This window comes from Rhinopithecus roxellana, chromosome 13 (genome assembly GCF_007565055.1).
Source record: "Rhinopithecus roxellana isolate Shanxi Qingling chromosome 13, ASM756505v1, whole genome shotgun sequence".
Taxonomy (NCBI): domain Eukaryota; kingdom Metazoa; phylum Chordata; class Mammalia; order Primates; family Cercopithecidae; genus Rhinopithecus; species Rhinopithecus roxellana.
Genome location: NC_044561.1, coordinates 54,832,639 through 54,976,817, shown reverse-complemented (window position 1 = coordinate 54,976,817; position 144,179 = coordinate 54,832,639). Strand labels below are relative to the sequence as shown.

Genomic DNA, 144,179 nt, shown 5'->3' with positions numbered 1-144,179 from the left:
CCTCGTGATCCACCTGTCCCGGCCTCCCAAAGTGCTGGGATTACAGGCTTGAGCCACTGCGCCTGGCCTATTTCAGACTTTTTTATTCATAAGTCACATGCAGAAAAGTTCACAAGTTGTAAGCACACAAACTGATACATTCCTACTAAGTAATCACACGTGGGTAACTGCCCAGATCACATCATGGAACATGGTCAGCAGCCCAGAAGCCCCGCTCCCCACCTCGTCCCTGCAAGTTCTTCCAACTCCCTTCCTCTCACAGGTTAGGGACAATGACCATAGTCAAGACTTCCAACACCATTGATGAGTTTTGCCTGTTTGGGGACTTTCTGTAAACACATTTTGTTCTATTTGTTTGGTTTTCACTCTAAGTCACGTTTGTGGGATTCACCCACAATGGTGTACGTGGACCTGGTTCATTCCTTTTCTTTGCCGGGTGGTATTCCACTGTATGAACAAATGACAATATACCCATTCTACTTTCTGGATTGTTTCCCCTTCACGGCTAGTATGAAAGATGCTGCCATGAACTTTTGGTGACCATGTCCATTACTGAGTTTTAATCATGTTTCTTGTATTTAGGTTAAAAAGACAATGTTTCACTTGCAGACAGAGGGACTGAGGGGAGGAACAGAACAGTATGTCTTGGGCAAATGAAAACAACAACTAGGCCAGGTGTGGTGGCTCACGCCTGTAACCCCAGCACTTTGGGAGGCAGAGGTGGGTGGATTACTTGAAGCCAGGAGTTTGAGACCAGCCTGGCCAACATGGTGAAACCCAGTCTCTACTAAAAATACAAACATTAGCCAGGTGTGGTGGTGCAGGCCTGTAGTCCTAGCTACTCAGGAGGCTGAGGCAGGGGAATTGCTTGAACTGGGGAGGCAGAGTGCATTGCAGTGAGCCAAGATCACACCACTGCACTCTAGCCTCAGCAACAGAGCGAGACACTGTCTCAAAAAAAAAAAAAAAAAAAAACACTGATTATCCCTCAATGACAGTACGGCCCTAAATTTGGACAGGGTGGTGTTATTTTCTGTACCCGGAAGTTCTGTTTAAAAAAACAAAATCACGATGCTGGTGCTCTTCTTGTTCATTGGTGACACAGCTCATCTTGGATGAGAAATGCATTTGGTATTTGAATTTTAGGATAATGTCCACTAAAAACTATCGAAGCAACAGAGGGACAAAAGAATTGCGCTAGAAGAACATGGGGAAGAATATGCTTACTTACCTCAGCTGACTGCAAAGCTGGTGGGAATTTCCTTTCCCCCGAACATGTGCCCCCCAACACACACACTTTTCATTTTAACCGTTTAGGATACAAGATATTTGTTGCAAGTGGCAGAAACCCAATTAAGGATCATTTATAACAGAAAATCAACTTGTTGAAAGGACGCTAGCGGAGCTCAAAGAACTGGAAGAAGAACTAGAGAATCTGGCCTGCTCTGGGGCCTCGGCGATGGGGACTGGGCACCGGACACCAGTGGGACCCTCTCTGCCGTCACCCGCACCTCTTGCCTCCCTGCTTCTGCTGAGAGGCCTTCTCCAAATGGGAGGGCTACAGGGGAAAGCAGCTGGCCCCCATTCTTGTGGCTCCCTGAGAGACACATGTGGGCCCTCCTGAGATTCTGGTAAGAACAGCCTCAAAGAAGGACTCTGACCTGGGCTTGCACGAAGCTGGAAGCTGCCGTCCATGAACAATTCCCGGGTCAGGGAGCGGGGAGTGAGGCACCCTGACTGGTCAGCACTGGATCACCCTGTCAACAGAGGTGAGCATTCGTTACCAGAGAAACAAGAAGGGAGGAGACTGTAGCCAAGCCAACACCAGCTGCTGTGCTGCAAAGTGTAGGATCCTCCAGAATACTGGAGGAAATAATAATTCTGTACTGTTTCTGATTTTCTAATAATTCCAAGACAATGGCACCAAAATCGTTTTACCCAGAAAATCTTTTCTGTGCACCCACGGTGCGTGAAGTACAGTTCAAAGCTTGGTTCTGCAGAGTAGAACAGACATGTGAGACAAAACCCTGTCCTCAAGCTGTTTTCCTCTCCCAGCAGGAAGCAACAGAGTTTCTGAGACTGTTAGAGGGAGACACTCTTGCCGCAGGACACGTCATCGCCCTCCTCCACACACCTACTGCTGCCTGCACTGGGTGAGCGGTGTGGAAGCAGCCAGCCAGGTGGCAAATCACTCCATTCATGTTTTGTTGCTTTGCTTTCTTTATTTCTCTACATAAATATTTCTCTAAGACTAAGCACAGGGCTTATGTTGTTGAGGCTGGTCAAGCAAACTGGAGTTTATTGTATTAAAGTTTGTCACCAAAAAAGTCCACAAAGTATGGATCTCTGCTATGCTTAATGTGACTCATCTTAAGAAATGGCATTCTACCTACTCATTATGGTGATACTTAAAACGACGTTTTTCCCCCAGTGCTTTGAGTGGCTGAGGTGGGAGGATCATTCGATCCCAGAAGTTCAAGAGTACAGTGAGCTATGACCATGTCACTGCACTTCAGCCTGGATGACAGAGCAAGACTATGTCTCTAAACAAATCAATTATTTTGTAATAAAACAAAAATTTTCTTCTGTTTTATACAAAAAATACAGGCTTACTCTATGAATAGGAAATTTAAATAAACCCAAAAATACCACTATGCTTCACCAAGATTCTGGCAGTTGGACTAGATGCATTGCAGACAGTTATCTGCTCAACCAAAGGAAATCCAAAGAATAAAGGCATTCTCATTTCTGGTAACTGTTTATGGACTAGAGCTGCACTGCCCAATATAGTAGCCACAACCACATGTGGCTATGTAAATTTTAAATCAAGTAAAATAAAAAATTTAATTCATCAGTTGTGCTCAATAGCCACAGAAGGCAGCAGCTACCATATTGGAAACTCAAATAGAGAACACTTCCATCCCCACAGAACATACTTGAACAATACTGGGCTAAATTGTTGAGATCAATAATCTTCTGGAAAGAATTTAAAATGCTGTCTAAATGTTTTTTACATTTTGTTAAATGCATTAAAGAGTCGACCACATAGTGATGAATGACCAAGCCTAGACCTAAAGGAAAGCAAGACCCCAGAGAAGTCAATGAAATGCTTGATCCCCTTTACCTTCAGCCAGTCCACATTGCAAGATAAAGCTTTATTTTGATAGACTCACAGAGTTGGGAGGGACAGAAATTAAAACCCAGGGCCCAGTAAAGTTTGTGAGTCTATTAGGATCCCAGCACATTCACTGCAACCATACACAGCTCCACAATTAGGGTTGGGGTGAGCCTGCTTGTTTCCTCTCACCCACAAACAGCTGTGAAGAATGCTGCCTTTGGTGCTTAGTGCAATATAAAAAAACAAGAAAGGAGAAAATATGTCCGAAAGTGGGCAGGTGCTTGGGCAGGTGCTTGGCAGATTTGAAGCCCAGATCCACTACACCGAAGCATTCCGAGAAACCTCAAGCTGTAAAGTTGAAGTGTACCAAAAGGTAGTGCACCTCCATGCCTAGGGAGTGGGCCTCAGAGCTGAAGGCAGGTGCTTTCATCCTAGGCCTCAGGGAATCCCATAAGTAATTTTAAGAGCAATGATCAGCGCCCAATCAAAGAAAGTCAACTACACAAGGACACAAGGCACTGTGGGGAAGAATAACAAATGGCAAAACAGGCTTGCAAGACTTCAGATACAGATTCCAAGATGCTCACGCTCCCTAAGTTCAAATTATAAAAGACAGCCTTGGAAATATCAGCAATTCAAGAAGTTCAATGATTCCCACAAAGAGGAGATAAAAATAAATCCACATCTATAGTGAAAATGCAGAATACCAGACAAGGGAAAAAAATCTTAAAGCAAAGAACTGACAGACCAGTAGGTGGTTTCTCAGCAGCAACAATGGAAGCCAAAGGGTGGTTGGAATGAAATCTTCAATGTCCTAAAAGAAAATAACTGCTAACTTCCAATCCTATATCCATTTTCAAGGAGATACTTTCTGCAGAAGGAAAACAATCCCACATGGAAGGTCTGAGATGGGCAAAGATAAGCAAACATTACCTATAAAATAATAATAATAACAATTAATGGGGTTGAAATGAGAGAATTATGATATGTGACAACATTAACTCGTGTCAGGAGGAGAATAACTATAATTAACATGTTTAATCTCTTTGTATGAACCAAGAAGAGGATAAAGGCATTGATTAATTCTAGATTTTTATCAAAGAATTATGGTTGTGTGGTTTCAGAGTGACCACTAAAGCAATAGAATCAGAGTTTACAATGTCCAAACTATTAGAGGGACAAAAATAATTAACTAAACCCAAAATAAATCAAGATGGGAGAAAAAAGGAAGCAGAACAGGTAATACAAATACAAAGCTCAAAATAATGGAAAATCCAAATATGTCAATAATTATATTAAATGTAAACAAATTAAATACTTCAGTGAAAAGGCATAAAAACTGTTGGATTAGAAAAAAATCTCACTGTATGCTATTTACAAAAGACACATGTAAACTATAGGGATATACTAAGGTTGAACATTGAAGGATGGGAAAAATACAGCATGCAAAAAGTAAGAAAGATAAAGCTGATATACTAAAATCAACAAGAGTGGAAGGCACAAAACATTACCTGAGTTAAAATGGGTCATTCACAATGATGCAGCGCTCAGCTGACCAGGGTGATATAACTCTTTTAAATTAATATATATCCAATAACTTGGCTTCAAACTATATGAAGCAAAATCCACAATACTTATGGGAGAATTTTAATATTTTTCTGTCAGTAATTGACAGAACAGGCAGACCAAAAAAATAGTAAAAATAAATACCATGAATAAACAAATGTCATCTAATGCACATGCCTGAGAAATCCTCATCAGTTAGATAATAAACGTTACCTAACTGAAAGTTTGTGGAAATACTACACGTCAAAACTTGTGGGTTGCAGTTAAAGCTGTGTGTAGGAAGAAACACATAGCCCTGAATACACAGATAGAAAGGAAGAAGGGCTGAAATGAATGGGCTGAGAACCCATCACAAGGAGTAAGAAAAGGAATAGCAAAGAAAACCCAAGAAACAGATGGTGAGCCAAGGGGATATAACACAGTGCAACAGAAGCATTCGCTGCATATTCTGAGTCTCTTTATTAATTGAGGAAACTCAAATTAAAACTTTAGAGACGCACTGTTACCCACCCACCATACTGTTAAACACTACGGAACTGGGAATACCAAGGGCTATGAAGCATTTAAAGCAATGAGACTGCTCATATACTGTTTGTGGGGCTAAGTCAGCATAATCAATCTGGAAACCCATTTGTGTTTTGTATTAAAGTCGAAAATATGCATCACCCAACAATGCCACACTAGGAACGTATGCTCTAAGGAAATTAGTGTATTTGGGCACTGAGGACATCACCAAGATGGTTCAAAGCACATCGGTCATAATAGCCAATAGATGCAAACAATGAAAATGTCCATCAACAATAGAGAGGGTCAATGAGGTTCCATTCACGCAATGGAAGATCCTACAGTTTCATTACAGTGTAATGAAACATTACATTTACAGTGTAAACTACAGCTACAAAGCTAAACAATTTTTTAAATACAAGGAAACAACTGGATTGTTTAGGAGTACGTGCACAGGCAGAACTACAAAGGCAAGAAATGGATTATCAAAAGAATCAGGAGTTATCAGGCAAGGCATGAAACGAGCTTTAAGTGCTAGTTGACCAGGTTATGGTTTCCTGCGTTCGCCTTACAGCGATTCATTAAACTGTACGGGTGTTTCAAGTTTCATATATATTTCATTTTTTAATTTGAAAATGTAGATGAAAGACAAGTAATACCAAAAATGCAACACTAATTAAGTCTGGAGAGCATTTAGCATGTATTCTTTTTAAGTAGGAATTAAATCCAACAATGATTAAACACTGCTGCTGGGAATGTAAATTAGCTCAGCCATTGTGGAAAGCAATGTGGTGATTTCCGAAAGAACTTAAAACGGAATTACCATTCAGCCCAGCAATGTCAATATTGGCTACCTACCCAAAGGAATATAAATCATTGTACCATAAAGACACATGCAATCACTGAAGCACTGTTCACAATAGCAAAGACATGGAATCAATGTAAATGACCATGAATGGTAGACTAAATAAATAAAATGTAGTACATATAATATATACCATGGAATACTATGCAGCCTGAAAAAGAATGGAATCATGTCCTTTGCTGTGACGTGGATGGAGCTGGAGGTCATTATTCTCAGCAAACTAACACAGGAACAGAAAACCAAATACCACGTGTTCTCACGTGTAAGTGTGAGCTGAACCCTGCGTACAACAGACACAAAGGAGGGAACAACAGGCAATGGGCCCTACTTGAGGGTGGAGGGTGGGAGGAGGGTAAGAATCGAAAAACTACCTATCAGGTACCATGCTTATTACTTAGGTGGTGAAATAATCTTTACAGCAACCCCCTACAACTAGCAATTTACCTCTATAACAAACCTGAACTTGTACCCCTGAATAAAATAAGTTTAAAAAATCCAACAAATAGTAAATAAATAATTAATACTACTACACACTTATTAGAAATGTCAAAATCCAGAACACTGACAACACCAAATGCTGGTGGAAAGTGGAGCAACAGGAACTTTTACTCATTGCTGGTGGGAATGCAAAATGGTGCAGCTACTTTGGAAGACAGTTTGGCAGTTCTGCACAAAACTAAACATACTTTTACCCTAGGATCCAGCAGTCACACTCCTTGGTATCTTTCCAAAGGAACTGAAAACTTATGTCTGCACAACAACTGCACATAGATGTTTATAGCAGCTTTATTCATAATTGTCAAGACTTAGAAGCAATAGGTGAGTGGATAAACTGTGGTACCTCAAGACAAGAGAATATTATTCAGGACTGAAAAGACAAGGAATGAGATAACAAGCCACAAAAATATAGGTAGGAAACTTAAATGCACATTTCTAAGTGAAGAAAGCCAATCTGAAAAGGGTGCATCCAGTATGATTTCAACCATATGACATTCTGGAAAAGGCAAACTAAGGAGACTTATCGAAAAAATCAGTTGTTACCAGGGGCCAGAAGAGAGAGAGATAAATAAGCAGAGCACAGATTTTTAAGGCAGTGAAACTATTCTGCATGGTGTGATAAGGTGCATGCATGTCATTATACATTTGTCCAAACCCATAGAATTTACAAAGCACCAAGAGTGAACCCTAATGTACGCTATGGACTCTGGGTGATAGCGATGTGTCAGTGTAGGTTCATTGATTGTAACAAATGCATCACCACTCTGCTGGAGGCCATCGATAGTAGGGCAGGCTATCCATGGATGGAGAGAGGGGTGTCCGGGAAATCGCTGTACCTTCTCAATTTTGCTGTGAACTAAAACTGCTTTAAGTCTATTACATGGAAAAAAACTAATGGAAAATCTATATTGCCAAATAAATAAACATATGAAGATAAGAGTGTCTATGATCCGTCGGAGATACATAATGACCTCTTTCACTTCCATCTCTAGAGGTCAGTATCCTCCCTAGAGCAGTGCTTCTCAGGCCTGGCTGCATTAGAATCACCTGGAGAGCTTTTAAAACTCCTGATGACCAGGATGTAACCAGACCAATTAAATCAAAACCTCTCAGGAAAGACCCAAGCATCGGTATTTTTCAAGGTCCTTGGGTCATTACAATGTTCAGCCTGAGTTGAGAACCACTCTCTAGATTAAGAACCACTCTGTCGCTAGATTATGGGAATTCAGCTTTTGCAAACATTTTAAATTATTTTATGTATGTGTCCACTGAAGGCTCCTCCTTGGCCATTTTCCCCCACAATTACTGGGAAACGCAGGAAGGATTAGCAAAGACTATCTGTATAATTTAAAATGCTCTTGGGTTGACCATGGTAGGGAGTAGGATGGATGGATAGATAGATAGATAGATAGATAGATAGATAGATAGATAGATAGATAGATGATAGATAGATAAGGTAGATGGATAGATAGATGACAGATAGAGATAGATAGATGATAGATAGATAGATGGTAGATTAGGTAGATAGATAGATGACAGATAAGATAGATAGATAGATGTTTTTAAATGTTCTAATGCCTAAGGACAAGCCTGAGAGCTTTTTATAATAAGAAACATATCACATTAAAAACATGGTGAGATATACATATATATACACACACACTATGTGGCCATAAAAGAGAATGAAACTATGTCATTTGCAGTAACATGGAGGGAACCAAAAGTCATTATGTTAAGTGAAATAAGCCAGGTACAGAAAGACAAATATTACCTGTTCTCACTCATATGTGGGAGCTAAGAAAGTTGATCTCATGGAGGTAGAGAGTGGAATGATAGACACCAGAGGCTGGGAAGGGTTGTATGGGTGGGAAGGGGATGAAGAGAGGTTGGTTAGTGGATAAAAACATACAGTTACATAGAAGGAATAAGTTCTGATGTTCAACAGGAGAGTAAGAAGACTTAATTAGAAATAGTGTACTGTATATTTCAAAGTAGTTAGAAGAGAGGCCTTGAAATGTTTCCAACACGTAGAAATGATAAATGCTCAAGGTGACAGATACCCTGACTTGATCATTACACAGTCTGTGCATACAACGCAATTATCACAGGTACCCCATAAACATGTAAAATATTATGTAACAACAAGAAGAGCATTTCACAGAAGATACAGGTTGAACCATGTCCCTCTCATATGTTCACTTAACTTGTGTAACATGATGTAACTGTTGCAGGTAAGCCGTTAGCCAAATGTCAGCTTTCTTGTTTTGCATTGCCCATGGAGATGCCTACCTTTCTGCAGAGTTGCTATTTAGTTTAACTGGGAAAGTCCAAGAAAGCCCACTTAAAGCAACCTGGTTTCTGTGGAAATGGTTTGGGGTGGCATTGTTAGGGAAAGTAATGGTAATGGTAATGGTAAAGGCAGTAAGAATTTCAGGATATAGGAAGACTGTTAGAGACCAATTGACTTCCATCTTTGATACCCAAAATTTGGTTTACATGTGCTCTTTTTCCCTAAAATTTCCAAATCTTCATTAATTTCTAAAATCTCTGAGATAACAAGGTTATGAATTTCCATTATAACATGCAAGTATGATTATGTTTGGGCTTACACCATTTCTGGTGTATAGAAAACCCTTTCAGTGCTAAAATTCTTGTATTGCACTAAATGCATTTCTCATAGGACTAAAACAATGTTAGATATAATGTAGCACATGGTAAATTGGGGGCAGTGTATTCTCCATATTGCTCATGATTTCTGTTTACTAATGTCTTTTTAAGTTTCATAAAGCAGAGTCTACAAATGGTTTCTAAAAGTTGAATAGTGCAAAAGGTTATATAGTGAAGTAAGTCTCACTCCATCCCTAACCTGTTTTCCTCCTCAAGGGTGACCACTCCCAGTGTGTGCTTCCAGAGACAGACTGGGAAGGAAATTATTTTCTACTCCAATATCAGCAAACATTTTCACATAAGCAAGATATCAAAAGTTTCACCTTTCATGCCTCTTTTCTCTGGAAACTCCAAAAGGGTGTGCTCCATTCACAAAAGACTATAAACCAAAAAGAAGGAAGACATAGACTCCAGGAAACAGGATCTGGGATGGCAGCTGAGGAGCAATCCAGCCAGACCCAACCGTGGGAGGAAGAGCAAGTGCCATGAGTACAGGCTCCAATCAGAAAATGATCCATGACCTTTAGCCATGTGGAAACTGGAATTGACAGGCGCTTGAATGAGGAGAGAAGCATTATTGATGGCTACGTACACAAACTAAGCAAATAAAAAATAAAGAGGAACTTACACAGAAAAAAATATATATGTACTCGAAGCACACTACTTGTCCTAGCAGTCAGCAACATTTACGTGGTTATAAATAATAAATAGTAAATTCAGATTTAGCCAAAAATTGTGATATAATGAGAATATGTGAGAAGATGGGGGAGGCGCAGTGGTGGTGAGGGGGGAAAAGGTGGCTGAATCCTCATCTGCAGTAGCAGAAAGTCAATAGAAAATGTCTGAAAGAATAGAACAAGACACAGCAGGATAAGTGTTTTACAAATATCGACATAAATGCCAGGGGAAACCGCAGAAAGGAATCAGACCTGGGAGAGAAAGGCTGGGGCAGAGAGCTGCCGCTGTCAGTACTCATAAGCCTGATAGCACCAGTGACATTTTACACTATGTAAATGTAGGATTTTGATAAAAAGAATTATTTTTTACGATTCTGCCTAAGGGAAAACTCATGTAAAGTTAAAAGTAGAAATGATACTGATCGTGTGCTGGAGTGTTTCAGCATTCCAATTTCAGAGCCCCAGTTTCTAAGGATTCTTAGAAACATCTCTTAATGATACACTTAGAAGGGCTGGAGAGTAAGTAATTTTATTAATCAGGATAGGATATGTTATGATGAAACCACAAAATAAACCCTGAAATGTCAGCGTCTTCACACAGGAAAGGCTACTTTCTGATTTCTAAGGCTGACAGAGGTCGTGGGCTACACCGTCAACTGGAATACACAGCCTCCACGGTCAGCTCAGCGGGGAGAAGGTTGGACAGGGCACTGTGGCTCTCAATTGCCTTCTATCTTAAGTCAACGGCCGGTAGGAGTTGGTCCCAAACTAATTGCAAGGGCAGCTGGGGAATCTACAGGAGTTCATGAGTTATGAACTGAGCTTAACACACTCTGCGTGGAGAACAATTTGCCAAAGCATTATCTGTAAATGGACAAACAAAGAAAAGAGTGTAGAGTGCTAAGTAAAGCTAGGAAGGGACATGATGGTGAATGAGGACATGAGGGCACCCTCCCAGGAAATGGGGGTTTAACCCCTCTACCCACCTCTCAGAGTCATCCTGAGGCACTAAAAGAGAAAACGCTTTGTAAATCATTAACAGTACACAAACATAAGATGTTAGATTATCTACTCTAATTATCAGTGTATTGCCTTGTTGCTGGGAGAGAACTTCCTTACCATTTATCTTGTTTTCAAAGGTCTTAATCTAAGCGTGGTAAATTGAATGGCTGACTGAGCAGAAGTTCCCTAGAGTGACACAGTCAAACGGCTATAGGTCACCTGCCCCACATCGTGCCCTCTGTCTCTGGCTGGGGTGGAAAGGCATGCTGCCGTCCACAGTCAGAATGGGCCTACATCTCACCAATCTCGCTGCAACAAGCACAGTGTGCTTTCTTGAGGCATAATTGCCCATGACAGGGCAAATCTCTAGCACACACTCTTATCTTTCTAGTCCAGTTATATTATTATTGTGTCCTGTCTTTATAATTCTCACAAGATACAAATATTGCTTAGCCTCTTTTTATTTTCATCTTTGCCAAGCCATTTTTTTCTTTAATGGCAATAAGAATCCTTAATAAGCAAATAAGATACATTGATGTCAGACAGTAGAACAAAGAAATATTAACTTGAATACACAGCCCTGCTCACTGCAAGAGTCTCAGATTTTGTAGTGGAAACACACACTGTTTCATAATTGGTTAACTCTTATTATGGTGTTAACATCTCTGATACTGGCGATAAATAGTACTTCAGTGGTTCACTGAGACCTAAGCCACTTCCAACCTGGGGCTCTACCATGTCAACAAGTGGCCTCAAAAATCACCACTAAGGGTGAAAAAAAAAGCATGGAGAATTCACACTTGCTCTTCCATATTTCAATCCAGAAGCAACGCCTGACACTCTGCTTGCAACCTATTGGCTAGAACCAGTCACATGACCTCAGCTTAATTGCAGGCATCGCTGGGAAATGCCATCTTCTGCTGTACAAGGAAAAGGAAACTTACGGGATTTAGTGACACTGTTTCTATTTTAATTGGAAAATAAAAAGCTGCACTGGGAGTTCACAGAGTTCATAGGTTGATGTGAGAGCTGAGCAGGAAGGGCTGCTGGGGAGAAATCCCAACGTCAGTGACCATTAAACGGATACCTTAAATGTTATACCTGGTTGTATCTAGTGTTTATGGAAAATGTAATATGGATTTACACGCATCTTTTTCTTAATAAACAGAGTATTCTGAACATATCCCAGCATTTCTCCGGTGGTTACCAAGGCAATTTGGTGCAGTGGAATCAAAAGAGCTTGGTCCCGTTCCTCATCTTGCCAGCTAACCAAGAAAAGTTAAAACGAGTCATTACTTCCGAAGTCTCAATTAACTTCTTCAACTGCAAAAGGATAAAAGTATACATATCCTGCCCAACAGAAAGGTTGTTGTGAAGTTGAATGAGAATGAGTACAAGTGTTTTATAATGGTAAAGTGCTATTTTTAATTGATTTTTTCCTACCAATTAGCTTCTTTTTATATAACTCACCACCACATTACAGTTTTGCTTTGAAAACAAGAAAATAAATTAGGCAAACTAAATTTTACCTGTAGCATCATCCTATAATGGTTCCTCTTTCTATTCAATGCTTTAGGTGCAATCTACATAGTGATGAGATTACAACATCTGCATTTTCCTCCTGGTGTCATAAATAGGGCAAAGTTAATATCCTCATTACCGTGGACCATGTTCAATTTTTGCTCTAAGCTTAATTGGCTGTGCAGACAATTAATAAACACAGTCTATAGAAAAAAATGAAGGGTATGCTTTTCCTCAGGTAACTTTTGTTTATTGTTTTCTACATTCTATTGTGGAAAACGTTTAACATATAATGTGGTAGACAGAATAATTCCATCTGCCAAAGATATCTACATCCTAATTCCTGGACTTTGTGAATATGTTAGATTACATGGCAAAGAGGAATTAAGGTTGCTAATCACCTGACCTTGAGATGGGGAGATTATCCTGGACTAACCTGTGAGCCCAGTGTAACCACAGGAAGTTTTTAAAGCAGAGGACATTTCATGGCTGGTGAGAACCCAAAGAGACAGCAGTATGAGAAGGACTCAACCTGCCCTTGAGGCTTTGAAGGTGAAGGAAAGGGTCACAATTTAGGAATATTCAGCCTCTAAAAGCTGGAAAAGGCAGGGAAACATTCTCCCCAGAGCTTCCAGAAAGGAATGCAGCCCTGCCCACTGCTATGGCTAGACTATGTCCCCCAAAAGGCATGTGTTGGAAACTTAATCCACAAAGCAAGTGTTAAGAGGTAGGCCTTAAGGGTTTAGGTGATGAGGGCTCCACCCTCATGAATGGATTAATGTTGATTATAAAAGGGCTTAAGGCTTTGAGTTTAATCTCTTACCCTCTCTTACCCTTTCTTGGTCTTCTAACTTCTGCTATGGGATGACTCAGCAAGAAGACCCTCACCAGATGCCAGCCCCTTGATCTCAGACTTGACAGTCTCTAAAACTATTAGTAACAAGTTTCTGTTCATTATACAGTACCCAGCCTCAGGTATTGTTATAGCAGCACAGAACAGACTAAGACACCTACTGACACCATGATTTTAGCCCCATGAGACTCATGTTGGACTTCTGATCTACAGAACTGTAAGATAAATTTAACCTTGTTCTAAGTCACTAAGTTTGTGATTATTTCTTACAACACCCACAGAAAACTAATACATATATAAAAGTAGAGAAAATAGTATGATAAGCCTACATGTAACTATTAGCCAACTTCAATATTATGAACTTATCTTGCTTCATTGACACACCCACCCACTTCCTTCCAATTATGTCAAATTATTTGGAACCAAATACCAGATTTTTTACTGTTCATAAATATTCCAGTATGCATCTGTAAAAGACAAGAACGCTTTTAAACACAACCATAACTATCACATCTAAAATTTAACAATAATTCTGTGATATTATCAAATATCTACAATGTGTTTAATTTCCCCACTTACATATGTTTTATCAGAGTATTTGTGTTGTAATCAGAAGATAACAAACAGCCATAAATTGCAATTGCTCACAACGTTGCTTTCTTTCTATCTTAATCCATAAGATCTTCCCCATCCCACCACTGCATTCTCTTTTCCTTACAATGTATTTGTGGAAGAAACTGAGTTGTTTGTCCCATAGTTTCCCACCGTCCAAGACTTTGCTGTTGGCCTGTGTTGCTAGTCAAGAGATTCTTCTGTCCCCTGTATTTCCTGTAGATTGGTAGCTAGCTATAGAAGTCTGACCTGATTTAGGTTTGATTTTTCTTTTTTTGTTGTTGTTTTTGCAAGAATATTTCATAAGTGGTGACATCATTTGGCTGTGTCCCCACCCAAATCTCATCTTGAATTCCCATGTGCTGTGGGAAGGATCTGGTGGGAGGTCATTGAATCATGGGGGCAGGTCTTTCCTGTGCTGTTCTCGTGACGGTGAATAAGTCTCATGAGATTTGATGGTTCTATAAGGGGGAGTTTCCCTGCACAAGCCTCCTCTTTGCCTGCTGCCATCCATGTAAGACATGACTTGCTCCTCCTTGTCTTCCACCATGATTGTGAGGCTTCCCCAGTCACGTGGAACTGTAAGCCCAATTAAACCTCTTTCTTTTACAAATTGCCAGTTTCAGGTATGTCTTTATCAGCAGCATGAAAACGGACTAATACAGGTGGTATCATGCAATTCTATCAGAAAGCCCTTAGTATCTGGTTGTCTTTCTTCAGTAATATTTGCAACCATTTATAATTATTAATTTGTTCCCCCATTTCTATTAAGAGGTGCAAGTCGGTGGTATTCTATCACTCCTTTTTTATTTATTATCTTCAATACAGCTATTAAAAGACAGTTCCTGACCGGGCGCGGTGGCTCAAGCCTGTAATCCCAGCACTTTGGGAGGCCGAGATGGGCGGATCACAAGGTCAGGAGATCAAGACCATCCTGGCCAACACAGTGAAACCCCGTCTCTACTAAAAAAATACAAAAAACTAGCCGGGCGTGGTGGCGGGCTCCTGTAGTCCCAGCTACTCGGGAGGCTGAGGCAGGAGAATGGCGTAAACCCGGGAGGCGGAGCTTGCAGTGAGCTGAGATCCAGCCACTGCACTCCAGCCTGGGCGACAGAGCGAGACTCCATCTCAAAAAAAAAAAAAAAAAAAGACAGTTCCCTTTATATCAAAATATCTCATGTGCCCCATAAATATATATGCCTACTATGTACCCACAAAAATTAAAAATAAAAATTATATTTTAAAAAGGATAGCTCCCCTCGTCAAATATATAGATACCCTAAAGCAGGGTTCAACCTATGTTAGGGCCCAATGGTAAATACATTTGGCTCTGTAGGCCATGTGGTCTTATGGCAACTACTTAGCTCTACTGCCATAGGGTGAGAGAGGCCACAGACAAACCTACAGTGTTCCAATAAAACTTCATTCACAAAAACAGAGCAGCAGGCCCAATTTGACTCTCAAGCTCTGGTTCTCCAACCCCTGATATGCAGTTTATTTTATATAGGAAAATCAAGGTACATGTTATACCCTTTCTCTTTGTTTATACTTCCAAAAAGAGTGAATTGGTCCCCTGATATTTTCTAAATATGACTGATGTGTGTGTGTGTGTTTTGGTATCATTAGACAACTAATGGGATTCCAATACAATGATGTTTGTTGGTTGGTTGGTTGGTTGGTTGGTTGGTTGGTTTTTGAGACAGGGTCTCACTCTGCTGCCCAGCATAGAGTGCAGCAGCCCAATCATGGCTTACTGCAACCTTGACCTCTCAGGCTCAAGTGAGCCTCCTGCCTCAGCCTTTCAAGTAGCTGGGACCACAGGTGCATGCCACCATCCTGGGCTAATTTTTTTTTTTTTTTAATTTTTGTAGAATTGGGGTCTCAGGACATTGCCCAGGCTGGTCTTGAACCCCAAGACTCAAGTGAACCTCCTGCCTTGGCCTCCCAAAGTGTTGGGATTACAGGCATGAGCCACCACACCTAGCCCAATTATTCTTATTACAACTAATTGTAATGAGACTACAGGCTTGTTATATAGACTACAGGCTCCTAAGTCTTTTTGACATGATCCTGTGTGTTTGCTAGCTTGCCTGCTTTCTGGTAGGATAACGTATTTCAAGCTTATCTTCTACAATTTCTACCTCAATTCTGAAATCAGCCATTTCTTCAAGGATCTCTAGATTGTGTGTTTTGTGTGTGTGTGTGTGTGTGTGTGTGTGTGTTTAGCACAATATGGACAGTGAGAGTCTTCATTGCTGAAGGATTATTCATTGTCTCTAGTCCTGTAGCCTAGACAAAAATAAGGAAATGTTTTTAAGACAGAAAGAAATTACATCATGAGTGTAGCTTGATATTGCCAAATCAAGTTCGGAGCAACAATGTGTTTATTTAACCTCATAGATCTTACATTCCCATCTCCTCTCAGCAATACTGAACATTCTAGTTCTCAACATAATTACTCACTTGCTTCATTTCACATTACAGATACAATAGTCTAGGAATGACCACATCAACTCTACCACCACAGACAAGATCCCTGAACAGAGTTTTAAATATTTTTTTCCCGTTATTTTGATTGTTAGGGTTTATCCTACTAAGGGTAGGCAAGGTACCATGTTTTAAAGTCACTTGAAATACTGTGAAACCGTGTGTTACTATGCTGCAAAGTCAATACACAGCGAAATTCATTTGTTTTATTTTGCTTTTTTCAATGCACTTTGAAAACTACTTTTTTATTTTGGTGTATAATCATAAAAATATTCATACTGTTATAAAGTCAAATTTACAAAACAAGATGTTCTCAGTGAGGTTTAGATCCTAACTCTTCTATCCAACTTGTTCCTTTGTACTATCTATGGGTAGTCATTTTTGACTTACACAATCACCACTATTATCTCCCAGGCCGTGTGCTACAAATTTAGAACAAATTCATTTCTCAAGGTACAGACAAAACATTTCTAAAGCACTGGCCTTGTGTTGCATTTTAAATACAGTCGTGTTGCATAACAATAGGGACATATTCTAAGAAATGTGTTCTTAGGCAATTTTGTTGTGAGAATATCATAGAGTGTACTTACACTTAGCCTACCCCAAACTTATAAAAATATTTTTCTTTCTTCAATAATAAATTCACCCCTGCTTGCTATAACATTTTCACTATATAAGCTTTTTAATTTTTTAACTTTTTGAATCATTTGTAATAACAGTTAGCTTAAAACATATACAGAAATGCAAAAATATATTCTTTATATCTTTATTCTATAAGCCTGTTATATTTTTTAATTTTTTTTTTTTTTCAGATGGAGTCTCACTCTGTCACCCAGGCTGGAGTGCAATGGCACAATCTCGGCTCACTGAAACCTCCGACCCCCAGGTTCAAGCGATTTTCCCGCTTCAGTCTCCCAAGTAGCTGGGACTACAGGCGCCCGCCACCACACCCGGCTAATTTTTTGTATTTTTAATAGAGACAGGGTTTCACCGTGTTACCCAGGATGGTCTCGATCTCCTGGTCTCGTGATCCACCTGCCTCGGCCTCCCATATTTTTTAATTTTTCATTTTGCTTTTTCACTTTTTAAATTTTTTTGTTAAAAACTAAGACAGAAACATACACATTAGCCTAGGCCTACACAAGGTCAGAACCATCCATATCACGGTCTTCCACCTGTGCATCTTGTCCCACTGGAAGGTCTTCGGAGTCAATAACACACATGGAGCTGTCATCTCCGATGATAACAATGCCTTCTTCTGGACACCTCCTGAAGGATCTGCCTGAGGCTGTTTTATCGTTACCTTTCTTTTTTTTTTTTTTTTTTTTTGAGACGGAGTCTCACTCTGCCGCCCGGGCTGGAGTGCAGTGGCCGGATCTCAGCTCACTGCAAGCTCCGCCTCCCGGGTTCACGCCATTCTCCTGCCTCAGCCTCCCGAGTAGCTGGGACTACAGGCGCCCGCCACCACGCCCGGCTAGTTTTTTGTATTTTTTTTAGTAGAGACGGGGTTTCACCGTGTTAGCCAGGATGGTCTCGATCTCCTGACCTCGTGATCCGCCCGTCTCGGCCTCCCAAAGTGCTGGGATTACAGGCTTGAGCCACCGCGCCCGGCCTACCTTTCTTAATATAAGTAAAAGAGTACACTCTAAGAGATCAAAAGCATAGTGTGGTAAATATACAAACAAGTAATATCGTTGTTTATTATCAAGTATTACATATTTTACATAATTATGTTTGTTAGACTTTTAGACAACCAGCAGCCCAGTAGGTCACACCAGCATCACCACAAACTCAATGAGCTACAATGTTACAATGGCTATGGCATCACTAGGCCATGGGAATTTTTCAACTACATCATAATCTTACGGAACCACCATCATATAGGCAGTTCATCGTGATCAGAACATTGTTATATGGTGCATGACTGTATGCTCAGATAAAGTGTAGCATCTGACCAGTACAAAATACATAATAGATTAATACATAGAAGATAAATGACAAGATAGATTAGATAGATAGATGATACATAGATGATGATGATGTAGATAGATAGATAAATAGATAGAGAGACAATATATAGAAGGAAAAATCAGCCCAATGTAAACCTACTACAATAGGCAGCACCTCCTTCTCTCTTCCTGTCTCTCTCTCTCTCTCTCTCTCTCTCTCTCTCGCTCTCGCTCTCGCTCTTTCTCTCTCCCCTGTTTACCCCCAGGTTCTGTCTGTTTTAATTTTAATTGCCATTTAGCCAAGATTTCATTCTTGCCTGGTCCCCCCAAAAATTATAAAGTCATTTTAGGCCCTCTCAGTCCCCTATTTTACTATAATCATTTACAATAGGTGAGCCATTTTTGTAGGTGAAAAATAAACAATTTCCTGTGGTTCTAGCTAATATTTACATACAGGCTCACACAATTATTTCACACATATCATCTCAGATACTTTCCCCAGAAATGCTGAGTAGGGCCACTGTGATTGCAACTTCTACTCATGGCCCTGAAGCAATCTTCTCCCCCTGAGTAGGGATGGGACCCGGAGATTTACTTCTAATGAATAGAATGCAACAAGAGAAACAAGATGTCATTGCATCTTACATGGTCAGGCTAAAGAAGATTCTGATGTGGGCCTTGCATGGACTCATCACCTGCCGTGTTGTGAGCTGAGTGTGGGGAGCTACATGACAGGGAATCGAGGGTGGTCTCTGTCAACAGCTAGTAAGGAACTGAGACCCTCAGTCTCACATCCCCAAAGGAACAAACTTGTAATGATCAGGCTGGTGTGTCCTTATGGCCAGGCTACAGTCCCCATGATTTGATATGACCCTAGCCTATGTGTTGCTGTGAAGCTATTTTGTAGATGTGGTTAACACCTACAATCAGTTGACTTTATACAAGAGAGGTTATCCTGGATAATGTGGGTGGTCCTAAGCCAATCCACCAGAAGTTCTTTAAAAAACAAAATTGCAGCCCCTTTGAGAAATAAGAAATTCTACCTGCAGACTGCAGCATCAAAAGGATTCCTGCCGGCCCTTCCTGATGGCCTGCCCTGTGGGTTTCAGACCTGTCAGGCCAATAACTATAATTGCACAAGCCAATTCCTTGCAATAAAGACATCAAGGTAGAGCTATAAATACAGATATGGATAGAAATACATCTCCTGCTGGTGCTGTCTCTCTCTGATAGAGTCCCAACTAATACAGAACTAAGTCCTGCCAACAACACTAAGTGTGCTGGGAAGAGTACCCAACCCCAGTCAAACCTTCAGATGAGACACCAGCCAACACTTTGTCTGCAGCCTTGTGAACAACCCTGTGCCAGAGACATCCAACTAACCATGCCTAGAGTCTCAAAGACATTCTGCAATGATAAATGTTGATTTAAGTTGCTGGAGTGGTAATTCATTACATAGCATCAGCTAACGCATGCAGCCATCACTGAAGCTCGTGCAGGACGTCCCCTTCCCAAGGACATCCAGCGGAAGAGCCAGAAGAAAGGGATGCTTTTCTTTTTTATGCACAGGTGGTCTTATGGGACAACAGTGGCCCTGGGTGGAAGGTAAGGAAAAGATAGTTATCTTTATTTTGCTGATAAAAAAAAAATTTGCAGAGGCCTAGTCTCAGAGAGATTAACTCTCTTGGTTAAAGTTCAAGGTCCAGGGCTAAGTCTAAAACCAATAGCCAGTTTGCAGCCTGGATTTCTGCCACCTGATTTTTTGCCCTGTGTCCTTAGTATTCTCTATAGCACGCCATGGTCCCCACTCTTCCTGGTTTGCAGACGGTCACCTTCTTGGCCTTCTTTTCCTGTCCTCATATGGAAGGGAGAGAGGTCATTTCTCTTGTGTTTCTTCTTATAAGGGCACTTACTGCATTTATGAGGGCTCCACCCCCATAACTGAATTACCTCCCAAAGGCCCCATCTCCTAATATCATTACACTGGGGATTAGGGCTTCAACATGTGAATCTGCGAGGGGCATATTCAGACCACAACAGGCCTCATCTCTGCGTCTTACCACTTTGGACTCAGTGCTCCTGCTGTGTTGAACCTCATGCCCTTCCCCAGCCCCCTGCTTCAGCTCCTCAGGCCCTTGCTTCTTTTCACATGCTGGCCTGTCTCCATGGAGCCCCCTTCTCCTCCCATGTGACTAGGTCTTACTTAGGTTTCAGGTTAGACTTCACTTTCTTTGGAAAGCTTTCCTGGCCTCTCAAGAATACTGTTGGAGGCCAGGTGTGGTGACTCATACCTTTAATCCCAGCACTTCGGGAGGCCGAGGCAGGTGGATCACCTGAGGTCAGTTCGAGAACAGCCTGGCCAACATGGCGAAACCCCATCTCCACTAAAAATACAAAAATTAGCCAGGCACAGTGGCACATGCCTGTAGTCCCAGCTATTCAGGAGGCTGAGGCAGGAGAATCACTTGAACCCGGGAGGTGGAGGTTGAAGTGAGCCAAGATCGCACCACTGCACTCCAGCCTGGGGGATAGGGCAAGATTCTGTCTCAAAAAACAACAACAACAATAACAAAAACATTGCTGGTGCCCTCTCTGTGTACACCCACTTGCACCCGGCAATATCACGTGGCATTGTAAAGTCCCGTTTACAAACAGAAAATAAGTTTCTTTCTTAAACAGAAAATAAGTTCATGACACCAGGAACTGTGGTGCATGATAAGCATCCAACTAAAATGTGCTGATGAATGCTTAGCAAGTGCCAGTCAGTACGCGACTGGAAGTCTGAGCACAGAATTACAGCATGCCTCCTTTAAGATGTACATCTTTGGGTCTGTTTTTGAATTCCAGGCTTTAATGCAGTAAAGTTGAAGTTAAAACTCCAGGGTCAATTTCTAGCTATATGACTTGGGCAAAAAAAGTAACTTTTCTGAGCCTCTGGATGGAATGGTTTTCTCTACTCTTATATACAGTCTTAACTATAGTCTTCTCTGACATATGGCAGGATCAGCAAATAACACAGAAAGGATTTTTTTGTTGTTGTTTGTTTTTTTGAGACAGAGTCTCTCTCTGTTGCCCAGGCTAGAGGGCAGTGGTGCAATCTCAGCTCACTGTAACCTCCGCCTCCCAGGTTCAAGTGATTCTCCTGCCTCAGCCTCCTGAGTAGCTGGGATCATAGGCATGCACCACCATATCCAGCTAATTTTTGTATTTTTAGCAGAGATGAGGTTTCACCATGTTGGCCAGGCTGGTCTTGAACTCCTGACCTCAGGTGATCCACCTGCCTCGGCCTCCCAAGTGCTGGGATTACAGGCGTGAGCCACCGCGCCTGGCCAAGGTTTTGTTTTTCAATGTAACATCTTATGCACTATTATTTATTGTGGCATTCAATATCCAGAAACAGCTAAAATTACAGACATGAGTAGGAAGGCCTTGTTTCTGATGCCATTTCTTGCGGACAAGGCAGCTATGAGTGCCTTTCGTCTTCTGTACAATAGAAAGGTTGGGCCAGGGGATCTCCAGGGTCCCTGCCCTGTCTGACACTCTTCTTTCTTTCCTGAGATGAGCAAGCATTACCCAAAGCACTGCTGCTAAAAGCACTAATAGAAATATTCTCTTAAGTGAGGCACTGCCAGGTTCTCATCACTGAAGGGAATCTAATTGTTGCGCTCTAGTCTCCATCTGCACTAACAAAGAACAGAACCCGAAAAAAGCCTGCAGGGCCACAGCACTGTTCAAACAACCACAGAATAAACATATTCAAACAACCAGAGAATAAACAGACACATCTGTGTTCCGAGAGCTGGGAGAGGCCTGCCAGGGACAATGTTCCTGGCCACGGATGCCTGACAAAAAGAATGTTTCGTCATGGTTCAGAGGCGTTTAAGTCTGAACATGTAAACCGCGATTACCTAGAAACCTAAAGACAGTCATAAGTGCATTGTTCTCGTGGTTTTCTTGCCAAAGCGATTCCTTCCTGTATCTACCTGATGGTTCTCACAGGATAGCACAATCAAATAAGGACCTCATGACAAGGAGAGGGCATTTCTTTGTTCAATCTTTATGCTTGTGTGGCTAGAGAAAGTCATTAGGCCATGTAGAGGGAATGGTTGATGTCATGGTTTATTTCTCCTTTGGCTTTCCTAATAATCTAATGCAGGCCACTTGTGTCTGTTGTAAAGTGGGGATAATTCTAGTAGCTATTCAAATGGCATGAAATAAAATATGTCCCCACATTCATTCTTCCAAGACACTGTGTGACAGGAGGCAGGTACCGCTACTCTCTTTCCTCACACCCTTTCCTGGCTGGAGCCCACTCAGCAGCCCCTCCACCAGGTAGTCCTGGCCAGTGCAGTCACAGACCCACCCTCCAGCTCCTAAAGTCAAACACTCTCAGACTCAAGTCCTTCAGACCACAAGCTCATCCACTTGTTCAGAAAAACGGATTGCTGGGTGGGAGGCACCATTGTAAACGCTGTGTAGATGCCATGGAGTGTAGGCAGGAAGGCAGTGTTTGCACTCATGGAGCTTACAGTCCACGGGGAGAGACAAGAGTTGCGTAAGTGTCCAGTAAAACGTGGGCAGGGATGAGTGACATGAAGAAAACAGAGCACACTGAAGGAACAAACAAGGCGGGGGGTACAAGAAGTGCTCACAGAAGAGGGGGGCTGTTAGGAGCGGAACTGCATTCCCCCAAGATCCATATGTTGAAGTCCTGACCCCAGCACCTCAGACTGTGACTATATTTGGACACATGGTATTTAAAGAAGTAATCAAGGTAAAATGAGGTCGTCAGGTTGGGCCCTGACCCTATCAGACAGGCGTCCTTGTAAGGAGAGGAGATGAGGACACAGACAACGAAGGATGGCCCCGTGAGGACACAGGGGGAAGATGCCATCTGCAAGCCCAGGAGAGGGGTCTCAGGAGGAACCAGCCCTGTGACAGCTTGATCTGGGACTCCAGCCTCCAGGACTGGGAGAGAACTGAGGTCTGTTGTTGAAGCCGCCTCGTCTGAGAGGCACCCATGGGAAGGTCCTGGGGAAACACATGACAGTGACGGGGCTGGAGGGGCTGGGCTGGCTGGAGGAAAGCACAAGGGCTGCTGTGTGCTGGCCCAGGGGTGAAAGGCAGGGTATGGTGGGGAGTTGCAGGGGCATTCAGGAGCCAGAGGTAATCTTGCGAGTCACAGTAAGGACCTCACGGTCACATTGAAGGTAAATAAAAACTTCTAGAACGATGAGCAGCAGTGGTCCATGATCTGATTCATGCATTTCAGAGACCACTCCGTGCAGATCAGGCCACACACGAGTCAGAGAACGCACAGGAAGGCTCACTGGGAGACTCCTGCGGAAGTGCAGGTGAGGGATGATGGCTGCCTGGGTGGGGAGCTGGGGGCAGTGAAAATGGCCCGATTTAGGCTCTTCTCCCCCTGAGGAGGCTCAGGACCTGCTGCTGCAGGATGTGCAGGAGAGACAGGAGCCAAGGCGAACTCCTGAGCGTGAGGCATTGGAGCAGAAATATGGAGATAGCAGAGAGGCCGGTCTGAAGGGGAAAAGTGAGAGTTCAGCTTTGCCCATTTTACATCAAAGTGATGCTACTGAACAGGAAGTGGGATATCTGGGTTTGGGGTTCAGTGAAAGGTCAGTGGTCGTGGCCCATATTTGGGAGCCATCAACAGAAGAGATGGAATTGAAACTCATGATGTTACAGGTTGAATTGTGACCCCTGTCAAAAAAATTCATCTGTTGATGTTCCAACCTCCAGTAGCCAGAGACAGGGTCTCTAAAGAGATTGTAATCGAGTTAAAATGAGGTCAAGAGGGTGGGCCCAGATCCAATGTGACTGGTGTCCTTATAAAATATAAAAGGAAACGGAGACAGAAACACACAAAGGAGTGGCCACGTACAGAGACAGGAGGAAGGTGCCATCCACACCCCAAGGGGAGAGGCCTCAGGAGGAGCCAGCCCTGCCGACACCTTGATCTTGGACATCTGGCCTCCAGGACTACAGGAAGAGAAACTCCTGTTGTGTTTCTTTTCAGCCAGATGGCTTGCGTACTGTTTCCCCAGTCCTTAGACAAACGAACACATGCAGAGACAGGTGCTCTGACTGGGAGGCGGTGCTGATGGCAAGTGGGAGACCTGGGGTCTCAGCCGGGGACCTCCACCACGGGAGGGCGGGACGAGGAGGTAGAGTGAGCCAAGAAGAGTGAAGGGAGCTGCTGGGAGGGGAGGAAAGGCTGCAGGTTGAGATGTCCTGGAGACAGGAGGGTGCAGGAGGGAGCAGGGCAGGCTCCAGTGCCAGGCGCTGCCAAGGCCTGGCCAGGCAAGCACCCAGGGTGACGTGGTGCTGACCCAACCCAAGTGCTGTGGGGCCCCCAGAGCTATTTCAGGGCCATGGTGGGGGAAAGGAGAGGGGGACTGAGGTGGCAGTGGAGGGGAAGGCCACTCTTGGGAGGAGCTTTAGCCTTAAGAGAAAAAAAAGAAAGAGGCACTACCAGAAAAGAGGAAAGTCCAGCAAGTCATCTTTGAGTGGGCAATGAGAGCAGGCTTGTGTGCTGAAGAAAGTTCTAAAAAGGAGGAGAGACCATTGGGGGAAAGGAGATGATAGTGGGCATGGAGTCCCAGAAGAGGGAGCAGCCAGTGAGAAAGGACCCAGGGTCCAGGGCCAGGGACAGCCCCCACATTGCCACAGGTGGATGGCAAGGCCAGCTGGTGGGGAGGCAGCAGTAGAGACCCTCACCCTCTGAAGCTGCACCACCCCCCGCCCACCTTCAGGATCCATCACTCCCTCCCTGCCACCTCCAACTCCAGATTCATTTCTGGGCGGGCCCTGGAGGCAGCCTGCCAGAAGCGTCAGTGGGCAGATTTCCAGGCCCGCAGTACTACAGGAACGGTGACCCACGCATGATGAAGTCACAAACATACATCGGTTTCAGACCTTTATTTCCATTTAAATGAAACTTTGAAAGATCGAGGAGCCAATCTGTACCGCAAAGACAAGTTATCATCAAAGACTCTAGAAGTACAATCGTATCAATTCACAAGACTTGATTTCTTCAAGTTAAATGATAGCTTTTAGTTAAAATATACCTGAGAGAAGAAAAACTCCAAAGGATGCCTGCCTCATAATCCACCCTGGACTTGTCATTCCCAACAGGACACCTCAATGGACACTGCCCCACCCCATTAAGACTCTGCAGCATAGGGTCCCATTGCTTTGCTTCCGAAATCCAAGGGGAACAAGAAGTACCCATCTCTTATAAAAATAAGCATGTCAACATTGTTCAGTATATTTTTCTACACATATAAAATCAAAATAAATTTTTAAAAATATTTTTCCAGGTACAAAATAAATATAGAAAACATCAATGTAAAAACAAAAGGATTGTCCAATTCAAACCACACTTTGCCAAATTTTCAGTAAGAATGAAATTATCACATCAATCGACAACCTAAAACTCACCCAGTTAAGTGTATTATTTTCATAATTTAATTTTTGTTAAAAATAAATGATTTTTAACCAATATTAAGTACATATACCCATTTCCAAAAGATGATGACATAAGAGTCTAGCAGATCCCCCAAACATACAAGGAAATGACAGTTTCAGATATCATTCAGTGACATGTAAATTTAATTTCATATTTTTTAGGAAAAGCAAAATTTGACCACAAAGTCTCCTCAGGGTGCATTAAGTAATTTCCAGTCATGGTAAATTTTACTGATGTCTTATTTGACCAGGTAAAACAAGTCACCTATTTTCCATCTCATACCTTCTGGAGTAGAAATCAACCTAGTATCACTATGTCTTTGGCTTACCACTTCAGGGACCAAAGGACTGGACCCCTGAGCCAACAGCTGGCTTCACTGGTGGGAGGGTCTGAGCCTGGCTGTGTCCACGCCACACTGGCCAACTCAACTCTGCGTTTCTTTGACCAGTGAATGGAGGTAGAAGAGATGATGTGAAACAGTATGACACAAAACGTTGCATTTAGCTATGGAGTTCATTTTTCTGCTCGTACTTAAAAGTGATTGTGTCTGATAAGTAGGAAGATCATTTTTTAAATTAACTAAAAACTATTTTTTTGTTTGTCAGTCTTCAAAACAATTGGCAGGTGCCAGGATGCAATCCAACTTCCTCCTTTTGGCGTGGCTCTTTGCCCTGTGAGGAGGCTGGACGGGTTCCCTTCAGCTTCAAGACCAATCTGAGAGCAAGAGGTCCGTTCCTAGCACTCAGATTTCAACAGCAGGAAAACAGACAGAAACTCATGCCTCTACATTCCCAGGGGCCACACGCTGCAAATCCTTCTCTCTACATTCCCAACAGAGAATGTAAGCACCTTTCGTATCCCAGAGACATAGTTAAGAGTTTACTTCAAATACACCTCAGCCCATGATAAAGTTTCCTAGTATTCACATATAGATTCTGGGGCTATGTAGAACGAAACAGAAATAAAAACAAGTCCCAACAATAATGAATAAAAGAGGCTTCAGGAATTGGTGTTCGAAGGAACCTTACAGCTCACTCCCAGGCCACCATTCTTTCTTGTGATGGGAGTTGCCTTGTGGGTGCCTGAATACCACCTTTGAGAGATCCCCTTAGAACCCAATAGATAATTATCAAGTATCTACTCTCCAGCAGGCACCATGCCAGGGACCCAAACAGAGAGAGGAATCAGGCTGGAAGAACTTTAAAAATCTGCCAGGAGAGACACAGCTATGGAAATTGCTATAATGTCCGTTCAGATATAACAAATGCTGAAAATTCATTATTTAAAAAATGTTACAAGAAAGCAAATACTTCCTGCTATGGTTTGAAAGTGTCCCCCAAAGTACTTGAGTAAGGAAACTTAATCCCCAATGCAACAGCGTTGAAAGGTGGAACCTTTTATGAGGTGGCTGGGTCAGGAGGGTTCTGCTGTCACGAATGAATTAATGTTATTATCAGAGGAACGTCAGTTATTGCGAGAGTGATTTTATCAAAGCAAGTTTTGTTCTTTTGCCCTCCCACCCACCATGACACGGCATGAAGGCCCTCACCAGAGGCCAGTGCCAAGCTCTTGGACTTCCTAGCATCTAGAACTATGAGCCAGATTAATTTCTATTGTCTATAAATTGCCCAGTCTGTGGTATTCTGCTACAGCGACACAAAGCAAACTAAGACACTTCCAAATGGAGAACATGGAGAAAATGTAAATATTGTCTCAACTGTTTTTAAAATGAGGGTGCATGGCAGATGTTATATTAAATCAGGCTTGTTAATTATTTAATCTATCACAGAGTCATAGACTCTTGGCATGGAGGGCCCATGAGAGTCACCAAAGCCTGGCTTTTTTTTCTTTTGGAACTAAAAGAATTATCAAATGTAATAAAAGTGTATCAAGGATTGTAAATACTATTGCCTCCCCAGTTCTTGCTTGTAAAAAACACAGATACTCAACGGGCTGGTTGATCTGTTTCACTTTCACTCTTTCTAAATGTTCTGCCTGAAAGTTGGTGTCACATCCTTCAGAGATGTCTGGAACTGTGGACCACACCCGCAGCTGGCTCCCACCTTACTGAACATGGGTGTGTGGCACATAGCCGTCACGTAACAAATGTGTGACTGATTGTGCAAAGCTGAAAACGAGTGAGGCCCTCAACTCCACCCTGCTACCCCAACAGCTGAGGAGGGCAGTGGAGGTGCCTGACGTTTTACAGCCCAGGTAAAATGAAACTGCCCCTTGCGCTTTCACTGCCCTTCATGGACAAGGGCAGGGCAGTTAACATTGTTCAGAACCAGCTTCCACTGAGCATGGTATCTCTAATTAGAGCCAAGGATCTGTCTGTCTCTCTCTCTCATAGACACACACACACACATACACAGTCTGAGTGTGGGGCCCCTAGGCTTGTTTTGCAAGGGCATTAGATAGGGAGACAGCCAAAGTGGGCTGGACTGGAGAGTTTATTTTCTGAAGCCAGACATTTGTTTGGGCTGCCACCTGGAAACTTGAGTGACCTCAAGAGAGGGCTGGCCAGGACAGGACAAGTCATGGGATCCAGCTAAACAGGATGTTCTTGGGAAAGACATAGACAACTAAGCACCAAATCCCGGGAAATCAAACAGGCTCAGGAAGGGGCAGACTGAGACTCATGTCAACACTTGGGAAAAAAAGTGGCAGCAGACAGGAAAAGGGGCCAGATGGCACACTCCTTGAGCAGGGCTGGTCCCAAGCTTCCTGTGAACGCAGATACACTGGAGGACTCACCACTGTGCCAAGTGGAGAAAGGCAAGGCTGCTCGTGGGAGGCAGCATTTGGAGGCCGAGGGGCTGTGTCTCCACCATGTCTCAGCCCCCAGGGAAGTCACTGAGTCACTCTGACCCTCAGTTTCCTCCTCTTAAATCCAGGGGCGTAATTATAAGAATGGTGCCCTCCAGAGGCTGCTGTGGGGTTTCAGTGAAACAGTAGGTAAGGATGGACATGGCTTATGATGCTCACAGAGAAGGCACTGGAACATTTCTTTACTCAGCTGTCAAGGGAGCAGGTGCCCCTGATAATCTTCTCAGCATTGTGTATTTACCCAGTGAAAGCTCTGTATGCAAAACCCACGGCCTCGAACCTCAGCTTGATCCTCATTCAGGATGTCCAGTCAAAGCACTGAGCACCCAACAAATGAATAAATAAAAGAATGAATGTCTGACAGTGGGATTTCTGATGCCAGCTTTTAATCCTGGATGTGCCACTCACTGAAGGACTTAGCAAAGTCACTCCATTTTTCTGAGCTTTGGTTTTCCTATCTGTAAAAGGAAGGTTTTATCTAAAAAATAAAAAAAAATACAAATTAAAAAAAACTACATAATTTCTAAGGCATCTTCCAGCTCCAACTTCTTTTACCTCGTTCGGATTTTCACATACTCTGATTTAAGAGGGTCAAGAACACAGTGCTCTGATTGTGAAGCATCTCATGAACAAAAGAACTTCTCCAAGAGTTCCAGGAAAAATTCAAATGAAGGAAAAGAACAAGAGCTGAAACAAAGTCCTACAGACACAATTGGAAGAGGTCTTGATTTGCACAGAGATCACCAGACACCAGCAGGTACACTGATAGAGAGTGCTGTATACACCACCACAGAATCCACCAAAATTCACAGCCCAAACGTTGACTATAATCATAAGCACCTGCACTGACTGAGCACCTACCATGGGATGTTGAGCAATTTATACTCATCCTCTCATTGAACCCACATGATCATACACCATGAGGCGGGAACTACTATGGTCCCATTCTTCAGATAACAAAACTAAGGCAATTAGAAGGTAAGTAACTTGCCTCTCACGGGACTGTGCGAAGAACGTAAAATTCAAACCCAGGCAGCCGGACTTCGGAGCGCAGGCCCTGCACCAGCGAACAGAGCCCCGGGGGTTAAGGGTATGCCCAAGGTCCTACTGGAGGGCTGAGGCTGAGCTCTAAATGCACCGCAGCTGGGTGCCATGCAAGCCTGTCCCTCCCGCATGCATACATCACTCACATTGATTCAGAGCAGGAGGGGAAAAATGCCTAACACTGAGCACGTGTGAGGATGATGTCACGGGGAGGAGGCGGCTACAACTTCCATTGAGCCAACCATTTCACACCTGAGCACTCCACACCACGCCGTCTTAACAAGACCTCCTTCTTCATATCGCTACTCTGCAAACCACACAGACCTGTCCCCCAAATCAGGGCTACTTGGAATATATATCCTGAGTTTGCAGAGGCTAGCTTAGAGCCTCGATCTGCAATGGTGGTCTTGGAATCTCAGGTCACAAAGGTTGGCTTGGTACCAAGGTCTACCAGGATAAGCCTAGACCCTGGGTCTACTTGAGCAAGTTGTAACCTGGGTCCTCTGCAGCCTGGAACCATGGAGACTTCTCTGGTACCTGGGGTCAGCCTGGGGGTGCTGGGGATAACATAGAACCTTGGTCTCTGGATCTATTTCCCCCAAATCAGGAAATAACCAAGCAAACCCGTTGCTGCTAGTCAACCACTGCAGGCCATTAGACACAACATCGCGATGGCAGCCCACACATTCAGCTTGCACCCAGTGCTAGGCACAGCTGTGCCAAGAACTCAATGTGAATTATCTTAATTTCCACACCTCTGACAACCTTCCAAGGTGAACACTATTATCCCATTTTACAGAGGTGCAGAGAGAACGACCACCTGCGGTCCACAGCTAGCAAGTTGTAGAGCCAGGGCTCAAACCCGGAGGCGGAAGCTTGAGTGGAGATATAAATGGAATGGGGCCTCCCTAAGTGGGTCGCCCAGCACTGGAAGTGAGGTCTCCTCTTCCCCAATTAGTATCCTCCCATGGGCCCTTTCCCCAGCTTCCTCACCAGGTAGGCAGTAACCTGGTGGGTCTCTATTTTCCATGGCTCCTGCCACCATGGAAGCTGGAGGTTCTGCAAGGCTGTATGTCAGTACAGTTTCTACAAGTGCAGAGGGCTAGCTGTAAAGAGCGGACAGAATCCACATTCTGCACTTCCAGCTATTCTAGCTGCACAACCTTGGGGTGTGCACACACATACAATGCTTCCTTATTCTTACCATTCCCAGGGGCCCTTCTGATATTTGTTAGCTGAAATTTAAAGCTTAGGAAGGAATTTTAATAAATTGCTTTTGAAACCAAAGTAAACATCTGGATAATTTTTTGCACAAAAATAACCACACTCAAAGGGATCAAAAACTCGCATGAAAATTAATTAATTTCGCTTTTCAAGTTCATTTGGGCCCTCCGTGCCAGTCTTTCGGGATAACCAGTGCAGCACCCGGTGCCCAGCGGGAGCTGGAAATCACCAGTCAGACCTCTCATGGACGGCATGGCCAAAGTTAACTTAGCAAATTGAGGGCACTGCGAAGCTCATTCAATAGGCAATGACGGTCGAAGCAATGAGAATTGCTGCTCTTGACCACGCTCACCCTCCTGCAGCCTGCAGGGAGGTAGCCTCGGGGCTCACTGACCCTATGCCAGGAAGCTCTACCCTCAGGACACGGTGCCAGAGGGCAAGTCCCTGGCTTCCCTGGGCCTCTGAGTTTCCTCATCAGATTTGCTGTTTTAAAAAATTACTCTAAATGTCAAGTGGAGGACAGACTGGAAAGTGGCAGGGCCAGGCCCGTGGGACCAGTTAGGAGGAGGCGGCTCAAGTCGGGCTGAATCCAGACAGGGGCCTGGCCGAGGTTAGCATGGTGGATGCGAGATATGAGGCTCAAGGACAGAAGGCCTGGCACGTTATTGTTGACTTGGATTTTTCTTTCCTCTCTTTTCACAGTGTATTATGTGGTTACAATGGTGTGTTTGAAGAGGAGCAGGACTTAAATACATTTAGGGTTTTGGTTTTTTTTTTAAGGCATGGAGGATGCTACCAGGCTGAAGAGTCAGGCGGTCTGGTCTTCCCACTGCCGCTAAATGCTGAGCTGTAGCACAAATTCTTGAAACAGGAGTGGGTGCAGTGGCACACACCTATAATCCCAGCACTCTGGGAGGCTGAGGCAGGTAGATCACTCGAGGTCAGGAGTTCAAGACCAGCCTGGCCAACATGGTGAAACTCTGTCTCTACTAACAATACAAAAATTAGCTGGGTTGGTGGCACATGCCTATAATCCTAGCTACTCGGGAGGCTGAGGCACAAGAACCCGGGAGGCAGAGGTTGCAATGAGCCAAGATTGCACCGTTGCACTCCAGCCTGGGTGACAGAGTGAGACACTGTCTCAAAAACAAACAAAACAAAACACAAAAAAGAGTTTGCATGAGAGTGTAGATGAGACAGGACTGGCCAGGTATCAGGCTGGAGGACAGGCACACAGACTGTGCCGTGTGATTCTGTCCACCATGCACTGTGTGAGGTATTCCATTTTGGAAGAAAAGGGGTGAACAGCATGGCTGTGGAGCACTACTTGGTTTTCAGGTCACAGAGTCGCACCCATTTCCTACTTACTGACTCACGTGAAACCACGGTGTTGGCTGGCTTTGAAAAATATTTGATTTCTTTTCAGTCTTGGTTCACCCATTCCCTTCTAAAAACCACCTACCATACTGATACATTCAGTTCCACTCAACAAATGTTTATTGAGCATCTACTACGTGCTGGGACCATGCTAAGAATCCAAGGTGCGTCAGTGAAGAAAACACAGAAAGACCCACGGCCCACACAAAGGTTACATTCAAGTCGGTTGAAACGTAAACCATAAAATACAGATATGTTATAATAAATAGATATTATATGCTTTGTTAGAAATTGGTAAGTGCAAGGAAGACAATATAAGGTATGGGGCATGGGAGTGAGGTGAGCTGCATTTTCCTACAGGGAGCTCAGGGTAGGCCTCACTGAGAAGGTGACATTGACCAGATGTCAACCAGGCAAAGGAGCAACGCATGAGAGCACCTGCGGAAAGGGCACTTCCGGCAGAAAGGACAGCCAGCGCCAAGGCCGACAGGCATGGGCAGATAAGGGGAAGGGGGCTGCTGTGGCTGGAACAGACTGCTGTTCAGGGAACAACAGGCCAGAGTGAGTGAGCAAAGGGACGCGATTAGGGAATCACAGGCAGACAATGGTATGAAGCATGTGGCTTTTATCCTTAATATCCCTGGCGATGGCAAACCACAGTTTTGAGCAGAGAAGTGAGATTTTCAAAGGATCACTCTGGATGCTGCTGGGAAGAGACTAAAGGATGCAACGATGGAAGCCTGGGGAGGGTCTGGAGGTGGCTGCACGAATGCAGGTGAGAGGCAACGCAGGCTTGGACAAGGGTGGTCACAGTGGAGGGGCGGGAGGCAGTTGGCTCCTGGAGATAATTTGAAGGTAGTTCCCACAGTCTTCCCTGATGCACCAGATGGGAGAGGAGTCAGAATGGCTCCAGGGCTTCCCACTTGAGCTGCAGGAAGGTGGAGTGGCCGTCTTCCTGAGACGGGAATGGCTGCAGATGGGGTGGTGTGGGGCAGTTAATCAGAAGGTCAGCGTTGGATTTGTTCACTATGGAAACTCAGGTAGGCAGTGGATGGAAGAGCAAGAAAGAGTTCTACACTGGAGATAAATGGAAACATCATCAACATATTTAAAGCCATGAGACAGGGTGGGCCCCTCGGAGGACTGGGTATAACCAGGGAAGAAAGAGGGCCCCAGGCAGAGCCCAGGAACCTCCAGCACGGCACAGTCAGAGCAAAGAGAAGGAGCAAGCAGAGGAGATGGAAAAGGCGGGCAGCAAGGAGGAGGGAGACCAAGAGCACCCGGCGTCCTGGAAGCTGGTGATGAGGACTCGCCATGTCAAGCAGGATGAGGACGAGAACTGCCCACAGGACCCAGCCACAGGAGGTCGTGGGTGCCCTGAGAAGGGCCATCTGGGTGGAGTGGAGGTGCAAAAGTCTGATGAGACAGCATTTGGGAAAGAAGAGAAGGATTAGGATGAGGCAACAGACAAGTAAAACTCTCATGCGGGGTTCCACCAGACACGCAACAGGATGGAGCAGTGGGAGGGGGAGAGGGTCAGGGAAGGGGTTGGGGAAGGTGGTGGTCGTTTCTGGTTGGGTGGGAAATGGCAGTGTGTCTGTGAGCTTATGGGATGATCCAGCAGAGGGGACAGCAGGTAGCAGGACGAGAGTGAGCTGAAGCAGGAGTGGTGGAAGAAGAGCTGGAGTCAGTCCAATAGCAGGGGTTCTGGCACCACGGGGGCCAAGTGGCTCCTGCCACAGTCACAGGAGAAGGCAGAGTACAGGGGTCTGGGGGCTGAGGGATAGGTGTGTGTGGTTGGGGGAGTCTGAGGAGGTGCCCCAGAGAGGCAGTGGGAGCAGCCAATGCAATGAGCTCCTGCAGTTTGTCAGCAGGTGGCTGGGGAGGCCACAGGGCACCTTAGAGTCACCCGTTTCCACCACTTTTCACTTATGTAACCTCGAATGAGTTGTTCGCCCTCTCTCTCTCTGCCTCAGTTTCCTAATCTGTAAACCTGAGCAACTGGGGGTCCCTGCCCCCGGAAAACTCATTGACAGCATGTAGATAAGGCAATACCTATACAGCCCCTAGCTCAGCATCTGCCCATCAGAATCCTTCCTCTCTGGGTGCCTGCGGTGAAGCCCCAGCCCAGCCAACCCAGGCCTCTCCAGTCCCATTCTGGAGCTAGCACTGGGTGTTCCTGGGGAGGCACCGCTTGGCCTCCTCATTCATGCTTTCATGTCATTTCTCACTCTCACATCCACACAGACAGCACCATGAAATCCAAGCTGAGCTGGAACCCGCCTTCTGCAACAAACCAGCTGGGAAGGTCCTGGCAAGTTGTTAGGTCTCTCTGGGCCTTGTGTGCATCTCACATAAAAGAGGAGGCAGGATTGAATGAGCTCTAAGGTTCCTTCAAGTTCTAGATTCATGTAATCATGTCTTCCTCAAGAAAAAGAATTAGTCATTGTGTAAGGAAATACACACCTGTAATCCCAACTACACATTGGCTGAGGCAGGAGGCTTGTTTCAGGCTCATTGAGTTCAAGGCTGCAGCGAGATCAGGCAACTACACTCCAGCCTGGGTGACAGGGTGAGACCCTGTCAGAAAAAAAGGAAAGAAAAGAAGAGGGGAGGGGACAGGAGGGGAGGGGAAACAATGGGGAAAACAACGGGTCTCAGAGAAAATCCTTTAAGAACACACAGAAGCAGTAGAGAGAGCCCACACCTGTCCTCATTTGTCCCTGGAGCTGTGGGCTGATGCTGTGAAGACCAGACCCAAAGCCAGTCACACAGAGGCAGCAGCTGGACAGGCCTCGCCGACTGAGACCAGTGGCCACACAGACACACACCTGACAAGGTAGACCATGAAACACAGACCCAGGCCTACTGCCGAATAGACGACTTCTCCCTCAAAGCACAGTTGTCTTCAGAATGAGAGGCAGCCCATCCTATGGAACCGAGGGGCGTGGCTCTTAAATTTGGGCTTCAAAAGACAAGCTCAGTCCCTGATTTTTTCCACCTGAGAAGGAGGCTTTTCTGAACAAGACCCAATGCGTTCAGAGCGGCCAGGATGAGGAAACACGTCTACAAAGCAGCAGCATAATCCAGACACAAGAAATGGTATGCAAAATAGGATATCAGACGTACTTTTGCAATTGAACATGGTCAAAACCATTTTGCAGCAAGTAACTTTTCCTGAGTTCAAGTAAGAGTTGAGTCCGACATTTATATGTGACACAGCCATGTGAGGCCTGTTCTCTGAGTACAAAGTAAAGTCCAGTAAAGTGAAAAAAAAAAAATCATTTCTATAGGAGCAAGATTACTTTGCATGTCACATGACCGTGGCTGAATGGGCAAAACCTCTTACAAAGAAGTGCCTTGGTTTCGCACAACCCTGCAAAACAGGCTCGCACAAACCTCTGGGTGGGAGGCAGCGGAATAAACTGAAGGCTAAACAGCAAACCACGAACTTCAGTTGTTTCTCGGCCAAATGAGAAATTCAGTGAAGATGAGCTTGGCTCAGGCTTAGGAAGTGGACGCAGGACCACCCCTGCCTCACCAGGGTCCACTTTGGGGCTCTGTGTCCGAAAGGTCCTTGAGAGCATCTTGACTTGACTCCAGCTGAATTCCCAGAAAACTCCCAGAATCCCGCATGCAACACATCTGAGTTCAACTGTCCTTGGTTTGAACTGAGAGCCCTAAAGTGCTCTTGGGGCAGGGGCTGGTCCCCATTGATTGAAAACAAGGGACAGCTGGGGTGAAGAAACGAGAGAGCAGCAGATGACTCAGAAGTGACATGCTGCTCACCAGCGAGGTCAGCAGTGTGGGCAGTCTGTACAGCAGGTCAGACTGCAGTGGTTTCTGAGCCTAATTTATACATTTATAAGAACTCTGTCCAGAGCTGGGCGTTCCTCAGCATATGAGCTGCATCCACTGCGAGGACACTTCCTGGGATGAAACTTGGGTTGTGTTGAGTACCGAGCCGGTGACATGGACTTGGTCCCAGCTACGTCCAGCCCCATGAATGAAGGAGCTGGGGCGAATTTGGTCATCCCAGGCTTAGCTCTAAAAAGCACAAGGATTGGGAGCTGAGGTGGAGGGGACTCTGGATAGGGACAGAAGGATGCTGGCTCAGAGACTTCATCGTTACTGTTCCCTCCTAAGGGAGGCAGCACACGGGAGTGATTCAAGTCAGGGGCTGCCCACCAGATTCTGCAAGTGCTCGATTTTCATTCCTGCTCCTATGTCTACTGGCTGTGAGCCTTGGGACAAGTTTCTGTACCTCTTGCAGCTGCTGTTTCCTTACCTGTAAAATTGGGATGGTAACACCCATCGTGTCATAGGATACTAACCCCTGACATGCGAAAATCCAGGTGTATGTCAAACACTTAGTATAGAGACTGTGCGTGCCCAAGAGACAGAGTGCCTATTATTGCCTGGAGCACTAAGTGGGAACTCATCAGCGGCTTCATGGACACCAACATTCTGGCATGGATTTCCGCACTAAAGAACAGCATCCTCTGTCCCACCCCCTCTTCCAAAATCTTGCAAACACTGTCCCCACAGGTTATCTGAAACTTGTCCAGATGTGCCTCTGGGCTCCTCTCAGACAGGCGGACAATCTTTCTCCTGGGAATTCTCTAGAGCCTGCCAGTAGTCCAGGAGAGTCCGGGGCTTGATGAAGTGGCAGGCCACGATCCTCCTGAAGCGGCACACAGAGAAGTCTAAGCCCTCTGGGAAAAAGGTCCGCTGGGAGTGGAGCTCCTCCAATCTGATGTTCAGCCTTTCGAGGCAGAGCCCTACAAACACGTCTTCCAGTTTAATGTATGGGACGCTCTCGGAGACATTGTACACCTGACTTGCCACGTCGCCAGAAAACACGTAGCCAGTGCCAGAGCAGAATGGTGGGTACCTGTCCCACGGATATTCAGATTTACTGACAAACCACTTACTGAATGGCTGCCTGATGGGAAATTCATGGAGTTTCAAGAAGCCAGTGAAAAACCGGGTTGTTCTGTTTTTCTTCAGAAGCAGTTCGGTCAGATAGTCGACATTGATGAACATGTCTGAGTCTGTTTTCATCACGAATGCTGCCTGAGGACAAAAGCGATGGACCCATTCCATGCCCATCATGGTCTTCAGGGTCAAATTGTAATAGACGTCTAGGAAATCCTTCTGGATAATGTCCTTGTGTCGCTCGCTCTCCTGGTCCACCTCTTTTGTTTCTGCCGCACTGCTGGTGGTCCCCAGGAGGAAGAATGTCTTCAGCTGCTTTCCCTTCACCATTCTCTCTTTCCCCCACGTCTGCCGGATGGCCATGCGCTCAGCCAACTGTTTGTTGGAAGAGGTCACTAGCAGGACAAGGAAGGGGGGTGTTTGACTGCAGTCTGTATCTGGGAGCTTAAGGAAGTGCCTGTCCTCTTTCTTGTAAGTAAAGGACTGTTCTTTGAAAGGATTCAGATTGTACATGCTAAAATACCAACAAAGAGCCCCCAGAACCAGAAGGCAAATATACATCAATTTCATCTTCGGGCAAGCCATCTGAAAGGAACAAAATCCAATGATTAGACCTCAAAAGCATGAGGATGTGTCTAGTTTCATGCTAGAAGGCTGAGGTGGGAGAGGAGACCCATGTTTTGGAAACTCTAGAACCTCGCTGAATACAGAAGTCGGGTGCTGCCTGGTTAACCAGTTAAACACAGAGGTCTAACATCTGCCAGCATCTGTCACTTCATGGTGTAAGATAAAAAGCTCAGAGATTCTGGGCATTGGTCCCGGGTCTGCAGCCCTTAACCTATGGGAGTCACTGATTGCCTGTCTGTAGGGATATGGGACCAGGTCCCTCACTCACTCCTCCAGCTCTGCCTTTCTATCACTCCATGATGAAGCGCAGCAAAACAAGCTGCGGGTCTGGAAACCATGCTTGCGTTCTTCTCTGATCTAATTCAGCAGCATTCCTGCTCCCCAAAAAAAGCAAGTCCAGTGTTCTGATGTGCACAAGTACCTTCAAATTCCATCTCTGCCAGAATTATTATTTTTTTTTAATGTTACTTTTTACAGTCTCTGATCTGATTCTCTCCTCTTCTGCCCACCCGTCTCTGCTATCCTCGGCAAGTTCAGGATCATCCGTGGTAATGTTATAACATTAAGAAAGCGTATAACTCACTTTTTGCTGGGTAAGAGGAACCTCTGGTTTGAAAGCTAAAGCCACAGTGTAAATGCCAGGAGAAAATTCGTTTCAAAGAACTGTCAGTGTAGAGTGCTTCACAATTATCAGGTTCTGGGCTTGGTTTGTTTACCAAAAATGATGATTCTGTCAGGAATCACTAGGAAAAAAAAAAAAAAGAAGATTTGTCGTTGATTTGTCGTTCAAATCAATCGTGCCTTACCAGCAGGCCTTCACAATTTGCTGTGTCTGTAGTGTCATCTTCCAACCTACTTATGTGACTCTGGGCATGCATTTGAGCCCCCATCCCAGCCTCACTTTTCTCATGGGTATGATCAAGGCAAACAAAGTCCACAACAGTAACAATACGCCAATCCCCCAGAATCCTTCAAGCCTAGGAAGTTAAGATAGGACCTAGCAGCTTTTTAAAGCGACACGGTAAACTCATAAATTAGAGTTTCACTTCTCATCCTGATAATTTACCTTATTTACATAGCCGAGTCTGTAGGTAATGCTGAGAGAATTTAACACAGAGAATAAATCTTAACACAATAGCGGCACTTTAAAAATGTCATCCTGGGTGAGAGGACAGAAAGGACAGCAAGAAATGAAACTGAAAGAGTGAAAAGCAGAATTGGTTTGGGCTTTTAAATTTTATTTCAGAGACCAGATGTCACTCTGTCTCCCAGGCTGGAGCACAGTAGCACAATCATAGCTCACTACAGCCTTGAACTCCTGGCCTCAAGCAATCCTCCTGCCTCAGCCTCCCAAGTAGCTGTGACCACAGGCGCATGCCACCACACTCTTCTAATTTTGTATTTTTTGTAGACATGGGGTCTCATTATGTTGCCCAGGCTAGTCTCAAACTCCTGGGCTCACGCAGTCCCCTGCCTCGGCCTCCCAAAGCACTGGGATTACAAGGGCAAGCAGCTGTGCCCAGCCAAGAGTTGGTGATTTTGATGGCCAAAAGAGCACCTCAAAATTTCACTGTCAAAATTCTGTTCTAAATATATTCATCAAAAGCAACATGAAATAATAATAGAGCTTTCTAGAATCAGCTCGCTCTCCAGAGACTTCTTTCCTAGAGGCAAACTACCTGCTCTGCTTGGCACCCCTGGGGAGTTCCTGGTCAGTTCCTGCCCCCAGCAACTTCAGAGAAATCACAGCAGAAGGCAAGGAGGAGACCAGAACTTGTCTGAACGGGTGCTCCAGGATGCTGCAAAGTTTCTTTCTTTTCTTTCTTTCCTTCCTGCTTTCCTTCCTTTCTTTACTTTTCTTTCTTTCCTTCGCTTTCCTTCTCTTTCTCTCTCTTTCTCTCTTTCTTTCTCTCTTTCTTTCTTTCTGTCATTATTTATTTGCATGGCTAGGATGTGTAGCTGATCAAGGGGATTGGGGGCCTGTTTTCTCCCCCACAATACAATTTACAGAGAAGCATAAAAACCAAGTGCAAGGGAAAGAAGGTATTTTTCTACTTTGTTTCCTTGCTTGAATAATTCTGCTCTTTTTCTATGGGTTGCTTTAACAGTAAACCTTAAATTCTCATTCTCTCTGATGTGGCTTTTCTCAGGACCCTTCACAGGGATCTAAATTCCAGGGATGGGCGCTCACCTCATGCAGTGCGTTGGCCAAACTGCTTCCCAGGAGGCCGAGCAGGTGCCAAACCCAACTGGCCAAAGCCCCCAGGGTCGCTTGTTTTCATGGGCAACTGAACATTTTTCCTGCCTAAAGTGGAGTTACCAAGAAACCACCACCAGAAGTCACAGCTCGGAACCCTCATACATGAGGCATCTGCATCTTTGGTTGAGTCTGTATTGTGCCTAAAGAGGACTGGGGGGCCAGCCTTCCACTGGAGGAGTCAGGGGTACCTGCAGCACCAGTAGACAGAGCCTGGAAAGGGCAGCCTCTGCCCCAAGATCCTAGCCATTCCAGGCCAGCTGGAAAGCAGAAGCTCTTTGCACAAACTAGCTCTGCCTTACCTGGGACAGAGCCATGAACAGGCACTATCTGTGCTACAAAAGCCCTACCTCCAAACACATCTAGACCCCCAGGCTGTGTGGCCTGACCAGCCAGTCAATAATGGAATGGCAGTTTCTCCAGCAGATTCTGCACTCTAGGTGTATTAGTCAGGGTTCTCTAGAGAGATGGAAACAACAGGTTATGGATGGATAGATCAATAGGTAGATCAATCAAAGGATAGGTAGGTAGGTAAGTAGGTAGGTAGGTAGATAGATAGATAGATAGATAGATAGATAGACAGACAGACAGACAGATAGATGAGAAGAAATGTCTTAGGAGAATTGGCTAGCGTGATTATGGAGGTTGGGAAATACCGTGAAGGCCGTGCAAGCTGGAGACCCAGGGATGCCAAAAGTGTGGCTCAGTCCAAGTCCAAGAGTCACAGAACCAGAGATGCCAATGGTGTAACTATCAGTCCAAGGCCAAAGACCTGAGAACCCAGAAAGCTGCTTGGTATAAATCCTCAGGTCCAAAGGCCAGAGAGCCTGCAGCTCTGATGTCCAAGGGCAGGAGAAGAAGGATGTCCCAGCTCTAGCAAAGAGAGAGGAATTCACATTTCTTCTGCCTTCTTGTTCTATCTGGGCCCAGTCAATGGATGGTGCCTGCCCACATTGAGGGCAGATCCTCCCCAGTCAGCGCACTGACTCATAGCCAATCTCCTCTGGAAACGCCTTCACAAACACACCCAGAAATAACGCTTTACCAGTTCTCTAGGTATTTATTAATCCAGCCAAGTTGATACCTAAAAGTAACCATCACACCAGGCTTTGCTCTGTAACTTGTGAGCAATATAGATGCCAGGAGAGAACCTTGGAACTGAAGGAGATAAATACAGTTCAGAACGTGTAGACCTCCCTTCTCTGCCTCTGCCTGCTGCAGGCTCCTCTGAGTACATCCCATCTGCTGGCTCCCGCCTCCTGCCTAGGTCACCGCCCCACTTCTGGCCATAGTGCCTGAAGGACAAAGGTTATGTCTTACACCCCTCCTGAAACCCCAGAGCGCTGTGCATAAGCTGGTTGCTGGGTACATTTTGAATTAAAGTGGAACAAGTAAGTAACACACAAAGCTAGAGCCGTCAGGACAGGGAAAGGCTCTCTAAGGGGAAATCTGGGTAACCGTATCCTACCCGCGCAGGCATGTGCAGCGTCCTGGGACTCTCCCCAGGCCAGGTGAGGAGACCTTGCCTTAAGCCTGACCTGAGGCTACAGGGCACAGAGACAAAGGAATCAGAAGTCCACCTCTCTAAGGACTGGAAAACTGAAGGGAAGGTCTGGAAAGTTCAGTTCAAGATGCACCTCCTGGATCTGAAAGGAGAGATCTGGAGTGAAGGGACAATGGCCAAGCCCCACAATGAGGCCAGAAAGAGTACGCGAGGACAAAGTACTCAACTCAAGGGGTCTCCAGGGGCTGTGGCCCTCGGTGGAGACGGAGCTAGTGAGCATCCTGAGCCCTGCGAAGGGCACAGCACCTGCACTGTCCCGTGAAGGGGAGGTGTGATGTAACCGGTGGAACCAAGGGATGGGAATTCCAGACCAAGGAAACCCGGGAAGGGTGTTGGCAGTCCTGAGTGCTAGGGTCCACTTTCAGGACACTCGCTCCAGATCACTGTCTTGTATCCTTGGAGACTCTCACCACTGCACAGGCCTTGGGAGAACAGAACAGCATCACCAGGAATGCAGAAGGAACGACATCGATGTCCCTGCTGTCTGAACAACCCCACGGTTCTCAAATCCAGTGAGTGTCAGCCTGGGAGGCACGTTTAAAACCCAGGCTGAAAGGTTCCGCCTCACACAGATTCTGATAAAGTGGGTCTGGGGCCCAGGAATCTAAATTTTGACATGTGATCATTCCACTCTAGGCTGGCCTGGTGAAAAATGCCAGTGGAAACTGCCTGTACTGAGCCGACTAGTAATAGGCACCATGTTATAAACAAGAAGACCTCAGACCACCGTGCCCACCTTAACGTGTCAGTGGATTCGTTGTAGAGACTGAAAATATCCCTTCCCCTGGGGAAGGTGGAAAAGAGCATGACAGGGGTGGACAAGAACGATGCTTCTCCATTGGAAACTGGGATAGGGTGAACTCCCGCACCATACATGACCTGCAGCCTCCCAGCAGCTGACCCCAGACTGACACCAGCCTGGTTGGGCCTTTGGAGGCCTGGGCTTTCTCAGAGGAAAGACATTTTAGGAGGCAAATTTTCCATGAGACTAGTGGAGCTAACCTGCAGGACGACTCACCCCTACTGTTTTCTTTTTCTTAAAGAGGAATGTCCCTCCACCCCAATTGTATAAGCTTCAGACCCCATAAGACCTGGGCCTACCCCAGCCTCAAGCAAAGAGAATCTCCCAAGTGAGCTGAAGTGAGCAACCAGGGTGACCCTCTAAGTAATTAAGACGTCACAGGGCGGAGGGAGATTCTCAGAAACTGCCCAGGCCCACACTGGGCTGGCAACCCCAAGTCCTCCCAGCATCCAGCTCCCTGCCCACTGGAGGAGGGCTGAGCATCAGTGTTAGAAGCAGAGAGGGTTTTGCAGCTCTTGCAACGTGATGGTGAATGTTATGTGCCAGCTTTTCTGGGTCACTCAGTTGACAGCCTGAACAGAACAAAACGCTGACCCTCTCGTGAGTAAAAGGAAAGTTCTCCTGCCTGACTGCCTGGATCTCGGCCTTCAGTCTTTTCCTGCCTTCAGACTTGAACTGAAACATCAGCTCTCCCTGGGTCCGGAGCTTGCCAGCTTTTGGACTAGAACTTAGACTACTGGCTCTCCTGGTTCTCAGGCCTTGAAACAGGCTGGGGCCACACCATCGACTCTCCTGGGTCTCCAACTTGCTGACTGCAGATCTTGGTACTCTCCAGCCTCCATCATTGCATGAGCATTTCCTCATAATAAATTTCTTTCTGTATACAGGCGTACCCAAGAGATACTGTAGTTTCCATTCCAGACTACTGCAATAAAGCAAATATCACAATAGAGCAAATACTTTTATCTTCCAGTGCATATAAAAGTTATGTTCACCTAGACATACCATATGACCCAGCCATCCCATTAGTGGGTATATACCCAAAGGATTATAAATCATGCTGCTATAAAGACACATGCACATGTATGTTTATTGCGGCACTATTCACAATAGCAAAGACTTGGAATCAGTGACAAATGTCTATCAGTGACAGATTGGACAAAGAAAATGTGGCACATATACACCATGGAATACTATGCAGCCATAAAAAAGGATGAGTTCATGTCTTTTGTAGGGACATGGATGCAGCTGGAAACCATCATTCTCAGCAAACTATCGCAAGAACAGAAAACCAAACACCGCATGTTCTCACTCATAGGTGGGAATTGAACAATGAGATCACTTGGACTTGGGATGGGGAACATCACACACCGGGGCCTATCATGGGGAGGGGGGAGGGGGGAGGGATTGCATTGGGAGTTATACCTGATGTAAATGACGAGTTGATGGGTGCTGACGAGTTGATGAGTGCAGCACACCAACATGGCACATGTATACATATGTAACAAACCTGCACGTTGTGCACATGTACCCTAGAACTTAAAGTATAATAAAAAAAAACAAAAGTTATGTTCACAATATACTGGAGTCTATGAAGTGTGTAATAGCATTATGCCTAAAAAATAGCATACATAATTTAAAATACTTTATTGCTAAAAAAAATGCTAATGTTCCTCTGATCCTTTAAAGAATCATAATCTTTATGTTAGTGGAGGGCCTCACCTCAATGTGGATGGCTCCTGACTGATCAGAGTCATGGTTGTTGAAGGCTGGAGTGGTCGTGACAATTTCTCAAAATAAGACAACAATGAAGTTTGCCACATCAATGGACTCTTCTTTTCATGAAAGATTTCTGTGTAGCATGCGACGCCATTTGATAGCATCTTACCCACAGTAGAACTTCTTTTGAAATTGGAAACGATCCTCTCAAATCCTGCTACTGCTTCATCAACTAACTCTACGTAATACTGTAAATCCTTTCTTGTCATTTCAACAATGTTCACAGCATCTTCACCAGGAGTAGATTCCATGTCAAGAAACCACCTTCTTTGCTCATCATAAGAAGTAGCTCCTCATCCGTTGAAGTTTTACCATGAAGCCACGCACAGTGGCTCACGCCTGTAATCCCAGCACTTTGGGAGGCCAAGGCAGGCAGATCACTTGAGGCCAGCAGTTCAAGACTAGCCTGGCCAACATGGCAAAACCCTGTCTCTACAAAAAATTAACCGGGAGGGTGGCACACACCTGTAATCCCAGCTACTTGGGAAGCAACTGTATTTCTCCTACCTTGCTAGCACGCATGTAAATTAACACACTTTGGAAAGCTGTATATACCTTGGCAGTTTCTGCTGCGGCAGAACATGTGTGCTATGATCTAGCAAATCACTCCTGCACACAGACCCAGCAGCAATTATTGCTTATGTCCACCAAGACACGGTCAAGAATGTTCACAGCAGCATTGCTCATAATTGCCAAAAATTATTGTATCGATCTAGATCCAAACAGGAAAGAAAAACCACATAGTACTTTGACCAGGTAAAGTCAAATACAAAGGATCATTTACTATGATAAGGAAATGGAATCATGAGAGACTAACAGTAATAACATCAAGACAGCTCCAAAGAATATACAAATAACCATATATAAGGAATGGCCACTGGCCCTAGGGCTGAGATTGAGCCACTGAGAAAATGCCCCCAATCAGGGCTGAGATCTAGACCCCACTGAAAGGGCACAGCTATGCCCACTGAATGGCAGAGACATTACTGCAGATCCACATTGGAGAAACATGCTTGGAATCCACCTTCTGGAACTTGCCAGAAATCTGCCCTCTAGGTTGCCAGGAAAGCAGTTCACCAGATGCACTCTGCTACAAAACACCTAGTGGGTGTACCCGGAGAAACTGCTGTCTTGCCAAGTACTCCTGTAACACCACACGGGCTGCTAAGCCAGTGTCCCTGAACCGGGTAGGAAAAACTTGTTCCCCTGCAATGCCCCTCCAGGTCCCTCCACTGGTAAGTTTCAAGAGCCAGATTGCAGAGGGAAACTATTTAGAGGGCCCAGACCCATTTCCAGAAACCAGGCAAAAAGGGTGAATTTGGAGCCAAGAGGCAATACATCAATAACACAACTCTAGTCAAGAAATTTCCCTCAACAGCAGAATGGATGAATGAAATGCTACACAGCCATAAAAACTACAAACTATTGACACATGATGTATTAATATGACAGACGTTACATTGAGTGAAAAGAGAGACATGAAATGATTCCATTTATACGAAGTTCAAAACCAGGCAAAATTGATCAATGATGAAGGAAGTCAGCAGAATGGTTACCTCTGGTGGAGAATGATCGGCTGCAAGGGAACAGAGGAACCTCTGGAGAGACGAATACATTCTATTCTAGAGCTGGGTGGTGGTTACATGGGTGGACTTATACGTAAAAACTCATGGAGCCGTGCAGCTAAGATCTGTGCACTTCACTATATGCACATTGTACCACGTTAATATTTTAAAATAATTTTAATGAAAAATAAGTCTCTGAAAAAGACACATCTTCTGTAGAATTGCCCAAATGTATTCGACCACAGACCCGACTATTTTGGGGAGAGCATTTCATGGGCCAGTGTCTCACAAAACAGATCCCAGGAAATAAAGTCTGGAGTTTGCTTTTTTTGTCAGCTGTGAAGTTCTTGCAACTGCTTTTGCACATCAGTTGGCCAGATATGGAAGGCAGGATCCTTGATCAAATTGTGAGATCTGCTATGATAATTCTTATAATATTTCATTAATTGCCACATCAGGATCTACTCTGTTTTCCATTATAAATCAGCTGAAGAAGCTGCAGAGCAGATACAGGAGTCCCCTTTTGTTAACTGCAGGCAGCCTGCTAGGATGGAAGGAATGAGGACTCAGAAGGCCCTGGTTCATATCTCAGCTCAAACACAGTGGTGGTGTAGCACGGCCCAGGGCATTTACATGCTCGACACCTGCATCCTTGTGTCAAACTGGTGATGACACTGCCGCCTCACAGGACGCTTGGGAAGCACTGCATGCCCAGCAGTAACTATTTCTGTCCTAACTTCTAACAAACCTCAACTCAGTTTTGCCTTCAAGGTCTACCTTGCCAGAGGCGTTCTGCCCACCACCCGTCCAGTTATAAGACAAGCAAGGTGTACACTTTCCATGGCCTGACCTGAACCCCAGGGAAAGTGGGAAGTGTGGTCCAGAAGGTGCTGAGCGCCTCACTCCTGGCTCACCGCTCACATCCCAGGTCACACCTACTGAGAGCCCGGTGGCACCTGCAGGGAGAGCCCAGCCTGGGGGCCACCAGCTGCTACAAGGACAATGACCTTCTCTTGGAGCTCCAGGGGGAGGAACAGAATTGGGCCTCACAGGGTTCACTATGGAAGTAGGCTCTTTCCAGAGCCAGTTAAGGAGCCACAAGCCCCCCCAAAAACGTCCTTACATCACAGGTCCTTTCAACACAGTCGGGGAAAGCCTGTGAACTCCTCTGAATAACGTTTTTACACGCACAATACAAAACATACAGAGTTACAGGGGAAATCGATTACGTTGAAATAAATGAATCAAAATATTTTTTAAAGTGAGCCAGAATAATATACACACTTCTTCACTGCTGCATTTAATAATGATTTTCAGCTCTAGATCTGATAAAAACTACCTTAACTTTGCAGGCAGGACTAGCTTCACCCGTATGTGGAGATGTCCACTGCTGCTACAGTTGTGATGTGAAAATAAGTGATTTCTTTCAGTGACAAAGTCACAAGTTCTACTACTGTAGATGAGGGCCCCCTCCCAAAAAACTCACATGTTAAAGTCCTCGCCACCAATACCTCAGATGTGACCTTATTTGGAGACAGGCTCTACACTAAGTTTCAATGAAGTCATTAGGGGGATCCCTAACCCGTATGACAGGTATTCCTCAAGGGAAATTTGGATACAGACTCACAAATAGAGAAAACACAGCGTAAAGAGGAAGGCAGGGCTCGAGGCATTGTGTCTCCCAGCCAAGGAACGCCAAAGGCAGCCAGCCACCCCCAGAGCCCGCGAGACGGCCTGGAGTAGATTCTCCCTGACAGCCTCAGAAGAACCAACCTCAGCGACACTTTGGTCTCGGATTTCCAGCCTCCAGATCCCTGAGACAGCAAATGTCTGTGTTTTAAGCCACCCAGTTTGAGGTACTTTGTTACCACAGCAGCAGAGAACTAAGACAGTGCCTATATTCATAAAGAAAGGAAGAGCTCAATTTCAGTTAGAGGTTCCGGAAAATAAGGATGTCATGTTTTGGGGTGCTCAGGGTCTGCTTCCACCAAGGGTGAACAGTGGTGGACAGGCTCACATAGCGGGGACCCCCGAGCTGAGTGACCGTCACACTTCAAAACCACGATGGCACCGATTCAGGGGAAGACATCAAGGTGGCCTCATTCCCAGCCACTCCAGAAGGTTTTTCTTTTTTCTTTGCGGTTGTTTTATCTGACCTTGTCTTCTGCCTGGACCACGGCTGAGGGAGGGCATTGGCGCCAGGGGTGGAAGAAGCGGGACATGGTGAGCTGCTCATTTTCACCTTTTTTTTTTTTTTTTTTTGTAAAATACACTTTTTAATCTTATTAAAAAATGGTGATAGTAGCTGACAATTTTCAATTTTTTTTCTACTAAGCAAAATAAACTGTCAAGTCTATTTCAGCAGCTCCTCCATCTAAATGATGTTTGAACCATCTCTCCGGCATCCTGTGGCTGCCCCACCAGAGCCACAGGAGAGCGCCCCGGCTCAGCTGGGACCCTTGCTGGTCACCAACAAGCCAGGCGCTGACATCTGCACGCAGGTATGAACAGGGTGCCTGTGGCCTCCCCTTGGCTGAAAGGGAATTTCAAGCACCCCCACCCAGGGAGGAATGGTTTCTTTCTCAGTCTTTCCCATCTGCTTGTGGCAGCCCAACCAAGAACGGTGGACAAAAGTCTCACTCATCGTCCCCTTTCAAGCTCGCAGATGCTGCTGCTGCTGTGGTAACAAAGTGCCTCAAACTGGGTGGCTTAAAACACAGACATTTGCTGTCTCAGGGATCTGGAGGCTGGAAATCCGAGACCAAAGTGTCGCTGAGGTTGGTTCTTCTGAGGCTGTCAGGGAGAATCTACTCCAGGCCCTCTCGCGGGCTCTGGGGGTGGCTGGCTAACTTTGGCGTTCCTTGGCTGGGAGACACAGGAAGTTCGTGAGGTACTGCCCTGGCCACACAGCCTCAGGAGCAGCCTGTGCCCGCCTTTTGCAGCTGACCGGTGAAGGCAGGAACACACCCTGTTGGAAGGGCTCTCGTATCATCACCTGCAGCTGTCACGTACAAATAAGGTCACATTCTGAGGTCGTGAAGGTTAGGACTTTAACACAGGAATTTTTGAGGAGGGGGCCCTGACCCACAGGAGTAGAACTTGTGACTTGGCTACCAAGAGAAATCACCTGTATTTATTTTATTTTGTCTCTCAGTGGAGGCACAAAGCCCCGCCCCTTCATCCCAGGCCCTTCCACTGCCTCGGGAAGCCCCTTCCGACCACCTCCCCTGGGGCAGGCAAGGGTCCAGGTGCTGGGGGTTCCACAACAAAGACGACAAATCTTTGCAGGGTTCAGGGCTCCCAGGATGAGCCAAGCAGTAACTGGGATCTGACACAGTAGGGTGGGGCATGAGGTCTGGCAGAGACCCCAGTTGGGTGTCTCTGAATCCCTAACCAGGCCTCCACCTTTACATTTCCATGTCTGTCTCTGCACTGCCCAGTTTTAGCAAGAATCCTGCATTCGTTTGGCCAGGATCCCCCACCATGGCTATCTGATCAGTTCCTTGTCCCCCACCCTCAGCGTCTGGTCACCCTGGCCTCAGCCTCCAGATTCCCACCGTCACTATCTGATCAGTTCCTCGTCCCCCACCCTTAGCATCTGGTCACCCTGGCCTCTGCCTCCAGATCCCCACCATCGCTATCTAATCAGTTCCTTGTCCCCCACCCTTGATGTCTGGTCACCCTGATGTGCCTCCAACAAGGTGGGTTTAGCCAGAATCCCCCTCGCCCCTGGGGTCTCTTCTAAGTAACTTTCCACCCACTGAGCCTTCCACCCTGCTTCTGGGCTGCACCTCCCCACTTGTCCACGCTGTATTCAGAATTAAGCCCAGCTCTATACTGAGGTCTCTTTCCCCTACTGCAATAGTTCCTGAATAGAAACTGTCTTCACCTTCTACCTCCTGTCCAGCTCTGGCTTTTCTTTAACGGGGCAGGGGAAAAAACAGAGGTCCTGCCTGTGGATATTCAGGGAGACCTGCTCCAGGGAGGCTGGCCAGCAGAGGCAGGGAATCCGGAAGGGCCCCGTGGGTTCCAGAAACAGCATGGTATGCAGAGGGAAAGCTGGGAAAGGAGGCTGGAGACAGGCAGAGTGGCTCAGAGTGGCTGAGAGGAGCAAATGAGCAGTCTGGACTCTGGCCAAGGACATCATGTGGCCCATGGTTCTTCTCAGGGCTTTAAGGGCCCATGAGTCTCGAGTCCAACAGGGCCTCTCTGTCCCATTCATCAATACAACACAGAAGCCTCCAATCAAATTAAGTGACTGGGGAGAAAAGCGATTTGGACACATGATCATTGGTCTCAGGACTGATGAATTTAGAGCTGGAAGGCATTTTAAGGATTGTCTTAGTCGCCTCGGGCAGCCACCACAAAAAACCACACACCGGGTGGCTTAAATATCAGAAATATCTTTTCTCACAGTACTGGAGACTGGAGTCTAAGATAAGGGTGCCAGCAAAGCCGGGTTCTGGCGAGGGCCTCCTCCTGGCTTGCAGACGGTCGGCTTCCTGTTGTGTCCCCACAATGGCAAAGAGACAGCCCTGGTGCCTCTTCCTACAAGGACGCTCATCCCATCACGAGCGCTCTACCCTCAGGACCTCGCTGAACTTACTCAGCTCCCAATGTCCTCATCTCCAATCACCATCCCTTTGGGGGTTAGGCCTTCAACATACGAATTGTAAGGAGACACAATTCAGTCCACAGCAAAGATCGTCTCCCAGCATTTATTGAGCACCTGCTGTGTACAGCATGGCACTGGTCATGGGGAGTGGCCATGGGGGTCTACTCAGATTTCCCTCAACTGCATGGAGAGCCAAACTTGCCCCCCAGAACACACCACCAGAGGGAAGTGCTGCTCTCTTCCAACCTATCCACTGTGCTTCATGCTAGGAAGCACCACTTAACCCCCTAGACTCTTATTCTCTCCTAAACATGGAGAAGATGACCTCACCCGGTCTTGGGACTAGGACTCAAGACAGTGAGAAAGAGAAGGTGCACATGCTAGGAGGGTCTGGCCCCCATTCAGGCTCTGTCCCCTCCCCTCACTCTACAATCTACCCTCTGCTGAAGCTCTTTCTCTTTTTATTTTTTTAACTTAAGTACCTCTACTAGGAGCTCCCAATCTCTAAGCAGCCAAAAGCACAGTCAATATTTTTATAACCCGATTCTTTTAAATCTCTGACGCATTCTTTTCTGATTAATAGCCCAAATAACACTGAATGATTTTATTTGAACAATTTTGCCCACTGTGTCAAATATGGTGTCTACAGATTCAGGAAGGCCAATCTACAATGGACTTTTTTAAAAAGTAAGCTTTTGATTACACAATAAGCTAAGAATCAAAGCACTGAAGTCTTTCTTCTGACCCAAAACTAAACTAAACAAATTAATACCATAGCAAAAGAAGATCACCAGAACATCATTAATAGGGCTGCCAATTATTCTGTGCAACCAACCACGCTAGAAATCTCTGAAAATTCTGTAAAACTTTTTAACTGTCTACATCTAGTGAGATAACAGGAGGATGGTATCTTTAACCGCATATAAAACACCTTGAAAACAAAGACAAGTGCTGTCTCCCAAAGAACATCTTCTCCCAGGTTATTCTGGAAACTTGTTGCCCTAATGGTAAAGCCACAGACTCTAGGCTGCTTAAGTAAGGTCTCCATGAAGAATTAGAATTTGAGAGCGATAGGAATTCAGCATGCAAACCACAGGCAAAGGGGTGGGGAAGAAAGAGGAAGATTTTAAACAAGCGGCCGAGCATGGTGACTCACGCCCATAATCCCAGCGCTCGGGAGGCTGAGGTCAGTGGATCACTTGAGCTCAGGAGACCAACCTGGCCAACATGGCAAAACCCTGTCTCTACAAAAAATACAAAAATTACCTGAGCATGGTGGCACACACCTGTAATCCCAGCCACTCGGGAGACTGAGGCCCGAGAACCAAAAATTTCATTAATTAAATAATTAATTAAAACAAGGGAGTATGATCATTCTAGAAACCGGTCTGCTGGATTTCAATTTATATGAGGCACCCTAAACCAGAGGCAATGGAAGCAATTTCCAGCACTCAGATTTAATTGTGCTACACGAAGTCATCTTAACTCTACATGGCGTGAGATTTTGTTCTCGACAAACAAGTTTGGCAATCCTTAACATAAGAACCAAAGACTCCTTCAGTTGGCTGGCAAGGTCCTGCTGTTCCAAGTGACTTCCTCTGCCTCTCAGCCATCAGGATATCCTTGTTCCCTTTCAGCTCTGTGGAGCTTTTGTTTTGTTTTGTTTTGCTTTGCTTTTTTGAGACAGGGTCTCACTCTGTCACCCAGGCTGGAGTGCGGAGGCATCATCTTGATTCACTGCAACCTCCACCTCCCAGGGTTAAGTGATCCTCCTGCTTCAGCCTCCCAAGTAGCTGGGACTACAGGCATGCACCACCACACCCAGAGAATTTTTGTATTTTTTGTAGAGACCAGGCTTTGCTATGTTACCCAGGCTGGTCTCGAACTTCTGAGTTCAAGGGATCTGCCTATCTCCATCTCCCAAAGTGCTGGAAATAGAGCCATGAGCCACTGCACCCAACCCCCTTTCAGTTCTTGACCCTCCTGCTCTTTCCCAGTTTTGCTTTCTTCTTTCTCTCTCTGCTCAGCTAACTCTTCCTTACCTTTAATCCTCATTTCCTTATCACTACTCACAGCACCCCATATTGTACTGTATCACTTTAATTATTGGGATTGTATTTTATTAATTCCTGATACAAACCTTGGAATACCACTCACCTTTCTCACTAGTCAATCACTCCAGAAGGTCAGCAGGCACCATTTTCTGTATCTTTCATCATTCTGGACAGGATGTGGCACTTAGAAGCCTAGCGGAGAGTTCTGAATGAACAAATGAGAAATGAAGCTGCCCACGTCTCCAAAAGCCAAATGATGCTTCTTTGTGACTTGGATATACTTTCTTACTTGAACACAAACGCATGGTTTCAATGGCCTCTTTTCCAGATGAAACTGTTGTACGAAAAATTTCAGAGTGTTAGGTAATTTTGCTTATAGACACTGCAAAAGACTTCAATTATTCCTCAGAAGAAAGAGAATCTGGCTTATTCAATGGAGGAAGAAGTAACATCAAGAGTTTCACCCCTGCTGTTCATACAGAGGAGGTCAGTGGGTGATTACAGCCAAAGGGAACTCCTCGGGAGTGTTGAGAAGCAGTAGTCCAGGGCACCAGCTTCTGGGCAAAGCTGCAGAGGCAGCCTGCTACCTTTCCACACCAGCAGGAGACCTTTGGTCACATCACACGTTCTCTGTTCTCGCTCTTGAAAATGGAATTTTAAAAAGCACGCAGAATCAATAAAAGAGATGTTTTCATAAGCACTTTACTCCAACCGTGCAAGGGGCAAGAATAAATGCATTCAAGATCATCCCGCCCGTGCTGGGAGGCAGAGGGTGGCTGCGGGATAAGCGTCCGAGTCTAAGATTTCACTGAGAACATGTTTTAATGTGGGGACCTTTGCTTAACAGAGTAAAAAAACTATTATACTAACAAAGTGATCGACCCCCGGGTCGGGACAGTTTAGCTAACAGGGATGCTGACAGTGAATCATTCTCACCGTTTGACCACTGCCTGCCCTTGGGGTGTGCGGTGTTTCTCAAAGCTTGTCCCAACTGGAACAGGGACAACAGGTCTGTATTCCAAGTCCAGCATGACTCCCCCAATTTGCCTCTTAGCCAGCAGAGACTCTGGAAGGAGCTAGTCCAGGAGGTGCTGCTGGTCTCCAGCACCTCAATATGTCCAAGCCACCTCACACAGATGTGAAATGGGGAGATACCACATGGTGGCAGCCACAGAGAGGCTCCACACACACCAAACCACTGCTGGGGCAGTCCCCACTGGCTATTTTCCAGATGTGAGGAAACCAACGCATCCATCATGAACCACTACCTCCTGCTGGGAAAATTCTGATAAGGAAGAACTTAAGAAAAAGAAGCTATCTCTGGCTGAATCCACCAGGATAGGAGAACTTCCTGCTTCCCTCCAAAGGCAAAGAAAAGCTTGCACATGCAGGGCGAGACCTGAGGGTGATTCCCAGAAAAGGAGAAACGAAAACAAAAACATCAGTTGAGAAAGTTGTCTCTGTTCCCGGACCAAACTGCATAGTAGGAAGAGGGCAACCATGCCTTTATATGCCCGCTGCCTGTGGTTACCAAAAACGACTCCGGGAATGTTCAGGAAAGTGTGATTTTGGACATAATAGAGTTGTCAGCAGCAGGGTGAGTAGACACAGGCCAGCAGAGAAATACGTGGTGTCTTCCAGCCATGACTTAGGGAGCACGTTGCTAACCAGGCCATGCCTGACGCCTCCATTCCCTGTGGCTCATGCTCTTGACTATGACTGCATCATAATTTGGGCCAATCATTTGACAACACAACCCACTCCTGGCAGTATAAGAAGACTGAGACGACAGGGGGGTGAGCCAGTCAACACACATTCGTCCCCCCAAGACAGTCAGTGCAGCATGGTGGGGAGGTAGAAGCCTGTGACCCTGAGGAGGCCAGGGCTGGGGTCTTCCAGTCACTCCTGCATAATCTTAGCAAATCATTTTTTCTCTCCCAACCCAAGCTCTCATTTTTAAAAGGTCACAATGCCCAATCTGAAGGTTGCTGTGAGAATTAAACGAAAGCGTTCATGGCACAAGGTAGGAGTTTAATAAATGCTGGCTCCCTTTCCCTCCTTGTGCATCACAAGAACACAAGACATTCCTTCACCCCCTCTAGGAATATACGCCATCGTTTCAAATGTCAGACAGTGGTTCCGTAAGCAGCTGAAGCTGTACCTTCTCTATGTTTCCCATCACTGTGAACTTTGCACTTTTTGCAATGGAACTGTGAGAGGAAAATAAATCTTGGGACCCCAGACTCACTAAGCCAAAGGGAAGAGTCAAGCTGGCACCTGGCTCATGCAAGTCTGCCTCCCATTTGGGTCCCTAAATAAGATGGCAACAAAGATGAAAAGCTACATACCTCCCTCATATTTTGCCCACAAGCTCTGAGCCCCAAGCTCTTTACCCTACAGCATTTCTGCTAAAGTTCAACATGGTAATGTAATTAATGTTAATGTAAATTAATAGCTTATCTTCACAGGTGTGGGGGACATAGGACGGAACTGAGTCGTCTCTTTGCCCGCCTGAAATAAATGCATGTCTGATTGTTTCCTCTGCCCTGCTGTCTACATTACCTAATGTAAAAATGCAGATCCACTGAGCCAGCCAAAGGCATGAATGACTATTTACCCACCTCTCACATGAAAACCGCCTATTTCTTAATATCCTGCCCTTTCCCCTGTAAATACTGAAGACCTCAAAATCATCTTAGGAGAAAGGCATAGACCTGTCTCCCGGGCGTCCATCCTTAACTTTCGCAAATAAATGTCCTGAAATGATTGAGACTTGCCTTGGTCATTTTCCTTGATTGACATAACTGTCACTGTCAGTCACTTCCACAAGAATGCATGATTTTACGACAAAATAAGCCACAGAGAGGAGCAGGGAAAACTCATACTCCCCCTGCATACCAGCCTCGAGGAGCTGCGGGAAGGTCAGGGGAGCAGGCATGATCTCCTCTGGCCAAACACTAAAGCACCTTTCCCTCATCAAGGAGCATCTCTACCCCATCTTTAAGCACACATAATAAAAAGCTTTAAAAATTTCAGCTGTCTCCTAGCAATCTGTGGCACGCTTCAAAACTTGGGAAGGCAGATGCTGACAGAGCAGAGAATGTGGGTACACTTCTTTTCAAACAATAACCCACAAATGAAAGAGGAAACTCAAATTCAACCAGAAGAAAAAGCTCAATTGTTCTCCCATCCGCCTGTCACCTACATAAAACAGCTGCAAAAGCAGAGGCAGGCAAGGCAGGTGTTGCTGCCAGGAGTGCTAATGCTAAGGCTTTTCACACAGGCTTTTCTTTTCTTTCTTTCTTTTTTTTTTTTTTTTTTTTTTTTTTTTTTTTTTTTGAGATAGAGTCTCATTCTGTCAACCAGGCTGGAGTGCAGTGGTGCAATCTCGGCTCACTGACCCTCCGCCTCCCGAGTCCAAGCGATTCTCCTGCCTCCCAAGTAGCTGGGATTACAGGCGTGCACCACCATGCCCAGTTAATTTTTGTATTTTTCGTAGAGATGGGAGTTTCGTCCCATTGGCCAGGCTGGTCTCAAATTCCTGACTGCAGGTGATCTGCCTGCCTCGACCTCGCAAAGTGCTGGGATTATAGGCATGAACCACTGTGCCTGGCCCAGGCTTTTATTTTCATCAACATGAAACTGCATTGATAGGCTTTGTCAATCCTGTGACGCTGCCCATCTCCATCAGCGTCTCCACAAGGCCCTCACCACTGTGACGCTGCCCATCTCCATCAGCGTCTCCACAAGGCCCTCGCCAATGGCCCCACTGAGTCCAGTTTAGTATTCATTTCGTTGCATTCATGTAATGGACGCAAGCTACCCCTCCCTACTGTGTCTATCCCATTAGTAAAGAATATTTACAAAATCTTTTTTTTTTTTTTTTTTGAGACAAGTTCTCACTCTTTCACCCAGGCTGGAGTGCAGTGGCACGATCTTGGCTCACTGCAGCCTTGACCTCTCGAGCTCAAGCAATCCTCCTGCCTCAGCCTCCCAAGTACCTGGGACCAAAGGCGTGCACCACCATGCCCAGCTTTTTTTTTTTTTTTTTTGGTGGAGATGGGAGTCTCGTTATGTTGCCTGTTCTGCAACTCCTGGCTTCAAGCCATGATCCTGCCTCAGCCTCCCAATGTGCTGGGATTACAGGCGTAAGCCACCATGCCCAGCCAACAAAATATTTAAAATAGGCTATTTTGACTAAGACAAAATCAAAATTATCCCACTTCCTCCATATGTTAATCCATTTTAAAAATTGAGGAAAATGTTCTCGTCTGTATTTTCTAACGTCTTCAAAAACAGCTGATCCTGCAAGTACTTTCCAAAGAAAGAGACACAGCAAACAGAAACATCCAAAAACAAACAAAAAAAGAAAGGTAAAAATTCAAATAGGAGGTATATAAGAAGAGGAACCTCAATGTGTGTAACTCCTCAAGTAACCGTACCTCAATTGCTTTGTCTGTGCAGGTCCCTAGGCCTGGAATGTCCTTCCACATCTTCTCAGGTCGGCCATTCCTATATTCTTCACCTGAAATGTCCCATTCTCTCGGTTTCCCCAAAGCAGAGATAAATAATTTATTACCATTTATTACTAACTTTATATGTGCTTCTTTATAGCAACTATTATATTGTAATATAAAGGACACTATTTTATTAATGTTTCTGAAGCTGACCTTTGCTTTCTTCATTTGATAATTCTCATGCCTAGCTCAGAGGCCGTGAACCCGAGTGCAATGTACACTTGATGAATGAGTGGATGTGATAAGAAACCAGCCAAAGGAAAAATTAATTATTTAAACTTGAAGCATGTAACTTGGTATAGGGAAGATTTTCCTATGGAAAGTAACACTTATGGAGAAAGCTGCTACAGAACAGAGACAAGTCAAATTGGTATTCTACTGTGAAGAACCGGTGCCTCTTTACTTTTCATATGTAAAATGGGGATCATTAATTCTACTTGAAGTTGTGGGATTTGCTACCAAAACAGCAAAAGTCCTCTTAGGCTATCAAAGCACAGCGTTTAGAACACGAATCAAAAAAACTTCTGGACAGTCAGTTCTATACGTCTCACTTTCACCAGGGATTTATAAAGCCTGAATTACAATTACAAAGCCTGAATTATGTTCAGAAGAGAGAGGCCAGGAGAAAGAGAGCATATATTATATGATAGAATATATGAAGAATTATATGATGGAATATGAAGAATTTTCAACGTCACTTATAATGCTTAACATTTAGAAACCATGTCTCAGAGAAAGAAAAGACTAGAACAAGAACCAGTGGGTAGAAAATACTGAGATCAAATTCAATCAAAGACTTAACAATGGTTATGCAAAAAATTAGTAAAATCTAAAGGTGGAATGAGCTATTCCAGAAAACAGTTAATTAATGTATCATGAAGATATTAAAAAACTTGGAATTCAAGCATTAAATGGACTGTAAAAGACTAGCTTAATTTTAAGAACTTTTTTTAATCTAAATTCCATAATGCTAATATTCTAGTTCACAAAGTTAGAGTAAGACTTTAGGGCATCAATTTTCTATCACATTTCAGCTTTTTAAATTTTTTTATTTACTTTAATGCTTTAAAGAGACATCATTGACACTTATTTTCATAAAATCAGTTTAACCGTGGAAATCCCAGGATGGTTCTGTAGTGTTGGAAGCTAAAATACAATTGCTATGGATTTTAACTTCATGTTTTTAATAATGTGAGATTTATCATGTTTGCAGTAGTGCATAACTCTAGCTAATATCCCAAACTTTCTTTACAAATGCCGAACTACTTTTTGGCATCTTCCAACCTTGAAATACCCGTTCTCACCACCACATTATACTAGAAGTCTTCACCATTCAACACAGCAAGAAAAGGAAATAAAAATGCAGCTGGGTGCAGTGGTTCACACCTGTAATCCCAGCACTCTGGGAGCCTGAGGCAGGTAGATCTCTTAAGCCCAGGAGTTCGAGACAAGACCAGCCTGGGCAACATAGTGGGACTCCATCTCTACAAAACATAGAAAAAATAGCCAGGCATAGTGGCATGCGCCCATTGTTCCAGCTACTCAGGGGGCTGAGGCAGGAGGATCGCTTGATCCCAGGAGATAAAGGCTACAGTGAGCCATGATCATACCACTGTACTCCAACCTGAGTGACAGAGCAAGACTCTGTCTTGAAAAACAAACAAAAAAAGCATCCAGATTGGAAAGGCAATATTAAAACTGTCTTCATTCTCAAAAAAAAAAAAATAGAATGGATTTCATCTTTCTTGATAGAATCCATTTGTCATCAAATAATTCATCTTTGCAAGGCCTCATAGTTCAGTACAAGCTGGGCAAATAATTGTTTAACTCCTTCAAAACGTGTTTGAGAATTTTTAAGGATAGGCCCAAATACTGACAGCCTTACAAGTACTCTCAAGGCGTTTTCCTGTATTGAGACACATAGATCCTGAAAAGAGCTGGACTTCTCACCCACGGTGTGAGAGCAACTGTTGACCCAGGGAAGAGGGTCTGAGCCAGGGAGCATGAGGGAGAAAAGGGCCTCAGGAGCAGGGATGGGTGCAACTAGGCTCCTACACAGCCACCCTCTAGGGTGACAAGCCAACCAAGACAGGAGGAGCAGGGCTGGTGGGACCCCCTGTTTATCAACCACAAGACACTGCCCACCACCTAGAGTTATGATCGGTGGTTTAAACCACGTGCTCCACAGAGGGTCTGAATCAAACACAGGCAGCCTGGTTGCAAGGCTGTTTCTGCCTGTCACTAACAGTGAGAGCTCAGGTGAGTTATTTACCTTCTCAGACCTCCGTTTTCCTCATCTGTCAAATGGGAATAACACCGTAAAGCCCACCCCCACCCTCTACCATGGCAGCAACTAGAGGAGCTTCAGGTATCCTTCTCCATGCCAGAGGCTTGCTAAAGAGCCCTTCAGGTACATTTTACAGTTATTTATTTACATTTTACAGTTACATCATTTACATTTTATAGTTATTGATTGACAGCTTGTTATTCAGCCCTTTACAGACCTTCTCTTCATGTGCATGAAGAGAGGAGACTCTAACAAGCCCTGCATCCCATAGTTTCAGGTTAGCCGCTGGGAGAGCTACAGGATGCAGGGGCCACTGACTTAGAAAATGCCAGATGCAGGCTGGGCTGGGCGCGGTGGCTCACGCCTGTAATCCCAGCACTTTGGGAGGCCGAAGCAGGTGGTTCATGAGGTCTAGCGTTCAAGACCAGCTTGACCAATATGGTGAAACCCCATCTCTACTAAAAATACAAAAATTAGCCAGGCGTGGTGGCACCTGCCTGTAATCCCAGCTACTTGGGAGGCGGAGGCATGAGAATTGCTTGAACCCGGGAGGCAGAGGTTGCAGTGAGCCAAGATCATGCCACTGTACTCCATCCTGGGTGACAGAGTGAGACTCCGTCAACAAAGAAGAAAGAAAGAAAAAGGAAGGAAGAGAAGAGAAGATTAGAGAAGAGAAGGGAAGAGAAGGAGGGAGAGAGGGAGAGAGACAGAAAGGGAAGGGAAGGGAAGGGAGGGGAGGGGAGGGGAGGGGAGGGGAGGGGAGGGGGAGGGGGGGACGGGAGGGGAGGGGGGGGAAGGGAGGGGAGGGGGGAGGGGAGGGGAGGGGGAGGGGGAGGGGAGGGGAGGGGAGGGAGGGGAGGGGAGGGGAGGGGAGGGGGAGGGGGAGGGGAGGGGGGAGGGGGGGGAGGGGAGGGAGGGGAGGGGAGGGGAGGGGAGGGGGGAGGGGAGGGGAGGGAGGGGAGGGAGGGGAGGGGAGGGGAGGGGGGGGAGGGGAGGGGAGGGGGGGAGGGGAGGGGAGGGGAGGGGAGGGGAGGGAATGGAAGGGAAGGGAAGGAAGGAAAGGAAAAGGAAAGGAAGGAAAGGAAAGGAAAGGAAAGGAAAGGAAAGGAAGGAAAGGAGAGGAAAGGAGAGGAAAGGAGAGGAAAGGAGAGGAAAGGAGAGGAAAGGAGAGGAAAGGGAAGGAGGAAGGAGGAAGGAGGAAGGAAAGGAAAGGAAAGGAGGAAGGAAGGAAGGAAGGAAGGAAGGAAGGAAGGAAGGAAGGAAGGAAGAAGGAAGGAAGGAGAAGAGAAGAGAGGGAGGAAAAGAGAGGAAGAGAGACAGAAAGAAAGGAAAGAAAGGAAAGGAGGGAAGGAAGGAAGGAAGGAAGGAGGGAGGGAGGGAGGGAAGGAAGGAAGGAGGGAGGGAGGGAGGGAAGGAAGGAAGGAGGGAGAGAGGGAGGGAAGGAAGGAAGGAGGGAGGGAGGGAGGAAGGAAGGAAGGAGGGAAGGGAGGGAGGGAGGGAAGGAAGGAGGGAAGGGAGGGAGGGAGGGAGGGAAGGAAGGAGGGAAGGGAGGGAGGGAGGGAGGGAAGGAAGGAAGGAGGGAAGGAAGGAAGGAAGGAGAGAAGGAAGGAGGGAAGGAAGGAGGGAAGGAAGGGAGGAAGGAGGGAAGGAAGGGAGGGAGGGAGGGAGGAGGGAGGGAGGGAAGGAAGGAAGGAAGGAGGGAGGGAGGGAGGGAGGGAGGAAGGAGGGAGGGAGGGAGGGAGGGAGGGAGGGAGGGAGGGAAGAAGGAGGGAGGGAGGGAGGAAGGAAGGAGGGAAGGAAAGAGGGAAGGAAGGAAGGAGGGAAGGAACGAGGGAAGGAAGGAAGGAAGGGAGGAAGGAAGGAGGGAAGGAAGGAAGGGAGGGAGGGAAGGGAGGGAGGGAGGGAGGGAGGGAAGGGAGGGAGGGAGGGAGGGAGGGAAGGGAGGGAGGGAGGGAGGAAGGAAGGGAGGGAGGGAGGGAGGGAGGGAGGAAGGAAGGAAGGAAGGGAGGGAGGGAAAGGGAGGAGGGAGGGAGGGAGGGAGGAAGGGAGGGAGGAGGGAGGGAGGGAGGGAGGAGGGAGGAAGGAAGGGAGGGAGGGAGGAAGGAAGGAAGGGAGGGAGGGAAAGGGAGGGAGGGAGGGAGGGAGGGAGGGAGGGAGGGAGGAAGGAAGGAGGGAGGGAGGGAGGGAGAGAGGAAGGAAGGAAGGAAGGAGGGAGGGAGGGAGGGAGGGAGGGAAGGAAGGAAGGAAGGAAGGAAGGAAGGAAGGAAGGAAGGAAGGAAGGAAGGAAGGAGGGAGGGAGGGAGGGAGGGAGGGAGGGAGGGAGGGAAGGAAGGAGGGAAGGAAGGAAGGAGGGAAGGAGGGAGGGAATGCCAGAGGCCTGAAGCTGCTTGCAAAGGAAACAGAATCACACTTCTGGAACGTGTTACGACTTACCTTTCATGCTACACAAAGTCAGGCAATCTAAAGGAAGAGAGATGGCACCTCACCTACAAACTCCATGGAGTATGACCTGTTTTGTTAGTTTAATGGGTGACTTCCGTCTACACGGCAGACATTTACGTGGACCTTCCCTTTGTGGTAATGTGGGAGTGAGGCTGTGGGAAAGGGGTCCACCCGGCCCAATGTCTCATTAGCAGTTTTGTGATCTACTACTAAGACTGAAGAGCTGTACATGGGAAACTGGCTTCGGTCAGCACGCAATCCACCCATCGCTCACTTCTCGCCAACAAAATCCTTCTCTTAGTCACACACCCCATCTCTGTGTCAACATGAAACGGGAGAAATTCCCTTGTCCCCCTCTCAGGGAGTGTGATGCAGGAGTGGCTCGCTTCTTCCGTGTCCCGCTGCTCATACCTCCAGGGGAGCACGCAGATGGGCAGGCTGTGGGGCTCCAACCCCACGGCAGTGTCTAGGGGTGAATGTTTACTGCTGCGGCCCCAGTGGATATGTGTTCCAGGGTGTTCTTTTAGTTTAGCCGTAAGAGGCTTCTGTTAGCTCAATCAGACCCCTGCCTTATTGCAAGGACAGAGGGCTTTCTGTATCTCCGGGTTCTTGCCTTGGTGTATCCGAAGAATCGGATCACATGTGGGCTTGAGAATGAGTGCAAGGTTTTATTGAATGGAAGAAGCTCTCAGCAGATGGGGGAGCCAGGAGGGAGATGGATTTCCCCTGGAGTTAGGCCGCTGAACGGCCTGGGCTCTCCCCTGACTGCCCTCGCCCAACTCCACATCCTTCTACCGATCGGTGGCCTGCAGCCTGCTGGTGCCTGTCAGTGCCTGTCTGTGCACGCCTCTTGACATCCAGCCACCCATGTGTTCCTCCGCTGACGTGCTCCTCTCCACATCCAGCTACCTATGTGTCTGTCTGCTAGGGTCCTGGGGATTTTACAGGCACAGCGTGGGGATGTGGCAGTACAGGGTGGTCTTGGGAAATGCAACATTTGGGCAGGAAAACAAAAATGCCTGTCCTCACCTAGGTCTGTAGGCACTGGCCTGGGGATGGAGCCCTAACCAGGGACCATGCCCTTCCCCCTTCAGTATTATTTAAAGGGACCGCACCCTTCCCTTCCCAGTACTTCTCTTCCCCTCTTCTGTATCAGACATAAAAGTGAGAAATGACCCAGTGAGGCAAGGACATTATGACAGGTGGTCCCAAAAGGCAACACCCTGACCCTGACTTGCTCCAGGAAACATCCAACCACAGAAAGCTTCCTGCTCCCCTCCCCTAATAGTAAATAATCCTTCCTCTTTTGAAATGTCCCCAAAGGGCTCACCTGCTCCCTTGCAGCCAAACCATGGTCTGCCCAAGGTACCCTAAGACCAATTAAGTCTTCCTGCTTCTAAAACTGACACCTTAAGAGAAGCATGGCAAGTATTCCCTTTTGACTCTAGAAAAACCATTGTCCTCTCTAGCACCTCTGATTCCTGCTGCAAGAAAAGCCAGGCAGATGGGTTCCCTGGTGGCAAGTTAATGAATCAATGACTTTTGTTCCTTTTGTCTTTGCAACCACAGCTGGGAGCAGTGCTGCTAGGTGTGCCCAGGAAATAAGCCCTGGGCGGGGCAGTCATCAGGGAGCCTGGGACACACAGAACACGGCAGGACTGACCAACACCCAGGCAACTGTTTCCTGCATACAACAGGGAAGCAGTGAAGATTTTTCAGTTGAAAACATCGTAAGCCTCAGCTGACCGACATGACAAGAGTCTACACAGTGGTTTCATGCCAGCAAGGGTTGGACCAGGGTTACTTCGTACCTGATGGGCTTTTGCATGCAATGCCTGGTCTCTACCCTCCAAAGAGGGAATGCACACAGATCCTCCATCTTTAGGATTCCCTGTCATGCCCATCAGAATGGCAATGGCCCTCCTGGGAGGAAGGGGGCTTTTCTCCTCTCGTGGAGCCGCAAGTGCAGGAACAGACATCTGCCACAATGACCCTAGAAAGGAAAAGGGAGGAACCAACAGTGCTCCTCGGTTTTAGGACTCGGAAAAAGTCACAGCTTTCCAGGTAATCCTTGTGAAATTTAATTCAGAAAGCTATGTGCTGGCCCCGTGTGCTCGGCCCTGATGGTAAATGTCCCAGGGGATCAAGAGGAGCACAGCACAGGTCCCCTGTTTTCGAGGGCAGGGTCGCTCCAAAAACACAGACACTAAGAGGAAAACACTTGCAAGCAACAGTCCCATGAATGAGAAAGACAACACGTGGCTCACTGTAAAAATGTGGTGCCCCTGTAAAGGCTAAAAATCATGAGAAACAGCGGATCCCTTCCACCACCACGTTCTGAGCATGCTCTGTGTGCTCTGCTCCCCAGCAGACTCTGGCAACACCAATAAAAAGAACGCCATTTGACCGCCACCAAGACCACACTGGAGACAACCTCGACCTTTCCTCTGTATGAAGGGACTGGGTGAGGAGAGTGATCGCAGGGTCCTTTCCAGTCCCAGGATCCTGAGATCCTATACAGAAGGAAGGACTCTGGTAGAAAACAGGGAATTCATGGGCAACAATAAGGTGTGTGCACAGCCCCTCGAGAAGATGTACCAGTCCTTATCTAAGCCACAGGAGCCTGTCTCCTGTGAATGCCATCATCTGGGGCTGCCTTGTTGGCCAATGTCCACTGGATTTGGTCATGGGGAAGCAACAACAGGGGGTTTGGATCTGGTCATTGGCACGCAGCAACAAGGAAAGCGGTTGGAGTTTCTCTCCCCAGGATGCCTCCTTGGCTTCTCCTGGCTACAGCCACATTTCTCTGCTCAGCTCCTTCTTCACAGCCCCTCCCAGTACAGCTGCAGTTCCATGCCCTCTCTCCAGGCCACAGCATGGTCTCACTCTTGTTATCCTGGTTCATTCTGTTAAATTCTTGAGGAAGTTAGTATATCAACAATGGAGTGATGTCTCCATGTGTCAAGCACTGCATTAAATTCTTTACATGCATTTTCTCAATTAACTTCACAATGATTCCATGTGCTATTATCATCCCTGCTCTAAAGACGAGAAACTGAGGCTTAGAGATATTGAGCAAATTGCCCAGTAGTAAACATTCCAGTACTTAACTTCTGTGGTTTACGGTGGATCGTGTCCATGGATGGAAATTTCAAAAACTTGTCAGTTCCATAACATAAAATGTCCTGTCCTAGTTGTTGGGACAAGAGAACGCAAAAGATATGGTCCTGGCCCTAGCAAAGATTCTAATCTTGGAGTATCAAAGGGAATAAAAAAGCTATGCAGAGAAGAAGGACAAGGAAACAGCACATGTACAGAGCTGACAGTTGGAGGTGAATAAACAGATTCCAGCATTGAGCCCGTTGGTCCCAGGAGATAGGTATGTGAGGATTAAGAGCATGGAAGCGGCCGGGTGCGGTGGCTCACACCTATAATCCAACACTTTGGGAGGCCGAGATGGGTGGATCACTTGAGGTCAGGAGTTCAAGACCAGCCTGACCAACATGGTGAAACCCTGCCTCTACTAAAAAAATACAAAATTAGCTGGGCGTGGTGGCGCATGCCTGTAATCCCAGCTACTTGGGAGGCTGAGGCAGGAGGATTGCTTGAACCCAGGAGGCAGAAGTTGCAGTGAGCGGTGATCGTACCATTGCACTCCAGCCTAGACAACAAGAACAAAACTCCATCTCAAAAAAAAACAAAGAAAGAGCATGGAAGATAATCTCTATTCAGAAAGTAGTACAGACACAATAACAAACCATAGATGTCCACACGGGAAACTCAAATGCATCCGTGATTTGTTAATATGGCAGAAGAGATTCTCAGAAGCAGCCTCCCTCCACAAGATCACCTCTTGACTCACACATCTTCACTCTCCATTGCACATCTTGCCCTCAACCTGCTATTTCCTCTAGTTGTGGGAAAAATCCATGGATTTCACCACACACGGCTACATCCCAACCCTAACAAAAGATGACCCCCAAAATCTACAAACAAGCAAAAATCCAAATCCAAATATCAACACAGGTCCCACCGGCAGGCCCACTCTTGAGAGACTGCCATTGTTCATTGTAATCATTGCCATTTATCTTACACTATCATGTCTTTTGGACTGTGGGCTTTGGGAGGCCTTCAATTTCGTTGCAGATGGCATGGTAGAACATTCTGATTTCACAGTGGGACATTCTTATAGAAAGTGGGTGATTTCTACCTTGAGGTGATGAATGATTTCTCACGCCTGCCGTTTTCCTCTCTAGGGTGATTACAGAGCTTCCTCTGGCCTGCCATAACGTATTGTCTCTGGGAAAATGGGAAGATTTTACTGCCCCGACATGAACAGGGAATGTGCTTTGAGTTGTTTTTCTGATAGATATAGAGCAAACGTCATGACTTCTGTTTTTCGGGTTCAAGATCACCTGGCCTGGCCTGAAGCAGATTCCCATGTCCAGACTTCGGGCAACACTTTGAGACCAAGATGCTCGGCCAGGATCAGAGAACCAGGCACTGACGGTGGAGGGTTAAGGCCGCCTACAGCCCCTGCAGGGATGCAAACGCTGGCCTGCACAGCTGCCAAAAGACTCCACTTGAACCTCCAAGACTGTACAACCTAGACCGTCATTTACAGACGTGAGCGGCCCCCAGTAAAACAGTAGACATGTGAAGAGAGCTAGCAACCAGAAGGAAGAATTGGGCAGAGCCAACCAGCACAACAACGATGGCCACAAAAGTGGACTGAATGCAAGAAACGAGAGGTGCGGCAGACAGTGCAGACAGTGATGCTCCCCACCCACCTCACCAGCTCCCAACGTTGTCCCACCTCTGAAGTCAGATTGGAACACGGGAGCAGTTCTGACAAGTGGACTGCGAGAGGCCATTTCCCTCCCACACCACACTGGAAAAACACACACCCCATTCTTTTCCCACCATCCTCCATTTCTGACCTTCCTCTACTTCTTAGGGAAGGAACTGAGTGTAATTTTTTTCAAATTCTGCATCATGACCCATTACTGCATCACCAAGTCAATTTAATAAGACCAGACATTGAAAAGAAAACAGAATTGGGTAGAATAAAATATTAGAAGGCCTGGGGAATGATCAAGGCAAGTACTATTTGGTGGGTCATATGTGTGTACTGAGTCATCAGGTAAAAGGAATTTACTGTGGTTCCAAAGAGCTTAAAAGTCACTGACTCAGAAGGAGAGCTGTGTAGTCAGTCATGCACAAATATTACAGAGGCCAACACCCAGTGCTTAGAGCTCCATCACATATCCCATCCTTGCCATTTGACTTTAATCAGCTTTCTTAAACTGCTAAGCCTCCATTTCTTCAAACAGAAAACAAGTTACCCAATAATGAAGCCAAGGACTGTCCGGAGGGCAAAATATACCAAATATATGTGAAAGCAATTTGCACAATAGAAATAACCTTGCCAATGTTAATAGCTGTCACCTTAAATCCATGCCTTTGCACAATCTGAACATTGGTTCTAGAATTAAAAGCTTCATTCTCTGTGGAAGGAATTTCAAGCACTATTAGAAGGAGAAACCGGAGCCACGGAAAAGCTCTGGCTTCATCCATGGGGATGCAAGGGTTTCTGGTAAGTTTACAAAGAGTTTAAGAGATGTTTTTGTAGTCAATGCACTTAAGAAAGCAAATTATAACATCGCCCCTTAGAAACCAATTTCACAGTGGCCATTCATGTATAAGTATTGTGCCGGTTACAAATACTCTCACCCAGATGGTAGTTCAGAACTTGTCAAAGTGCCTCCATAGCAATATTCTGTTAACCATCTTGTACATCCAGGTGTCACATAAGCAAAGAACCAAGGAAAATGAATGTCATTACAAAAAATAACCTGTCTATATCCTCTTCCCCTTTTAGAGGAACCACAGCCACTATTTCCTTGCTCCCACATCTAAATCGCTCAGCCTTCTATTAGAAGAGTGCAACCATCATTTTCCAGTGGAAATGTTCAGGTCAGGAAAAACTTAGCATGAGAATGATGAGATATTGCAACTGCCTGACTACAGCCCCAGGACTCACAGGAACCCCAGGACCTACCCAGCTCAGTGGGAAAGAAGTAGGAAGAGATACACAAAGGTTTGTTGAATAAATCATCTGAAATGTATAAACTGGATAGACTGCATAACCATAAAACAAAGGCCACTTTCTCCCTGCATCCCCAGGCTCCATCCCTCTTGGCTCATTCCTTCCTCTCAAGGAGCACCTACATTCACACCCCCATCCCTACCACCAGAATGGTCCAAGGGGATTTTCAAGCCATTCTAGTAGGAAATGTCCACATTCCAACATCCAGGCTTCCAGCCTGGTGAGACGGTGACTGCCTTCTTCACCAGGTCCAATGGATGAAGTTCCAATGCATATTAATAATGAGGGATGCAAATGGTATTGATTTCTCTGTTAAAATGAGGGCCATTTCCTTTGTAAATTTCTACTCTATTAACACAAAACAAAATTTCACCCCCAAAAAACATTCAACAAACCTTACCTCAATTACCTGGCATCTCCTAGTCAGCCTCTTATTTTCTTTTCCTTCCAAATCAAGCTTCTGCAACAAAGAGCCTGTACTCACCACTCGTACCGCCTCATCCACCAAGTAATTAACCCTCAACTCACTGTACTCTGGCCTCCACTCCCACTGCTTATCTGAACATACCAAAGGTCACCAATAGCCTACTGGGGGCCAGAAAATAGTTAACATAGGAATATTCATATTCCTTTCCCCAGTCTCCCAAAAGTGCTTTTACCAGCTTGTTCCTTTTGCAGATTTACCGTAAAGGGTAAGGGAAGACTTGGGAAATGCTGGAAAAGACAGACAGTTACTAGTAGAACAGGATGGACATGGAAAATAAGAGGTACCTGACAGCCCAGCTCCATGCCAGCCACCAGACAGTCAGGCAGAACTTCTCAAAACCACAAGTCCAGTAGTTTCACTCCAACACTTGAAACTTCACAGTGGCAACCCATCACCTCCCAGTAGACACCACACTCCCATATAAGATGGCTTAAAGTCCTGCAAACACACCCTTTCATGTCAGATCTCCACACCGTCCTTTCCGTCCAGACTGCCCTGGAGCTCCTCTTAACACTTTGATATGCAGCCCAAATGTAGCCCCCTCAGTGACATTTCCCTGACATCTCCCCTAAAAAGCAGGCTTCACCAGCATCCCCTTTCTTGGTACCAACCCTATTCCTCGTAAATGCCTTCATATAGCTCTGTCGTATTCTAGTTATTAAGTTATGTCTCTCTACTTCTTTACTCAAAGTGACTTGGATACAGGAAAATATTTAAGCCTATCTGTTTAAATCTCAATACCTCATGCATGTCACATCATGGATGCTCAATAAACATTTACTTCCTAAATAAATATCACCTTCCTAAAGTGAGTTAATAAATCTTCACTGTTATGGGTTGATTTACGTTCCCCTAAAATTCACGTGCTGAAGTCCTAACCCCAATTACCTCAGAATGTGACCTTATTTGGAAATAGGATCTTTGCAGATATAATTCATTAAGAGAAGGTCCTACTGAAGTAGAGTGGGCCGCTAATACAATATCCCTGCTGTCCTTATAATTAGGGGAAATTTGGACACAGACAGTCACACACAGAGAACACCAAGTAAAGATGAAGGTGGAGATGAGGGAGATGCTTTCACAAGCCACAGAACATCAAATATTGCCATTAACCAGCAGAAACCAGGAGAGACGCACCTAACAGATTCTCCTTTGGCGCCCTCAGAAGAACTCACCCTGCTGAGACCTTTATTTCTGACTTCAGCCTCCAGAACCGTGAGATCACAAATTTTTGTTATTTAAGGCTTTCAGTTTGTGCTACTTTGCTATGCCAGCCCCGGCAAACTAATACATTTACCAAATGAAAACAATTTCTCAACACAGCTAATACCTGAATATTTGCAATGTGCCTTCTATGTACTTTGCTAAGCAGCAAATGCAATCATAGCAACATTAGACAGCATTGTGTCCGTGCATGCCTCCTCTCTTCTCTAGGAATATTTTGAAAGGAAAATGGTTTTTTGCATATAATTTTCCCCCAATCGATTTTTATTTCTGTCTGGCAAACACTCTTAAAGCAGAGACACTTATCAGAGGAGAGAAATGATGGGATGAAAGGCCTGAAGGCTGCTGAGGAAACATCGCCACTGAACTGAGGCCTGTCCCACCCTCTGGTATTCCTGCCTCACCTTACCTCCCCATGTCCTTCTCTCTTCTGGTCACCACTCTCGGCAATCCCGGCTTTGAAGTGAATGCACGGAAACTACCTTCGCTGAAACCAAATGAGTTTGGCCCCACTCAATTTAACATGAAAGAAAACGCTGACATGCAAACACCATCCTGGAGTCAAGTGCAAGCCATCCCCTTGTGTATTTCACTGTTTCTCACTTGAAAGCATAAACGCAGCACAGATGCTATATGGGCTGATGGAGGAAGCCAGCAATATGTGAAAGAGAGATTGCACTCACCCAAGTCACTGATTCCCAAGCAGTTCCGAGTGAGTCGCTGTAATGGGCGTGGTGGAAGAGCGTGGCCAGGAGTGTCAAAGGAGGTATTGAGAGACCTAGGACTCCGACGCTCAGAAAACCCCCCTCCAACATTTGGGTTTCTTGCAGAATCTGCTTCCAGCTTCACTCACATTCACTTCACTCCAAATCTGGCTGCCAATACATAGTGTTTACTAAAGATAACTCTGGCAGGAAAATCACAGATTTTAATGTGAAGTGATTCACAGCTAAAATATGACACTTTTTTAAAGCTCATTAAGATTGTTAATTAAGATTGCTAAACACTGATGGGTATATCAGAGAGGTCTCCTGTTCCATTTAAAACACGTCAGTTTTTTCACAGGTATCTAGCTTTGAGTGTTGGTTATTACAGAATACGCTGGGACCGTTTTCCCACAAAAACCAAAACTAGTCATTTGCTCTATAATTTTTCTTGAGAATATATATTCTATTTAAATTTTCAAAATCAGTTGGAAAAAATTCAAGCTTATACTAAAATAAGTGACTTACAAGTACCACTTTCGAATACTAAACATTTTCATTTTAAACCAGCATTACTGGTATTATATGTGCTTCTGTACATCAGTGTAACTGTACATAGACTTAAGAGAAAAATGATAGCCCACTTATACTAGTCACAAAACAATAAAACCAGAAATTAACAGTAAGTTTTATAAAGATCGTTTTAAAATTCCAACCACTCAAAAATAAAGAAAATTAACTATGAGGTCAAAGGAGAAATGACATGTGCAATAACAGATCATTTAGAAAACAAAACTAATGAGAACACTAGATATGATTCCTTTAATGCATTCAAAGTTGCTCTCAGAGGCAGCTTTAGACTTAAGCATGTTTATTATGCAAGAAAGAAAAAGACTAAGCTCTCAAAGAATTTAGAAAACAAATTCTAAAAAGTTACAGAAAGTTATAAAAAGTTTCAAGAAACTAGCAGGAATAATAAAATTAAAAAGCAGGATTGAATTAATTCAAATATTAAAACACAGTATTACTGATAAATATGCACTCACACTCTAAAATGGATTAAGCTCCAGTGTATCTAATCAGTATAGAAAAGAAAAAAGAACAAGAAAAATGAGAAATAGACAATGTGAAATGGCACGTATAGAATACAATCAAGATGTTAAGGCTGGGCGCGGTGGCTCACACCTGTAATCCCAGCACTTTGGAAGGCTGAGGCACGCGGATCACTTGAGGTCAGGAGTTCGAGACCAGTCTGACCAACATAGTGAAACTTCGTCTCTACTAAAAATACGAAAATTAGCCAGGTGGGGTGGCGGGGGCCTGTAGACCCAGCTACTTGGGAGGCTGAAGCAGGAGAATCGCTTGAACCCAGGAGGTGGAGGTTTTGCAGTGAGCCAAGATCACATACCACTGTACTCCAACCTGGGCAACAGAGTAAGACTCTGTCTCAAAAAAAAAAAAAAAAAAAGGATGTTAAGAGTTCTACATGTGGAGGTCGGGCGCGGTGGCTCAAGCCTGTAATCCCAGCACTTTGGGAGGCCGAGGCGGGCGGATCACGAGGTCAGGAGATCGAGACCATCCTGGCTAACACTGTGAAACCCCGTCTCTACTAAAAAATACAAAAAACTAGCCGGGCGAGGTGGCGGGCGCCTGTAGTCCCAGCTACTCGGGAGGCTGAGGCAGGAGAATGGCGTAAACCCGGGAGGCGGAGCTTGCAGTGAGCTGAGATCCGGCCACTGCACTCCAGCCCAGGCGACAGAGCGAGACTCCGTCTCAAAAAAAAAAAAAAAAAAAAAGAAGAGTTCTACATGTGGAATCCAAGGGAACTGGGTAGAATCTCAAGTCAACCACTTTTTAGTTACAAGACTTTGGCCATAGTTAACCTCTTAAGACTTGATTTTCTCTAAAAATAAGAATGGAAAAATAAAATGAAAGAATACTACTAACTACTTCCTAAAGATTTTGTGAAAATCAGACAAGTACTTCATAGAATCCAGGGACTAGTTAGCACTCAGGTCATAATTTAGATCATTCTAAAGACTTACATCTGCTCAAGATGTAATCCCTTGACATGGTCCCATTAGGTCCCCTGTTGAGGGTGACATTTGAAATTTCATCTTCAAAGCAATGTATTTCACAGAAACTGGTGAAAGGTCAAATTCTTCCATCTCCGACATGGTTGTGTATGAGCCAGTGGCAGCTGATGTGGAGTGATGTGACACGGGTGGAAACGTCCTCCAGGAAATACGTCCTTAGGCGCCATTTTGTGCTACAGGAATCCTCCCACTAAAATGTTGAGAGAGCATCCCTAAGTGGGTGCTAAAACATGTGCACATGGATGTAGAGAGTGGAATGAGAGACAACAAAGACTCAGAAGGGTGAGGGGGTGGATGAGAAATTAACGGGTAAGATACGTGTTATTCGGGCGATGGACACCCTGCCTAAGAGCCCTGACTAGACCACTACACAATCTATGCATGTAACCAAATTGCATGTTTATATGAACTTTAAAAGAGATGACATGTTTATGCTGATTTCTCCATCTTTTCACCCATTTGGTTCATCAATTCCCTTAATTTACTTAATGTATTTATAATAACAATTTTAAAGTCTTTGTCTGCTTAACGTATTTGTAAGGATTTTAAAGTCTTCATCTATCATGTCTAGTGTTCTCATTAGTTTTGTTTTATAAATAATCTGTTATTGCACATGTCATTTCTCCTTTGACCTCACAGTTAATTTTCTTATTTCTTAGTGGTTAGAATTATAACTGATCTTTATTAAACCCAGTGTTAATTCCTGGTTTTATTGTTTTGTAACTAGTATAAATGGTCTATCACTTCCTCTTAAATCTGTACAATTACACCGATGTGCAGAAGCACATATAGTTATAATACCGGTAATGCTGGTTTAAAATGAAAATGTTTAGTATTTCAAAGTGGTGCTTGTAAGTCACTTATTTTACAGTCCATTTAAAGTCTAAAGACCACCTGCAAGTCGCTAGGAAGATGTATCATCTTCTAGCATTTAGACATCCTAGCACCTCTGTACCCTATGCTTTCTTACATCTTAAATAAACAAACATAGGTAAGTAATAAATGAATAAATAAAAGGTAGAGAGAGGACTTGGTTGGAATCTCCCGTGTAAAGAGGAACATTGAAATGGCAAGAATGGGAAAGCGTCCAGGAACAGAACAATGAAGAGCAAAGAACAGAATTTAGAAAACAAAAGGTTGGGGGGAAACGGAGGTGAAAAGGGATCGACTGAACACACGGGCAAAACCAGCTTAATGCTCCAACAGTGGCTAACTTTGCTAACACTTCCTCTCTGCCAGTCACTGTTCTAAGTACTTTTCATGTGATTTCCCAACGAATCCTCACCACCAGCTGCAAGGTAGGTGCTAATGTCCTCTTTCACTAAGGAGAAACCCCACAGGTGACTTTACCAGCCTGGGATCAAGAGTGAGTTCACGGGCAAAGAGCATCTGAAGCCAGGTGATGCACCCCAAAGTCTGCACCATAAACCCTCCTGCTTGTTCCCCTTTATGGCATCACAGGGAAGTGTCCCAGAGACCAAAGGAGCCTCAAGAACAAAGGGCAGTCACCAGTGTCAATTCTACAGGAAATCTGGGAGCCAGAAGCCTTGAACTTCCAAAATGCAACTTCAGCCAAGCTACTGTGGCTAAAATCAGAAAGCAGATGACACTCCTTTAGGAAGGAAAAGGAAGGTGATCATGGCAGTTAGCTTCAATAAAATCCCCCCCCTCCACAGTACCAACAGCTGAAAAGAAGAAAGTCCATGATATGGAATGTGGGAAGAGATGGGAGGGAATGAACTCTTAGGTCCAGCCTCAGAACAGGACAAGCTAGGAATGTAAGAAATGATGACTGCTGGAGAATCATGATGGGCCTAGGAAAGCAGAAGAGAAATGAATGCAGCCAGTATCTTCTCAGAAGTCAAGTTCATCACAGTGAGAGAATCATATCTGTTAAGAATTAGGAGTCTGTCGGCCGGGCGCGGTGGTTCACGCCTGTAATCCCAGCACTTTGGGAGGCCGAGACGGGCGGATCACGAGGTCAGGAGATCGAGACCATCCTGGCTAACACGGTGAAACCCCGTCTCTACTAAAAAATACAAAAAACTAGCCGGGCGAGGTGGCGGGCGCCTATAGTCCCAGCTACTCGGGAGGCTGAGGCCGGAGAACGGCGTAAACCCGGGAGGCGGAGCTTGCAGTCAGCTGAGATCCAGCCACTGCACTCCAGCCCGGGCGACAGAGCAAGACTCCGCCTCAAAAAAAAAAAAAAAGAATTAGGAGTCTGTCAACAACAAAAAACAAAAATGCCAGTTTAAAAAGGGGCAAAGGACTTGAATAGACATCTCTCCAAAGAAGACATACAGATGTCCAATAAGCTCATGAAAAGATGCTCAACATCACCAACCACCAGGAAATGCAAATCTCAGTCACAATGAGACAGCACTTCACACCTACCAGGATAGCAATTAAAAATAATAATAACAACAGATGTTGGCAAGGAAATCTGGAAAATCTGGAACCCCTGTGCACTGCGGGCAGGAATATAAAATGGTGCAGCCAGTGTGGAAAATTATATCACAGTTCTTCAAAAAAACTTAAAACAGAATTACTGTATAATCCAGCAATTCCACTCCCATGCATATGCCAAAAGGAAGTGAAAGCAGAGACTCAAATATTTGTACACCCACGTTCATAGTGACATTATTCACAATAGTCAAAAGGTGAAAGCAAGCCAAGTGTTCATTGGTAGATGAATAGACAAGCAAAACGTTGTATATACACACGGTGAAGTACTATTCTGACCTAAAAAGCAAGGAAATTCTGTCACATGCTCCAACATGGATGAACCTTGAAGGCATGCTACATGAAATACATCAGACACAATAGGACACATACTGTATGGTTTCACTTACATGAGCTACCTAGACTAACAAAATCCATAGAAACAGGAAATAGAATGGGGGTTCCCAGGCGCTAGGGGTGGAGAGGAGAAATGACTGATAACAGGTACAAGGTTTCCTCTGGGGTAATGCAATACCCTGGGGCTAGACAGTAGTGAAGGTCGCACAATACTGCGTATGGACAAAATGCCACAAAACTGTCGTTAAAATGATGGTACATTTAAATTATGTCTATTTTACCACAATTTTAAAAGAGTTAGGGGTTCACTGAATTGTAAACTTCACAAATGACATGTATAATATTGATTATACCCCCAAAAAAACTATGAATAAAAGAAAGAAAAAATTCAAGGGCTTGAAGGGAAGCCAAAACTAGGACTAGAGGGAACGTGGAGTTCTCTCTGCAGGTGGAGGCAGAGTTTCCCTAACTGTGCTCCTTCCGACATCAGGCGTCCCTACGTGTGCCCCTGCCGGGGTGAGAGGAAGGTAGCATTGCAAACTGGGAAACCACTGGGTTCAACCAAATGAAAACAGGTTTCTTTACTGAGGACTTTTTGGAAACCTTCCAAAATTAATATGCAGAATGAATCTCAAAAAGAAGACTCACAGGCAAGATTACCCAAATTTATTTGAAACAAATAAATTGCTGCAAATGCCTGCACGTAGTTGGGAGGGGCCAAAGGCAAAGCAAAGTGAGCAAGGCCTCGTGCAGCTAGGTTAGGCGAAAAGAAGTTAAGCTTGTGAGGAACACACCCCATGGGCTAATAAGGAAATCAGATAAATAAAAGGACCGACTGGGGTTGCAGCCGGGTCAAACGAGGTGGTCAGCAGGCGGGGTAGAGCCATCAGGCTCTGTGAATCAGAACGACTGATCACACACGATAACTGCTTTCTAACTCCATCACTCTTCACTAACCATTTGGCATCACCATGTTTCATTAGCCTGGAAAAACTCCTCCCTCTACCTGATGTATGAATAGCATGCACAAGCCACCTGGCTTTTTGTGCCATAGGTGGCTACAGACATCAATGAAAGAGCTTCCTTTAGACATATGTAAGTGGCATGTATTAAAAGTCACCAAAACAGGAAACTGAAAAGGTGTGCGTGTAATACTGGACCTAAGTGTTACACCATAGTCTGCGATGTGGAGTGGAGAGCCAGCCATCAAAGAAGAATGCAGAGAAAAATCCTCATTTTCCATGTAGTTTAGTTATCCTTCATGCAAATGATTTTCTGTCTGGGAGGGAGTCAGTTAGTAAACTGAGTCTCAGAGTAGAAGCACAAACGGGATTTTCAAGAGAGCGAGGACGGAGAGAAAAAAAAAAAAAAACTATGACTTTGAAGGAGGTCATTTTATTTGCACATTTTATTTTAGGTAAACTGATTATCTAACAACTAGCAAAGAGGTAATTTGCACATTTTTAGCCTTGAAGAAGCCAAGTTCTGAAAAATCCAAATTCAGTTATTTATAGATTCTCCAGAAAACCTTTGAGAGTTCGCTGTCGCAACATTCACGACAGGCTGTGCCTATGGAATGTCCACCACCATCCTTCCACCAGCATCTCCACCTCGGTAAAACCAGCACTCCACCATCTGCCTCATTCAAATTCCTCAATTCCTTCATTTATGTCCAATTATAATAGGCACCTGTTTCTCTTCAAAGCTTCCAGACACTTGGGCATTGTGCCAGACTCCCTACAAAACCGAGTCATTGAACACCCACTCTGAGCAACTGCTGATGAGTTGAATAATATTCACAACTATTACTGCTCAAATGTGTAGTAGGGCCTGGAGGCATTTGTTTCTCTACTTTGCCCACACTGAAATGAAAAAAGTTAAGTTCAAATTGGCCAAAAATATAAAGCAGCACCCAAACAAAGGGACACAACTTTTGGAATAGTCCTTGAAAGTGGTGGCCAGGGAAAAACATTGAAAAACACCAGAATTTTACATGTATCTTTTATGGGGGAGCGAATGCAGAAAAGGGGCGAGGAACTGAAATTCATGAAAGTTTCACTAATAGTTTCCCTTCCCAGACTGGAGAAAGGTAAACAGAGGTGGTGAAGAGGAGACTTAAGAGAAATGATCCTCTGGAGATAAATGAGAAAAAAACCTTCAGACTTGCCATTCCACTTTTCACAGAGAGAAGGAAGGCTGTGACTGAAAGAATCACTCTCCTTCCCCAGAGATGACTGTCTCCAGTAACAACCAGGACTTATTGGACAGACAAAAGAGATGTGGCAGATACATGAAGAGGGCTGGCTTACTCTGATAAGCGTTCCTGAAGAAAGGAATGGAGGAAAAGCAGAGGAAAAAACATGTGAAGACATATCAGCTGAGAATTTTCCAGAATTGAAAATATGAGACCTCCAATCAAAACTGGACTCTAGGTACTCACCATGATAAATAAAGATAAACTCATATCTTCCACATCATAGTGGTCTACAGAACGTCGAAAATGAGAAAGTCCTAAAAGCTAATGTGGAGAAAGGCAAATTATCAACAAAACAGTCACAATTAAGCTGATAGCCATTTTCCATGACCAATAATATATGTAAGCCAGAAGATATCAAAATGCTGGAAGTAACTGCCCATCTAAAATTTTACACCCAGTTAAACTAATACACAAAAGTGAAGCCATAATTAAAATGTTTTCAAACACAGAAATAGTAAGAAAGCTTATCATTAATGTAGCCTCAATAATAGGATTATTCATGAATGTAGTTCAGCAAGAAGTTGCATAAACTCAGGTGTATGTCAAGGGACACAGGACACAAAAATGAGCACCGAAATTGATCAAACATATCATTAAATTTAACTAATTGGGCTGGGCGCGGTGGCTCAAGCCTGTAATCCCAGCACTTTGGGAGGCCGAGACGGGTGGATCACGAGGTCAGGAGATCGAGACCATCCTGGCTAACATGGTGAAACCCCGTCTCTACTAAAAAATACAAAAAACTAGCCGGGCGAGGTGGCGGGCGCCTGTAGTCCCAGCTACTCGGGAGGCTGAGGCAGGAGAATGGCGTAAACCCGGGAGGCGGAGCTTGCAGTGAGCTGAGATCCCGCCACTGCAGTCCAGTCTGGGCGACAGAGCGAGACTCCGTCTCAAAAAAAAAAACAACAACAACAACAACAAAAATTTAACTAATTTATGCCCATAAAAATAACTATATTTTCATGTTTAAAAAATCCAAAAATATAGGAAATTACCAAGAAAAGAGAAAGAGAGGAAGGAAGGGAGGAAAGGAGGAAGGAGGGAGGGATGGATGGAAAAGATACAGAGAGAGAGAGAAAGAAAGAAAAGAGAAGAAAGGAAAGGAAAGGAAAAGGAAATTTACAAGTTCGAACTAAGGAATAGTTACAAAATAAGGGAACAAGGTGGTTAGTTAAATTGTGCTTAGGTCCTTGTCATGATAGAGAAAATAACAGGAATACCAAAAATGTTTATATATGGTTAAAATACATGATTCAAGACTAAATATAATCATTAAAAATATATATACAGTCTACAGTCTGAAAACCAGCAAAAGAAGTAAAATGGGAATATAGAAAACTGTATCAATCCAACAGGAGACAAAAAAATGAAGAAAAGAGAACTAAAGAAAAAAGGTATTAAAGATAAAATACATATGAGATAAAAGAATTAAATCCAAAGGCCTCAGAAATTATGTATATTATAAATGGATTAAGTTCACTTGTTCAGAAACACAATAATCAGGTTGGAAAAAATCTAGCTATATGTGAGTTCAAATGACACACCCAAAGTAAAGTTACAATGATAGGCAGGAAAGATACTTGCAATTAGTTAGGGGAAGAAAAAGAAACCAACCCCTAGTAAAGCTATGTAAAGCAAAAAGAATTCAAGCCAAAAGTATCAACACTACATAGCAATTTACCATATATTATTATAATATAGATAGCACAATATAGATCTTTAGAAACTTGTAAGCTTCAACAACATGGCCTCAAAACATATAACAAAAAACTGACAGTATTCTAAGAATAAATTGTATTTTTATGCATTTCTCTTAGAAATGTGTAACCAAAAGAACAAAAATTAGTAATAATGATTTGACAATGAAAATTAATAAACTTCATTTATTAAACACACAGAAACAGAAAGTAAACATTCTTTTCAATTGCACACATACCACTTGGGGGAATTAAAAATCAACAATAAAAACATACTGGAGAAAAATATATGTTTTGAAACTTTCAAAGGCAGGCCTCAAAAAAACTTATGGCTTAAAGAAGAGATCATAATAGATATTTTAAATCAAATAACAATGAAAGACCAACATATCAAAACCTGTGGACAGCAACTAAAAATTATTTAGGAATAAAGTTATAGGTCAAAAAAAATAAATATGAAGAATACATTAAGCATATACTTCAAGAAGCTAGAAAAAAATAACAATAAACATTTGAAAGGTAAGAAAAAGAAAAAGAAAAAGAAAAAGACGAGGATGTAACTATCAAGTCATTGATACACAGAATAAAACAACCTAAGAAATTATCTACATACTCAAAAACTGTTTCTTTCAGAAAAACTAATAAAGTAAATAAAACTTTACCAAGATATAACAAGAAAAAAGGGACAGAAATAAATCATATTTAAAGTCAAAAAGATCTGCAACAGAGAAATTTTTAAAATTTTAAATCATAAGAAACTACTATGAAAAATTTTATGCCAATAAATTTCAAAACTTTGAAATAATTTTCCAGCAAATAATGAATTAACATAGTTTACTGAAAAGGCAATAGAACCTGAATAAGTAAAAGGATATAGAACCTAAATAAACAATGAATGTGTCATCATAAGTCCACCGCCTCCACTCTAAAATGCAACAGCCCAGAAAGATTAGAGGTGAGCTTTACCGAATTGTAAAGGAACAACAAAAAAAATCCCTTTTTGTACAAGCCATTTCCAAGAGACAGAGAAAAAATACACAACTTCAGACAAGGAGAGTAAACGAAAAGAAAATTATGAACAATATCTCTTCTGAATACAAATGGGAAGTTCCTAAATAAAGCACAAGAAATGTATTAATAAACTATACCAGTAAATTAAAGTAAGAAAAAGTACATGATTATTTCAAAAGCTACATCAAAAAAAGAATCAATAAAATTCAGCACCAATTCATAATAAAAAAAGAGACCTTTCTTAATTTGGCAAAGGGCATCCATCAAATACCTAAAATAAATATACTTGATAGTGAAACTTACAAGCATTCCCATTAAGGTGAAGATCAAGACAAGGATGTGCATTATCACTTTTTTTTCTTAGAGAAAGGGTCTCACTATGTTGCCCAGGCTAGTCTTGAACTCCTGGCCTCAAGCAATCCTCCTGCTTTGGTCTCCCAAAATGTTGGGACTACAGGCATGAGCCATTATACCTAACCTGTCACTGCTTTTCTTAAACATTGCCCTTGAGGTCCCAGCCAATGGAATAAGACCAGAAAAGATGTATATAAGAAATGAAAGAGAAGAAACTAAGCTATTCTTGTTTATAGATAATCTGATTATTATGTCAGACCACATAGGCTAGGTTATGCCACAAACAACCCCAAAATCTCAGGGTCTTAACACTGCAAGTTTATTTTCACATAAGCAAAATCCACTGCTGATTCAGGCTACTCTTGAAGGCAAGAATACAAAGGTCGGTTTATTATTGCATGCTATTTTGATCTAATGGCATGCTCATATCAATACGTGCTGACACAAGCAGAGCAAAGAGAGCTGGGAAATCATGCACCTGCAATCCAATGTCTCAGCACACATCCCTTTAGCTCCCTTTTCATTGGCCAGGAAAAGTCACATGCTGTGCCTAACTTCAAGAGGTGGGAGAACCAAAATCCTCCCATGTGCTAGAAAGACACAAATAACCAAAATACCTAATACAATTAACTAGAGAAAACATTCAAGAGAATCTACATGTAAACTATCAGAACCAATAGAGAACGTATCACGTTTATCAAATTTCCGTGGTATTATTACTAAAAATGCATAACTTCAATCTGCATATAAGAAAATATCAGGCAACTCCAAATTGAGGAATACTCTACAAATAACCACCCTGAACTCTTCTGAAATGTCAGGTTTACAAAAGAGAAGACTGAGGAACTATTACAGATTGAACATGAATAAAGTAACATGAAAACCCAATGCAATATGGGATTCTGGCTGGGATCCTGGACCGGAAAAAGGATATTACAGGAAAACTGGAAAAATTCAAACAAGGTCTGAAGATTAAGAATATTATGGCCGGGCACGGTGGCTCACGCCTGTAATCCCAGTACTCTGGGAGGCTGAAGCAGGAGGATCACTTGAAGTCAGGAGTTCGAGACCAGCCCAGCCAACATAGTGAAATCCTGTCTCTACCAAAAAACACAAAAATTAGCTGGGCATGGTGGCACACGCCTGTAATCCCAGCTACTTGGAAGGCTGAGGCACGAGAACTGCTTGAACCTGGGAGGTGGAGGTTGCAGTGAGCCGAAATCACACCACTGCACTCCAGCCTGGGTGACAGAGCAAGACTCTGTCTTAAAAAAAAAAAAAGAAAAAGAAAAAGAAAAAGAATGGCTGAAAAGAACAAAGTGGTAACTTACCTTCCCAGAGCAAGACATAAAGTCAGAGCAATTAAAACGTGGTGTTTTGCCAGAAACAAACAAAATACATCATGACAAAACAGAACAGAGATCTCAAAAATAAACCTACAAATTTTGGGACCACACTTGACAAATGAACCTAAGATTCGTACGTAGACTAAAAGGCAAAACATAGCTAAATACATTAAAAAGTAAAACAAGATGGGAAAACTTGACCTAACTTGATCTAGTATATATAAAAACTTATTACATCAATAAGATACTTGTGATGTATAGACCAATGCTATGGACTGAACTGTGTCCACCCGAAGTTCATGTGTGTTCAAGCTCTAACCCCAATGTGACTGTATTTGGAGACAAAGCTTTTAGGAATTAATTAAGGTTAAATTAGGTCATAGGGTGGGATCCTAATTCAATAGGGTCAGTGGCCTCATAAGAAAAAGAAAGGAATCTCATTCTGCATGCAAGGACACAGACAGAATTTTTAGGTTGTACCTGCATTCCTGAAGAGGGTCCTCATCAGAACCTGGTCAGGTTGGCACTTTGATCTCAGAATTCCAGCCTCCAGAACTGTGAGAAAATAATTTTATGCTGTTTAGCCATCCAGTCTATGGTATCTCATTATGGCAACCCAAGCAGATCATAAAATAGAATAAATAGCCTCAAAATAGATCTACACAAGTATGACAGAAATGGTATTACAAATCGCCAGAAAAAGGAGTATTGAGTTAACAACCTAGGACTACTGACTATTCATTTGAAAAAATCAAATTTGAATCCCTAACTCACAACATATCAAAAATAAATCCAAGGAGGATTAAAAACCTAAGTGTGAAAAGCAAAACTTGAAGACTTTTAGGAAAAAATACAATATATGAGACAATCTTTAAAGGCTTAAGAGTGGGGAAGAATTTCATAAGATGAAAAACTTCCTCTTAAGAGAAAGCACACACCATAAAAAAAAAACTTGGTAAATTTCATCAAATTAAAAATGAAAACCTATTGTTCAATAAAATGTAAAAATACAAGCCACAGACTAGGAGTAGATATTTGCAATGTATATTACTAAAATGAAGGATCTAGAATTTCTAAATGAACTTCTATAGATCTATAAGAAAAAGTCATCCCAGATGAAAAATGATCAAAAGACATGAACAGGCCATTCACAGAAGAGGAACTCCAAATGGTTGAGATACATAATATACGAAAAGATGATTAGTTTTACTAGAACCAGGAAAATGCGCCTTAAAACACTGAGATTCTATTTCATACTCATGACAATAACAAAAATTTTAAAATCCAATAATTCCAAGGGTTGCGGAAGGTGTGGAAAAACAGGAACCGAGTTAGAGTTATAGTATGTAGGAGCATAAATTGGTATAAATCCCTTGGAAAACATTCTTCAGTATCCAGGAAAGATGCTTTATCACCTGATGTATCTTTTCTCGGTATGTACTCTAAAGTACACTCTAACATGTATGCAAAGGAGATACATAAGAATGTTTATTATAGCATTTTTATATGAAAAATGAAAATCATCTAAACATACATTAACAAAACAATAGCTGAGCCAATTGTAGTACAATCCTACAACATAATTTTTTTTAAGAGACAAGGTCTTGCTCTGTTGCCCATGCTGGAGTGCAGTGGAATGATCATGGCTCACTGCATCCCCAAACTCCTGGGCCCAAGCAATCCTCCCATCTCAGCCTACCAAGTAGCTAGGACTACAGGTGCACACCACCACATTTGGCTAATTTTTTATTTTTCATTTTTTTTATAGAGATGAGGATTCGCTATGTTGCCCAGGCTGGTATCAAACTCTTGGGCTCAAGAAATCCTCCCACCTCAGCCTAACATTTTATATAGCAATGAAAATGAATGAACTATACCTGCAGAGGTGCCCAATCTTCTGGCTTCTCTGGGCCACATTAGAAGAATTGTCTTGGGCCACACATAAACTACACTAACACTAACGATAGCTGATGAGCTTTAAAAAAAAATCTCACAATGTTTTTTAAAACTTTATGAATTTGTGTTGGGCCACATTCAAAGCCGTCTGGGGCTGCAGGTTGGACAAGCTTGAACTACAGCTATGATATAGTTTAGCTCTGTGTCCCCACCCAAATCTCATCTCCAATTGTAATCCTCAAGTGTCGAGGGAGGGAAGTGATTGGATTAAAGGGCAGTTCCCCCATGCTGTTCTCCTGACAGTGAGTGAATTCTCACAAGATCTGATGGTTTTATAAACGGTAGTTTTCCCCACACTCTCACATGCTCTCTCACTTGCTCTCTCAGGCCATGTAAGACGTGCCTGCCTCCCCTTCCGCCATGATTGTAAGTTTCCTGAGGCCTCCCCAGCAATGCAGAACTGTGAATCAATTAAACCTCTTTCCTTTATAAATTACCCAGTCTCTGGAAGTTCTTTACAGCAGTGTGAAAATGAACTAATACAAGTTATGTCTCAACATGGATAAATGTTGAAAACAATCAAAAAGAGCTGCAGTAGGACCGTATGAAACCATTTTAGAGAGCTTGAAATATTGAACTCAATACCATAATTCATCACAGATTTATACATAGAAGTGATGTGGAAACACACATGGAAAAGACAGTAATAATTCAGGATAGTGCGAAGGGATGAAAGGAGATGGAGAGAACTAGGGAAGGGACAGAGGGAGCTTCAATGATGCTTTCATATTGTCTTCTAAATCTAAGCAAGTATGGCCAAGTGTTACGACTCAATAGAGCTGGGATGTGGACTCACACATGCTTTTTCTATTATTATTTCACTTCTGTATGTTTGAAATACTTCAAAATTTGAAAAATAAAAAATGTAATGTCTCCAAGTTACACCCTGAATTTGGGGGCAATCCAAAACCTGAGTGTATTCTGACAGCAACTTTTAATAAAAGTATAAATTTTAATAAATTTAATCAAAATGAATAGAGACTAAATCCACCAATCATGATTATCCATCATTCCCACTGCTTCTACGGCTTCATATCCTCAGGCCACAGAAAAGCTAACAAACCACATCTCCAGGACACCAAAGGAAGCTCTGGGAAGGAAACAATGTTCACATAGGAGAGAAGCAATCGAGGACAATCAAAAAAATGTTATCTAAAGATTCAGCTCAACCTGCCCTTGTTAAATATGCTTGACAAAGAAATGTCAGAGCAAATAGGCATAAACACTACAGAAAAGAAGGAGGAAATGAAACAAAAGGCAATGTGCAAAAGACAAGTGAAGAAGCCAGAAGCTGGAAGAAAATACACTCCCAGCAGTGGATTACACGTTTTCACAGTAAATGATTTGTTGCTACAAGAAACTAAGAACAGGAAATCAACAAAACAGGGCCACAAGCGATGACAAAGAGACGGAATGAGATTAAAAAGGGAACTTGCAGAGTTTAGGAAGCGCAGTTATCACCAAAACACCTCTATGGAAAAATGAATAAATTAGAAACAGTAAGAAAAGAAGAGAGAGCATTGCAAATGTGAATCGGAACACTGAGGAATGGTGTCCAATAATTATAAAGAATCAGAGCTCTTTTATTTTCAGAGACGGGGTCTTGCTACATTGTCCAGGCTGGTCTCGAACTTTTGGGCTCAGGCAATGCTCCCGCCTGTGTCCACAGCTTAAACAAAAAAAGACAGGGACCAAAATTTAAATAACAAACTAAATATTGTTTCCCTGATGTTTGTTAGTCATCTTATTAAAATAATTCTGCTGTTGCTCATAATATTTTTTTCACAACTTTTTAGGAATAACTTTTCAAATCATATTATTTTTAAAAATTCAGTAAGAAACAACTAGTTTTGTTTCCTTCTTTCCGTACCTCATTCTTGATCCAAAACAATTATTACTCAGCATGGTAAAGTGCCTGGCACACAATAGGAAACCATAATAACAATAGCTATAACTTACATAGCATGTACATATCTGGCACTGTTCTATTGTTCTTTATTACATACAGAACGATGTAATCCTCACAACCATCCCTATGAAATAAGTACTATTATTCTCTTCAATTTTAATTAACGAAACTGAGGCATAAGGAAATTAAGTAACCTGCCCAAGGTCGTATAACAAGTACCTGTCAAAGCTGGGATTTGAACCCAGGCATCTGGCTGAGCTATTTATCTCTGCAAGAATATTTATTCAGTGCGTGAATGAGTGATCAGCCACTTTATTTACCCAACTTGGTCCCAAACGACTTCTGGCTCTGAGGTCTTCTATTGAGGATGTGGGGATGATGTTCAAAATTAGATATAAAAATTCCGGTTGATTTGTTTTTCAAATGAATCTCACTACACCTGCACGATACTCAGAGCTCCTAATTCTGGTTTTCAACTGAAGGCCACGTTAGTTCTCAAAATCTCTATAAATCTTCTTACCCACCTCTTCACCCGACACAGGGTCAGTTATCTCCCTCCTTCCACAGGCAAAGCAGTGTTGTCAAAACTCAGAAGAGGTCAGCCACAAAGCTTGACGGAACCCTATCCTCAGGCCAAGGCAAAAGAGAAGAAACTGGAATTAACAAGGAATAGGGGAGCCCTCACCAAGTCCAAGGACTTACCTGCCAGCAGGAAGTGGCAGCAGAGGAAAATAAGGAGTCGAAGGAGAGGGGTCAACAGAAGGAAAAGGAACACAGGCTGCAAACCTGGGTTTACCCAGGGCCACGAAGCTTGGGTGGGGCCCAGGAACAAGGATGTTATAGTCAAGGAGGTAGACGTCTGTCAAGTCCAAGGAGGGACTCCATCCTCATCAGCATCCCGGTCACCTGGGGAGAGAGGCTGATAAAGCCCAGGCAGCTTTTCAACCAGGATTCAGGATCAGGCTCTAGGCCTGGCAGAAAACCAAGCAGAAATCTGATCAGACACCCAGTTAAATGGACAAGTATGCATGGGGAAGCATCTCCTCGGATGCCAGTACTGGGCTCAGTTCCATGCCCAGGAAGGAGAAGATGGAGACTCTGAAACTCTTCTGGGACCCGGCTGAACTGGCCTCAATCTGTAGCTGTCCAGGGACAGAGGAGGGAGGGCTACACCCTGGTATCCTCTGCTGAATGGATGAAGGTTACCATCCATGTGGAGAAGTTTGGCCATGGTGAATTATGCAGATTTTCATAAAACCGACTATCAAAGGTGGCCCTTGCTCATTCAAAGTACCTACTTAGAAATCCTACAAAAGAAGGGATGCCCCTGTCCGGAAGAACCTTTGCAAAGACAACCTTGTCCTTGTCAGTCCTCTGAGGTAACAGCATAGTGAAACATCTCTTTCCGATTTGCATTTCCGGGAGGTAACGTCCATGGGCCTCTCACTGAGTTCCTTCCTGAACACATCAGATTTTTATTATTATTAAATTTACCTAACAAAGAAACTATTTAAGACGAACTGACTTTAAAAGAGAGGGAAAAAATGAAAGGAGATAGGAAACAAGATTACATATGCAAAAATTCCTTAAAAGATATAAAATTCTCTCTTTGAAACCAAATTTGCATATTACACGCACCTGTTTTAAAGAGGAAACACCACAAAAGGTACATGTAAAGATGGGCAGAATCAGCATGCATTTACCCACAAACGCCCCTCTAAGGACTTCCTACATCTGTAAAATACTCTCAACAGCAGCCACTGCCCACCCCAGGCACCCAACGAAACATGACACTTCCCCAGATCTGCATCTTCCTTAAATTCTACTCCTCCTCCATCTCCATCTCTTTGAAAAAGACAAAAATAGTAAATAAGGAAGATGTGGAGATGAGAAGTAATGTTAACATTTACAATAGGTGGCCACCCATAACGAAGACTTAAGTTTGTTATGCTAACATAAAGGACGCGTGAAAAATAATTTTCCAACATCTGATTACTGCAGATTCAGTTGCTATGATTTGGAAGCTGTATTTATCCCTCAAAAGTCAGAAACCTAAACAAAAAATGAAACAAAACCACGAAGGAAAACTACAGTGCGGCGTGTGTGAGAGCACACTTGCACATGCACACACATAGGCGCACACACGCACACGCACACACACTCACACACACACCTGGTACAGATATTGTTTTTAAAATAACGTTCATTACTGAATCTTAAGGTACCTCACTGTATTTACCAATGACCTACAGACTCCCTTCTGGTCCTCCCAAAGTCAAAACCCCTGGTGTCATCCCTTAATGAAAAGCTGTCTTTCTCACCATTCTGCCTATCAGCCCCCTCCACAACCCCCACGATGCAGAAGCTGCCTGCCGCAGGGTGCTTCAGAGTTTGTTTTGTTGTTGTTGTTTAAGATTACGCTATTCTTTCTAATTGTGTGATGTTTCCATCCAGTACTGATTCCCTAAGTCTTGCGTCCGCACCGTGCCCACCCAGGAACACAACTTCCTGGGTGCGTGGCGTGAGTGGCGATAAGACTTGATAAATGAATATGTTTTCACACCAAGTTTGACGACATTTGGTCTGTAACAATTTTCTTTCCCTTCATTCAAAAGGAACGAAGGAAAACAGACGAGCACGCCTGCAGTGCGCGGCCGCACCGCGGTCCCCGGTGCCCGGCACCCACGCCCCCGCGCGCCGCAGGACCCGGCCCCGCGCTCCCGGCCAGCGCTCCCCGCGCCCCGCGCCCCAGCCCCGGGCCTTACCGTGCGCGGGGCAGCCCCGGCAGGCCCAGTCGGGCTGGAAGCCGCCGCGGGCTCAGAGCCGCACCCCAGCCCGCAGACGCAGGGGGCGCGCGGCCAGTCCCCGGAGGCGCTGGGTCCAGGCCGAGGATGGTTTTCCGCCCCGCTCCGCTCCGCATTTAGGAGGTGGGAGGAGCGCGCGGCGATGCGCACAGGAAATCTGATAGGTGAGGAGGCCAGAGGGCCGCGGAGGGCGGCGCGGGCTGGGGGACGCGGGGGGCGGCTCCGGACCCCCGCGCGGGCAGCCGGGGAAGAGGCAGGAACTGTCTACAAATGCTCCAGCTCCGAAGCCCCGAGGGAAAGAGCATCTTTCACGGAGCACCAGGAATTGACGAAGGTGGAATTTACTCAGATCCCCTGAGGCCGGTTCTTTGAGTTTCTGTCCGGCCCTCCGGGAGAACGGTCCCAAAGTTAACTTTGAAAACACTCACAGGAGAGGGAAGCCTGCAGGGTCCTGCGCTTCTCAAACCCCACATGCCCCCGGAAAGAACACCGCCCCCCCCCCACCACCACCAGATCTTTTTAAAAAGAGATGCTACCTTCACAGCAAAAGGCCTAATTATGAGGAATGAGCCAAAGTCATGCAAGGCGTGGGGCGCTATGGGGCTGCGCAGTGACGACCCAATGAAGTAGGTGCCTTGAAGATTCCCATTTTATGGATGACACGACTCCGGCACACAGAAGTCAGAGGGCCTGTCCTGGGTCACACAGCCACAGGCGGCCCCCAGGTGACTGAATACTGATGTGTCATAGCCACAGTGTGGGGCGGGGGGGGGGGGGGGGGGGAGCTGCAGGAGCTGAAGCCAGTAGGACCCCACCTTTCTCTGGCAGGAAAAATAGACATATATTTAAGTAAACAAATACACATTTTTAAAGAGTTGAGAACATATTCAATTCAGTGATCTTCAACCCTGGCTGCAGTAAAATCTCCTGGGAAGCTCTTAAAATTTCCAGTGCTCAGACGCCTACCCCAGGCCCAATGAAGCTGGCTTATTTTCCTTAATGTCATAACTTAAGCAGCTTCAGAGCAGTGCCAGCCCTTTCTTCCCCACGGCTGACAAGTGATCCTTTTTGCACAAAGATGACGTGAGCTAATGGGGAAGTGGGGAGAGACCCCCCGCACAAAGAAATTAGGAACATGGAGTCCAGAGCCATGTTCTGGTGTAGAATCGCTTCAGAGAACGGACAGACTTCAGAAGCTGGAGCGTCGGGTTGGAGGGAAGCCTGTGAGGGGTCTGATGGGGGAGGAACGCAGCAGCGGGGCAGCAATCACCAGCTGGGATTATTAAACTCCCACGCGATTCTGCACGTGGCTTTGTGCAGCTCCCATTTCCTGGGGTAACCATAGGGGCCTGGCACACTCACAGCCAAGCAGGGCCAAACAGGATGCCGCCTCAGGCAGCATCAAGTGGGGCGGGTACCACCCCAGAGGGGGCAAGAGGTGAGCCTGCCTGCCCTCCGGGGTGTCCCCTGCCCTCTCCCTCCCAGTCACCGGTTGCTGTTCCCCCGACTCCCTTCCCATCCTTTCCTCCCTTCCCAGCCAACACCTCCTGCACCAAGAAGCACATCAGACCTCTGTCCAGCCACGGACACCTCAGTTGAGCCAGTACCTGAGGGGCTATGACATGGGGCAGGTGTTGTTTTAATAAAGGTGGCAGGGGGGCTGGGGGGGAGGAAGGTGCAGGACCCAGAGAAAGGGCCCTGGGAGACTGATACCTAGGGCTGTGCTCTGAGGGGGCAGGGGGCCAGTCTTAGCGGGGGCCGCAGAAACCCAGCCTGGATATATGTAAATACCGACAGAACAGTTAAAATACATTTAATGCATTCCAAGTATAAAAATCAGGGAATCGTTTAAGTAGAATTTCAGCTTTGGGTGCAGGTGGTGGAGCCGGAAGCTTCTTCCCTGAAATTGTCCTGGGGAGGAGGGTCCTCCATTTTTTGTTTCCAAGACTAGAGTAATCTAATTATACTACAATGACTTCTTCATATGAGTAGCTTGTTTTCAATTAGGCTAGTAAGTGGTATGAAAACAAGGATGAAGGAAACGAACTGGAGGGGTAAGGGCCTCTGCATGGGGGCAGTGTTCCAGCTGAGACCCGGATACTGAAAGGGCAGAAGTGAGGAGGGAGCATTCCAGGCAGATCAGATCACAGCAAAGGCAAACACCCTGCACCAGGAATGTACCTGCTCACTGCTCAGCACTACCATGTAGAAAATAGGCTGTAGCAAAGGGCAGATCATAGGTCAATGTGTGCAAATTGCTTAGCCCAGTGAGCACCACGGTGAGATGAGCTAGCCATGGCCTTGGGTTTTGGAGATACCTGTCAAGAAAGTAAAAGCATCCATCCATCCATCCTAGGCCAGAGCTCATGGTCTCAGGCTCTGACATTGGTCTTTGCTAAACTATATGAGAGGCCGAGGCAGTGGCCCAGGCAGTGGTCTGCTCTGTCCCGGTCACTGTGGGGATGGGTCACCTGTGAGCCATGCAGACTTCTCTCCCATGGGAGAAGGATTTGCAGAAGCCAAGCACCTCTTCCCCATATGCCTTCCACCACCCACAAGGCCCTCCAGAGCCTGGTACCAGGGACTGTCAGTCAAAATGTGCATCCTTCCCCATGCTCACTGACGCTCCTGTTTGGACTCAAGGTTCTTAACCTCAGCGCACTTGACATTTTGGGTTGGATAATTCCTTGTTGTGAGATTGTCCTGTGCACTGTGGGATGCTTAGCAGGACCCTTGGCCTCTACCCACTGAATGTGCACCCCTGCACACACACACAAGTTGTGACAACGTCTCCAGACTTGCCAAATGTCCCATGGGGAGCAAAGTCACACCCAATTGGGAACGACTGCTCTCGTAGAAAGGAACAGGACCCAGTGCTCCACCATAGCTACAGAAAACATTTATCCATGACAGCTCCATGGAAAGGGCCACTTAAGAGATTAGAAGATTGTGCCCCATGATGGAGCTGCCAGTCAATGTCCCCTGCTGCCCGTCCTGCGCCGCATGAAGGAGTCGCTGGTCAAATTTCCCTGCGGCCAGTCCCTCCCTCCATGTCAGCCTTCAGGTGCTCCTTTCACAGGCCAGGCCCATGTCATTTCAGGACCTGCTCCTTCGCTGCCCTGTGCCTGGACCAAGCATCTCCCGAGTATACATGGGACTCTCCTGGACTCCACCAGATCTCTGCTCAGAGACCACTTCCCCTTCCCTGAGGTCCTGTTTAGTGCACACGTCCTCCCACACCTCAGTCCCCCACTTTTGATCCTTCTGGCTCAGCATTGCTACCTGACATTTCGGGGTCCACTTACTCATTTGTCCATGCTCTGTCTCCCCTGCCAGAACGGGACTTCAGGGTGCACCACTGCACCCCAGCAGAGGCCTCCACCTGGCACACAGGGGATGCTGGAGCAATACTTGAATAAATAAGTGGAGGGATCAGCCGATGGCATCCATGGGCAGTGGCTGGGGAAATGGAGCAAGTGAGGGCTCTTTTTTTTTCCTTTCATCTATCTTAAGACCCACTACGAGGGCCCTTTTCTACCATGGGGTTTAGTTGCAAAATGTGCAAGCAAGTTCCTTCTCCCTTCCTGATGCAGGCTGGTGATGGTGGGAGGCAGGAGAGCTCACCTGCTCTTCACTCATCCCAAGGAAGCTCCCGCCACTACCAGTGGAAAATTCCTGCATTTCTGATTCAAAAACCTAAGTGGAATGAGCTTCATGGTTGAGATGTCCCAGGGACCCTCATGAAAAGTTAGAGAATTATCAGAGGTTCTTTGAAGCCTGGAAAATGATTTTCCCAGGGAAGTCACAATACTAATTAGAATGCCTCTGCCTGAAAAGCTTTCCAGGCCCACAGCAGTTTTCTGAAGCATGAAACAAAGCTTTCTCTTGGAGCAAGGTGAAGCGTGGGAGAACAGAGTGGGCCGGGGAACTGGGAGCTGAACCCTGGAGGTAGCGGCTGCTGCCTGGAGTCTGAGGTGTGTGCCGGCAGCATCCTGGGGCCCCTGGGAGCCGCATCACTGCCTCACTTGAGGGATACCCTGCCCATGTGGGCTGATCTTGCCGCAACAAACAGGCTGACTTTTCCTCAACTGGGTGGGAGCCTTCATTGGGACTGCAGAACATGATTCTAACGACCACCACTCCCAGGGGGCTGAGGAAACATGGCCCAAGCCAGGGTGGCCCACGGGGTTATTACATGACAATTGTGTGTTATATGGATAGGTAAAGCTGTGGCCAGTTGCACCCTATGGGGTAGGATGAAGGTGGCCCCTCATTCCTATAAGTAGGTGGGACCACGCCTTCCCAGCTAATGAAGGAATTCGCTCTCTGAATGGGACCAGAAGAGTCTATGCTGGTTAACAGAAGGTCACATTAACGGAAGGAGGCTGTGTTTGGACGGTCCCTGGTCACCTCTGAAAAAACACAGCCCTCCAGCCCTGAGGCCACAGAGAAAGTACTGTAACCAGTTTATAAGCATGCATCAGTAAGCTTTTCTTTTTATATTTTCATAGAACTTTTTGATTTGATTTTGGGGATTTTTCCTGAATAATACAATTTTATGACACATGAAAAACCAAGGCCACTTGAAAAATGATCACCACCTTTCACTGTTGAGCTGGCTTCTTACCCATAATTCTCAGCACAATGCACCCCTTCCCCACGGCTGTCCCTTCCCTGACATTTCTAGTGAGTTCTGGAGCATCTAAACCTAAACTGATTCTAAGGTCTCTAAAATTAAGGTCCATTTGGACTCTTCAGCATGGAAGTTCCAAGTCAGGGAGAAGATGGAGTGGTAAGAACATGTAGAGTTTCGTCAACTTGGTTTTGCAAACTCTTGCTCCGTAAGTAAGCTCCACCCCTCAGTTTCCCCATCTGCACAGTGGGCATAACAGCGTTGTTGTAAAGCTTAGGGAAAGATGGTGCAGCCAAATGCTGGAGGACTCCTGTGGCACTCTGTGCTTTCTTTTTGGTAACACAACAATTCTCAGGCGTTTTTGTTTTTGTTTTTGTTTTTGTTTTGAGACTGAGTCTCGCTCTGTCACCCAAGCTGGAGTGCAGTGGCACGATCTCGGCTCACTGCAACCTCTGCCTCCCAGGTTCAAGCACTTCTCCTGCCTCAGCCTCCGGAGTAGCTGGGATTACAGGCATCTGCCACCACACTCAGCTAATTTTTGTATTTTTAGTAGAGTCGGGGTTTTATCATGTTGGTAAGGCTGGTCTCGAACTCCTGACCTCAAATGATCCACCCGCCTCGGCCTCCCAAAGTGCTGGGATTACAAGTATGAGCCACCGGGCCTGGCCAATTCTCAGACATTTTTGTGTTTGTTTGTCTTAATTTCTGTCTTTACTACAGGCCTCCTTCATGTATCTCACTGACTTCTGTTTCCACCAGTGCGTATCACAGTTCGTGAGATATAGCAGGTATTCAAGACAGGTGCTAAGTGAATAAACGAAGTGATGCATTAATAAATAAATTTTTTAAATGAGTGACTGAGTAAAACTCAACACAGAGCCTAAACATAGTGAGCATTCACATAGTAACAATGGCACCATTCATCCTTAAAACATATGATCTTTTGCTTTTAGACCACAAGGGCCTTTAGATAGTGCAGTAAGCTTGGGAGGAAAGTTAGTCACTTTAAAGTTAGTTTAATTTATAGTAATATTGGGAAAGAGGATCTAAAGGCAATCTCACTTCCAACATGCAAACAAACAAGTGAAAACCACTTTGCTTTGGTCCTTTTCGTATTTCTTTCAGGAATAAAAATTTCTATTTAAAATTTTGGGATAAACTAGGCTAGGTGGTGTGCGCCTGTAATTCTAGCTGCTTGGGGAGGCTGAGGCAGGAGAATTGCTTGAGACCAAGAGTTCCAGAGCAGCCTGGGCAACATATTGAGACACAGATCATTAAAAAAAAAAAAAAAAAAAAAAAGGCCAGGTTTGGTGGCTAGCCCCTGTGATCCCAGCACTTTGGGAGGCTGAGACGGGTGGATCACTTGAGGCCAGGAGTTCAAGACCAGCCTGACCAACATGGTGAAACCTCGCCTCTACTAAAAACACAAAAATTAGCCAGGTGTGGTGGTGCATGCCTGTAATGCCAGCTACTTGGGAGGCTGAGGCAGGAGAATCACTTGAATCTGGGAGGTGTAAGTTGCAGTGAGCCAAGATCGTGCCACTGCACTCCAGCCTGGGTGACAATGAGACTGTGTCTCAAAAAAAAAGGGGGGGGAGGGATCTCTTTTGTAGAAACAGAGTCTCAGTATGTTTCCCAGCGTGGTCTTTTTTAATTTTTTTTTTTTTTTTTTTTTTTTTTTTTTTTTTTTTTTTTTTTGTATAGACAGGGGTCTTTCTGTGTTGTCCAAGCTGGTCTTGAACTCTTGGACTCGGGCAATCCCTCCCAAAGTACTGGGATTACAGGCACGAGCCATCACATCCAGGGTCTCTTTCTATCTGTTGGTGGTGATCCTGACTTCTTCAGGATGCAGCACCTGTGGACATGCCATGTTGCATGCAGCTAACCAGTGCTTGGAGACACTGGACTTAAGCTCTTGTTTTCAACCCAGACCCAAGGACTGCCTGTCCCTTTGCAGAACTGCCTAGCACACAGAGTTCAATGTCATGTAGCTTGTACGACTGGGAAGGAAGCAGAAAGTAGAATTCTGAAATAACAGAACTGATTTTTTTTTTCAACCAGCATAGCAGCATTTCATGTTAAGAAGCCTTCAGAATCATTTCCTACCCTCTCAAGGAACTCATTCTTTAAAGGCACACACCGTTCCCGTCAGAGAGACAATCTTCCTAGTGCTAAACGATTTTTTGATGCACTGAAAATTAAATTCACACTCAAAGACTTTTCTGCATTTGAGGAGATTTTCCTGTACCTTGAGCTCTGTCAAAAGAGGCATATTGAAGAGAGGGTAGTTCTGGGACCATTTGCAAGACAGCGCATTGATCGGAAGCCTATACATTCTGGAGTGTCAGCTTAATATGTTGATCATCCTTTGAGGTGGGGCACAAGGAAAAATAAACTATTTCTCCTTCGGGAACATGCAGTGGCATAAGAGACACCAACTTGGTGATAACTGACCATGCTAGGATTGAACCAAAGTGCAGAAGCAAACAGAACCTCCACAAAATGTAAAGATGTCTTGTGCCTGCAATCCTAGCGCTTTCAGAGGCCAAGGCGGGAAGATTCCTTGATCTCAGGAGTTCGAGACTAGCCTGAACAACACAAGACCTTATATCTATTAAAAAATAAAAATAATAAAATTAGCTGCACACCTAATTGGTGGCACACACCTGTGGTCCCAGCTACTCGGGAGGCTGAGATGAGATCACTTGAGCCCAGGAGATCAAGGCTGCAGTCAGCTATGATCATGTCACTGCCCTCCAGCCTGGACAACTGAGCAAGACCCTGTCTCCAAAAAAAAAAAATTAAAAAAATGTGATGGAGTGCAGAGGAAAGGTCAGTTGATTCTCACTAAGGGTTGGACTTCATTGGTGATTTTCTATCTTTTTAAGAGTTAGAAACTCCTTTTGCAAATGAAATGTGTGTGGACCTCTAATGTCTTAAACCAGGTCAGAGATGTTTTGTTAGGGACGGGGGCTTCCAGCCCACTAAACACCTCTGTCCTGCCGTAGCCCCAGAGGTACCACCCTGGGCTTTACCCAGTGCTACTTCAACACCTCCAGATGGGAGGAGAGGGACCTTTCCTTCCAGTTCTAACCCCCACATCGGTCAATGGGAGCCCCGTACAAAATGCTGAGGAAGCTAAGAAAGTCAGAGTGCAGGCAGTTTCTTGTGACTTACTGCGGGGGCTCTTTGTGTCTCCCCTCCTCCTGCCTGTTAGACTTCTCCTTGCTGGCTGGGCCCACGCGTGGATGCACGGGCATGGAGGACGGAAACCCAAGATCACTCAGCAACATGCTTCTTGTCGGCTTCCTGCAAAGGGGAGAAATCACGCATCAACCAGAAGCTTTTCAGTGAAAACTTGAGGACCTCCTATATTCATCCACCAGAACACTACAGCCTTCAAAGTACTTTCTAGACACTCAGTGTCATTCAAGCTTCTGATAATCCCACCGGGAGGGATGAATGGGAGGTGTTATTATTTCACAGATGAAATTGAGGTTCGCTGGTGACTGAGCGCCTCTTGTCACCTCACTGTCCCATGTCCACAATGGAGATGCAGGAAAGGTGCTTTGAACTTTGCTCGGCACCTGGTAAGCCCTCAGTGCACGTTAGCGCTGGTCATTCGGTAGTGACCCAGGAGCCCATCACTAGGAAGTGGGGGACTGGGAACCAGGACTCCGACCTCCAAATTCCCCCCAGGACCTCTTGCTCACTCTGCTATTCGAGTGTCCAGACCAGAAGCATTTTTGGATCTCCAGAATAAAGTAAAAAGTGCTAGCAATGCTTGGTGAATTAATAACACTGTGATGTTAAGGCTCTGTTTTCCAGAATTTATCACGATTGATTTTATTGAGTAAAGCCTGGGAAAAAGAATTAGATGTAAATTTAGAAAAACTCATTTAAGTATCTCTTTAGAGTAATATTATGTATTATTATTGTTTTGTTTTGGTTTTTTGTTTTGTATTTTGTTGTTGTTGTTGTTGTTGTTGTTGTTGTTGTTGTTTTGAGACAGAGTCTCACTTTGTCGCCCAGGCTGGAGTGCAGTGGCGCAATCTTGGCTCACTGCCAAGCTGTGCCTCCCGGGTTCACGCCATTATCCTGTCTCAGCCTCCCGAGTAGCTGGGACTACAGGCGCCTGCTACCATGCTCGGCTAAATTTTTTTTTTTTTTTTTTTTTTTTAGTAGAGACGGGGTTTCACCATGTTAGCCAGGATAGTCTCAATCTCCTAACCTCGTGATCCACCTGCCTCGGCCTTCCAAAGTGCTGGGATTACAGGCGTGAGCCACAGCACCCGGCCTTGTTGTTGTTATTATTATTAAAGCTCTGTGCCAATCATTATTCTAAATGTTTGACATTTCTTTCTGGCTACAATTTTGTGAGTTACATACTGTTATTCTTCCATTTTACTGATGAGAAAACTGAGCCACAGAGGAACCAAATAATTGACCCAGGTAAAGCAATCTCCTGACAAACAGAAATAGCCTGAAGTTTTAACATGTACATATTACTTTGTTAGTCCACCTAATTCCTCTCCCACTTTTTGGACTGACTTAGGACTTTGTTGGTTTTTGTTTTTGTTTTTGTTTTGAGACAGAGTCTCACCCATCACCCAAGCTGGAGTGCAGTGGCACGATCTCAGCAGACTACAGCCTCCACCTCCTGGGCACAAGCAATCCTCCCACCTCAGCCTCCCGAGTAGCTGGGATGACTGGTGTGTGCCACCACACCTGGCTAATTTTTGCCTGTTTTCTGTAGAAATGGGGTTTTGCCACATTGACCAGGCTGGTCTTGAACTCCTGGCCTTAAGTGATCTGCCCACCGTGGCCTCCCGAAGTGCTGGGATTACAGGCATGAGCCACCACACCCAGCCTCCTCTCCCCCTTTCTATCATTAACAGTATGAATCTAAAGTGAAGGGAGAGATTTAGGCCTACAGAGCTTCCCACTTTAGCTTGAAGTGAATGAGAAGCTGGCAGTATTTAGCATAGATGTATTTCAAAGAAGGAAATCCATAAAGCCATAATTAGCCCCTGAGCTGGAAGCCAGATGAAATTCCTTTAAAACAGAGATAAGGAACTAATTACCCTACTTTCATCTGAGGCAAAACACCAAGAAATGGGGTGAAGAGCAATAAGAAAAATTAATTAGAGGCAAAGTAAAAATGGAAAAGGGAGATCAATGCAAAAAGGAGTGAGATCCTCTCTTGAGGGCCAGGAAAAGCCTGCTGCCCATTTCCCAAATTTCCTCTGCTTTTACAGACTCAACAACATGATTTAGAAAGGCTTTCATGGTTTGTGTATCCTAGGGTGGTCTTCACGGAAATCTGTACCCTGGCTGTTCAAAACGCATTTAGAAAAAAACAAAAACCACTAAGCGGAGTCCAGGATCTCATGTGTGACAACTTGGGGAGACCCTGTCTGCACAGTTTTATAATGCAGGCCTTCTCAGAGCCTTTATTGTGAGTTGAGAATTGATGTGCAACAGGAGCACAGGGAATGCAATATTTCCCAAGCATCTGAAAATGAAATCCATTTTTCAAAGATTATGTTGTAGGACTAGCATTTCAGGAGTTCTGCTTTGGGTAATGGTGTTCTAAAGTAAAATAAATCCACGGGAAATAAATCAATAAATGTGTGATACATGCGTTATTTCTGCCACTACCTGACACTCATTTGACAACATGAAATTCAAGTCCATGAACACAGATGGGGGTAGCTTGTGGAGGCCTTTGGAGCCTGAGAAGTGAAAGTCTTTGCATAAACTTGAGTTTTTGACATCTGTGGAACCAGACAACACTGTCGCCAAAGCTCAGGGGGCAGAAGATAACTGCTATGCTAGGAAAGAATGATGAGCGTTTTCAGAAAAGCCAAGTGTTCTTGTCACGTTTTTCAGGCACTAGATCCCTCTCTCCCTGAACCAGAAGATCTCAGCACTTTGTGCTTTGCCACACCCCTCAGAAGCAGCTGGGGAAGGAATGAGTTCACCATATACCTTGTCTAAAGAAAAGCAAGAGGAAAGCGGGAAGCTCCACATTTCCTTGCTCGGATGAGACCCAGCCGCTAGCCTGTGGACTAGCACAGGCTAATAGAATGTACAAGCGTGGGAGCACCAGCCCAAGCCGCCACTGGCCCCCACAGAAGGAGGCGTGGGCAGGCTTCTCCAGGCCACACTCCTCCTGTGCACCCCCTCCAAGCTGGGCACAGCTTGGGCCATGGCTCTGCCTCTCCCAGTGAGGTTCCCCGACGCTCACCAAGGCTCACAAGACTGACAAGGGCAGGGCAAGGGGCGAAAAAGAGAGAAGGCAGGCAGATGCCTCGAGGGACGTTCTACCAGCTTCCCCACCAACCTGCTGGACCTCCTCTGACTGCCTTTCTGGGTGCATGGTGTCACCGTCCACTCGACACTCCTGTCAGAAGCTGTGGGTCTCCCATCTCACTCCCTCACAAATCGCAGTCGCTTCTCCCTAAGCATGTCTTTTGGGTCCAGCTTCTCTGTCCTCCCCAGTCCAGGCCTCACCATATCTGGCAGGCGCTTGGTAGCCACCCTATGCCTGGACTTCCTCCTGAGCTCCACGTTAGAAGAATCTGATCTATTTAAATCAAGTCCTTGCTTGAAAACCATGACTGTGGCTGGCCAGAGCCATACACACTAGAAAGCCCATTCATAGTGGCCCTGAGCTACCCACCCAGCCCTACTGCTGACTGGGTGCTGCACGGCCCCTGCCACCAGCCGTACTGACAGTCCACCGTCTGTGACACAGAACTCTGGCATTATTTATTTCTGCCCTGTCCACTCTTCCCTTCCCCAGGTTCCTAGGAAACTCCTGTTCAGCCATCAAAACCCACATCCCATGCCCCCTTTTCTCTCTCCCCCGCTCCCCAGTTAGTGGCTTCGTCCTCAGGCATGTCTGTCCCTCCTTCTGCAGCAGTACACAGCACGCTGCACTGCGGGGGCTGCTGTCCTTTGGTCTGCACGCTACTCATCTCATCTGGGGAAGAGGACCCGACGTCATTTGTTTTTATGTCCGCGAACTTCGCATGGTGTTACCATGTGAGTGTTAAGTTGTGCACAAGTGGATGCTGAAGCAGTCCTGGCCTGCTTGCTCCTCCTCTAAGAGCTGACCTTCTGCATCATGCTTGGCTGAGGAGGGAGAAAATAGGAAGCAGCAGCAGCTCTTCTTTTTGTTCTCTAGTTTCTGCCTCCCATCACTGAATACAACCAGCATCAGCCATTTGGGCTAAAATATGGAAGAGCTATGTTGAAACTAGAGTGATAGTTGCAGAAGGAGTAGCACATTAGGCTGTGTGCTGAGACACAAGACAGGTCTGTCCCATGAGCAGGCAGTGTCTACGGCTGCAGCACTGCCAGGGACAGCAGCCTGCAGCCACAGTGAAGCTCCAAGAGTCAGGGTGGGGGTAGTTTGGGGTGGGGAGGGTTGCTCCATATTTGGGGGGTGGTATTTTTGTTTACTTTGCCACTTACTTTAAACCCTGGTCACAATGAAAGGACTCTGGGGAACGATGCTCTGAACTATTATTTCTTGCTTATCCACTGAATGACAATTAAAATTTCAACAATACATCCTCATTGGGAGCCTCATGCAAACAAGTCAGGATCCCTCATATTACCCAAGTTCTACCTGCAGAACTATAAACAGGACATGCTCATGTATTCCTATTGATGACTGACAATAATTCCACTGTCAACCATAAAAGAACTCCCTTGTATGAGAAAGTACAGTGCCATGCAGTTAGTGAATAAATTTCTGGAATAAATTGAACCACTAGAGTTAAATCAATAAATTTAGAAAACCTAGGAAACCCAGTAAATGGGAAGGTAGAACTTTGCAGTGGGCACAGGGGTCTGTCACAGTCAGAGAAGGTAAGGTAATTCACCCAGGCCTCGAAATAGCAACAGCAATGAACATTTTCCACATCAAAGATTTTAATCTTAGAAAAGGGATCATTAAAAAAGACACATCATTAATCTTATTTTATAGCATCAGAAAATGGTTTAAGTGTTTAATGCCTAGATCTTCCAATCTCTAAATGTAGCGCTATAAATTTTATGACATCTATTTTTTTAGTGATAATAATAGATGTTCTGAGATGTTCAGCTTCCCACTGGTTAAAAAAAAGGAAAGGAAAGGAAAGAAAAAGTTGCTATTCAATAATTTACTCAGCCCCATTCTTCCTTATAGAGTTCTATAGGACAAGCCATCATTTTCACAGTTTTCATGCCTGACCTGCCTCCAGAGCTCTTGAAAACTTTGGAACCAAGAATGTTTTATCGGCCATCCTCCAGAATCACCCTCAGGTGACCTGACCCCACCAAATCCAAAATGAGGGTAAAAATCTCTGCTGCAAATTCCTCCTGGTTTGCCATTTTGGCCAGTCATTCCACCAAGCCTATTGTGCCTTGCAGATAAAAGTTGTAAAACTGAAAGGAAAGTGGCAGTTACAAACTGATTTGCTAATTGATCCTTTTGTTCAACCTGCGTCTATAGGGGAGTTACTGTGTCCGGCACAGTGGTGGACGCTGGGACACAAAGGGTGCATCTTGGAGGTCCTTAAGGAAAAAGCATTCTCAGCCTGTAGAAGGCTCCCAGAAGAAGAAGGGGGAGAAGTGTGTGAATCATGACTCTGAAGAGCATGAGGAAAGATGTCCCTGCAGCTGGGGGGTTCTCCTCCCAGCTTTCCCAGCCCAACTGCCTCACCTCTGGCCAGCAAGGTCAACTGCACACAGAGATAACCATCGGGAGAAGCAGCTGGAAACCTCAGCTTCTTTCCCTGTAGGGAGCTTCCAATTCATGTCTGTTGTCCCTCCAGGAGCTTCCAATTCATGTCTGTTGTCCCTCCAGGAGCTTCCAATTCATGTCTGTTGTCCACATGCTGAGGCTTCTATCCATTCCTTGATGCCTGCTGCACAGGAGACCCTTCCTGCCTCTTCTCTGGCACTGAGCCCCTGACTCTCCCATCCAGCTTCCAGCTCAGCCCGACATATGTCTCTCTGTGTCTCTGTTTATCACTGGTGAATCTTCAGCCTTGGGGTTACCCCATGCCAGCTCAAGGCCCTGCTGAGCCAGCCTGGCCCCCAACTTGCACTGTGGAGATGGGGACGTGGTCACAGAGATTAAAGTAGATCGTGGGGGTCAGGGAGGCCAGGGATGGGAGGGAACTTAAATAAGGCCACAGGTAAGTGGATTCATGTGCTTGGGCTGCCGTAAGACCCACAGACTGGGCAGCTTAAGTAACAGGCATTTATCCGCCCATAGTTCTGGAGGCTAGAAGTCTGTGACTGAGGGGTCGGCAGGGTGGATTTCTTCTGAGGCCTCTCTGTTAAATGGTAAACTGAGGCACCATAAAAGTTTAGAGTTTATTTGTGAAAACACCGATCCAAACAGCTCCAAGCCAGAAGTGGTCGGGTACACTACTGAGCTAACACAGACTAAGCCAGTTAGGCCTTGTAAGAGATGTAGATCTTGCTTGATTTCCCAACATAAGCAAAACTTAGCTTCAGCTATTTCTTGTAAATGCCTGTATGAAAGAAAAAGGCTAAACCATTACCAGACCCTGATGAACCTGTAGTTATATAACTAGGGACTTTAGAGCAGGAAAGACTAAATAAAACAGCTATACAATTGTCATCAATCAAATGTTTTCTTTGCTTTACTTCTGTGTGTATCCTAGGTTTGTTGTAAGAATTAAATGTCATTGCGAATGTGAAAAAAGCCTTTTGGAAACTATGTGTGTAAATATTATTGCTGAGTCTTCACATGGCCTTTTACACAGCAGAAAGAGATAGAGGTCTCTGATGCCTTTTCCTCTTCTTATAGGGACACCAATCCTATTAGAGTCTCATCTTTCTGATCTCATTTATCTTTTATTACCCCCTGATAAGCCCTGCCTCCAAATACAGTCACATTGGGGGTTAGGGATTCAACATAAGAATTTGGGGCAGAGGGCACAAGTCAGTCCCTAACACTCAGGTTTCTCGATGGAGGATTCAGAAAGTATGAACAAGGCTCATATTCTAACCCTTCATGTCTCAACGGTCTCTGGCCATGGCTGACATTAAAATACATCAGTGCACTGATGGAGAAGAGAGAAAAATCTTATTTCATTTCTTTAATGTTTACTTTTTGCCTTCCTTTTGCTCTAGCTGTATTTCCTTGGTGTGGCAATTTATAGCTATTGAATCTTAAAGGAAAAAAGAAAACACAATTTTTATTGAGAACCCATGTATGCTGAGTATTCATTAGTCAGAAGAAAATCTTGGTAGGAAATTAGAGGAAAGAAAATCTTCCCACTTACAGCAGCACTTGCCAAGTCATTATCAAAATGAATGTTGTGCTTTATCTCGGCTGGCTCCAACCAGCTGCAGTATGAGCATCTGGGACCTGGGATGTCAGAACCCATTGGACTTCACGGAAGACAATTTCCTGATCAATGAGCAGTGGGAATTATTTTGACAGAATGCATATAGACCCATGGAATAATTTCATCCTGTCTAGAAGACAAAAGTCAGTGCTTAATTAGCATAATCACTCTGAACTTCCCCATTCTAGCAGTTAAAATCCCCAGAGTTTTCTGTTCAGCACACTAGTTGTATTATCCAAGGTCCTCCAGAGAAACAGAAACAATAGGATGTGAAGAGAATGAGAGAGACAGATTTTAAGGATTGAGTCACACTATTTCAGGGGCTGGCAAGTCCAAAATCTGCAGGGCTGGCCATCAAGAGTAGAGACCCAGGGAAGAGTTGCATTGAAAGGCAGTCTGGGCTGGGCATGGTGGCTCATGCCTGTAATTCCAGCACTTTGGAAGGCTAAGTTGGGAAGAACACTTGAGCTCAGGAGTTTGACACCAGCCTGGGCAATGCAGCAAGACCCCATCTCTACAAAAAAAATTAAAAATTAGCTGGACATGGTGGCACATGCCTGTAGTCCCAGCTACTCAGGGGGCTGAGGTTGGAGGATTGCTTTAGCCCAGAAGGTTGAGGCTCCAGTGAGCCATGATCACACCACTGCACTCCAAGCCTAGGTGACAGAGCAAGACCCTGTCTCAAAAAATAAATAAATAAATAAATAAATAAATAAATAAATAAATAAATAAATAAATAAAAGCAATCTGGCAGCAGAATTTCTTCTTGCTCAGGGGAGGTCAGTCTTTTTCTCTTAAGGCCTTCAGCTGATTGGCGGAGGCCCACCCACATTATAGATTCTGCTTAACTCAAAATCTGTTGACTTAAATGTTAATGACGTCTAAAAAAAATATTTATATTGTTGAAACAAAGAACAGGGCACCATGGCCTAGGCAAGTAGACACATAAAATTAATCATTACACCACTCAGTAAATTTCTTCACTGGCATATGTTCCTTTCCCTGTCAAAATAATAAAGATGGCTTTGTATTATTTAGCATTGGCGGTCTTTGTTTTATTCTTGGATGGTCTGGTGAGTCCACTGACATTGTCCAGCCGGAACTTATAAAGCAGAAAAGCACAGCTCCTGGAGCCCTCAAGTGCTGAGGCTTGGTCTTCCAACTCTCCTGCAGCCTGGGTGCCTTGCAGAGGCAACTGAGCTCAGAGTGCTCCTGGACTTCTCACTGAAACTACAGTTTGTTGTGTTGAAGCTAAGCTGTCCAAGTACCATAGCTCATGCCTTGTGTTGTAACTGATCAGTAGTCTCCTGTGAGACTTTATTTTTTTTCAATTTTGTGTTTCCATTGGTTATTGGGGAACAGCTGGTGTTCGGTTACATGAGTACGTTCTTTAGTGGTGATTTGTGAGATTTTGGTGCACCCATCACCTGAGCAGTATATACTACACCCACTCTAGAGTTTTGTCCTCTGAGGTTCCAGTCTCAGTTTGTTTTTGGTGTGTCTGTGATATGTCAGAAGATGAAAAATTGCCACATTTCCCAGGACTCAGGCTGTAGAGGGAAACGCTTCTATGTCCCTGATGTGCTCAGCCTAGGACAGCTGAGTTTGAAATGGTTAACGCCACCCCCACCACTCCTTAAGAAACTATTTCAATTCTGTAATGGCCATTAGCTGCAAACTCTAGAATTATCTAGTTCAGACAGTTAACACTAAATAGAAGAAAATTAACACATCAGATTACAAAGTTTCGTGTAATAAATGCTTTATACAAACTTGTAAGCACTTAAATAAATTTTAAATAGAATAAATCCGAAAGGAAAAAAAATGAACTCCTAATGCTTCAAATGTTTTGGTTCTTTTAAGCAAAACATTCTTACTGAGACTGCAGTTCTGAAAGCAAAAAGAAAGGTTTAGCTAGAGTCGATTTAATAGCCTTGGCTAATCATATTTGGCTCATAAGGAGGGACACAGCTGAATCACCACTGTTAACAATTTAAAGAGAGAGAGCTATACACTTATATCCGTATAGACAGAAATGTCTCAAACAATTAAACAATGTTTAATCAAAATGAATCATTCAAAATTAGACCATTTTGAGGCCAGATATGGTGGCTTACACCTGTGATCCCAGAACTTTGGGAGGCCAAGGAGGAAGGATCACTTGAGGCCACAAGTTCAAGGCCAGATTGGGCAATATAGTGAGACCTTGTCTCTGCAAAAAGTTAGCCAGGCAAGGTGGCACTTGCCTGTAGTCCCAGTTACACGGGATGCTGAGACAGGAGGATCCATCGAGCACAGGAGTGCAAGGCTGCAGTGAGTAATGATCACACCACTGTACTCCGGCCTGGGCAATACAGTAAGACTCTGTCTCAAAACAAAAATAAACCATTTTGATAATCTGCCTTCTCTTTGGTTTAATAACAGTATAAAAACATTAGTAGTATAATATTCTAATTTATGTACATTTACTTTATTTACTTCCTCATAGAAAGCTTAGTTAATCTGAACTTCTTAAATTTCCTGTATTAATTTCCCCTGGTCTTAAACTAACATTGCTTTTATACATTTTTAGATTACAAAAATGTGTTCAACTAAATTGAATTTGGGCCAGGTATGGCGACTCATGACTGTAATCCTAGCAGTTTGGGAGGCCAAGGCAGGAGGATCACTTGAGCCCAGGAGTTTGAGACTAGCCTAGGCAATATAGTAAGTAAGACCCCATCTCTACAGGCGAAAAAAATCAAAAAAAGCCTAAGAGTGGAGGATGAATCTCCATATGGTTTCCCCTTTCAATTTTTCTCTTTTGACCATTTCCCAAGGTGTGGCTGTAGTGTGGAACAATCTGGAAACAATATTGACAGCTTTGTCTTTCTGGCAGGGAGGAGAAACTGGAAAAAGAGACCTCTGTGTTCCAAAGAGTGATTTTTTCTTTCTCCTTTCTCTTACTGCTTTACCCTAAATAGAGCTCCATTTGCATAGAACTGTATGGCAGCAATGGCAGCAGCTGGAACTCTGATAGAAATTTATTTTTCAGGAGAGAAGAACAGACAAGGAGCCTCTTGGGAGCTGGGAATATATAGATAATTCTGATGTTGAAAACTGAACTGACCTTGAAACTACGGCCAGAGAAGGTGAGAAAAAACTTGTGGTCTGAATGTAACCAGGTTGACTGAGTGCTTAAATAACGATGATAAGAATAAAAAAAAAAAAATCAACATTCTTCAGAAGATTTTAATGTGACCCAGAGTCATATTACAACGTAATATTCAAGCTATCCAGGATACAATGCATATTTACTCAATATACAAAGAACCAGAAAAATGTAGCCAATTCTCAAGGGAAAACACAATCAACAGATGCCAACCCTGAGATTACCCAAATGTTGGAATTATCAGACAAATACATTAAAGCAGCTACTATAATTATACTCCATAAAGTAAAGGTAAACACTACTGAAATGAGTAGAAAGTTAGACATTATCAGCAAATAGAAAGTTTAGGACTGAAAAATACCCTCATCTGAAATTGAAAGAGAAATTACTGGATGGGCTCAGTAGCAGACAGTGACTAGAAAAATGGGGTTTTTCATCAGGTTCTTGGTGTCCACAGCTAAAGCATAGTTCCATGACTAGGACCACCCACAGGTCAAAGAAAAAAGGTGAAAGAGGGCAGGCGCGGTGGCTCATGCCTGTAATCCCAGCACTTTGGGAAGCCAAGGCAGGCGGATCACGAGGTCAGGAGTTCAAGACCAGCCTGACCAATATGGTGAAACCCCATCTCTACTAAAAATACAAAAATCAGCTGGGCATGGTGGCAGGTGCCTGTAATCCCAGTAGGCTGAGGCAGGAGAATCGCTTGAACCCGGGAGGCAGAGGTTGCAGTGAGCCGAGCGTGCCACTGCGCTCCAGCCTGGGGGACAGAGTGAGACTCTGTCTCAAAAAAAAAAAAAAGGTGTAAAGAAGAAAGACAATAGAGAGCTTACCTCATATGGGTCACTTCTTCGGGCTTTGACTCCTCTCCTGAATTTGCCTTTTATTTTTACTTTTCAGAGTCATCAGGTAATTGCTTTTTTTTTTCTTTTTCTTTGTAGTTGACATGTAGTAATTGTACGTATTTATAGATTCAGGGTAATTTATTCAGGGTAATTTATTCAGGGTAATAATTCAGGGTAATTTACATATCAATCACCTCAAACATTTATCATGAATTTGTGTTGTGAACATTCAAAACCCTCGCTTCTAGCTTTTTGGACAAAACTTACTGTTAACCATGTTTATCCTACAGTGCTGCAGAAAACTAGAATTTATACTTCCCACGTAGCTGTAACTTTACATCATTAGCCAGCCTCTCCCTATCATCCCTTCCTTCCTACCCTTCTTATCCTCTAATAACTAAAATTCTACTCTCTGCTTTTATGAGCTCAATTTTTTTTTAGTTCCCACAAATGAGTGAGAACATTCAAAGTTGTCTTTCTGTGCCTGGCTTATTTCACTTAATATAATGACCTCCAGTTCCATCCATGTTGCTGCAAATGATGTGATTTCATTCTTTTTAATTGATGAATAGTGTGTGTGTATATGTATATATACACACCATATATATTTATATATATACCATATACCATATATATATACCAAATTTCCTTTATCCATTCTTCCATTGGTGGAGCCTTAGGTTGATTTCATATCTTTGCTATTGTAAAGAGTATTGCGAAGTGCAGGTATCCCTTTGATATACTGATATCTTTTCCTTTGGGTAAATATCCAGTAGTAGGATTGCTGGATCATACGGCAGTTCTATTTCTAGTTTTTTGGGATATCTTTATACTGTTTTCCATAGTGACTATACTAATTTGCATCCCACCAGTAGTATATGAGTTCCCTTCTCTCCTGACCCTTACCAGCATCTATTATTTTTTGTCTTTTTGATGACAGCTATTCTAACTGGGGTGAGATGATAGCTCATTATGATTTTTATTTGCATTTCCCTAATGACTGCTAATGTTGAGCATGTTTTCATATCTTGTTGGCATTTCTACATCTTCTTTTGAGAAATGTTTATTCAGATCTTTTGCCCATTCTTTAATCAGACTATTTGTTTTTCTCCTGTTGAGTTGTTTGAGTTTCTTGTATATTCTGGAAATTAGTTCCTTGACAGATGAATAGTTTACAAATATTTTCCCCCATTCAACAGGTCATCTTGTCACTCTGTTGATTGTTTTCTTTGCTGTGCAGAAGCTTTTTGGTTTGATATAGTCCCATTTGTCTATTTTTGGTTTTGTTGCCTGTGCTTTTGAAGTCTTACCCATAAAATCATTGCCTACACTAATGTCCTGAAGTATTTCTGCTGTTTTCTTCTAGCAGTTTTATCATTTCTGGTTTTATGTTTAAATCTTTAATCTATTTTGAGTTGGATTTTTATATGGTGAGAGATAGGGGTCTAGTTTCATTCTTTTTCATATTGCTATTCCGCTTTCCCAGCACCATGTATTGAAGAATACGTCCTTTCCCCAACGTATGTTCTTGATGTCTTTGTCAAAAATCAGTTGGCTATAGATACATGGATTTATTTCTGGGTCCTCTATTCTGTTCCATTGGTCAATGTGTCTGTTTCTACACCGATACCATGCTGTTTTTATTACTATTGCTTTGTAGTATATTATGAAGTTAGGTAGTGTGATGCCTCCAGCTTTATTCCTTTGGCTCAATGTTACTTTAGCTATTTGGGGTCTTTTGTGGTCCCAGACCAATTTTAGGGTTGTTTTTTCTATTTCTGTGAAGAATGTCATTAGTATATTGACAGTGATTGAATTGAATCTGTAGATTGCTTTGGGTAGCGTCAGATATTTGCTTTCTGTGTTTGCCTGGAGTTTTTAGTTATAATCTGTGGTAAAAATAAGCTATACTGGGCTTAATTCACATTGGCCAGCACCAGAAGTAGGTGTCTTCGGTTATATTAGATGAGGCAATACAGATTCATCTTTAGAAAGAATTATAATTCTTAATTATTATTATGTTAACTTTCATCATGCTCATTTTTAAATGTGTATTTTCACTCTTGCTAATGTGGATACCAATATAACAACTGTTTCTTATTCTGTAATCGATCTATCCTGAGTAATCATTTTAATATTGTTTTGCCCAGATTTAGTCTCCAAATTTAGAATCATAAACTAAGATGTCTTTTACATCTAAAATGTCTTTGGGGTTTCCTGAGTAGCTACTAATATACGTGAATATTGGCTACTTCACTGTATAAAAGGGAAAATAACAAAAATAATTGAGTTTGTTTGGCATTCTCCAGATTTTGATTAGGCAAAACTATCTTGACAGCTCTTCTGCTTATCAAACTCAGGATATAGGAATATCCTGGATGGGCACAGTGGCTCACGCCTGTAATCTCAGCACTTTGGGAGGCCAAGGTGGGTGGATCACAAGGTCAAGAGATCAAGACTATCCTGGCCAACATTGTGAAACTCCATCTCTACTAAAAATACAAAAAATTAGCTGGGAGTGGTGGCGCGCGTCTGTAGTCCCAGGTACTCAGGAGACTGAAGCAGGAGAATGGCTTGAACCTGGGAGGAAGAGGTTGCAGTGAGTAAAGATCGCACCATTGCACTCCAGCCTGGCCACAGAGCAAGACTCTGTCTCCAAAAAAAAGAAAAAGAAAGAAAATCCTAACTAATTAAACAGGAAATTTAATCTTCCTAGCTTAATTAGAAGCAATATATTGTTAACATAGCTATGTCTTTGTGAATACAAACTTTTCAGATTAAGAAGAAGGATACGTATGTTCATGCACAAAAACTGGTATGTTAATAGTCTACCAATTCGTTTGTTGTAAGAGATATCTTGTTCTACATTTAAGTATCCTTCTTTTTTGAGGATAATTATAATTCACTTTATGTTTTAAAATAGAGCACTAGAGGTCTGTCAATGCTCTTTCTATAATAAGTTCCTACTCCAAAGTGATTATTTATGATATTTCTATACATTTACATATATTATACCTTAAAGGAGGATATTTCCTTTATTCTGATACTATTTATTATCACAATAACTCTCAATAGTAATATGGTTTACATTTAATTTGCTTACCATTGGTTAGTCATGAGGCTTCTATTTCTTACTGACTGTTCTAATTCCATGATAAACTGAAACCAAGATGATAGTGCCAACCTGAAAATGTGATAATTTGCCTTCCCAAAAGGAGGGATTGGAAAAGAGTTGAATTTCCATTTATAGCATCATTTGAATTATCAAAACTGCCTGTCGTTTCCTGACCACAAACAACTAGCCTTCTTTTGACAGAATGGGTACATTTATGGACTCATCCCATCCTGTCTAGAGGGCAGTTTTTAAGGCTTAACTATCATAATCACCATGAACTCCTCATTTCTAGCAGTTAAAAAACCCTGACTTTTCCCACTAGCAAATACAGTCACGCGTCGCTTACCGAAGGGGATACATTCTGAGAAATGCGTCCTTAGGCAATTTCATCATTGTGTGAACATCATAAGTGACATAGCCTACTGCATAGCGTACTACACACCTGGAGTAGATGGTACAGCCTATTGCTATTGAGAGGTGAAGCTGGCTGAGCTTCTGGATGGGGTAGGGGACTTCCAGAACTTTTCTGTCTAGCTAAAGGATTGTAAATACACCAATCAGCACTCTGTATCTAGCCAAAGGTTTGTAAACACACCAATCAGCACTCTGTCAAAACAGACCAATCAGCATTCTGTAAAACGGACCAATCAGCACTCTGTAAGATGGACCAATCAGCTCTCTGAAAATGGACCAATCAACAGGATATGGGTGGGGCCAAATAAGGGACTAAAAGCAGGCCACCCAGGCTAGCCTTGGCAACCCGCCCGGGTCCGCTTCCAGACTGTGGAGGTTTTGTTCTTTCACTCTTTGCTCTAAGTCTGGCTGCTGCTCATTCTTTGGGTCTGCACTATCTTTAAGAGCTGTAACTAACACTGCAAAGGTCCACAGCTTCACTCCTGAAGTCAGCCAGACCACCAACCCACTGGGAGGAAGAAACAACTCGGGACACGCGGCATTTAAGAGCTGTAACGGCAGGGCGCGGTGGCTCAAGCCTGTAATCCCAGCACTTTGGGAGGCTGAGACGGGTGGATCACGAGGTCAGGAGATCGAGACCATCCTGGCTAACACTGTGAAACCCCGTCTCTACTAAAAAATACAAAAAACTAGCCGGGCGAGGTGGCGGGCGCCTGTAGTCCCAGCCACTCGGGAGGCTGAGGCAGGAGAATGGCGTAAACCCGGGAGGCGGAGCTTGCAGTGAGCTGAGATCCGGCCACTGCACTCCAGCCCAGGCGACAGAGCGAGACTTTGTCTCAAAAAAAAAAAAAAAAAAAGAGCTGTAACACTCCCTGTGAAGGTCTGTGGCTTCACTCTTGAAGTCAAGCGAGACTACACACCCACCGGAAGGAAGAAACTGCCTACACATCTGAACATCTGAAGGAACAAATTCCAGACACACCATCTTTAAAGAACTGTAACACTCACCGCCAGAGTCCTCAGCTTCATTCTTGAAGTCAGCAAGACCAAGAACCCACCAGAAGGAGCCAATTCCGGACACACTATAGCCTACCCAATGACACAACCGACTACACACCTGGGCCACAAACATGTGCAGCATGTTACACTACTGAATACTGTAGGCAGTTGTAACCCAATGGTATTCGTTTATCTAAACGTGTCATCACTCACAAAAGGCACATACAAATATATTATAATTTAATGGGTCCACGATTGTACATACATCCTGTCATTGACAGAAATGTTATGTGGCACATGATGGTAACTGTTTTGTAATTGTTTATTTGTTCTCTGACATGTACATTTTCCCATTTAACTCTCACAAAAGTAGTAAAATAGAGAAAATATTATGTTCATTGGAACTTGAGAGAGGTTCTGTGTTTTTTACCCAAGAATAAGCAGCTGGTTAAGACAAAACCAAGATGTAAACCCAGGCCTGTCTGATTTCTGCGCTCATGCTCTTGTCTACTGTATTAATGTATTAGTGTCCTGTGGCTATGGTAACAAATGACCACAAACTCAGTGGCTTAAAATAACACAAATTTATTATCTTATAGTTCTGGAGGGCAGAAGTGTCTCATGATCTCATGGGGCTAAAATCAAGACAGCAGCTGGGCTACCTTCCTTTTTGGACGCATTAGGGGAGAATTCATTTTCTTTCCGTTTCTGACTTCTGGAGACCACCCTCATGCCTTGGCTTTTGACCCTCTCCATATTCAAAGCCAGCAACAGCCAGTTGAGTCCTCCATACGCTGTCATCCTTCAGGTCCTTCTGCCTCCTTCCTCCACTTTTAAGAACCATCGTGATTCTAATTGGCCTACCTGGGTAATCCAAGGTAACCTCCCTAATTTCACGTGAGTTGATTACCAAACCTAATTTCATCTGCAATTTCAATCTGCGTTTCCGTGTGAACGAACATAGTCACAGGTTCCAGGGATGAAGACGTGGACCTCTTTGCAGGGCCATTATTTTGCTAGCACACCTATGTGATAGACCATCTCATTTCAGAACACCTTTAGCTGCCCTGTGATTAGTTAGAAAGTTACCTACAGATGGAGAATTTGCCATTTCTTTAAAGTTTGGCTTTACTAAGTGACCGTATCAAAGGTTACCACCTGTGTTGCCAATGTCATATAATAAATGACAAAACCAGAGTAGCCAGGGCATCCTGACTGCTCTCTACAAGCCCCTCGGCAGGACAGCCTCATATCTACCCACACACATTTCTCATAGACTTAACTCACAATATCCCCATTTCCAGGGACTCCCACCTGTTAGTGGTATAGGGTTCTGTTCACCACTCTTGACCTAGACCTTGCCCCACTGGCCAGGACACTAAGTGGCCAGCAGGGGCAGTAGCATCAAATACATCTGCCACCTCCTCCCAAGAGGTAGGTAACTGTCCCTAGCCCACCTGCCCACCTTGCATTTATGTTGTGATTTTAAAATCATCAGGAAAAAAAAGGAACAGCTTATTGCTAAGTCGTCTTTCAAAGTCAACTCTGTGTTAAAGAAAGCACAGACGCTCAGTGAGGCAGGACACAGAGGCAGCAGGCAGCAGCTAGGCCTGGACTGGCAAAACTAGGCCAAGTAGAGCCCATTTCTGCTCAGATCGCCTCGCTCCCTGGACAGTCTTCAAGGTCTAAAGATGACATGGCTCTGTTCTGACTCAAATCCATTCATCCAACCTGCTTCCCTAGGACACGGGCCTTCAGGCTGCACTCAGCTGAGCCTGCTCTCCTTCCAGATCCCCCAAGAGCGAGTTCCAGAGCCTGTACCCTCACCAGTGTCCCCACAGCTATGACCCTGCCAGGGCAAGAAACCAGCTGAGCTGTCTTTCCGCTCAGCAATGTCTGGGAATCCTACCTGCTTGGTCCCAGGACTGACTTAATCCATGGCAGTGCTCGGCCAGACACACCGCAGGTCAAATGCCTCAAGGGAAAAAAAGAAAAAAGTTACAGCAAAGCAAACTGCACCCCTCCCTTGATAAAATGCAGGAAGTATTGCACCATATCAATTTAGAGAACATGTAGATTTGTCAAGGACAGAGAGGAGATAATAAAAGTGAATACTAGTAAAGTGGGAGGAGCCCTACACAATGAATCTAAAGATAAGGTCCTTCTGTTTACAAGCTCATAACCTTGGGCGAGCCTCTCCGACAGCCTTGGACCAAAGGGTTGTGTGCGGGTTCACTGAGAAACAGGCCTGACACACAGTGGCCCTCAACAAGTGATGGCTGAACGAATGCGTGCAGGGTAGGCTGAAATCCAGAGCGGAGGAAGGGAAGCCATACGTAGAGATTTATTTGAATCCTACCTAACTGGTAACTAAAATCTTAAGATCAGTCATGGCATATAGGGTTAAAACCAAGAAGGGCAGTGTATTAGTCCCTTCTCATGTTGCTGTAAAAAAATCCCGGAATGGCGTAAACCCGGGAGGTGGAGCTTGCAGTGAGCTGAGATCTGGCTACTGCACTCCAGCCTGGGCGACAGAGCGAGACTCCATCTCAAAAAAAAGAAAAAAGAAAAAAAAGAAAAGAAATCCCGAGACTGGGTAATTTATAAAGAAAAGAGGTTTCATTGGCTCAAGAAAAGAGGTTTAATTGGCTCACAGCTCCCTGTCCGTATAGGAAGCTTGACAGGCTTCTGGGGAGGCCTCAGGAAACTTTCAGTCATGGCAGAAGGAGAGTGAGAAGTAGGCACACGTTTTACATGAGCAGAGCAGGTGGAAGAGAGAGAAGGGAGAGCTACTGCACACTTTTAAATAACCAGACCCTACAATAACTCACTCATTGTCACAACCAAGGGCAATGGCACTAAACCATTCATGAGAAAACTGTTAACCACCCAATGGGTTCACCTTGCCCGCTGCCTAGAGAAGAGCCAATCTATCAAGACAGGGGAATTGCAGTGGCAAAGAGTAATTCACTCAGAGCCGGCTGTGTGGGAGACCAGAGCTTTATTATCACTTAAATCTGTCTCCCTGAGTGTTCAGGGATCAGAGTTTTTAAAGATAATTTGGTGGGTAGGGGCTTGGGAAGTGGGGAGTGCTGATTGGTCAGACTGGCGATGGAATCATAGGGGGTTGAAGTTAGGTTTTCTATGTCTTCTGTTCCTGGGGGTGGTGATGGCAGAACTGGTTGGGCCAGATTACTGGTCTGGGTGGTGTCAGCTGACCCAAGTGCAGGGTCTGCAAAATATCCTCCAGCACTGAGCTTAGGTTTCACAATAGTGATGAGATCCCCAGGAGCAATTCGGTGAGGTGCAAACTCTTGGAGCCAGAGGCTGCAAAACCCTTAAATTATCATTTCTAATCTTGTAGCTAATTTGTTAGTCCTGCAAAGGCAGACTGGTTCCCAGGCAAAAAGGGAAAGGGCTGTTATCAATTTTGTTTTAGAGTCAAACGATGAACTGAATTCCGTCCCAAAGTTAGTTCGGCCTATACCCAGGAATGAACAAGGACAGCTTAAGGGTTAGAAGCAAGGTAGAGTCAGTTAGGTCTGATCCCTTTCACTGTCATGATTTCCTCAGTTATAATTTTGCAAAGGCAGTTTCAAAATGCCCCCATGTTCCAGTCACCTCCCACCAGGACCCATCTCCAATGCTGGGGATTACAACTGAACATGAGATTGGGGTGGAGACACAAATCCAAGCCACATCAGATAGAGGATGTGTCATCTTTTAGGAAGGCAGAGGAAGTGGAGACGTGCCCTTCTGACAGTGGAGTCACAGCCATGCGGAAAGCACCCCTTACGGTGCAAATGCACTGGGGTTTTTGTGGGTCTTGGGTGAAAGCCAAGTTCAGGGATTCCCATGTATTTAGTAAGAAGACTGCTTGCTTTTTTTTTTTTTTTTTTTTTTTTTTCTTTACCTAAAAAAAGAGGTCCTGGATCCCTTCACATAATAACATCTGCTGCCTGAGAAGATAAACCCTGATGAAAGGCCACCTAGAATTTAAATGCATTTGCACCTTCTATCTCACAAGGATCTTTCCACATCTTTGCACAGAGATTCTTTATCCAGGATACTCCCACGGTTGAGGGCACACTGGGATTCCAGAGCCCCTTTTCAGAGCTCTCTGCTCCTCAGGGGTTTGGAAATTCTAGTAAAGTGGAGAAATATCCTGAACTCTGAGTCAGACAGTTGACTTTGAAGTTATGTTCTGGCTCACAAAAGCTCTATGATTGTGAGCAGCTTATGTAAACTCACTAAGCCTTAGTTTCTTTATCTGTAAACAGGGAATAATACTAATTCCCTTCCAGGTTTACTGTGAAGATTGACTCCAATAACATATGCAAAACACCAGACACAGTGTAGGTGCTCAATGAAAGTTAGCGTCCTTCCTCTCAACATGAAGGTCACGTGTAAATTCACACCCAAAAATAAAAACCCAGGAAAAGAAAATCAATACAGCTCTGAAAACTTATATCAAAATAATTATCAGATAAATCAACTTTCCTCTATTCCTCTTTTTCCCTAGATTTGTTTGGAAATTATTTTCCCTTTCTATCTGTTGGGGCAACTAAGTTCCTCTTCAAAGACTCCACTTTCTGGTCATAAGCTGTAAAAGTTGTAAATCAATCCTAGCCCCCTTCTTCTTCAAATGCAAATCGCACGTTTCCCCTTTTTGGAAAAAGTTTAAGTCTTAGCCAATCGAGATTAGCTTAGATTGTGCGGTCCAACCCCAGCCAATAGGAGAAGGACACAGAAACGGGAACTGCACTAGGATTAAAAACTCCTTTCCTCCTTTGTTCAGTGTGCTTTTACGATTGTAACAGGTGCAGGCAGCACCCTTCTGCAGAAGTAAAGGTACCTTGCTGAGAAATGTTCTAAGTGCAGGTTTCTTTTGCCTACACTGAGCACTTGTTTCCTACATATCCTTTCGCTGGTATCCTTTAAAATTAGACTAGGCATATGTGACTTACAAAGTCCAAAGTTAGTCCAGTCTCTCTCATCCTCCTGTGCAATGCAAAAACATCACAATGTGGACTCCAGTCACCCTTCCCCAGGTCACATGGCATTGTCCTGCATTGCATCTCTTACCTCATTTATAGCCCAAAACTAGTCTTCATTATTTTTATTTTATATAATCTGTGCTTTTGTTTTTTAGTAGTCTTTTTCATTGAAGGTTTACTACTTTCCACTTATGTTGCATTCACTCTTCAATGATTGCTAGCTGGCTCTAGAATTCTAGATTGATAGTAATTTCTCTCAGATATTTGCAAATGCTCTTGTTTGGCATAATAGTTATTAAACACAGGCTCCATCCTCAGAATCCCTGGGATCCCATCCTGACTTTGTCAGTTAGGAACTATCCGACCTTAGCAAATGATTCAGTCTTTCTGCCTCAGTTTTCTCATTGGAAACATAAGAATAATATCAGCTCACATCTTATAGGGTTACTGCAAAAAATTAAATGAGATAATGAATGTAAAACACGTAGAACACAATTCCCTAAATAAGGCTGGCTATTATTTTTATTATTATTTTATTGTCTTCTGACTTTTATTGCTTCTGTTGGGAAGTCTGATGGTGTCAAACATCCCGTGTCGCTTGCATTTAACCTGACTTTGCTCCTGGTTACTTTTAGGTAGGACCTTTGTTTCTGGCGTTTTGTGGTTTCATTGCTATATGTCTAGCTATCGATTTCTTTTTTTTTTTTTTTTAATTTATGCTGCTTAGTTCTCATTGTGCTTCCTGAATCTAAGGTTTCATTTCCTTCATGGAAATTAGAAAATGCTCAGCCATTATTTCTTTGAATATTGCCTCTATTTCTTCTATTATCTCTCTCTGGAAATTCTATTACACAACTGTTGGGATCTCTCATTCTATCTTCCATTCTACTGACCTTGCCTTTATATTCTCTCCCTCTCTCTCATCTTCTAGATAATTTCTTCATGTTTGATTTTTATTTCATTTATTTGGCTCTTTGCCCCATTTAGGTTTTAATTTCAATAGCGTTCTTCATTTATAGAAGTTCTATTTGATTCCTTTCCAATTCTTCTGGTCTTTTTGTGTCTTTTTTCTTTTTTCGTTCTTTCTAATGTCCTTGATTATTTTAAAATAAGTATTTCATAATGTGTAACAAGTATTCTTTCACCTGAGGATCTTAAAGATCCTGTCCTGTGCTGACGTGCCTGCCGACATTCCTGCATGGCGAGTTGATTCTGTCATTTCTCATTGTGAGCTCATCTCAGTGGCGCTCTCTCTGTCATTATGGATAAAATAACTAGATTATGGTCTAATTTAAGAGTGTAGCCCCACAAAGCTGCTTGTTTCTGCTAGACACCCAGGGAAATTATCAGCCGAGACCACCTTGGTTCGTTGCTCAGTTGGACAGGTTTGTGGCTGTCAGACTCTGCAGGTAGAACAAATACAAGCCCCACCCCTACCTAAGGGCAGGTGAACAGATTCCTTTCTTTCCACCCAAAGTCTGAGCCACAACAGACATGCTTCCTTGTCACCTGCCCTGGTGAGGAGATGATTCTTCTAATCTGCCCTTTTATAGAAGATGCAACAGTCTGTAGGTCCTGACCTCATGTAAATGTTCTCAGTTCCAGGTTTCTACTATAAGTTGGCCCAACACGATGCTCCTTTCCCAGCATGGGTATTAGAATCTAAACCCCTTGGTTAGGAAGATGAGCCAATCTCCCAAGGCAGTAGCAGCATCATTCCTCTCTGACTGCTCTGCTTCTTAGGTTCTGCTCTGTTGTGGCCTAAAGGTGTCCCTCACTTTCTTGCAAGTGGAACCTTGAATTTAGAAGAATCTTGGTTGTATTTTATCCATTATTTCTAGTTGTTTTGTTTTGTTTTGTTTTCTATGACAAAACTATTGTTTTGCTATAAAAAAACAACAGTTTTGGGGTATGTGGATTACATCATTGATAAAAATAGAAGTCCTAATTTACTGTGTATTTTTAAAGTTTTTAAAATTTAACATTAAATTCAAAAAGAATACCAAAGAACTCTTTAGAACCCTAAGCTACTTTTTTAAACCATAGAGTTTGAATACATTTAATACAATGACATTATTCTTATGATGACGTCTAAGCTAATCATGGAAGCAAGGGAATGTTCAAATTTAAATTTCCTCTTACTGAGGCTCAAGGAAAGCTCAAAAACCTTCCTGAGTCAGCATCCTTTTCTCAAAAGCTTAACTGCCTGCACCAACACCTTACCAAGGCCAGTGAGTAAGAGAGGAAGTACGCCCATGTGTTTCCCTTCTAGGACTGCCAACCTGCCAAACTGTTATTCTCTTCCATTTGTGGGCTAATTAAGCAGCATGATTTCATTCTATTAAATATAACAATGCTAAATTTATAATATATATGTGTGTGTGTGTGTGTGTGTGTGTATTCAGAATACTTGATAACACTTCATATACTGCCAATTTTCCAATGCCTAAATTCACACTTAAAATCGATTTTTCCTATTTCCTTTTTTCCGGTTAACTCTTTGCTAGGAACCTAGGAATACATTTGTTTCTAAGTCAAATTTTTCCCTAATCGTGCCTTAGGATTCTCCTTCTTCTATTTTGACCCTCTTTACATCTGGACTTTGTTGAAATCATTCTATCAGAATGTGAGCTCCCAGAGGGCAGGGACTTGTCTTCTTCAGTCCTAGAACCTTTGCCATATAGTTTGTGCTCAGCAAATATATGTTGAATAAATGAAAGAACCTTTGAGCTTTTCCAAACTAACTTCCCTCCCAAAGCTGGAATTCTTTTTGATAGAATCCTCACAACCCAAACTTCGCCTAAATATTTCTAATGACACAGAGCTTTCCACAGCAGGAGGAAGCCTGTTCCACTCATGGCTACACCTGCTTATTTGCTTGGTTTGGTTTTTTTACTTGAATCACTCTACACCTACACCTGTTCTACGTGGGTTCCAGTTTATTCTTCTGCAGTAATGTTCCACTATGGTGTGAATGTTTAGGTCCCTCCCCCAAAGTTCATGTGTTGAAATCCTAACTGCCAGTGTGATGGTATTAGGAGGTGGGACCATTGGGAGGCCATCAGGGTTATGGGGAGGGAGCTCTCATGAATGAGATTAGTGTCCTTATTAAAGAGATCCCAGAAAGCTGCCTTGCTCCTTCCACAATGTGAGGACACAGGGGAGAAGGTGCCCTTTATGAACAGGAAGCAGGCCTGCACCAGACACCGAGTCTGCTGGCACCTTGATCTTGGATTTCTCAGCCTGTAGAACTGTGAGAAATAAATGTCTGTTGTGTACAAGCCACCCCGGTTATGGTATTCTGTTCTTGTTATAGCAGCCCAAAGGGACTACGACATGCTCCCCGGGATTGTACCTGATTCTTCATGGTAGCCTGTAAAAACACAACTCTCTTATCTTATGATAGATTCTTAGAGCTGGGCACGATCTTAGGTTTCATCCTAGAAATTGGGATCTTTTAAGAATTTCCTCCACAGATTTGGATGCAGTTGGTTCATGGGCCAGCACTAATGCATCACTATATTCTGGCAACAAGTTCACCCCAAATTTCTCTCCTCCTCAGTTAATGGTTTCTCATTCCTGTAACCGATCCTGGGCTTGGTTTAATCTGGGCATCCCTTCAGAAAATACGTCACCCCCATAAATGGATACACACTCTAAGTGCTGTCAGCCCACCACAGGCAACGAAGGAAACGATGTGACACAGTTTTTCTATGAATGTGGCCTGAGCATTTCCATTGCCTTATGTTTTGTCCCATTTTTAACTTATTGTCAGTTAAGTCTCCAGTTCTTTCTCAAAAGCATAGCACACGCAGTCAGGGAAAGAAAACTCAGTGCAGAAATTTGCATTTACTCTTTTTAAATTTTAAAAAGATTTTTGGTCGATGTTTCAATATTTAGATCAATTGAAAATAATACTACATTCCAAGCAAATGACAGAGATGAATGACCCAAAATAAACCTAGACCTTGACTCAATACCAAATATCTTAGCTGCTTGATTCAGGGCCTGGAAAAGAGAATTTGGAAGAAGCAAGTGAATGGGCATAAGAGAGATCTTCCAATCACATGCCAATGCTCCAAGGAGACAATTCACCATCAAAAGGGCACTAAACAAGCAAGTGGGCAGAATACCCAGCCAGTTACTGTAGCCAGCCTCTGTCACCAGCCACACTAGCAGGCTCCTGAACGAAGGAGCCATAATGGCAAGGGTGAAGGTTACGCACGAGTCCAAAAGCATGGGCTCCTATTCACCAGCTGATCTCACTACTGCTACTACCCAATGTCCAATTTGCAAGCGACAGAGACTACCTCTGAGCCTCCAAGACGCCATCATGCCTGGAGAAGACTAGCAAGACATGTCTTTGCAAGTTAATTACATCAGACCCCTTTCTGATGCAGCAATGCCTCTCAATGGGAACCAACACATTTTCTGGGTATGGTTTTGCCTTTCTTTCCTAGACAGCTCAGCCGGCAGCACAATCTGATAAAATTTTTAAAACTATTTGTATATATACACACACACATACTTTTTATCCACCAACTAAACAGCCTACATAACATTGCACTGGGTCAAGAGACCCACTTTACAATAAAAGAAGTGTAGCAGTGGATACCAGAGCATGCAGTCCCTTAGTCCTATCACATAATACAACACATGGAAGCTGCTAATTTAGTGAAGGCTTGGAATCACCTTTTGAAGATGCAACTGAGGCATCAGCTTGGAGGCGATAACCTGCAAAGATGAACCACCATCCTCCAGGAGGCAGCCTAAACCCTTCAAGAAGGACCTCATATGGTGGTTTGTCTCCGATAAATGGTCACAAGAACAAAAGGGGGCGACGGAGTGGCCCTGCTCCCCATTACTCTCAGCGATCTGCTTGGGAAATTTGTGCTTCTCGTGCCCACACTCCAGGTGCTGTGGATATAAGATCCTAGTTGACAGAGAGGGAATGCTTCTTCCAGGGCACACAGTAAGAGTCCTATTGTGGTTCTGGCCCACTCTCTTTAAGCTTCTTGTGCCAAGAGACCAACCAGACAGGAAAGTATTTCCCTCCCAGCAGGGGCCATTGACCCTGCTCATTGGGGTGGGTAAGGCTACTGTCATGAGGGGCGGTAGGAAAGATCACGCTGGTACCCAGGTGATCCACTGCGTGTCTTTTATTACACCCCTGCCCAATCTTGACAACAAATGTCCAAGTGTAGTTCTATGTCAACATGGTAGCCAGGTGTTCAGACTCCTTAGGATGAGGGTGCAGGTCACCCCCATGAGGTCAGCCACTTAGACCAGAAGTGCTACTCAGCGAAGGGCAGGGGAATACATAATGTGTAAGGATGGAGGGAGAAGATGAGTAACTGCTGTGGCTTTGAGATGAGCTTTAGCAATAAAGACTACAGGACTACAGGGCTCTCCTGAGTTTCCCCAGGAAAGGAGATCAGCCAGAATGCTGGTGCAGCTGTTTAATGAAGCATGATTATGCGCTGCTACATTATCTGTTAGAAAAAAGGAGAAAAAGACACTAACTTGGAACATTTGCCAATTACCGTGGTGTAAAAATTTCCTCCATAGCCTATTTCAAGCTATCAATGGCTTAACAACTGTCCTGCAAAATTCCTGAAAAGTCTAACAATCTGCTGTCACAATCTGTTACAAGCTGGTTTCAGCACACCTTTGAAAGCACATTGCTCTGTGAAGGGAGTAGATCTGAGTTGATCTGGAGTAGATGCTCCAGGAATGTGAGATAGTAGATGCTGGCGCGTACTTCCCAGGTCTGCCACCCTACCCTTTTCAGCACTGAGTCGTCCAGGAATTGCCCTTGGCAAAAGAAGCTGCCTTTCCTAAGGTTTTGCTGGGACCACCTGCATCTGATGAGGGGGGCGGCAGGGGACAAAGGCTCAGCCCCCTTGCCTCAGTGGGACAGCTTTCAAGGGCCATCCTAACTCCAGGGCTCCTAGCAGGATCCACTGATGACCTGCGTTCAACCAAAGGCAGCTATCACAGTTCACCTTCCCCCTCCACCCAATCATATTCCTCTCACCCCTCAAAAGAAGATATTCTTCAATATGTCCCCAGCATGCAAATCTCAGAGGCTCAGAATCTGGTTCCCAGACCTACAAAAATTCAGAAGACACATTTTTGGCAAGAATCATCAAAATAGTGAGGAAGAGAAAGACCAAGAGAGTGAGAGAGAAAATATATAAATAAACATAATATAAAATAAAAAGGGGACACAACTATAGGCAAAATGAGATTTGAAATAGTGGAAGAACACCCATATCATAATAAACCTGGGGGCCTAGGTTAGAAAGGGTCTATTTCTAGGAAAATTGGCTGTTTACTCTGCTGATAGTTTATTTTGCTTTATAGAAGCTCCTTAGTATAATCAAGTCCCACATATCTATTTTCAATTTGTTGCAACTGCTTTTGAAGACACTTGGGGTACAGTAGGGAGCTGTGCCTGCCCAGGATGGGGAAGGTTCACTTGGGGTGCAGTAGGGAGAAAGATACTCAAATGCCAAAACTGGCACGAGGAGAAAAAGACAAATAGAGAGTAAATGTTAAAGAAACTGAAGTGGTGGTCAAAGATCTCTGCTACCAAAAGACTTCAGTCGCTGATAATTTCCCTTGTTAGATCTCTCAAACATTCAAGAAACCATTAATTCCTAAGTTATCTTAACCTAAAATGTTCACAGGCCGGGCGCGGTGGCTCAAGCCTGTAATCCCAGCACTTTGGGAGGCCGAGACGGGCGGATCACAAGGTCAGGAGATCGAGACCATCCTGGCTAACACGGTGAAACCCCGTCTCTACTAAAAAATACAAAAAAAAAAACTAGCCGGGCGAGGTGGCGGGCGCCTGTAGTCCCAGCTACTCGGGAGGCTGAGGCCGGAGAATGGCGTAAACCCGGGGGGCGGAGCTTGCAGTGAGCTGAGATGCGGCCACTGCACTCCAGCCTGGGTGACAGAGCCAGACTCCGTCTCAAAAAAATAAAATTAAATTAAATTTAAAAAAAAAAATGTTCACAAAATATTAAAAGAGCAAAATAAATCGGACACACTCACTTTAAGAGACCAATGTAATCTTAATTCTAAAACCAGAAAACGATAATGCAAATTACACACACACACGCGAGCACACACACACACATACACATACACATACACATACACATATCTATATTTGCAAACTCATTTTGTTCTTTATTTTACTAAGTCATTTGTTCAGCAAAAATGCTAAATAAAACATTAGCTAGCTAAATCTAACTGTATGTATTTTTTAAAAATACAATGTGACCAAATAGAGTTTATTCTAGGAAAGCAAAGAAAAATCTGTCGATGTAATTTACAACATTCATAGACAAAAAGTATGTACAATCCCATGACCATTTCGATCAGGAATGAAAAAGCATTTGACAGGTTTCAGTGTATATTTTATAATTAAAAAGGTCTCTGCAATAAAAATCAGTTTCTTAAACTTCATAAAGCTTATATACCAAAATCTTACAGCAAATGTCAAGGGAGAGATGCTAGAAGCACTTTAAAATCAGGATAAGACAAGCATGTCCGTGATACCACTTCTGCTCATTCTAATAAGGAAGGAAACAGCAACCAGAGAGGTAGGAATTGGGAAGGAAGGGACAAATCTGTCATTTTCTGTACCTTCTAAGAAATACAAACAGAATCAGGGGACAAAGCTTTTGAACTAGTGAGTGGGTTCAGAAAGAGTGCCAGAAACGAGCTTACCCAGGCCGGACTCAGTGGCTCACATCTGCAATCCAAGCACTTGGGGAGGCCAAGGCAGGAGAATTACTTATGCCCAGGGGTTTGAGACCAGCCTGGAAAAACATGATGAAACCCTGTCTCTACTAAAAATACAAAAAAATGGCCAGGTATGGTTGTGTACATCGGTGATCCCAGCTACACAGGAGACTGAGGTAGGAGGGTCACCTAAGCCTGGGAGATCGACGCTGCAGTGAGCCATGATCACGCCGCTGCGCTCCAGCCTGGGCAACAAAGCTAGACCATCTCAACAAAAACAACAACAACAACAACAACAAAGAAATGAGTTTACCCTGCAAAAATGCGATGACATTGCAACTAGAACACGTTGTCGAAAATAAGATGCCGCTAAAGAAGAACTAAAACTCTTAAGTATCAAGATATTAATATAGCCAAAAATTTACAGACTCTCTGTGGAAAAAAAAAAAAAGTTAAAACTCTGTACAGGACATATTCGCTCACGCAACAAAAATGGTTGCTTGGTGCTATGCGCTGTACTGGAGTCTAAAGGTAGAGCAAAATAACAAACCAATACCTGCTCTCGTGAAGTTCAAATGCTAGTCGGGGAGAGAAAATAAAAAGTAAATACAAGAAATAAATTCTATAAGGTAGTATAAGAATATAGTATAAGGTCATGGCTTACTGCAGCCTCGACCTCCCAGGCTCAGGTGATCCTCCTACCTCAGTCTCCTGTATAGCTGGGACCACAGATGCACGCCACCATGCCCAGCTAATTTTTTGTATTTTTAGTAGAGACAGGGTTTCACCATGTTGTCCAGGCTGGTCTTGAACCCCTGGGCGTAAGCAATTCTCCCGCCTTGGCCTCCCCAAGTGCTTGGATTACAGACATGAGCCACTGAGTCCGGCCTGGGTAAGCTCGTTTCTGGCACTCTTTCTGAACCCACTCACTAGTTTAAGAGTTTTGTACCTTGATTCTGTCTGTATTTCTTAAAAGGTACAGAAAATGACAGATTTGTCATTTCCTTCCCAATTCCTACATCTCTGATTGCTTTTTCCTTCCTTATTAGAATGAGCAGAAGTTTAAACGCTAGTGGAAGGGAGAAAATAAAAAGTCAATATAAGAAATACATTCTGTAGGGTAGTATAAGAATGTAAGTTTCCTGGGTGCAATAGAATGGGTTTAGGGATGCTGGAGAGGGGATCTCAGATTGAAGCGGGTTGCCAAAGTAGGCCTCATTGAGAGAGGTTGATAATTGAGCAAAGACTTGAATAAAAAACAGAGTGAGGTTTAAATGTTAGACCTAATACCATAAAAACCCTAGAAGAAAATCTAGGTAGTACCATTCAGGACATAGGCATGGGCAAGGACTTCATGTCTAAAACACCAAAAGCAACGGCAGCAAAAGCCAAAATTGACAAATGGGATCTAATTAAACTAAAGAGCTTTTGCACAGCAAAAGAAACTACCATCAGAGTGAACAGGCAACCTACAGAATGGGAAAAAATTTTTGCAACCTACTCATCTGACAAAGGGCTAATATCCAGAATCTACAAAGAACTCAAACAAATATACAAGAAAAAAACAAACAACCCCATCAAAAAGTGGGCAAAGGATATGAACAGACATTTCTCAAAAGAAGACAATCATACAGCCAACAGATACATGAAAAAAATGCTCATCATCACTTGCCATCAGAGAAATGCAAATCAAAACCACAATGAGATACCATCTCACACCAGTTAGAATGGCAATCATTAAGAAGTCAGGAAACAACAGGTGTTGGAGAGGATGTGGAGAAATAGGAACACTTTTACACTGTTGGTGGGATTGTAAACTAGTTCAACCATTATGGAAAACAGTATGGCAATTCCTCAAGGATCTAGAACTAGATGTACCATATGACCCAGCCATCCCACTACTGGGTATATACCCAAAGGATTATAAATTATTCTACTACAAAGACACATGCACACGTATGTTTATTGCGGCACTATTCACAATAGCAAAGACTTGGAATCAACCCAAATGTCCATCTGTGACAGACTGGATTAAGAAAATGTGGCACATATACACCATGGAATACTATGCAGCCATAAAAAAGGATGAGTTTGCGTCCTTTGTAGGGACATGGATGCAGCTGGAAACCATCATTCTTAGCAAACTATCACAAGAACAGAAAACCAAACACCGCATGTTCTCACTCATAGGTGGGAACTGAACAATGAGATCACTTGGACTCAGGAAGGGGAACATCACACACTGGGGCCTATCATGGGGAGGGGGGAGGAGGGAGGGATTGCATTGGGGAGTTATACATGATATAAATGATGAATTGATGGGTGCTGACGAGTTGATGGGTGCAGCACACCAACATGGCATAAGTATACATATATAACAAACCTGCACATTATGCATATGTACCCTAGAACTTAAAGTATAATAAAAAATAAAAAATAAAAAAATAAAACCACATAAGATATCACTACATACCTATTAAAACAGCTAAAATTAAAAAGACCATGTCAAATGTTGGAAAGAACATGAAAATTTTCATATGCCTCTGTCAAGAATGTAACATGGTACAACCACTTTGGAAAATAGTTTCTTTAAAAGCTAAACACCACCTTCCATATGATCCAGAAATTTTACTTCTAGGTTATTTACCCAAGAGAAAAGGAATATATACAAAGACTTGCACATGAATATTCATAGTAGTTTTATTTGTAATAGACCAAATCTGGAAACAAGTCAAATGTCTAAATGGATAAATAGATTGTTGTATATCTGTAAAACAAAATACTACTCAGCAATAAAAAGAATGACCTTTTGATACAAAAAAAAAAAAAAAAAAAAAAACAGAGTGAGGTATGGCGATACATCGGGGAAGAGTGTTCTAGGCAGAGGAAGCAGCCAGTGCAAGAGGTCCGGGGTGCAAATGTGCCTGGCATATTCAAGGACCAAAGTGAAGGCCTGCGTGGGTGGAGCAGGGTGAATGAGCAGGAGCTGTAGAAGACGTGTCCCGGGGCCACTGGACAAAGGAATGACGCGTTCTGACTGACATTTAAAAAAGCATTCCGGCCCAGGCACAGTGGCTCACACCTGTAATCCCAGCACTTTGGGAGGCCAAGGTGGGCAGATCACTTGAGGCCAGGAGTTCAAGACCAGTCTGGCCAACATGGTGAACCCCTATCTCTACTAAAAATACAAAAGTTAGCTGGGCACAGTGGCACGAGCCTGTAATCCCACCTACTTGGGAGGCTGAGGCATGAGAATCGCTTGAACCAGGGAGGCAGAGGTTGCAGTGAGCCAAAATCGCACCATTGCACTCCAGCCTGGGCAAAAGAGGGAGACTCCGTCTAAAAAAAAAAAAAAAATCATTCCAGATAGAGTGTAAGGGAAGATGGGAAAGCAATGAGAAGGTACTGAAAATATCTAGGAAAAGCAAAGAGGCTTGGACCACAGAAGCAGCAGTGAAGACAGGAAGAGGCAGTCAGATTCGGAAGTATTTTGGAGGGCCACTCAACATTTCCTCATTGATTCGCTGTGAGGTGTGAGAAAAAGAGAGGCGTCCAGGGGACTTTCAGTGTTTTTGGCCTGAGCAGTCACAGGTGTAGAGCCGCCACTGAAGTGGAGAGAGCAGGTTGGAGGGAGACCACATGTTCACTCCTGGACACGTTCGGTTTGTGTACCAGCCATCCCAGCAGAGAGGTCGGGCCGCACGCTGGAACAAGGCGTCCAGAGTTCAGGCGAGAAGAGAAGTGGAGATGCAAATGTGTGAGTCATGTGCGTGTAATTTGTATCCACAGCCATGAGCTTGGAAGAGAGGAAGTAGGTGTAGACAGAAAAGAGAAGAAGTCCCAGGACAGGGACCCAGGCAGGAGAGCAAAGGAGAAAAAAAAAAAAAAAAAAAAAGGCAGAAACCAGCTGGAGAGGCAGGAGGGAAACCTGGAGCGGGAGACCACGGAAGGCCGGGAAGCAGGCAGAGGAAGGAGAGTGAGCCGCGCCAGGCGCTGCTGATGGCTCCGGGAAGCCGAAGGCTGAAGTTTCATCGCTGCAGCTTGGTGAAGGGGAGCTTATCGATGACAGTGACAAGAGCAGTTTGGGGAGAGGGGTGAGAAAACCCAATTACAATAATTTCAGATTAGAATATCACCTTTGCAACATTTCCATAAATCTAAGATTATTCTGAAACAAACATTTTCCTTAATAAAATAGAACAAGAGGAGAGGAACTAGGAACCGGAAGTAGGGACGATTCTCTCAGAGGTTTTCTGTAAAAGGGAGCAGAGAAATAGACAATAGCTAAGGAGGAGAGTGGGATCAACAGAAGATTTTTTTTTAAGGTGGAAGAAATAAAAACATGTTTGTGCACTTATGAGCCAGGAAAGAGAAATGATGATGTAGGAGAGGGAGGGGAGGCTTACGCAGCAGCACACCTTTCAATAGGCAATGGGGGACAGGTCCTAGGCGCAAGCAGGAGAACTTCCCCACTTTAGGAGCTTGGGCAGTTCATCTCTATTGCAGCAGAAGGGAACGTGGAGGATATAAATGCAGACACAGGTGGGTGGATAGGTGCAGTGGGAGTTTGGAAACGTTCTCTTTCATGTCTTTAGTGAAGAAGGAAGCAAGATCACCAGCTGAGAGGGGAAGAAGGAGAGGATGGTGGGAAGCTGAGAAGAAGGGAACCTCTTGGCATCTTCACCTAAGAGAGTGGAAAAAGCCAGTGCGTTGGGAATACACAGCACTGCGGGCTTGCAGGGGAGTGCGGGTGCCCACCTGATGATGTCGGTCATTCGTGTAAGTGGGACCCGTGGGTGCGGTTGTGTTTTTCTCTAGCCCCATTCTGTTAAATCGGCATGAATGAGGAGCGCACATGGCAAATTGCAGTAGGCAAATTGCAGTGCATCAGCACCATGACCTGAGCAAGCAAGAGCAATAAAATCACATGTGCAATGAAGCGAGCAGCAACAGGGAGCTGGAAACATGGCAGCAAGTGACTATCGTGTGTGACCAGGACATTCAACTAAGTGAGCAGGAATGAGGACAGGCTGCAGGGCCCACAGGGAAAAGACAGGGGAGAGGAGTCCATGAGTTGTGTGCAGGTTGCTGAAGGGTCCGGGAGGATTGGCAGAGTTCGGGCAGTAGACAGAGCAGAGCGGCAAGGCCAGGAGGTGGTGGGCAGGGAGTGGAGATGTCCAGCTAGGATTACAGAGACATTATACTAACTGGTAATGACAAAGCCCAGGGCAATGCTAGAAAGTTCTAATAGAACTATCTGTGATGATGAAAATGTCCAATATCTGCATTAGCCAACGTGGCAGCTGCTAGCCACAGGCACTTAAAATGTGGCTAATGCAACTAAGAAATCAAATGTTTACTTATTCTTGATTGTGACTAATTTAAATGTATATAGCCACTAGTGGTTAGCAGCTACCATATTGGACAGCACGTCTAAGGTATAATAAACCATAAGAGTGAGGCACTTGGGCTGCAGGCAGGAGAGGATGTGTATAGGACAAAATCATTGGGAGAGAGAGATTCAGGGAACTGGAAAGTTCCTTGTTGGAAGAATCAACCACATGGACTAAAATCATGCACAACTAAGGCTGGATGGTGATGGAGAGAGTGACAGGGAACCAGGAGCCCCAATCACTGAGAAGTGAGCAGTCAGCAGATGGCTGCAGCCAGGGGGAGAGGGATGCGATCTGATGAGATGAGATAAAGCTGAGGCATTTAGAGAGGTCCAGAAGGGATGAGAAGCAGCAGGAAGGACGCCTGCCCCACCTCCAGGTCCAACAGCGTATATTCTAGAAGGAACAGTGGAAAGGCCCAAGGGTTTGGGCAGGAATGAGAAATGCAGTGAATATTGGGGATACTCAGACACTCTGGGGATCCAGAAGGAGCCGATGAGGAACCTAGAATTCTAGGGCATCCATGGTGACTGACACGCATGTGAGTGAGAGGCACGCAGAGGCAAGCTGTGGTGGACACAGGGCTAGTGAGTGTGTTGACACTGGTTGCTGGGACCCGGGAGGGGATCTGGATTCCCTCAAACCCCTGCTAAGGGAGGCCTTCCCCACAGCTGCCACGTCTCTCTCCAGAGCCTCACTGAAATCCTTCTTGGTGGAGGGTAGGAGACCGGGAGAGGTGCGTTCCCCACTAGGCATGGGAACGCTTTACTTCAAGCACTCAGGGCACATTCTAGATCTTTGTTAATAGGTGCAAAGATGTCAGGAATCCACGAAAGATGCCACTTAGATGGGTGAAAACCAGAATAAAGATGTCATTCTCCCTGCATTAAGATATAAATGCAATCCAGTTGCAATAAAATTACAGGCGAGTGTTTTGAGAAATTCAGTAAACTTATTTTAATTTTACCATGGAAGAAGAAAGGTGTATGAAGAGCTAGGTTGGACCGGGTGTGGTGGCTCATGCCTGTAACCCCAGCACTTTGGGAGGCCGAGGCAGGCAGATCACCTGAGATCAGGAGTTCAAGGCCAGCCTGGCCAACATGGTGAAACACCGTCTCGACTAAAAATATAAAAGTCAGCCCGATATGGTGGCGTGTGCCTGTAATCCCAGCTACTCAGGAGGCTGAGCCAGGAGAATCACTTGAACTCAGGAGGTGGAGGCTGCAGTGAGCTGAGATCATACCACTGCACTCCAGCCTGGGCAACAGAGCAAGATCCTGTCTCAAAAAAAAAAAAAAAAAAAAAACTAGGTCAACTTTTAAAAAGCCAAAAACCAAAACTAGGTCAACTTTTAGCAAGCCAAGAGCCAAGTGAGACTGGGCACGGGTGGCTCACGTCTGTAATCCCAGCACTTTGGGAGGCCCAGCCTGATGGATGACTTGACAGGAGTTAGAGACCAGCCTGGACAACATGGCGAAACCCTGTCTCAAAAAAAAAAAAAAAAAAAAAAAAAAAAAATATATATATATATATATACACACACACACACACACACATATACAAAAATTGGCCAGGCATGGTGGTGCACACCTGTGGTCCCAGCTACTTGGGAGGCTGAGGTGAGAAAGATCCCCTGAGCTCCGGAGATCGAGGCTGCAGTGAGCCGTGATTGCACCACTGTGCTCCAGTCTTGGAGACAGAGCAAGGCCCTGTCTCAAAAAGAAAAAGAAAAAAAAAAAAAGCAAAGTAAAGCAGGCTTGTTCTGCTAGGCATTAAAACACATCTCAAAGTTATGGTAATGAAGAGACAGCATGCAAGCTGCACAAAGTAGAAACTATATCCAGGAGACAGAATAGAGAGTACCGAGTGAAACGTGTCCGAAAAGGATTTAACATACAGTAAAGGGAAACAAAACTCAATAAGGAAAAGAGGACAATGGTTAGCAGATAGTGCTGGAGACACCATGACTGTATCAATCAAAACATGACTGAATCTCTACCTAACACAGAAATCATCGTGCACTGCAGATGAATGCAACACCTGCCTGAGGAAAGTAAAAGGGTGAGGATAACAGAAAGACATATAAGAGAATATCTTTATGATTTGCAGATAGGGTAGGACTTCTTAAAACTTCCAATATATAGGCCGGGCGCAGTGGCTCAAGCCTGTAATCCCAGCACTTTGGGAGGCCAAGACGGGTGGATCATGAGGTCAGGAGAACGAGACCATCCTGGCTAATACGGTGAAACCCCATCTCTACTAAAAAATACAAAAACCTAGCCCGATGAGGTGGCGGGCGCCTGTAGTCCCAGCTACTCGGGAGGCTGAGCCAGGAGAATGGCCTAAACCCGGGAGGCGGAGCTTGCAGGGAGCTGAGATCCGGCCACTGCACTCCAGCCTGGGTGACAGAGCGAGACTCCGTCTCAAAAAAAAAAACAAAAAACAAAAAACAAAAAACTTCCAATATACAGAAATATTAATAAATTTGATTGTATGAAAATGAAGGAGTTTTGTTCCAAATGGTCACCTCAGAGACAAAAATAAATACATGACAGACAGGGAGAAGATTTTGCAACAAATAAAATCTACCAGACAAAAAACAGAAATGTAGAACCAAAAAACGCCACAAACCAACAAGAAAATCTCAGCAGCTCTAATAGTCAAATGACTAGCAGCAGTTTACTGAAATGCAGCCAGATGAAAGGCCGCCTGCACTGGGGGAAATGATGACCATCATCAATAGGCAGAGAAATGCAAATTAATACCCTGGAAAACCACTTTCCACTTATTAGCCTGGCACAAACTCAGCAGCTGATGCCAAGTGCTGGCAGAGATGGAAGGACACTGGAACTGTGCCCACTGGTGGGAGGGGAGGCTGGGCACAGTCGGGCCCAGCTCACCAATTAGGCCTCAGCACCCCAGGGCCTGGCATTTCTGATTCCAGGCATAGAAATGTCCACATGGCCCCTTGTGGAGACATGTTTGAGAATACTTGTCACAGCTTTATTTGTAGGACAGAGAGCTGGAAGCACTCTGCCTCCACCACTGGAAGAAAGGAGGGTGAAATGATTTCCTCCGGCGGAACCGGGAAGTACCTGGCTGCTAAGAGAAGTGATGGCTTAGAGAAAATAAGAGACAGAGAGATTTACAACAATAATTTTGTGAGTGTTTTTTAAATGACTACAAAACAATGATATCTGTTTTGTAGGAACACATAACAAAATGGTATCCATTAAACCCAAGGGGAGGGGAAGAGGGACAATGCAGAGCCCAGGTCAAAGGAACGAACTGCCCGGGCTTGGCCCTGACACCACACGCAACTCAGCAAGCTCCTCCAGCTGGAGGCCACGGTGGAATCCATCTCAACACTTGTGAGTGGGGAACAAACAGTGAGTGTGCATAAAGCCCTTAGAACAGCATCTGGTCTGAAAGCGACACTGGAAGGGTTGGGTAATTGTTGTTGCTGTTATAAAAGGAAAAGAACCAAACAAGTGAGAGTCCTTGCATGAAGCCACGCTGAAAGTGTGACAAGAAGCGAGCACTGTGAACAGCTCAGCCCTCTGAACCTGATGTCCAAGCAGGAGTGAGAGAGAGATGGAGAGAGAGGGAGGAGGGAGAGAGGGAGGAAGGGAGGAGGAAGGAGGGAGAGGGGAAAGAGGGAGAAAAGAGAGAGAAGGAAGGAGGGAGAGGGAAGGAGAGAGGGAGGCAGAGAAAGAGGGAGAGAGAAGAAGGGAAGAGAAAAAGGAGGGAGGGAAAGGGGAAGGTAAAGAGGGAGAGGGAGGAAGTGGAGAGGGAGGAGGAGGTCTTAAATGGGGGTAGAGAAGAGGATGCCACTCTGAAGGTCTCCTGCAGCTCCAGGAACTAATACTTTAGTCTTGATTGCTGCTCTCCAGGAAGAGTCACAATGGGTCACATGCCCTGGCAACAGGCAATTTTGATTATTCACCAGACAGTAGCCCAGCAGTTGTCTCTTATTAGAAGAGCTCAGGGCTATCTGTCTCGGGATGTGGCAGTGTCTGCAGACCTACCTAAAACTGCCACAGAGTATGGCATTTTCCACAACATCCTCTTATCCTTTGCCAAAGTTGGCAAATACCGTAAGTTCCTCAGTGGAAGCTTGGTGGGTATTGCTAGAAGCTGTGCCAATGTGCAGTCATGGCAGGTGGTGCTGAGCCACGGGTTCCTTGTCTTGCAAGAGCAGTGCCACCTACAGAAGAGAATGTTCCACAATCTGACAGTCAAATGACAAAGAGCCGGAGGCAGTATCTTTCCAGGTTCCTCCCCAAGATTCCCCCGGCATCTGCACCTTGTTTTCTGCCCTAGGAAGCTTGCTTTCTTGGGGGCTGGGTTGGCCACACTCATATCCCTAGCTTGCTCTATGATTTCAGAATTAACTCAGCAAAGGGGAGCCCCAGCAGGGGACTGGAAGGCAGAACAGTAAAATCTCTGCCTTATTCCCTTGACCATCCTCTGTAGGGTGGCTGTGGTCACTGCCCCATTGAGGCACCTTCTCTAGAGACTCTCTCCTTCCCTGTCCCTTTGCTCACTTCCTCCCTCCCATCCCTTTGGTTTTAGGGATGGTAACAGCTGTTCCACCACCCTCCCTTTCCCTAATACCACACAACCCTGGTGGTTTCCCTACACCTTTGTACCTGGTGCCTTTATTAAGCCTTTCTTGGGTTTCCCTAATTTGAGTGTGCTTTTCCTGCCTGCTGGGACACTGATTCTGGGGCCCTGTCATTATGATAAGATCCAATTATGTCTGCTTCTATTCCTGGGCCCCGATACAGGCTTATTTCATGCCATCTTTTTAAAGAGCCACTTATATCCCCAGTCATGTTCATTATATATGCTGTGCTGAAGTCTGTTCTCAGTTCTTAAGATTTTCAAAGTCATCCTTGACTTTCCAAGTACTGCACCAAACACTCCAAAAGCATTTCCTAACTTCATTCACACAACACCAATAATAGATGACGTTGCCACCATCATTTTATAGATGAAGACTTTGAGACTTTTGGCTAAGATCTCACAGCCAATTAAGGATCTGCTTATCTTTGGGAAGTTACCAAGAATCTTTGATGGAGATCTTTATTGATTTTGCATCATCATTTTGGGGGACGCTCTGTTGGTGATAAGTTTCCTCTCAAAGCGGCTCAAGGAGCTTGTAGCACTATTTCCAATAGCAACTAATTCTCAATGATGGGGACTCTGCACTGGCTGCTGGCCGCTCTCAGGTTGTCAGAGTATTGAAAATGAGTCAACATCTACTTAAAGGTTTTTTTTCTTTTTTCTTTTTTTTTTTTTTAAGACAGAGTCTCACTCTGTCGCCCAGGCTGGAGTGCAGTGGCGCAATTTCCACTCACTGCAAGCTCCGCCTCCCGGGTTCACGCCATTCTCCTGCCTCAGCCTCCCAAGTAGCTGGGACTACAGGCGCCCACCACCACGCCCGGCTAATTTTTTGTATTTTTAGTAGAGACGGAGTTTCACCATGTTACCCAGGATGATCTCGATCTCCTGACCTCGGGATCCGCCAGCCTTGGCCTCCCAAAGTGCTGGGATTACAGGCGTGAGCCACCACGCCCGGCCAACATCTACTTAAAGTTTTAAGATCATTTACCTTAGCCAAGAGGGGCAGGAAAAGAGAGCCGGAGACAGAGTGAACTTTGTAGTGATTGAGTAATGTCTCCCCAAAATTCAAGTCCATCTTGAATCAGAACGTGACCTTACTGGGGAAACAAGGTCACTGCAGATATAATTAAGTTAAAGATCTTGAGATGAGATGTCCAAGTTTTAGGGTGGGCTGGTGGACACCAACCCTATGGCTGGTGTCCTTGTAAGAGGAGATGGGGAGACACAAAGACCAGAGGAGAAGGCCGTGTGGGAATGGAGGCACAGGCTAGAGTGAGGCTGCCACAAGCTGAGGAGTAACTGGGGTCACCAGAAGCTGGAAGAGGCCAGGGAGGATCCTCCCTAGAACCTTCAGTGAGTTGCAGCTCTGCCAATACCTCAATGGCAGATTTCTGCCCTCCAGAATTGTGAGAGAACACATTTTAGCTGTTTTAAGTCACCAAGTTTATGGTAGTTTGTTACCTAGGAAACTAATACAGTTGGATTAAACAACCTGGAGACAGGAACCTTATTTGAACCATCATAGAAACATTTTATCACCTAAAGCAAACAATCAATCCAAAAGAATAATACAAGATAAAGAAAACATCGGTGATTATCTAGCAAATGCATATGGTGTGTTAAATTATTACTTCTAGGCCGGGCGCGGTGGCTCAAGCCTGTAATCCCAGCACTTTGGGAGGCCGAGACGGGCGGATCACGAGGTCAGGAGATCGAGACCATCCTGGCTGACACGGTGAAACCTCGTCTCTACTAAAAAAATACAAAAACTAGCCGGGCAAGGTGGCGGACGCCTGTAGTCCCAGCTACTCGGGAGGCTGAGGCGGGAGAATGGCGTAAATCCGGGAGGCGGAGCTTGCAGTGAGCTGAGATCCGGCCACTGCACTCCAGCCCGGGCGACAGAGCGAGACTCCGCCTCAAAATAAATAAATAAATAAATAAATAAATAAATAAATAAATAAATTATTACTTCTAAAGACTGGGGAAAAATGAGAAGAGAAAGGGGATTTTTATTGTTTGTGCCATTTAGATTTTTTTTTTTTTACCATGAACATATACTACATTTATAACTTTTTAAAAAGATGATGCTGACATTAAAGGGGTTTGGGGTGGGGAGGCCTTACCTGGTAGGTCAGGGGGCATTTGATGCAAACATGCAGGTTTTGTTCCTTAAGTCTCTGTTGATTGATATCCCAATATAGTCCATGCCCCACTTTGGGGTCTTCACCCCTTCAACAAAGCTCTTAACCTTGTTTGGCTTGTCGTCACACGTGTCTCTAGTTAACTGGTGTTTTCTGAGTGTGGTGTGACTTGCCCCCCCTGCCCTGTAGCTTTTGTTGCTGCATGACAGAGAGAGAGAGAGTCAGAGACACAGAGAAGAGCAGGAAAAGAGAGACAGAGCAGAATGAATTGGCAAATGCCTCTCTAGCCCCAGCCAGCTTTGTAGAGGTGCCATGGTCCTGTCACTAGGACCTCTGAAGTCATCAGGAACCTAATGACCCTCAATACAGCTGGTTGTTTTCCCCAAGTATGTTGCCCAGGGCGATTCCTCAATTGATGTGGCCTTTAGGATGGGGGACAGGATGCCTACAGCCTAGAACCTCACAGCTCTACCCATGCCAGCCCATAGGGAACTCATGTAATTCAGAGCTACAGGCAGGAGTGGGCGATGGAGGGGCAGCACTTGCCTTAAGGCAATTAGAGGCTCCCAAATCCCACTAGGAACCACTTATGCCCAGTTTGAACTGAAGACTTTCTAGGAACCGTAAACTGTGTGAGACACTTTGGGTGTCTCTTCATAGAATCCTCATATCACCCCCTTGGGTTCAGTACTAATATTCTCCACAGCTCTCTTGATGACACCCAAGTGTATTAGTCCATTTTCACACGCTATAAAGAAACACCTGAGATTAGGGAATTGATAAAGAAAGGAGGTTTTATTGGCTCACTATTCTGCAGCATACAGGAAACATGGCTGCATCTGCTCAGCTTCTGGGGATGCCTCAGGAAACTTACAATCATGGTGGAAGGCAAGGGGGAAGAAGGCACTTCTTACATGGCCAGAGCAGGAGGAAGAGAGAGCAAGGGGACAGGTGCCACACACTTGAAAACAACCAGATCTCATAAGAACTGAATCCCAAAAACAGCACTACGGGGATGGTACTAAACCATTCATGAGTGACTGCCCCTATGATCCAATCACCTCCCACCAGGCCCCACCTTCAACACTGGGGATTACAATTTGACATGAGATTTGGGCAGGGCCACAGACTCAAACCATATCACCAAGTCTTGCTCAAGGTAACGCAGCCATTAAGCAGAAGAGCTGGGAGGTGAACCCTGTCCTTTCTCTTGTGCACTGGAGCCTGAGGCATAAAACCACACAAGGCCCTGGCCAGTCTCACCCTTGTGACTTCAGGAAACAAAAGACAAGCCATCCACTAGAAGATGCAGTGAGACCTTCAACCGTTTTTGTTCTTAACTTGAGGAACCTCAGGGTGTCCTGCTGGCAAAGAATCCCAGAGGCTTCAGGGCCCAAGTGGGGAAGAAATTCTTGCCTGTGGCTGATTCTCCTTGCCGTTCCCTTTTCCCTGTCCAGACCCCCAGGAGGCAGCTGATAAGGAACACTACTCACCTCCAGCAATGACTGCCAGAGTACAGCACCTCCACATGCATTCCTAATCCTCAGCTGTAGGAAAAAGCATAAATGTCCATCCCCAGAGTAGCAGGCTCTATACGAAGCAGGATGGCTGGCCAATCCCACCCACAGTGAGTCCTATGGTGACCACTATGATAATAGGAGTTAAGAAGAAACCACTTAGGCAGAGAGCAAGGGTATCTGCCTTGGTAAGGTTTATCTTTTTAATGAAAAGCAGCCCTGAATTACTTTCCTTTCTAACGAAGAGCATCCTGTAAAATCAAGCTGCAGACATAGATACCTGCATTGTGCCAATCATGTTCAAGATGGCGGCTCCATCTTCCCGTCTCTTTGTCAGCCACATGGAATGTAAGGAGCAGACAAGATGGCACCGATCACCTGGAAAGCTCACTTGCATAAGATGAGGGTGGGGCAACCAGCCATCCCCCCGTGCTATGTAAACATCATACTTGATGTAACCAATCTGTGAGCCCTATATTAATCAGACACTGCCTCCTCAAACTGGACTATGAAACCCGGTGCATTCACCAACAGCCAGTCCTTTCCGCTTGGAGACCCCTTTTTCTATGGAGAGAGCTGTTTCTTTCTCTTCTCTTCTGCCTGTCAAACCTTGGCTCCTAAACTCCTCATGTGTGTCCGTGTCCTAAATTTTCCTGGCACACGACAACGAACCCCAGGGTATAGACCCCAGACAACATAGCCGCTTCAGCTACAGTCCAGAAGTTGAAACTAACATCTTGAGTAACTTCAAACCCAAGTCAAGAGTTAGGCTAACTCTCACTGTACACTTCCATAGACACATTCTATACTGTAGTAATACTTTCCAAAACATAGGCACATGGCCTGATTAGCTTAGCCATAGTTGAGCCATCAAGGGTACACCTAGGAATATAAAACAGGGTTGAACCCTGACTGGTCACAGTGCTAAGTACACTGCATACATTTTCTCATCCAATTCTCACAACATTCTAAGGTACTATTTTTATCCCAATTTTAGAACTGAAGAATCACCCAAAAAGAGGTTGAATCCTTCAACCAGAATTACTGTATTAGTCCATTTTCACGCTGCTGATTAACACATACCAAGACTGAGCAATTTACTAAAGAAAGAGGTTTAATGGACTCACAGTTCCACGTGCCTGGGGAGACCTCACAATCATGGTGGAAGGCAAAAGGCACATCTTACATGGCAGCAGCAAGAGAAAATGAGAGAGAAGCGAAAGCGGAAACCCCTTATAAAACCATCAGCTCTCATGAGACTTACTCACTACCACGAGAACATTATGGGGCAAACCACCCCCATGATTCAATTATTTCCCACCGGGTCCCTCCCACAACACGTGGGAATTATGGGAGTACAATTTAAGATGAGATTTGGGTGGGGACACACAGCCAAACCATATCAATTACATATCTGGAAAATAAGAAAACCAAGATCTAACTGAAAAGCCTAGAATTCTACCACTATCACCTCCAATGTAGATGTTGTTGTAAATCAAAATGAACTGGAAATCAGGCACATTTTCACTGTCACTAAAATTTCCAAATCAAACACTCCTCTTTTTCTAGAATTCAAAATTACACTTTTTTTCAGGTTAAATACTTCTAGTCCCATTTTATTAATTTGGAGTATATTTTCTCTTGAATTTATAACACACTGATTATTTTTCAGTTGGCAATAAATACCCTTCCTAATGTGACCACAGTAGACAACTTTAGAAATCATGCCTTACGAACGACAAGCCACTTTAAATCCCACTTCATTCCTGAGTGGGAAATCCCACTAAGCCAGCAACTAATGGAAGTATAATATTCTAATAGTTGGGTTATTTTAAAACAAACTCTGTAGATAATCCCTTTTAGATGCTCGAGACGGCTTTGGTACCGTCACAGAATGAGAAATGCTTAAAGACTATGTTCAAATGATTTGCACGACAAGCGTTCAATGTGTTTCTGCAGGAGCATGTCAAATGAAGCAACGGTATGGTTTTGGAGCAGGCTTGAATTACATTCATCGGGTTTGCTAGCACATTGCACTCATCTGTTCATAAAATAATTAACGTGTGAAGGGTAAGACTCACATTTTTCCCTCCCGGGTCTTCAGGCTGAAGGTTTGTCTTAGCCATCATCACAACCAGCAGCTTTCCTGTGCCCAGTTGAACACAGAAAAGGCTTTGTTGTAGGAATTAGCCTCCCAGCCTGAGGGCCTTGGGCTCTCAGCGCCACTTCATTGATGGCAATGCTGTTGCCATAGTTACCAGGCTCCCCCTCCACAGTTTGCCTCTTCACCGCACCACAAAAGCTTTGGAAGAAAATAAAACTTAAAGTTGAGCCGTAGGCTAATACATCAGCCAATACTGTTACTTGTTAATGTTAAATATTCAAAAAATCATTTTGGAAGAGAAAAAAATAGAAAACAGGTCTTTGGAAAGCCATCTGTAATTTCTCAACTATTTGGATTTTTAACAGCTCACCAGAGAAAATAGGTGCTTTCCAAGCTTACAGACATTGCTTTAAAATGGACTTTTTTCTTTGTTTCGAGCCACACTGTTTGTGTTGGTTTTATTCTTGGATTAAAACCATTGTGACAGTCAGACATCAGAGAATAATTCTTCTTGGTCCCAGTATTTCAGAGCTTCCCAACCATCACGCATAGAGCATGGCTTTGGGAAATGGAATTTTTGCTTTTCCATAAATGTCTTTACAATGTTTCTATTTCATGTCTTGATGGGACTTCCCACCAGGAAATTTTATGACAAGTTACTTCAATAAGAAAATAAAAATCTGGCCAGGTGTAGTGACTCACGCCTGTAATCCCAACACTTCGGGAGGCTAAGGTGGGAGGATCATTTGAGCTCAGGAGTTTGAGACCAGCCTGGGCAAAAGGGTGAAACTCTGTCTCTACAAAAAAAAAAAAAAAAAAAATATATATATATATATATATATGAAAGTTAGCCAGGCATGCTGACACACACCTGAGGTCCCAGCTACTCAGAAGGCTGGGATGGGAGGATCACTTGAGCCCAGAAGGTCGAGGCTGCAGTGTGCCATGACTGCACCATTGTACTCCAACCTGGGCAACAGAGTGAGATCCTGCCTCAAAAAGAAAAGAAAAAGAAAGAGGCCAGGCATGGTGGCTCATACCTGTAACCCCAGCACTTTGGGAGGCTGAGGCAGGCGGATCACGAGGTCAGGAGATCGAGATCATCCTGGCTAACATGGTGAAACCCCATCTCTACTAAAAATACAAAAAAAAAAAAAAAATTAGCCAGGCGTGGTGACAGGTGCCTGTAGTCCCAGCTACTCGGTAGGTTGAGGCAGGAGAATGGCGTGAACCCGGGAGGAGGAGCTTGCAGTAAGCCAAGATCTCGCCACTGCACTCCAGCCTGGGTGACAGAGCAAGACTCCGTCTCAAAAAAAAAAAAAAAAAAAAAAAAAAAAGAAAGAAAGAAAAATTCTTTTCAAGCAGGTTTTACTGATATAATGAAGTAAAAATAATAGCTTCCAATTAAAAGCCATAATTTATGTTTTATGGACATAAAACCTCAGGTGTGTGCCAGCATGCCTGGCTAACTTTTATACACACACACACACACACACGCACATATAGTGCGTGTGTGTGTGTGTGTGTATATATATATATATATAAATTTTTTTTTTTTTATTTTGTAGAGACGGAGTTTCACCCTTTTGCCCAGGCTGGTCTCAATTCTTTTCCAGCATCAGAATTACTCTAGATGAAGCACATCTTGGGCCTTTGGGGCAAGCAAAGGTCTTGGGCGCTAGTGGCATCACTTAAGCAGCTTCATGAGGAGTGGCTTCCAAGAATCTGCAGAGCCTGGCCGCCTGCACCTGCAGTGCTGAGCACAACGCTGGCAGTAAGAATGACCAGCTCAGTGTGGGAACCAGAACGTTGCCTGTAATTTTAGAAGTAAGGCCAACTCAATCCACATACATATGAAGTGATACCAGAGCACTTATTATTGACCTTGGAATTTTGCAAAACCCACAAGGCCTGAGGACAGCTAACCCATGCCCGGGGAGAAAACCATGTGCTTTCTTCTGCATGATCCACTTACAGATAAGTAGACATCAAGGAGTCAAGAGCACTGGCTTTAAGTCAGGAAACTCTGGGGTAAATGTCAGCCCTTTGCTAACTGTGAGTACTTAGGTGGGCCACATGTGTTTCCAAGTGTTCATTTCCTCGTGGTAAAATGGGGATGATATTAATAATACTAATTGTATGACTTAATGAGCTATTGCAGGTCAAGTGCTTGGCACAACAGTGGGACAGAATAGACACGTCCTACATGGTGGTTATAATGATGATGAGAAGAGAGAAGGCAGTGGAGGAGAAGGAAGAAGGGATGGAGGAAGAGAAAGAGGAAAGAGGAAGAGAGGAGGAGGGGGCGAAGAATGACTAGGAGGAAGGAGGAGGAGGAGGAGGAGGAAATGGAGGGAGGAAGGCAGGAGGAGAAGAATCAGGAGCCCTGAGCAGAAGGAAGTGGAGGAGGGGAAGAGGAAGGAGACCAGCGGCAGAGTATTCACAACATTTATAATTGCCTGCTGTATACAAACAGTGATAGAGAAAATGACTCCAGGGCTGTGGATACGGGGTGACCTGGGTTCTAATCCTGACTCCAACATCGAGACATTCATGACCTCTGAAAGATCTCCATGAGTGCCAGAATTTACCACTTGGCCTTCTCTTCAGATCAAATTTACATTTTCTATTATAATTTCAATAAAGGAAAGAATCCACACCAACCACCTCCCACTTAAACAGGAATATTATGTAGGAGACCAAACTAAACTGTAGTTTGAGGTGGCTTTAGAAACTCTGTCTCACCTTCCCACCTTTTCTTCTGTTCTCTGCAGAAAAAGTCATTCAGTCTTAGAGTCCATTCTCCAGAGCATAGCTCAGAAGAGGGCCTCTGAGGCTGCATTGAGGTTCAGAATTTCTCAGGGCCACTTAACCATCCTCCTTATAATTGATGGCCCCTCCAAGTGTCACCAAGCAACAGAACGCAATAAAATCAAGCACTGGCTGCACTTCAAGCTGCAGGAAATATTTCAGGTCATCAGCTGCCATTCCCAACATTTGTTGGCTGCAGCACTGGGCCTGGGAGACAGAGTAAGGATTACCAAAGAAACAAGGCTTAGGGAAACAATGCTGCCCTGATATTTTTAATCTTTTGCTGAGACAATTCCCCAAAATATTTCCAACTAGGAACCAAGGTTATTTTCCTGACTGCAAAAGCAGGGTAGCTGTGCCATTTTAGGAATTTGAAAAGGCAGGTCCAAACGTGTGTGTGTGTGTGTGTCTGTGTGTGTGTGTGTGCGCGCGTGCGTTTGTGTGTGTGTGCGCGTGTGTGTGTAAGCTAAGCATTTGAAGTACAATTTACAGATTGCTAGAGACCAACTCTCGCTATTCACACAGATCATATAGTTTATTCAATAGATACCTCTTGACCCGAATAATAAAATATTTCATGCATTCACAGCCTCCAGCATGACAATCTGCAGAGATCTAAAGTTATAGACTAATCACATCTGGGTGTTGGCCAAAATTGGCATATAGTAGAGATCCATAGTTTTGGAGTAGTAACATCTGGGTGTTGGCAAGGCACTTGTAGTGTAGTTTAATCATTTCATAGTATGCTTTAAACAAATAACATTTAATTCCTTGTGACACTATTTTCACCATAGGCACAAGTCATATTAGTATCTGT

General features: G+C 44.5%; 1 protein-coding gene across 8 annotated transcripts; it reads right to left on the bottom strand.

Annotated features, from left to right (window-relative positions):
* Nucleotides 1-25,243: 25,243 nt before the first annotated feature.
* B3GALT5 (beta-1,3-galactosyltransferase 5) lies at nucleotides 25,244-140,597 on the bottom strand. Of its 8 annotated transcripts, XM_010368700.2 has the most exons (5): nucleotides 140,529-140,597; nucleotides 96,293-96,424; nucleotides 52,587-52,817; nucleotides 38,431-38,590; nucleotides 35,472-37,805 (listed from the first exon to the last, which is right to left on the bottom strand). In XM_010368700.2, exon 5 carries the CDS (start codon nucleotides 37,803-37,805, stop codon nucleotides 36,870-36,872), a length of 936 nt encoding a protein of 311 aa, XP_010367002.1. In that variant the 5' UTR covers nucleotides 38,431-38,590; nucleotides 52,587-52,817; nucleotides 96,293-96,424; nucleotides 140,529-140,597; the 3' UTR covers nucleotides 35,472-36,869. The 8 variants fall into 8 exon arrangements, with proteins under 8 accessions (XP_030770934.1, XP_030770931.1, XP_010367004.1 ...); XM_030915074.1 differs by lacking the exons at nucleotides 96,293-96,424; nucleotides 140,529-140,597 and adding an exon at nucleotides 88,444-88,571 and having other exon boundaries at nucleotides 25,244-37,805; XM_030915071.1 differs by lacking the exons at nucleotides 96,293-96,424; nucleotides 140,529-140,597 and adding an exon at nucleotides 56,926-57,017 and having other exon boundaries at nucleotides 25,244-37,805.
* Between the last annotated feature and the right edge of the window lie 3,582 nt (nucleotides 140,598-144,179).